This window comes from Heptranchias perlo, chromosome 41 (assembly GCF_035084215.1).
Source record: "Heptranchias perlo isolate sHepPer1 chromosome 41, sHepPer1.hap1, whole genome shotgun sequence".
NCBI classification, from domain to species: Eukaryota; Metazoa; Chordata; class Chondrichthyes; order Hexanchiformes; family Hexanchidae; genus Heptranchias; species Heptranchias perlo.
Genome location: NC_090365.1, coordinates 4,679,169 through 4,780,106, shown reverse-complemented (window position 1 = coordinate 4,780,106; position 100,938 = coordinate 4,679,169). Strand labels below are relative to the sequence as shown.

The window sequence follows — 100,938 nt, the reverse complement described above, 5'->3', positions numbered from 1 at the left end:
TCCATAAGTGGTCCTACATCATCTGGGTTACCTGGTTCAGTGGCACAGGGAAATGTCTGAGCCAGATTGGAAAGTTGTTATTAAAATGTCCCCAAATTTGCTGCTGCCCGTTCGATCCCTTGTTTGTGCTGAATTAGCACTGGAGTTAGAATATTCTTCATTTGTTTCTTTTTAAATGAATTTTGTACTCAGAATGAGTGTCAGGCGTTCCTTTTTTGTCACCCAGTTATAGCATCAAGTGCTCCCAAGGCAGGTACGGCATAGGCTATTTGCTGAGGACAGCTCCCTCAACTAGCTGAAAATGTGTTACAGCCCCAAGCTCAGAAGGCAATTAGGAGAAAAGAAGGGGAAAAACCTTTAAAAAATTAAATGAATGTGGTGACACATATTTAATCATTTTAAAAATAAATAAAACTTATTCACACCAAGTTCATATCACAGCCAAACAATCGACGGTATGTACTCTAGGAAAAGTCAGTAACGTGGGAGAATTAATTCATTTCAATAGATTCCTGAATCACATAGTGCAAAAACTAAATAGGTCCTAACATGTAATTCAGGAAGAGGATGCTGTGCACAGTAGCAGTTGGGACAGTGTGTTATGTTTCACACACTAAGATACACACAGATTCTTCTAGTGTTTTTAAAAACTCAGAGTTTGGGATAGCCCTTTTCTCCCAGTTGTTTAACAGTTTTAAAACTGGTTCACCACAGCTCAACAGGCAAGTGACTTGCCTGATGTGGAACTTAGCTACACAGACCAGCGAGGTCCCAGGTTTAATCCCCGGCCTGTGCTGAGCTAGCTGATTTTAGCTAGGGTGGCAGTAAGTGCACTATTATTGGCTTCACTGGCCCAAGGATGGGGGCAATGGGGATTGGAGGAAGGGAGAAGAGGAGACAAGTCTGCCAAGTTCCTGCTCCTAGTCACCATTCAGTGATCCCTGTTGCAAAGTGTATGTGAGTGGACATTGGGCAAGAGTAGGGTCAGACTTGGCTTTGAGTCCCTTCACAATCAAACAACCTGACAGCACTCAGTAACTTGGTGGGCGTGAAGAATGGACATTCAAAGAGGCATCATCAGGTAGGCACATCCATGGAACTATATCCCAGGAAATAAGCTACATTTCAGAAGGAAGGATGGGAGGGAGACGGATGGGTAGTTCAGAGGCTGGGACCACAACCGTTCCAAAAAAAGTCTTATTTCTTCCTCCCCAGCAGGATGGTAGTTTTTAAAACCTTTGGCACAGTGACGGATGGTCAGGGATATTCTTGTGGTGCTTGTTAAAATGGCCCCAAGTTTTGTGCTGCATGATTTCAGATTTGCAATCTTCTCTGTGACAATATCCTCCACCACTGGCCTGATGCCGTGCAGATACTTCACGTACATGTCATTCTGCAGCTCAAGGAAGCAATGTGGCTCAAGGAGAAGAGACAAAAAGTAGCGGTTGTCTTCGGTTTGAGGAAAAAAAACCTGGAAAAGGTGGAGGAGGAATTATGTAAGATCTAATTCAAAGGAAACTCCCATTTTTAAAAATGTTTCTCTCCAATCTTCTCACCCTTTCTGAGGCACTGACTCTCCCTGGGGTATGTTTCTGGCTCCATTGACACCAGTAGCCATCCATTGCTTCATCTAAGTGGCCAATATTCATGTGAGGCTAGACACTGAGTGGCAGCAGACTAATCTACCACTGAGGGCATTACACTGGAGCCCAATCCTATACGCATGTGGTCGGTGGATAGAAATCAGAGGCAGGAACCCCGGCTGAACCACGAATGGAATCCGAGATCTACCTGATCCGTAGGTTCAGTCACTCACTGGATAAATTCACTTGAGCCATTGGATGAGCTAGGGAAAAAAAACTAACAGGTTAGGAAAGTTTAGAGATGATGTTTATTAGGTTTTTGCCCCTTAATAGGCTAAATATAAATGGTGTTTTTACAGGATAATCAGTATCCATAACCTTCAAACAAGCTCGAAAACCAGGAAACAATGAAACGTCAGTTTAATGCTTTTTATTTATATTACACAACCCACTACGTGGTGACCTTGGGATTACTGATATAAACAGATATTTACAGGAGGACTCATCAGGAAGTGCTGTAAGCACATAGTTCTTATCAACGATGCTGGTAGAAGCTACAAGTTCAAGTCCCTTGAATTTTTGTGTATTGTATCATTTATAGTGTTAGTAACGTCTTGCTAACATGATGATAACATGGCAACATGTTCTCGTTATTTTAATGAATATGTAACACGTTTACCCATTACGTCATCTCGGAAATTATGTAATTCTCTTCAGTGAGTCTAACACTATCATTGTTTTTCTCATGGTCTGTACCTTACTATCTCATCTTTTCTGATACCTTCTCTTTCATTAGTCAGTCAATCTTCTGATCATCTCCTGACTGCTTGGCTGTATGCCTAGGACATTCTTATCTCTTCCCTAAAACATGTAGTTAGTAATATGTTATACACCAGGCCTAAGCTTGCCCTGTGTGTGACTTCTTAATCATTGGTTGTACTGCAGATTCTCAGTTTTAATATGTGTAAATGTCTTTAATATTGAGACATGTTTGATAAAGTTATTAGAATTATTAGGGTCTTCCCCACCTGGCCGACCTCTGTCTACAAAGTTCAAAGTACTGCTCCATTTTATGAAAAAAGACCGACTTGCAAAAATTTTACTTGACTAAAAAAACTGGTACCAAGTGAGACAGTGACTGCTGATTGGCTATTCCAACATGGGGGACATCACACTCAAGTCCAATTCAAACCTCAGCCAATGTCCACACAAGCACAGTATGTGTCACTGGACAGTGATCAGGGGCAGGAACCTTGGTTGACTTTTTTCTCTCACTAACCAAGTGAACTGACGCCAACTGAAGCATCCCTGTTGAGATCAGCTAGCTCTGTAGTAAGCCAATAAGTTCTCCGACCAATTCTCATCAAAACTAATAAATATATATGATCTGACTTATTAGTGCTCATTGTCTAACTGGTGTTACACTGTGATTGTCAATCGACCTATGTGACTTTGAACATCTCCACAGGTGTGGTTAAGAACTAAATAACTGGCCCCTCCAACAGGCAACATTAGGGGAGCTGCGATTGGCCTCAGTGTCCGTGGCCATGGGAGAGGAAATAGTTTGGACTCCTGTTCCTGTTTGCTACCCAAAGACCTGTTCTGGAAAGCACTTGTGTGAGAATTTTTGGGGAGGCAACAGTCAGGTTGAGATGACCTAATGGCATTCGTAATATAGTCCTGGGCCATTTGTGGCCAGCCACCCCTTCACTTCGGCCCTCAGCACACCTGCTATTCCATGCATCTGGGCCTCCATTCACAAGCAGCCTGGCTCTGGAACATGGACTGAGCTGGGATTCCATGCTGTGCCCTCACCTGTTGCTTGTTGCAGTCACATTGAACTGGTGGTGGTGCAGCTATACGTTGAGTCCAGCGGCAGGGCCACCAAGCAAGCAAAATTGTCTCTTCAGGATAAGGTAGAGGTTGTTCGTATGTTGTGGCTGCACCCATCTAGGCAAGTGGAGAGTATTCCATTCCACTCCTGTCTTGAGCCTTGTGGAGAGGCTGTGAGGGGCGGGGGTCAGGAGTTGAGCCACTCGTTACACAGTACCCAGCCTCTTTCCTGCCTTTGTAGCCAAAATGTTGATACAGCTGGTCCAGTTCAGCTTCTGGTCAGCGGTGATCCCCCGCAGGTTGAATGTGGGGGACTCGGCAATGGTGGTGTCATTGAAGGTGAAGGGGCGATGGCTGGGCATTTTCTTGTTTCAGATGTTCATTATCTGGCACTTATGTGGCACAGATAGTATCTAAATAAGGCATGAATAATGCCATCAGGACAATATAGTGGAGGGTGAGCGTTGCCGACCAAACTGTTACCCAGGGAGTCAACACCTTCAGGGGAGGAGGAGACGAAGAGAAAAATGTAATTATCAGAAAAGAGAGTAAAAGAACTATGAAAATAAAAAAATAAGCAGTTCCGATGGCTCAATAGGTGCAATGCTGAGCCAGATAGAAAAAGAACATCCCAGGAGATGGGGAGGATGCATTGAAGGGGCAGTATCAGGGGATCAAAGTAAATAGGTTGGGGAGTCGGGTTACAGGAGGTTGCAGAGGTTGTTTCAGGTTTCAGCATTTCACTTGGCGAGCGAGACCAGTTGAACAGGTTTAGTGGGCCATAAGTGGAGCCAATCATTGCAGCAGCTATTGGAACATGTTTGGTCAAATCATTTGTATTTATGCTGGCAACTAACTGAAGGAAACTAATTTCCTGTTGGCTACATCCTTGTAATATTTGTTCAAATATTTGTACAAACTGTATGAGAGAAGCTTAATATCTTACCCCATAATCGCAGCTTCATCCTTCTCCCTCGCTGCCCACTCAGACTGAACCTGCTAATGTGTAAACTGTGTGTCCTGTTTGACTGAGCTGAGCTTGAAACCCCGAATCCTATCCATTACTAAGACAGCCTATTTCACCATCACCCAGCTCCACTGCTGAAATCTTCATCCACTCTTTTGTTACTTTCTCTAATGCCACCCAACTCCACCCTACATAAAGTCCAACTTGTCTAAAACCCCACTGCCCACGTTCTACCCCACACTAGGTCATACTGCCCAAACACCCCTGTCCTCACCGACCTCCACTGGCTCCCTATTTGCATTGCGTTAAATTCAAAATTATCATCTTCATTTTCAGATCCTCCATTGCCGAATTCAGCAACCTCCTCCAAGCCTATGTGTCAATATGTGCATCCCCACTCCTATGATTCTAGTCTCCATTTCATCTCCCTCTCTCTCCACCTTCAAAAGTCATCTCAAATCCTACCTCTTCAGCTATGCGTCTGTTCACCTTCCCTAATTCTTCTATTGCTGCTTGGCATCTATTTTCACCTCAGTGATGTGCTTGGGATGTTTAATATGTTAAAAGCGTTATACAAATGTAAGTAGTTCTTGTTTACCAAATAATTGAGTTCAAAGGCAAATCATGACCTATTTTAGTAATGTAAAAGTTGTGTCATAGGCATCAAAACCCTCCTCAGGAGGCAAAAGGAAATGGCTGCTGACAGTACTGATGGCACTTGCCATTGACCTGCCATTTGAATCTGGCTGTCTGTTCAGGCCAACAATGCGCTTTTAACATTCCTGACCCACAGTGGGAGAACCGTCACCACACGGACTGCAGCGGTTCAAGAAGGCGGCTCACCACCACCTTCTCAAGGGCAATTAGGGATGGGCAATAAATGCCGGCCTCGCCAGCAACGCCCACATCCCATGAACGAAAAAAAAAACCCTTACAGACCCAGGGCCAGAATGAGAAAGCTGTAAATGTAGCTGTGGGGAACTATGTTTCCACAAACATTGCGCACCTACAATCATTCTGGTGTTGCCACATTTGCCATGCAGTATAAATGGCACAATGTAGGCACCAAGGAAACTGGTTCACATTATGGAACCACTTCAATATATATTTACGGGCAGTTTTCTCAAGCAGGAAATAGGAGAGGCAAACTGCCTTCAACAATACCATGTTTAACTGGCCGCTAGGAGCCATTAACAATGGCCAGGGTATTTTTGCCCCTGTGGGGAGATGCATGTTGCCTGCTCAGTGTCTCCCACAGCACCACAGCTTAAGCTCAGGAATCCAGTGGCATCAAACTTATGTCCTGCCATGCTGAAATTTATTAGTGTGTTAGCTTGCTGTGTCATTGGTGGAACCCAACCCAACCCTGACTGAGGGCCTTCAGGAGGGAAGGGATCAAACCAAAGAACCTCTCAGCTGAGGTTTAAAATTGAGTTACACTTTTGGTCGCTCTATGGCTGCAGAGCTCTCTCATAGATTCATCATTCAATGTGTTCAGCCCATTATTCATCCTAGGTATAGGTTCAATGCCACCAGAACAAATATGGGAAGAGGGCACCCTTAAAACAAACCAAGTGAGCCAATCAACTAACAATGCATGCAAATGTAAAATGGCAATTCCATTCTGATCATTGATGAGGCAATGTTCTGCAGTGCCCACCGGTTAGGGAAAGCTTCAAGCAAACCAATGCACACTGCACGATCTTGCTTCAAGGTCACCCTTGTATGGGGGGAGCATTGGCACTGAAATGTTGGGTGTATTTTCTCTTGGCTCGTTTTAATCATCGCCAGCGTTTCAAGGGAAGCAAACATAAATCCCACCTCTCACATCTCTCTTTGGCTATAATTGACTGGGCAAGACGCTGTGAGCTATCTGATTGGACAGATGATGTAGCAATCAGTAAGATTAACAGCGCCTGGTTGTGCAATCCCTGTGCCTGAACTTCTGTGTCTCAATGCAGCAGCTGAATAGTTATCTTTACATTCCTATATTTTCAATCTTCTTTCCTTTTGCAGGCCTGGAAGCTGAGGCCTGTGATCAACCTTGCTGTGAAATTCCAGTGCTTCACTGTTGGGAACCGTCTTACATATAAATGTATATTATTGATACATAGGAACCATTTTACAGTAAAAATGTATATTATTTATATAGGAACTATTTTAGGCATGTAAATACCAGGCAATGACCATCTCGAACAAGAGAAAGCCCAGCCACCTCCAGTTGACCTTCAATGACATGACCATTGCTGAGTCCCCCACCATCAACATTTTGAGAGTCACCATTGACCAGAAGCTGACCAGCCATAACAAAACTGTGGCTACAAGAGCAGGTCAGAGGCTGGGTACTCGGCAATGAGAGGTTTATCAGGGAAAGGGAGGCAAGAAAAGGCCACCGCATAAGACCCACCCGACCTTATATTGTACAAAAAGTATTAGAAGATATGTACTGCATTTTAAAATTGTAATAATGAGATCATAGTGTATATGATCTGCACTGTATTACATTGAACTGCCTACTGGAATTTGTGTCTTTTTACTTGAACTGTGTGTAAACTGTGTATATTTTTAAATTTTATGAAATAAAGTATATTTTAAAATAAAAAAAGAGACGCTCATCTCCTGACCCCTCAAAGCCTCTCCACCATCTACAAGTCTTGTCAAGAGTGTGATGGAACACTCACCACACACCTGGATGGAGCAGCCATAACAACACTCAAGAAGTATGACACCATCCAGGACAGAGCAATTCACCTGATCGGCGCCCCTGCCATAGGACTCAACACCCACCATCCACCACCGGCGCAATGTAGCTGCAGTATGTATAATCTACATAATGCAACTCACATAAGATTCGGCAGCAACTCACATAAGATTACTTCAATGGCACCTCCCTCTCCTACAACCTCTACTACCAAGAATAATAAGAGCAGCAATGTTGTGGGAATACCATAACCTCCAAGTTCCCTTCCAAGTCACACATCATCTATGGCACCATTCCTTCATTATCCGTGGGTTGGAATCCTGAAATTTCCTATCTAACAGCAGTGTGGGAGCTCCATCAAGACAAGGACTACAATGGTTCAAGGAGAAAGCCCATCACCAACTTCTCCGGGCGACTAGGGATGGGCAGCAAATGTGGCCTTGCTCACATTGTCCACATCCCAAGAACAAATTAAAAAGAATATAAGGATGTTATTTATTTATAATAGAAGTTTTGCCTCTATATATATATATATATCATTTATTCTGTCTTTGATTGAGGGATTAATATTGCCAGAACATCGCCTTATCTTCCTCAAATAGTGCTATGGGATCTTTTACATCCACTCACACAGGACCTCAGTTAAACAACTCAACAAGGCAGCACCATACTACCTCACTACAGCACTGAAGTGACCACCTTAGGTCACATGCACAAGTCTTGGAGTGGGCCATGAATCCATGATCCTCTCACAGGTGAGAGTACTGCCACTGAGCCAAACTAACACTCTATTAGGATGCTTTTTCAGTGACAATGCTTTACTAGAACTTTTCCATACTGGCAAGCAATCAGGTTCAACTCAAGGTATAGACACCAAGAGGAGCAGAAGCTTTGGAGCAAGTCAGATGGGAGTTGTATGGTATCTAGCACCAAAATATAGGAAGGGGAAAATTAAGTATGATACTGGGGTGGAGAAAGAGAATTGAAAGTACCAACAGATTGGTATTGAGGAGTCTGATAGCAATTCATACTTGCTATATTTTTTCAAAATATTAGCTGATAAAGAATTTTGCCATCTTTTGAAATGTCACAAGATCACTATCATGGGAGCTGCAACACAAGTACAGCAGCGGATCAAGGACACGCTCCACCACCACCTTTGGTTGTGCCCTCACGGATCATCTGCTAGGCCACTGATCTGCGGGTTACATGGAAACATAGAAGTAATCATGGAATATGAGCTCCAAAACTCTGGTAAAAATCCCGTACTCACATGTACTAAGAACACAATTTGTCTTATTCAGTCACTATAAACCAGTGCCTCTGAACTGGGCATGAGGGGGAAGTGAGTGTTGGGGTACCTCTGGCTATATGATGACTTGGTTGGCAGGTTGAAAATCCAAATATCACTTTATTTTTAAAAGATTAAAAATCTATTAATTGTGAAATATAAAAGTGCTTAAATCATCCAGAATGCATCATATTTAGTGCATGAATTCAACGTTTTCCAAGGGGTCATATTTCGGAATCCTTAGCAATGTGCCACCGATTACGCACCTTCAACATTAAGATTCCCCCTTCAGCCTTTCATGTTGTTAATATCCCCCCTCCCTATTACAAGGGAGCAATTTTGGGTTTACGCACAGCTTGAGTTACAAAGCCACAGGCTTGTAATCAGGGTTCTTCTTGGGTTGTCAAATTTTTGGAGCCCATGTCAACTTTTGTTAGTTTTCTAGGTTGGCAGGTACTCAACTCTCTGAAACAAAACAAAACACAGACTACAAACCCCACAGGATGGCTCAGCAATTGGCTTGGAGCTTTTCTAACATATTTTTGATCTGTATAAATAGTCTGAAGAGCAAGGTCATTTGGCTATCATCGACTAGTGAACGAACTGGTCTATTGCTTAGTCAAGACTTTAAATTCCCTCATTCAACTGAAGTGAAGACAAGTTTGCTGTTCTGGTGGGTGTTTATTCTTGTAGCTCCTGGCTTTGCTGTTGACACAGTTCATTGAACTCTTGCTTTAATCAGATGAAAGTTATTTTCTTTATTTCTCCCCAGCAGACAGTGCTTCAAGTATCAGGACCAGATACCAGCCATTATTGCTCCTGCTGGAATCTCTCCGCGTTCCTTACGCTATCACCATGGATTTAAACAACCCAGGAACAACTTTGCTTTTTGTTTTGCTAAGTATTCTGCTCGTTGTGTGGTTCCTTAAAAGCAAACAGCCACACAAAGGCAGGCTTCCCCCAGGTCCTCCTGCTTTTCCAATTCTTGGCAACTTGTTCCAAATGGATATAAAAGAACCTCACAAATCTCTCATCAAGGTAAGAACTTCTGTTTCTTTAAATCGCTAAATAATGCAAATGTCTTTTTTCTTTCCAACTTTTTCCCCTCCTCCCCGAAGGCTTTGACTCAACCTGGGGTACAAATCCACAGGGGTCAGTCACCCCTGGGGACCTCACCCAAGAGACCATTCTAAAACTGTTTCCCTGGGTTAGTGAGTTTTGATGACCTACTAAGGGGGAGTCACAGCTGAGCCCAATATTGTCCTTAACCAATGTCCAAACATGCACATTTTTCAGCCGGGATTACTGAATAACGTTCAGGATTAGAAGGCTGGCTGATTTAATTTTCTATTTCGTTCTGGAGATATTGAGGGTGATGGTAGTGCCCCTATCACCATCCTAACTGAGATCAGCTGATTTGCAAAGTCCAAGAATGGAACTTTGCACCTTTCTGGGTCTGGATGACCCAGTATCACAGACTATGGTTATCCACTCAGCCCTGCAAATGTTTTTTTTCCAAGAGTCACGAGGTATAGGATCACAATGACGAAGTCACAAAACTTTTCAACAGAATTTCTTCCACTGAAAGAAAATCTAGACAAGTTTTTGGGAAAAAGGACCTATCACCCTTAGTTTCAAATCCAGCCCGGACTGATACGATGAAATCTCCTCTGTTGGCTGTAAACATTCTGTGTGAAATGAGTGTGGGCAGTCTCAATCTCATTCCTAGTGGGCACAAGACTTAGTAAGAGACTTTTCCAGCTGCCGGCTTTTGCAAATCATGGCAAGTTTACCCACCAGTTGCAGCTTACCAGCAATGGAGGGCAAAACTGGCACCAACATAGGTTTTCTGCAATACAAAAGTATGAATCAGGGATGTCCGAGATGTGACCTCGGTCTGAGTGAGCTGATTTCGGTGGAGCTCTACAATTGACCTGAGCACCCCACGGCGAGGTAAAGAAGGGCAGATCAGGGCTCCCCTGCAACAGCACTTAAATGGCCCTAATCAAAGTCACAAATGACATCCTGTGCACGATCTCTCCCCATCCTTCTCGATCTGTCTGTAGCCTTCGACACGGTTGACCACACCACCTCTCCTCCGTTGTCCAGCTGAGTGGGACTGCCCTCGCCTGATTCATTTCTTATCTATCTAGTCCTAGCCAGAGAATCTCCTGCAATGGCTACTCTTCCTGCTCCATCAATGTTACCTCTGGAGACCCCCAAGGATCTATCCTTGGACCCTTATTTCTCATCTACATGCTGCCCCACATTACTTCATCCAAAAATATGTCAGGTTCCACATGTATGCTGACGACACCCAGCTCTACCTCAACATCCCCTCCCTCGACCCTACCACTGTCATCGATTTGTCCCGCTGCTTGTCTGACATCCAGTACTGGGTGAGCAGAAAATTCCTCCAATTAAACATTGGGAAGACCGCAGCTATTGTCTTCAGCCCCCGCCAGACTCCATTGCCTAGACACTGATTCCATCCTCCTCCTTGGCCACTGTCTCAAGCTAAACCAGACTGTCTGCAACCTTTTGTCCTATTTGACCCACTGCAGAGCTTCTGAGCCCATATCCTCTCCATCACCAAGATCACCATCTACTTCCGTTACTGTAATATTGCCCGTCTCCGCCCCCGCTTCAGCCGATCTGCTGCTGAAACACACATCCATGCATTTGTTACGTCCAGACTCGACTACTCCAACGCTCTCCTGGCTGGCCTCCCATCTTCCACCCTTCAGAAAATTGAGCTCATCCAAAACTCTGAAGCCCATATCCTAAATTGCACCGAGTCGCATTCAGCCATCAACCCTGTGCTCGCTCCTGGTGCACCAACGCCTTAAATTCAAAATTCTCATTCTTGAGCTCAAATCCCTCAATGATCTCGCCACTTCCTAACTCTATAACCTCGTCCAAGCCTACAACCCTCCAAGGGCTTTTTTTTATTCATTCGTGGGATGTGGGCGTCGCTGGCGAGGCCAGCATTTAATGCCCATCCCTAATTGCCTTTGAGAACATGGTGGTGAGCCGCCTTCTTAAACCGCTGCAGTCCGTCTGGTGAAGGTTCTCCCACAGTGCTGTTAGGAAGGGAGTTTCAGGATATTGACTCAGTGACAATGAAGGAATGGCGATATATTTCCAAGTTGGGATGGTGTATGACGTGGAGGGGAACGTGCAGGTGGTGTTGTTCCCATGTGCCTGCTGTCCTTGTCCTTCTAGGTGGTAGAGGTTGTGGGTTTGCGAGGTGCTGTCGAAGAAGCCTTGGCGAGTTGCTGCAGTGCATCCTGTGGATGGTACACACTGCAGCCACTGTGCGCCAGTGGTGAAGGAAGTGAATGTTAGGGTGGTGAATGGGCTGCCAATCAAGCGGGCTGCTTTGTCCTGGATGATGTCGAGCTTCTTGAGTGTTGATGGAGCTGCACTCATCCAGGCAAGTGGAGAGTATTCCATCACACTCCTGACTTGTGCCTTGTAGATGGTGGAAAGGCTTTGGGGAGTCAGAAGATGAGTCACCCGCCGCAGAATACCCAGCCTCTGATCTGCTCTTGTAGCCACAGTGTTTATATGGCTGGTCCAGTTAAGTTTCTGGTCAATGGTGATCCCCAGGATGTTGATGGTGGGGGATTTGATAATGGTAATGCCGTTGAATGTCAAGGGGAGGTGGATAGACTCTCTCTTATTGGAGATGGCCATTGCTTGGCACTTGTCTGGTGCGAATGTTACTTGCCACTTATGAGCCCAAGCCTGGATGTTGTCCAGGTCTTGCTGCATGCAGGCTTGGACTTCTTCATTATCTGAGGGGTTGCGAATGGAACTGAACACTGTGCAATCATCAGCGAACATCCCCATTCTGACCTTATGATGGAGGGAAGGTCATTGATGAAGCAGCTGAAGGTGGTTGGGCCTAGGACACTGCCCTGAGGAACTCCTGCAGCAATGTCCTGGGGCTGAGATGATTGGCCTCCAACAACCACTACCATCTTCCTTTGTGCTAGGTATGACTCCAGCTACTGGAGAGTTTCCCCCCTTGATTCCCATTGACTTCAATTTAACTAGGGCTCCTTTGTGACACACTCGGTCAAATGCTGCCTTGATGTCAAGGGCAGTCATTCTCACCTCACCTCTGGATTTCAGCCCTTATGTCCATGTTTGGACCAAGGTTATAATGAGGTCTGCAGCCGAGTGGTCCTGGCGGAACCCAAACTGAGCATTGATGAGCAGGTTATTGGTGAGTAAGTGCCGCTTGATAGCACTGTCGACGACACCTTCCATCACTTTGTTGATGATTGAGAGTAGACTGATGGGGCGGTAATTGGCCGGATTGGATTTGTCCTCCTTTTTGTGGACAGGACATACCTGGACAATTTTCCACATTGTCAGGTAGATGCTAGTGTTGTAGCTGTACTGGTACAGTTTGGCTAGAGGTGCGGCTAGTTCTGGAGCAGAAGCCTTCAGCACTACAGGCGGAATGTCGTCGGGTCCATAGCCTTTGCTGTATCCAGTGCACTCAGCCGTTTCTTGATATCACGTGGAGTGAATTGAATTGGCTGAAGGCTGGCTTCTGTAATGGTGGGGATATCTGGAGGAGGCCGAGATGGATCATCTACTCAGCACTTCTGGCTGAAGATGGTTGCAAACGCATCAGCGTTGTCTTTTGCACTCACGTGCTGGACTCTGCCATCATTGAGGATGGGGACGTTTACAGAGCCTCTTCCTCCCGTTAGTTGTTTGATTGTCCACCACCATTCACAACTGGATGTGGCAGGACTGCAGAGCTTTGATCTGATCAGTTGGTTGTGGAATCGCTTAGCTCTGTCTGTAGCATGTTGCTTCCGCTGTTTAGCATGCAAGTAGTCCTGTGTTGTAGCTTCACCAGGTTGGCACCTCATTTTAAGGTATGCCTGGTGCTGCTCCTGGCATGCTCTTCTAACCTCCTCATTGAACCAGGGTTGATCCCCTGGCTTGTTGGTAATGGTAGAGTGAGGAATATGCCGGGCCACAAGGTTATAGATTGTGCTGGAATGCAAATCTGCTGCTGCTAATGGCCCACAGCGCCTCATGGATGCCCAGTTTTGCGCTGCTAGATCTGTTCTGAATCCATCCCATTTCGCACGGTGATAGTGCCACACAACACGTTGGATGGTGTCCTCAGTGCGAAGACGGGACTTTGTCTCCACTGTACCCCACAAGGAGTCAGCGCTTTCAGGAAAGGAAAGCTGAACACTAGAAAATATTCTGTCAGGGTGAAATTTAATTTTTGCTCCCAGGTTAGTGTGCGCGCTTTTTATTTGAGCCAAGCTTAGTGCTAGAGACATGACGGGAAGAGATTCTATACTAGATGTCGATGAACTACAGGGTGTGGCACCTTTTTTAACTGTTGTTATTTATCTATCTTGTCTCCGCAGCTGAGTGAGCAGTATGGTCCCATATTCACCGTCTGGTTCGGCCGCTGCCCTGCAGTGGTGCTGTGTGGCTTTGAGACTATCACGGAAGCGTTGGTCGAGCGAGGGCACGACTTCAGCGGCAGGTATCTCTTACCTGTCTTCAAAAGAATGTCAAACGGCTACGGTGAGAAATCTTTTTACTCTCTGTTCAAGTTATTGTCACTGCACTTGCCATTCTGAGATCTGAGGATCAATGTACTGCACAGCAGGAGGCCATTTGGCCCATTGAGTTTGTGCCGGTGCTAGCTACCTACTCCAATCCCACTTCCCTGCCCTTTCCCCATATCTCAATAGCCACTTGTAATAAAACATTCCATGTTCTAATAACTACCAGTATAAAAACATTTCTTTTAACATCTCCCTCATTCTTCCAGTGATAATCTTAATTCTATGGCTCCTTGTTCCTAATTTTAAAAAGTGAGGAACAAAATGTCATTCAATCCATTGCTTTCAGCAAATCGTAAAAACATAGAGCTTCTATTTACAAAGTACCTTTTCCAACCTCAAGACATCCCAAAACTCTTCATAACCAATGAATTACTTTTGAAATATAGTCACTGTCGTTATGTAGGCAAACGTGGGCTCCAATTAGTGCACAGCAAGAGATAAATGACGAGATATGTTTTTGGTGGTGTTATTTGAGGAATAAATGTTGGCCAGGACACTAGGGAGCTCCCCTGCTGTTTTCTGAACTGCCATGGGACCTTTTACATCCACCTGACCAGGCAGTTAGGGCTGCATTGAAGCATCAGCCTATGTTACATGCTCAAGTCCTACAGATGGCCTTGAACCCACAACCTTCTGACTCAGAGTGCCATCACTGAGCCAAGCTGACACTAGGAAGCTGTAGGGGGTGCAACAATTGTCCTCAAGACCATTAGGTTAGGGAGGGTGAAATCAGTCAGAATGTCCACTCCTGATCATTGCTGGATTTAAGCGCGCATGGAGGTCAGATGTGGTACAGGATCAGACTCAGCTGTGATACTTGCTGGTCAAATACCCTGATGACACTCACTGTTAAAGCTTACATATTGAAACCATGCCCCAACCAATGCCTTCAGGAAGGGAGGGGGAGAAAACTGGAGAGAGGTTTTTGTAAATAAGAAACAAAAGTTTGTTACATAATTATAAAATGATCTCTCCCTCCATTTGTCCTTAAGCTCAAAGCCTATGGCTAACCAGACAACCAACACTGCATTAATTGCTTGTGATATGAGACTGTTCCACATACTTCCTCGACTCTTGTGTTCACACAATAGGTACTGATGAAGGCGGTCATTTGGCCCATCTAAACTCATCCATCCAGAAAGAAAACTTACATTCCCCCATCACACCATCTAACTGCTCAGTGAATGAGTCTAAGGTTGTTGCATAATAAAAACAGAATATGCTGGAAATACTCAGCAAGTCAGGCACGATCTGTGGAGAAGGAAACAGAGTTAATGTTTCAGATCAGTGACCCTTCGTCAGAACCCCCTTACCTAAGGTTGCCTCTCTCATTACTCTACTCAACGACCATTCGAAGCATTTTAAAAAAATTTTTTATTCGTTCACGGGATGTGGGCGTCGCTGGCAAGGCCGGCATTTATCGCCCATCCCTAATTGCCCTCGAGAAGGTGGTGGTGAGCCGCCTTCTTGAACCGCTGCAGTCCGTGTGGTGACGGTTCTCCCACAGTGCTGTTAGGAAGGGAGTTCCAGGATTTTGACCCAGCGACAATGAAGGAACGGCGATATATTTCCAAGTCGGGATGGTGTGTGACTTGGAGGGGAACGTGCAGGTGGTGTTGTTCCCATGCGCCTGCTGCCCTTGTCCTTCTAGGTGGTAGAGGTCGCGGGTTTGGGAGGTGCTGTCGAAGAAGCCTTGGCGAGTTGCTGCAGTGCATCCTGTGGATGGTACACACTGCAGCCACAGTGCGCCGGTGGTGAAGGGAGTGAATGTTTAGGGTGGTGGATGGGGTGCCAATCAAGCGGGCTGCTTTATCTTGGATGGTGTCGAGCTTCTTGAGTGTTGTTGGAGCTGCACTCATCCAGGCAAGTGGAGAGTATTCCATCACACTCCTGACTTGTGCCTTGTAGATGGTGGAAAGGCTTTGGGGAGTCAGGAGGTGAGTCACTCACCGCAGAATACTCAGCCGCTGACCTGCTCTTGTAGCCACAGTATTTATATGGCTGGTTCAGTTAAGTTTCTGGTCAATGGTGACCCCCAGGATGTTGATGGTGGGGGATTCGGCGATGGTAATGCTGTTGAATGTCAAGGGGAGGTGGTTAGACTCTCTCTTGTTGGAGATGGTCATTGCCTGGCACTTATCTGGCGCGAATGTTACTTGCCACTTATGAGCCCAAGCCTGGATGTTGTCCAGGTCTTGCTGCATGCAGGCTCGGACTGCTTCATTATCTGAGGGGTTGCGAATGGAACTGAACACTGTGCAGTCATCAGCGAACATCCCCATTTCTGACCTTATGATGGAGGGAAGGTCATTGATGAAGCAGCTGAAGATGGTTGGGCCTAGGACACTGCCCTGAGGAACTCCTGCAGCAATGCCCTGGGGCTGAGATGATTGGCCTCCAACAACCACTACCATCTTCCTTTGTGCTAGGTATGACTCCAGCCACTGGAGAGTATTCCCCCTGATTCCCATGGACTTCAATTTTACTAGGGCTCCTTGGTGCCACACTCGGTCAAATGCTGCCTTGCAGTCACTCTCACCTCACCTCTGGAATTCAGCTCTTTTGTCCATGTTTGGACCAAGGCTGTAATGAGGTCTGGAGCCGAGTGGTCCTGGCGGAACCCAAACTGAGCATCGGTGAGCAGGTTATTGGTGAGTAAGTGCCGCTTGATAGCACTGTCGACGACACCTTCCATCACTTTGCTGATGATTGAGAGTAGACTGATGGGGCGGAAATTGGCCGGATTGGATTTGTCCTGCTTTTTGTGGACAGGACATACCTGGGCAATTTTCCACATTGTCGGGTGGATGCCAGTGTTGTAGCTGTACTGGAACAGCTTGGCTAGAGGCGCAGCTAGTTCTGGAGCACAAGTCTTCAGCACTACAGCTGGTATGTTGTCGGGGCCCATAGCCTTTGCTGTATCCAGTGCACTCAGCCGTTTCTTGATATCACGTGGAGTGAATCGAATTGGCCGAAGACTGGCTTCCGTGATGGTGGAGATATCGGGAGGAGGCTGAGATGGATCATCCACTCGGCACTTCTGGCTGAAGATGGTTGCAAACGCTTCAGCCTTGTCTTTTGCACTCACGTGCTGGACTCCGCCATCATTGAGAATGGGGATGTTTGCAGAGCCTCCTCCTCCCGTTAGTTGTTTAATTGTCCACCACCATTCACGACTGGATGTGGTAGGACTGCAGAGCTTTGATCTGATCCGTTGGTTGTGGAATCGCTTAGCTCTGTCTATAGCATGTTGCTTCCGCTGTTTAGCATGCATGTAGTCCTGAGTTGTAGCTTCACCAGGTTGGCACCTCATTTTTAGGTACGCCTGGTGCTGCTCCTGGCATGCTCTTCTACACTCCTCATTGAACCAGGGTTGATCCCCTGGCTTGTTGGTAATGGTAGAGTGAGGACTATGCCGGGCCATGAGGTTACAGATTGTGCTGGAATACAATTCTGCTGCTGCTGATGGCCCACAGCGCCTCATGGATGCCCAGTTTTGAGCTGCTAGATCTGTTCTGAATCTATCCCATTTAGCACGGTGGTAGTGCCACACAACACGTTGGATGGTGTCCTCAGTGCGAAGACGGGATTTCATCTCCACGAGGACTGTGCGGTGGTCACTCCTACCAATACTGTCATGGACAGATGCATTTGCGACAGGTAGATTGGTGAGGACGAGGTCAAGTAAGTTTTTCCCTCGTGTTGGTTCGCTCACCACCTGCCGCAGGCCCAGTCTGGCAGCTATGTCCTTCAGGACTCGGCCAGCTCGGTCAGTAGTGGTGCTACCGAGCCACTCTTGGTGATGGACATTGAAGTCCCCCACCCAGAGTACATTTTGTGCCCTTGCTACCGTCTGTGCTTCCTCCAAGTGGTGTTCAACATGGAGGAGGACTGATTCATCAGCTGAGGGAGGACGGTCGGTGGTAATCAGCAGGAGGTTTCCTTGCCCATGCTTGACCTGATGCCATGAGATTTCATGGGGTCCAGTGTCAATATTGAGGACTCCCAGGGCCACTCCCTCCTGACTGTATATCACTGTACCGCCACCTCTGGTGGGTCTGTCCTGCCGGTGATGGAAGAGTCTGGGACGTTGGCTGAAAGATATGATTCTGTGAGTATGGCTATGTCAGGCTGTTGCTTGACTCGTCTGTGGGACAGCTCTCCCAATTTTGGCACAAGTCCCCAGATGTTAGTAAGGAGGACCTTGCAGGGTCGACTGGGCTTGGTGTTTTGCCGTTGTCGTGTCCGGTGCCTAGTGGTCCGATGCCTGGTGGTCCGTCCGGTTTTATTCTTATTATGACTTTTCGTAGTGAGATTTTACAACTGAGTGGCTTGCTAGGCCATTTCAGAGGGCAATTAAGAATCAACCACATTGCTGTGGGTCTGGAGTCACATATAGGCCAGACCGGGTAAGGGCGGCAGGCTTCCTTCCCTAAAGGACATTAGTGAACCAGATGGGTTTTTACGACAATCCGGTAGTTTCATGGCCATCATTACTGATACTAGTATTTTAATTCCAGATTTTTATTTAATTAATTGAATTTAAATTCGCCAGCTGCCGTGGCAGGATTTGAACTCATGACTCTGGATTTTAGTCCAGGCCTCTGGATTACTATGCTACCGTACCGTTCACGCATTGCACGAAGAAGTTTGCCCCGACATTTGTCCTAAACTTTCCTTTCACCAGCTTTAATCCATGCCCTTTGTTCCAATATCCTGCCATATCTTGACCATGAGCAGATTAACCATAACTACTCAAGCCTTGTCAATTGACCCTCATGTCCTCTCGTTCTGCCGTGAGTCCAAGTAACCACAACCTGGTTAATTCTATTTTAAAACCTGCTGAAAGTTTTGTGTGATCTTATTTTGTTTTTCTCTCCCTACTTGAGACTCCCCACAACAAGCATCATTCCCGAGGTAACTGTCAGGGAACGGCCGCTTGGTCATGTAAACGGGTAGTAAGTGGACGGGTGGGGCCGATCAGGGACCAAAAAGGAGATCTTCTCATCGAGGCAGTGGGCTTGGCCGAGGTACTAAATGAGTACTTTGCATCTGTCTTTACCAGGGAAGATGCTGCCAGAGTTTCAGTAAAAGAAGATGTAGTTGAGATACTGGATGGGCTAAAAATTGATAAAGAAGAGGTACTAGAAAGGCTAGCTGTACTTAAAGTAGATAAGTCAATCGGTCCGGATGGGATGCATCCTAGGTTGCTGAGGGAAGGGCGGAAATTGCGGAGGTACTGGCCATAATCTTCCAAACATCTTAGATACGGGGATGGTGCCAGAAGACTGGAGAATTGCAAATGTTACACCATTGTTCAAAAAAGACTGTAAGGATAAACTCAGCAACTATAGGACAGTCAGTTTAACCTCGGTGGTGGGCAAACCTTTAGAAACGCAATTTCTGGGACAGAATTAGCAGTCACTTGGACAATTGTGGATTGATTAAGGAAAGTCAGCACGGATTTGTTAAACTCAAATCTTGTTTAACTAACTTGATATAGAGTTTTTTGATGAGCTAATATAGAGGGTAGCTGAGGGCGATGCGGTTGATGTGATGTATATGGACTTTCAAAAGGTGTTTGATAAAGTGCCACATAATAGGCTTGGCATCAAGATTGAAGCCCGTGGAATAAAGGCGGCGGCAGCAGCATGGATACAAAATTGGCTAAGTAACAGGAAGCAGAGAGTAGTGGTGAATGGTTGTTTCTCAGACTGGTGGGAGTTGTACAGTGGTGTTCTCCAGGAGTCGGTACTAGGACCACTGCTTTTCTTGATATATATTAATGACTTGGATTTGAGTGCACAGGGCACAATTTCCAAACTTGCAGATGACACAAAACTTGGAAGTATAGTGAACAGTGAGGAGGACAGTCAAAGACTTCAAGAGGATATAGACAGGCTGGTGAAATGGGTGGACATGTGGCAGATGAAATTTAACGCAAAAAAATGCGAAGTGATACATTTCAGTAGGAAGAACAAGGAGAGGCAACATAAACTAAGGGCACAATTCTAAAAGGAGTACAGGAACAGAGAGGTCTGCAGGTATATGTGCACAAATCGTTGAAGGTGGCAGAGCAGGTTGAGAAAGCAGTTAAGAAAGTATACGGAATCCTGGGCTTTATAAATAGAGGCATAGAGTACAAAAGCAAGGAAGTCATGATGAACCTTTATAAAACACTGGTTCGACCACAGCTGGAGTACTGTGTTCAGTTCTGGGCACCGCACTTTAGAAAAGATGTGAATGCTTTTGAGAGGGTGCAAAAAAGATTTTGTAGAATGATTTCAGGGATGAGGGACTTTAGTTATGTGGATGGACTGGAGAAGCAGGGGTTGTTCTCCTTGGAACAGAGAAGATTGAGAGGAGATTTGATAGAGGTATTTAAAATCATGAAGGGTCTGGACAGAATAGATAGAGAAACTGTTCCCATTGTTAGAAGAGTCAAGAACCAGAGGACATAAATTTAAGGTGATTGGCAAAAGAATCAAAGGTGACATGAGGAAGAACTTTTTTACACAGCGAGTGGTTAGGATCTGGAATGCACTGCCAGAGGGGGTGGTGGTGGAGGCAGATTCAATTGTGGCTTTCAAAAGGGAACTGGTTAAGTAGTTGAAAAGAAAACATTTGCGGGGCTATGGGGATAGGGCAGGGGGGTGGGACTCGCTGGATTGCTCTTGCATAGAGCCAGCACGGACTCGATGGGCCGAACGGCCTCCTTCCGTGCTGTAACCTTTGTGATTCTATGTCCTTGCTATGGCCATTCTTTGAACTGTATGCTAGAGAATATCTGACATGTGTGGAGATCTCGGAGAGTTGTAGGGCTGGAGGAGGTTACAGATATAGGAAGGGGCGAGACCATGGAGGGATTTGGAAACAAGGAATAGAATTTTAAAATCAAGGCATTGCCGTACCGGAAGTCAGCGTCGGTCAGCGAGCACAGGGTTGATGAGTGAACGGGACTTGGTACGAGTTAGGATACGGGCAGCAGAGTTTTGGATGAGCTCAAGTTTAAAGAGGGTGGAAGATGGGAGGCCAGACAGGAGAGCATTGGAATTGTCAAGTCTAGAGGTAACAAAGGCATGGCTGAGGGTTCCAGCAGCAGATCAGCTGAGGCAAGGTCGGAGACGGGTGATGTTGCAGAGGTGGAAGTAAGCGGTCTTGGTGATGGAGCGGATATGTGGTCGGAAGCTCATCTCAGGGTTAAATAGGATGCCAAGTTGCGAACGGTGTCGGAGGCTGTCAGCAGCTGTGGAAAAGGGGAGAAAAAGAAATTGAAAAATATTCAGTACATTTTGTCCGCAGCTAATTGAGAATTCCATCCCAGGTTATTTCCACTCGTGTTAACGTCTCTGTTGCAGGATTTGTCTTCAGCAATGGGGAGAGATGGAAACAGATTCGGAGATTCACTCTCAGCACCATGAGGAATTTTGGAATGGGGAAAAAGGGCATTGAAGAGCGGATCCAGGAAGAAGCACAGTTCCTGATTACAGCTATCAGGAATAAGAAAGGTATCTGACTAGAGAATTCTTTTCAATGATTAGAAGTAGAGTTGCCACCTTTTTCTAAGTTCCAAGCCAGGGATAAGAGTGAGAGATGAGGGTGATGGGAAGTCAGGAATGGGTGCAAGAAAGAGGGTTGAGGTCATGGCTTCAGTTCTGAAGTTATCTTTGCCCTTGATGGAAAATTGACCTGAAGTATAAAAGAAATCAGGTTATTTAATGCCATCACTTCTTGACGCACACAATTGGATGAACAAAGTGGAATATCATTTATTTTTTAAAAGGCATTTGCTGTCTGTTTATCCCTCAAGAGTCTGGACAGCACCAGAAGTATGACCATTGACTTTATCGCTCATGGGTTAAGGAAAGGAAAATTCAGTCTGAGTTCCCACACCCGATCAATGTCCAGTGACTCCTGCTGGAAAGTGTGATTTATGGATGTCAGGTGAAGGCAGGATTGAACTTGGCTGTGATGCCGTCCACCATCAAATAGCCTGCCGACATTAATGAGGAACAGGAGGGAAGAACTGAAGCTCTACCCAGCAGGAGGCATTGACTTCAGGAGAAAGGGAGAAAATAAAATGAATTTACTTCCTGTTGATCCCAGGGATGAGGGACTTCAGTTATGTGGAGAGACTAGAGAAGCTCGGATTGTCGTCCTTAGAGCAGAAAAGTTTAAAGGGAGATTTAATAGCGATGCTCAAAATTATAAGCAGTTTTGATAAGCAACTGTTTCTATTGACCGTATGGCCTCCTTCTGTGCTGTATGATTCTATGATCAACAGTCACCAAGGAGGCTGTTATACTACAGGCATATGAACATATGAATTAAGAGCAGGAGAAGGTCTTTCGGCCCCTCGAGCCTGCTCTGCCATTTGATAAGATCATGGCTGATCTGACCTCAACCATACTTTCCCGTCTACCTACTATAATCTTTGACTCCCTTGTTAATCAGGAATTTCTGTTCAGACATGCACTGGTCAATGAAAATAGAGTTCCCTGCATGTGTAGGTATTTATTTTGCAATTAGAAAAGAGATGGTGGAGAGAGAGAACTCAGCCAACATTCCAAAGGTTATAAAGGAAGTTCTGATGAGTCAGCTAGTTAATAGCAACGAGTAACAGAGCCATAAGATTAAATTTTAACCCCACGAGCGGGTGGGTTGGGGTCGGGTGGGAAGGTAAAAAATTGTAAAAAAGCTAAAACCCCAACTTGCCTCCAACTCGTTTTAATAGAGGCGAGTTGAGAGTAGGTGACCAATCCACTCTCAGGAGGCGGGATGGATGGTGAAAGCTTTTAAGGAGACTGCAGGCCTCCACTTTGACAGCGTTTTATTTTTAACTCCTGGGGGTCGGGATTCCCGGGCCTTCTGCTTCATGCCATGTGACAGGAGGCAAGAAGGCCCGGCTCAGCAGGTAAGTGCCTTTAATGCACTGCTTGTGGGCCCTGAGAAGCTGGAGTGCTTCCCCCGGCCCAACAAGCCTACCTGCAACGATCCCACACGTGCGATTGACACCCCTCTTCTCCATGATCGTAAGGTCATCCAGGAAACCCGTACCGGGTTTCCCATCAGTAATTTTCTCCCTCTGCCCTCTTCCCAGCTCTGGGTTAAAATTTAACCCATCAAGACCGGGAATGCTCCAGGTTCAATCCTCTGAAATGGCTGGTCCCAACTGGAATGGTGGTGGGGTCACTACGGTGGGCTTCAGCCCTTTGGATTGGGAAAAAAATTAATACTTGACCCCAATTGCTATCCAGTGACCCCCCCTTAATGTGAGTGCATGTATATGGACACCGGGTGAGGACAGAATCAGTTTCAGTTGTAATGCCCCCACAAATAGCTAATTGACACTTGGAGAGATTGGACCTGGTTCTGCCTGTTTTTCAGTCAAGAAGCGGGAGCAAAAAGGTTCAATTTGAATGGGCTACATCCCGCACTCCTAGGATGCCTGAAATACATCCGACGATATTTCGGCTTGAGTGTTCTTCAGGCGTCCCAGGCAACCTCCTTAAAACAGGTGTCCTGGTAAGAGCCAAACGCCTGTTTAAGGTCCTCTTGCAAAAATTCATCAGCACTAAGCAGAGCATGTGCCGGGCATTCTCCACTCAGAATTTTGGGTTTTTAGAAGCCTAGCCAGCGGTCCTTAACTTACCTTGATGTGGAGCCAGGAGGAGCAGAAATGTTGCTGCCAGACCGCGTTCACCCTCTCCCATTCGCCTTCCCTCCCTCCCCCTAAGACCTACTGGAGCACTGGTGCCAGCCCAAACTGGTCCACTCTGAACCGGAAAGCTGCCTCTGGATGCTCAATTGGCACCCGCAGCTTGCCAGAAATATGGCGATGAAGCCCGAGGCCCGATTTCAGATAAGCCTCAGTGTGCTCTGAGTACATCGCCTATTTCAGGTCTGAAAATGGATCTAAACCAATTTCCAGGCCACTGTTTACTTGCAGGAACTTCTGATTTTTAACACCTATAAAATATTAATGTCTGCCTCTGGGTTGCTTGTGTAACACTGTGCACCTTTCTAACTGGCCTTTTCTTTCAATGATATCAGAAACCCCCTTTAGCCCAAAATTCCTGCTGAACTGCGCAGCGTCAAATATCATCTGTTCCATTGTCTTTGGAGACCGGTTTGATTATGAAGATAAAAAATTGCTCACATTGTTGGAGCTGATTGCAGGAAACAGTCGAGATTTAAGCAGCCCCTGGGTACAGGTATTTCCTTTTCTTTTATGGTCATGGTGTTACTGAAATTGACTGTAAGATGGTCAGATTTCCTGATGACATTACAATAGTGAGAGCAGTAGAGAGAGGATGCAGTTAAGAGATTTGCAAAAGGATTTAGATCAATTATTTAACTGGGAGACAAATGGCAAATGAAGTTTAACATGGATAAATGTAAATATATGCACAATGAATTAAACTGAATTGGCAAAGGAAGATGTAGAATGGGTTCTGGGAGTAATGGTGGACTAGTCACTTTCAACATCCAGCTAAGGCAGTGAATTAACCAACAAAAAAGCTAATATTCTTAGAGGTATAGCCACAGTAGAACACATATCTACTGAGGTTGTGCTAAGGCTTTGCAGTGCACTGGTCAGGCTTCTCTCAGTTTTGTTCAGTTTTGCTCACCACATTACAAAATACATACATGCATGGCTGAGGTTGCAGAGAGGAGCAACAAGACTGATCCAAAGAGTAAAGCATTATGACCATCACAGTGTAAAACACTGATTGGCACTAAATAACCTCCTGTTTCTTAACAGCATAAAAAATCCAGAGCGAATCGCGCATATAGACACAGACATCAAGTTTTTACAGAGCTGCAAGAAAGCAGACAAGATCCCGAAAGGACTACAGATCACGAACCCACTCAAGTCGACATACAACTCAGATTACGCTAAGAGACTCTGCCGTCGTACCTCTCGCACACTCCGCAACCATCTCGTACACCAACTCTACAGCAGACGCCGCAACCTCGAAACCAAGAAAGAGTCCATACTCTCAACCTGTACTCAGGATACAGCAGACCAGCTACGAGACACCGCCAAACAGACGAGGCAACGGAACTACGCTACCTACATGAAAACCAAGAGCAGGAAGCTTGAGAAACTCGGCATCACCACCAGCATCAACCAAGCCTCCCCGGTATCACAGTTGCAACCACAGGGAGGTCTATCGTCAATTTATCCGACCACACCCTTCAACCAGACGAAATCGAAGTTCTCAGCCGAGGGCTCAATTTCTGCCCCACCACCAAAATGGACCCCATTGGTCTCGCAGTGGACACAGAGGAATTCATCAGGAGAATGAGGCTCCGGGAATTCTTCCACAAATCCCAAGATTTCAGCAGCAAACCCAATGAGATAATCAACGATTCGGAACAGCAGACAGAGGGATCCGCGGTACAGGAACCGAAGAAGAGTCAAACTGGACTCCTCCGGAGGGTCGCTGCCCTAAGCTTAACATGTATGCTCAAGCTGTCAGGAAATGCGTTAATGCCAGATTCATCAGCCGCACTCACAAGACAGTCCAGAATGTCACCCGAGCACAACGCAACGCCATCAACGCTCTCAAAACCAACCGCAACATCGTCATCAAACCAGCGGACAAAGGAGGAGCCATCGTCATACAGAACAGAACGGACGATTGCAAAGAAGCATACCGACAACTGGACAACCAGGAACACTACAGATGGTTACCCGCAGATCCGACCAAGGAACACATCCACCAGCTCAACAAACTGATCAAGACCTTCGATCCAGACCTTCAAAGCATCCTACGCGCTCTCATTCCACGTACTCCCCGCGTGGGAGACTTCTACTGCCTCCCAAAGATACACAAAGCCAATACACCCGGACGTCCTATCGTATCAGGCAACGGAACCCTGTGTGAGAACCTCTCTGGATACGTTGAGGGCATCCTGAAACCCATCGTACTGGGAACCCCCAGCTTCTGTCGCGACACTACAGACTTCCTACAAAAACTCAGCACCCACGGACCAGTTGAACCAGGAACACTTCTCACTACAATGGACGTCTCGGCACTCTACACCAGTATCCCCCACGATGACGGCATCGCTGCAACAGCATCAGTACTCAACACCAACAACAGCCAATCCCCAGACGCCATCCTACAACTCATCCGCTTCATCCTGGATCACAATGTCTTCACCTTCGACAACCAGTTCTTTACCCAAACACACGGAACAGCTATGGGGACCAAATTCGCACCCCATTACGCCAACATTTTCATGCACAAGTTCGAGCACGACTTCTTCACTGCACAGGACCTCCAGCCAACGCTATACACCAGATACATCGTCGACATTTTCTTCCTATGGACCCATGGCGAAGAATCACTGAAGAGACTACACGATAACATCAACAAGTTCCATCCCACCATCAAGCTCACCATGGACTACTCCTCAGAATCGGTTTCTTTCTTGGACACACGAATCTCCATCAAAGACGGGCACCTCAGCACCTCACTCTACCGCAAGCCCACGGACAACCTCACGATGCTCCACTTTTCCAGCTCCCACCCTAACCACGTCAAAGAGGCCATCCCCTATGGACAGGCCCTCCGAATATACAGGATCTGCTCAGACGAGGAGGAACGCGATGGACACCTACAGACGCTGAAAGACGCCCTCGTAAGAACAGGATATGACGCTCGACTCGTCGATCGACAGTTCCGACAGGCCACAGCAAAAAATCGCATAGCCCTCCTCAGAAGACAAACACGGGACGCAACCAACAGAGTACCCTTCGAGTTCCAGTACTTCCCCGGAGCGGAGAAACTACACCATGTTCTCCGCAGCCTTCAACATCTCATCGATGACGACGAACACCTCGCTAAGGCCATCCCCACACCTCCACTACTTCAAACAGCCACCCAACCTTAAACAGACCATCATTTGCAGCAAATTACCCAGCTTTCAGGAGAACAGCATCCACGACATCACGCAACCCTGTCACGGTAACCTCTGCAAGACATGCCAGATCATAGACACAGATACCACCATCACACGAGAGGACACCACCCACCAGGTGCATGGTTCATACTCCTGTGACTCGGCCAACGTTGTCTACCTCATACGTTGCAGGAAAGGATGCCCCGGAGCATGGTACATTGGCGAGACCATGCAGATACTGCGACAACGGATGAACGGACACCGCGCAACAATCGCAAGACAGGAGGGTTCCCTCCCAGTCAGGGAACACTTCAGCAGTCAAGGACATTCAGCCACCGATCTTCGGGTAAGCGTTCTCCAAGGCGGCCTTCGAGACACACGACAACGCAAAATCGTCGCGCAGAAATTGATAGCCAAGTTCCGCACCCATGAGGACGGCCTCAACCGGGATCTTGGGTTCATGTCACGCTACACGTAACCCCACCAGCGAAAAAAAGTTATCTGTTTTTAATACAACGGGTCATTCTCTGTCTTTCTCTTCCTTTCGGATGTTTCTCTCTCTCTCTCTGTCTTTTGTTCTGGCCGTTTGTATATTCGGTGGTCCTGTAGGTAACATCTCTCTGTCTGAACACTTTGGTTGCCTTGACAACGGGCAGTTGGAAAGATTATCTGTAATCACCAGGTATTGTTCTCTGACTATAAATGCGGTAACCTTCCATGGAATCCCACACTCACCTGACGAAGGAGAAAGCCTCCGAAAGCTTGTGGTTTTCAAATAAAACACCTGGTGTTGTAAGATTCCTTACATTTGTCAACCCCAGTCCATCACCGGCATCTCCAAATCATCAACCCATCAAGGAGGGGGAGGGGGAAGGGAGGGAGTTTTCTCTAATCTCTAACCCTGCAAATTTTTCTCGCAACATGGATGTCGCTGGCAAGGCCAGCATTTATTACCCAACTCTAGTTGCTTCAGGCTGCCTAGCTTAGTGCCAGGTGTTACCCCAGTTGGGATCAGCTGACTCAGCCCAGATCAGGGATTGGATCAGAGACTCTCTGGGCTCGATTTTAGCATCCGCGATCGGGTGCGTTCCTGGCAGGGGGGCTACGAAAATCGGGGATTTCCGGGGTGGGTCCGGAGTCCGGCTCCAACCCGCCCCATTTCCGGGTTCCCCACTGACGCGCTGACATGCGCGCGCAGCCCCCGCATGTGGAACTCCCGCCGGCAATTAAAGCCACCGGGGTGCCACTTAAGGTATTTATTTTGGTATTTCAGGTCGTTTAGAGACCTGATTAATGTGATATTTTAGGAGGGTTGGGATTTTGCAAACAACTGGGACTGTTTCCCGTACTGGGGGAAACACTCCCAGTTCAAATGGACGTGTTGCAGCCATCAGCCTGTGGCAGCTGCAAAGGTCCATTTGACATATGTTGGGGGGAGACCCTCACTCATTGCAGGAGGCCACTCTGTCACTTTGGAAAAAGTTTGGCCTCCACCACCTTCATCCTAACAACAAAATTCACCAACTTGCACACTTACCCCGGTGTCCAGACACATGTACCTACCTTACGGACACCCTCAGATGTACATCTTCCAGATGGGGGCCGCTGTAGCTGCAGTCATGACCTCCTCGGAGGGCGAACAGCATCACCAGCCTCACCGTCTACCTCTGACATGTGGAACTCCACAACACAGTACTGTGACACATCCACCTGCACAGCAGGAGGGAGGACAACCGCAGAGAGAGATGCGTCGCAGAGGGCACTACTCTTGCCACAGGGTCCACAGACCGAGGCTCAGCTTCTTGGACCTCTCTGAGCAGCAGTGCACACGGAGGCTCAGAGTCACTCGACATGTAGTCGTGGACATCTGCAGCCTCCTTCATGCCGATCTGCTCCCGGCTGGCCCGAGCACCATCTTCTTACCTGTTGCTGTCAAAATCACCACTGCTCTCAACAACTTCTCCTCCGCATCCTTCCAGGGTGCCACCGGGGACATCGCCGACATCTCTCAGTCGTCTGCACAAAAGAGCCCTGCAAATACACCTACACCCACTCTGCAGTGACACAATGGGTGGCATCAGGTGTGGGTCTTCATTGGATCCTCAGGAAAGGGCATTATTGCACAAACCAGACAAGATTCGCAAAGACGTGACAGTAGTGGTGCCAATATAATATGTAATGTGAATTGCTCAGAAATTAAATAGAAGTAAAAAACCATGACAAACCCTCAAACACCCTTGTACATCCCCTTCATGCTCACGACACGTTTGCCTTACGCTGCAGCACAGGTAGTGGCAGGTCGAGTGAGGCTGACTGTGAAAGAGATGCATGAGAGGGTGAGTATGAGACAGAGCCATGAGATTGTATGAGGATTGGGTTGAGTGGTAGTGGCGGGATGAGTACTGGCGAGGTGAGTAAGTGCAGGTAAGATGAGGATGAGGTTTGAGTGGGTGTGAGGGGTGTTTGACAGAGTAGTGTTGGCAATGCAGAAAGAGATGTGGGGTGGGGGCGGTGATGTGGCAGACGGAGTGTAGGGGAATGAGTAAGTGTACTCACTTTGGCTGACCTACTTAGGTCATTGCAGCGCCTCCTGCACTGTATGCAGGTGTGCGATATGTTGGTGGTGCAGGTGACCTCCTCTGCCACCTCGAGCCAGGCCTTCTTGGTGGCAGAGGCAGGCCGCTTCCTCCCACCTGCCGGGGGGAAGATCTCTGTCCTTCCCCTCCTTCTTACCCCATCCAATGCTACCTGGAGTGAGGCATCATTAAACATGGGAGCAGCCTTCCCCCTGGGCTGCTCCATGCTGTAATTTTTCCTATTTTTGCAGCATCAGTCAGTGGAGGACTGTCCCTTTAAATCGAGCTCCTCCAGCTGACAGACCTTACTGCGCATGCACAGTCCGCCCGCCGCGCAGCTTAGCAGCGGGGAACCCGCAACAACAGGTAAGTGGATCCAATCAGCCTGCAATTGCGCGCGGGGCAGACTGATTTCACCGGGCGCGTTACCCACGCGCCCAATCGCCCCCCCCCCCGCCGCGAACCCGCCGCCATGGTAATATCGGGCCCTCTATGTCTCTCTGGCTCAGCACCAGACCAGGAGGTGAAACTGTATTCTTGGACAGTGTCCCATTTAGGATATCTGCTCCACACTAAGCTATTGACACCAGGAGCCCAGAAGCACTACTGTGTTAATGAAAATATTGTTTGCTTTGCAGGTATACAATAACTTCCCAAAGATCATGGATTTCCTGCCTGGGACATACAAAAAGCTTTTCCAAAATGGAGCAAACATGAGGACTTTTGTGAAAGAAATGATCCAAAGCCACAAAGAGAGTTTCCAGAAAGATTTCCCCACGGATTATATCGACAGCTTCCTCATCAAAATGGATGAGGTACTGGGAATAGTTTTCTTTTTACATTCATGTGTTTCCAATTTGCGCACCTCCTCTCCCGAAGGTAAGAAAGGGTTTTCCTGGACACTGATCTGGCGAATCCGACAGCCTTACACTGAGGTTCCCACCAGCTAAACAAGACCCTCTTTTTAGGAACCGGTGTTGTAAACACCTCACTGATACCAACACATAAGCAGCCAAAAAATGCACTGAATAGATTGGTTAACAGCACAACTTGACTTTCAGAAATCTGTAAAAGTGGCTTTAGACACTGATGTTTTAAAAGTACATTGCATTTGTCTTGTTTCAGGAGAAACACAAGCCCAACTCAGAATTCATTGACGGGAACTTGTTGTTAACAGTGACAAATTTAATAATGGCTGGAACTGAATCAATCGGTGTGACGCTGCTACGGGCTATCCAGGTCCTGGTGAAGTTTCCACAGATTCAGGGTAAGAAACGTCACGAAGTAATTGGAGGGTGCATTCTTACAGACCAACACAAGGGATGTTAATGTTGGGAGAATGGAACATGTTCCAATTCAGACCCCCAGGGCCCAATTTTAACCTGGAGCTGGAGTGCAGCATGTGGGGGCTGGGGCAGGAGGGGAACGCCCACAATGGAGCGAGCGTGAGGCCAAGGGCAATTTTAACGTTCAAGTTTCATTTAAATGTCACCATGCTGAATCCCGCCGAAAGTTGGCAGGGATGGCCTGGAGGGCGGCAGCGGGAGCTGTATTTCAGGCAGCAGGTGGAATGGTTCCTGGCATTAACTCATTGGGAATCTGGAGGGGGGGGGGGGCGGGGTGGGGGGAAGCCCAGGGCAGCGGAGCCCCAAGGTTTCCTTGTGCAGCTGGAGCAGCACTCCATATTAATACTTCCGTATTATTGAGGCCCCCCACGTGCCTCTGCCCTGCTTCAATAATGTCTCTCAGCCTCGGTGAGATTGCTAGTTTAGGGTGTGTCAGGTGCTGTGTTGTTCCCTGGCCTCATTATGTCCTCTGATCTCGGATGGAAGCCCCATCATCACTGAAGCTGCCTCCAACAAGCTCAGTTTCTTCTTTCCTGACGAACACTCCTTCACTTCTCAACCACTCTTAATTCTCTAAAGTTCAAGTCCAACTAGAATCCTGCACCCATATCTGCAGAGACTCTTCTAGCTGCTCTCTCACACACATGGACAGGATACAAGGAAAACCTGGTCACTTAACCCTCTCACCTCTAGCTTTCAACCTCCCTCTCTCCATCACAATCTGTTATGCCTTCTCTATTTTGTCACTGCTGCTCTGAACTTTCCTTTCTTGTTCCTTCTAACTTGCATATCCTCCATTCTACACATCTTGCTCTTCCCTGGATCTTCACTGTGTCAAAATCAAGACTCATCCACTTAATTTTGAAAAATTATGACTTTTCCAGTACCTCAAAACTGTACAACTCCCTACCTCCTGAAATCTTTAGGCTTTAAAATCCCAAGCTTGGTATACCTCATCTTGGACTATGGGAATTAACCCTTCCCCTGGATTTCTAAAGGAAAAAAGGCATCAGCTCAAATACACTCTCATTCCCCATGGGTCTTGAACCCACACCCTTGTAATCGGGTAAGACCGTCCTATGAGCTGACAGTCAGATGATATAATGTCGACCACGGTGTGTAGTGTGACAGAAGATGTGGGTCGAGTGATGTTTGTAAACTAAATATATTTTTAAAAGCTGCATTTTTTTGTCCTCCCAGAGAAAATTAATCAAGAGATTGATGAGGTGATTGGATCCTGTCGAAGACCCACTATTGAAGATCGAGCAAAAATGCCGTACACAGATGCTGTCATACACGAGATTCAGCGATACGTCGACATTTCTCCCATCGGTCTCCCACACATGGTGACAACAGACATAGAATTCAGAGGATATCTGATTCCTGAGGTTGGAATCAAAACCATATTTGTATCACACCATATGATGTCAATATATCTCAAAGTATTTCGCATAAGGAATTGCTTTTGAAATGCCGTAACTATTGTTATTTGGGAAAATGTAGAAGTATGACTAGTTCCTCTGTTTTTGGTGCTTTTTGTTGAGGGAGGAATATTGACCAGAACACTAGGAGAAGTCACATTTTAAAATGATAAAGGGATTCAATTGTGCTGATACAGAGAAAATATTTTCTCTGTGGTGGAGGAATCCATAAAGGGGCGATTGTCTTTAAATTAGAGCTAGAATATGAGTGAAATCAGGGAGCATTCTTTCACACAAAGGGTCTCAGAAATCTGGAACTCACTCCCCCAAAAGGATGTGGATGCTGAGTCAACTGAAAATTTCAAGACTGAGCAAAGGTGGGTAAATGGAGTTGATGTACAAATATCAGCCATGATATAATGGCAGAACTTTTGAATAGTGTCATGCGATCTTTACTGCCGATCTGAACCAAAGGAAGAGATATTGGGCTTTGGTTTGAATTCTCATCCTCAGTAGTGCACTAGATCGTCAGTCCCCACCGACCAAATCCCCTCTGGAATAGGGCTTGAATGAGTAAATTCTAACTGAAAAGTGCTACCAACTGAGCCAAGCTAACATGTCTGTTCCAACAGATGACATTCATTAACCAGGCTCATTCAAAGTAGTTTTTATGATACCATTCTAATTTTCACACTACCCTTCAGAAGGTGCTGATTCTTGTTGGGTATGAGAGTCCTCTGGTACCATTCATGTGAACTTTGATGGTCAATGGTGGCAGGCTATTCTACTGTAATTGGCATCACAACCAAGCCTGATCGTGTGCTTACCTAACATTTACCTAACATTCACAAGTTCACTCTTCTATTGGATAACAATTTGTAGTGGGAAACCTGACTGATCCATAGCCCAGTGATGCTGAGGTCAATTGTTGCATCTCCACTCCTTAGCCAGCTAAGATCAGGTAACTCAGACGAGATCAGGAATCAAACCTGGGACCTTCTGGTCTCTATGAATTGATACCACATCAGACGGTGCACTAAATCATCAAGGGATCTACTCTGATCTCTTTTACCATTTAACAGATGCTTGTGTCAGTGCTGATTCTTGCTCTTGCGCTGACCCTCCTCCCCTCTCTTACCTTTACATGGTCCATCTCTGACTCTTCCCTTTCGTTCCTGGACTTCTCTCTTTCTGTCTTTGAGGATTGGCTTTCCACCAACATCTAATACAAGCCCACTGAGTCCCAAAAGTACTTAGATTATACTTCTTTCCATCCCATCTTCAGTAAGGACTCCATTCCCATCGCCCAGTTTCTTTGTCTCCATCGCATCTGCTCTGATGATGCCACCTTTCCCATCGGAGCTTTTGAAATATCCTTTCTCCTCAGCCAAGGTTTCTCCTCCGCCATGGGTGCTATAAACCTCGACCAATTCCATCCAAATTCCCTGCTTCTGGCATCACCCCATCTCAAAACAGTGATAGAATCCCCATTGTCCTCACTTTTCACCCCACCAGCCTCCACTTTCGACAGATCATCTAACCCATTTCTGCCAATGCGATCTCCTCCGTTGTCATCCCCTTCCCTTTCAGCAATCTGAAGGGAATGTTTCTCCGTGATATCCTTGTTCACTCTTCCATCACCCCTACCACCTGGCACCTCCTATGTAAGCAATGGAGATACAACACCTGCCCATTCACCTCCTCCCACCATTGTCCAGGGACCCAAACCCTCCTTCCAGGTGTGACAGTGATTTACATGTACATCTTTCAACATGGTATACTGTATTTGCTGCTAACGGTGTAGCCTCTTCTACATTGGGGAGACCAAGCGCGGATTAGGTGCTCGCTTTGCCAGACACCTCCGTCCTGTCCACAAGGGTAACGAAAAGCTCTGTATCACTAGCCACTTCAAATCTTTATCCCACTGCCACTCGGACCTTTGTTTTGGCCTTCTAGACTGTTCCAATAAAGCTCAGCGCAAGCTCAAGGAACAGTGCATCATCTTACTACTTTGCAGCTCTCCGATCTTAGCATTGGCTATAACAAATTCAGACCACATCCATCTACATTGGCAGTAGACGGTCTGTACCCTTGATGACAATTGCTTATTTCTTCTACCAGACTCCTGGTCCACTGGAGCCTGCTCCATTTTGTTGGTTTTTCATAATTCCCATTCTACTTGCTTTTCCCCTTTAGTTTTCTCACACCTACTGTCTTACATATGTCTTTTATTTCATGATTTCTCACATTTTGCCTCTGCAGATATCACCTCTGCCATTCAACTCTCTCCTATTCTTCGCTTAAGCAGTTGATATGTCATTCTATTTTTTTTCCAGTGTGTGTGGTTGGTATGTATGTGTTTCTCTCTTTCCCTGTTCTGCTCCTCTTTAAATGCTGTTCATCAGTAAAAGCTTTGAGTTCTGAGGAAAGGTTCTGCACTGGAAAAGTTGGCTAGTGTTCTCTCAAATGATGCTGCCTGACTTCCTGAGTGTTTCTGGTGTTTTTTGTTTTTGTTTCAAGAGAGCTAATCTCTGAGGGTTAATAATGTCATTTGATTCATTTGTCATGTTGTGATGTTGTAATGCACTCCAGTTTTTGTGTTTCTGATGTACATTATGCTTGTTTCCTTGTCTGAACTCCTGATAATTCTGTTTTTAGGGCACATGTGTGGTACCTGTGTTTTCCTCTGTTCTGAAATCCCCCAGCCAGTGGGAAACTCCAGAATCATTTAACCCAAACCATTTCCTTGATGAAAACGGACACTTCAAAAAGAATGAAAGTTTCATGCCATTCTCCGCAGGTACAGACTCCTCTCTTTCGATTCTTTTTCTCTTTCTACCAGATCACCCAGAGCGTAGCCGAATACAGAATAATGTTCCCTCTACTCTGCCACAACAACACATCGTAATCCCAAGTTCAAAAGAGCAACCCCATTATACCAGTGCGATATTCCCATTTCCAATCCAGAATACACTGGGATCTCTGTTACAATATCACATTTTTAGAGGATAATTTCCTTTTATAACATTTCAGTAACCATTCCAAGAAGTGGACTTTATCTCCTTCAATCTGGAAGCTGCAGCCTTTGTAGAGTAGTGTGACCTGAGGCTTGACAAATACTTGTACTCACTGGCTTACTGCACTAAATATAATCTTGCACTACACAACACAACTCTCTTCAGAATGACTGAGCTCAGGTTTACAGCTGCTACAGCGAACACTTATTTACAACTAAACAGAGAAATGAAGCACAAACTTCTGGTAAATACTATCAGTACAATCATATATACATCGAGAAAAGTCTGTAATGGGTCAATTATTCTTTGTACTTCTTTATCCAAAGAAACACAAGTCTTTTAGTTTTCAACAACAAATTCCTGAATAGTGGCATGGTGAATTCATTCACCTAGAAATTCGGCCACACAGCACCCATTTTTTGGGCACAAAATGGCCTTCTAAGCCTCCAGTATTGCGGGCAGGAAATTCACACTCATTGTGAGCTGGGAAGTGCACAGCCCGCCATATTGGTAAAGGTCAAATAATCAGTGTGCAGTGCCCAGGCCAGAAACAGGTATTAGGCTCTAAAGACGTACAAATATTGAGGAACACCGGGCCTACATGCGGCCTAACAGGGATAAGTTTATAAAATATACTTACCTGAACCAGGAGTGCCCTTCCCGACCTCACATAAAAGAACATGGGTCGCCGCTTCCCACCCGTCCCCCAGCCACCGCTATCTCCCAATCTGATCACCCACCCTTGCTGGCCTGACCGCTCACCCTTCCCAACCTGATTGGCACCCCCTTCCTTTCTTACCTGAGGACCGGCACTAGCATCGCTGCAGCCCAATCTTCGAACATGCTTCGCCGGCGAGCTGAGTGTTACAATCCGCGGGTCAATGGAAATGAGGCTCGAAGTCCACCATCGGGGGTGCTTTGGGTACTCAGATACAAGGATTGAACCAGGCGTCCCCATAAATGGGTGCGCCCAAATTTCTAGGCCAATAGGTTTTGTTTCCATTTACCTCGTTCGTTTTAATGTAGCGTATTGAAATGTCTCCCTCAAGCACAGAGTTCAAAGTAAACTTGTCTGAGCTGTCACCAGAACTTGCAAGAATCACAGTAGTTTTGGAAACACTCTTTCAATTACTTAGTTCTTTTCAAGTCAGGTTTTCAGGCAAATGTAATAATTATTCATTAATTAATTTCACTACACTACAAATATCTGAATAAATATATATTTATGCAAGTCTGGCACTGGACAGAATCTGCACCCATTCAACAAGAACACGTATCTGTGAAGTTTTACTCACTTCACATGTTTTCAGATGAACAGGTCTGTTAACTAAGCTCTAACCAAACATTTCCATGGACACACAGTTAGACTGTTCAGATGATAGGCTATTCATCTTGATTTAGTCATTAACAATTTAAATCAACTGACCAATTTTAGTGAGGATCAAAGGACAACATCTACTTCTTCAATTAAACTGACGTGTGCAAATCCACATATTCTAAGACTTTTTCGCAATGAATTCCATTTACTCAAATCAATATCTGGTTGGGAACATAACTGGAGTTATTGGAATAGGTCAGAAATAAGATCATCAGCTACTCAAAGACACAATGGTTCCTGTGGTGTAGGAGGGTGGGGAAGGACTTTTGTGGAGGGCAGGAAGAGCTGGGGTTAAACAGTAAAAATGTGGAGAAATATTCTGGAGTGGTGCTGGAATCCACTACCAAGAAGCAATTGAATTCTGTTGGATGAGATTGAGTATGCGAGAGTTAGCTTAAGAGGCAAGATGAAGGTACATGCAAATCTAAAATTCAAAGTAGTCACAGTGGTGTGGAGGACGTGGGCACGAAACTGTTCATCTCTTGAACAAGATTCAAATCCAGTGCAGGCTGGTGGGATGCCATGCTGTAAGGGTTCGATGTAAATTCGGGGAGGTTCAAACCAGTTTCTAGGAGACATCAGTCCACAGCAAAAGTGCTGCTCCAATTCTGGCACTAATCTGTCTCCGAGATTTGTTCCAACTACTCACTTGTGTGGGAAATGGAAAGAAATGTCACATTTGAGCAGCAGACGATGCTCCTCGGTGGTTTCGGCCGAGGAACAGAGTTGGGGTAAAGTGGAGAAGTTTGATGAACACAAAACTACACACAAACAAATCACAGAAACAAATCTAGACTGATCCACCAGGCAATTCACCTGAAAAAATTTAAGCAATACTGCAGATAGACTTCAGAGCTTTTTCCTGATCAACCTTTCTGTTTTTGCAGGGAAGAGAATCTGTCCGGGAGAATCCTTGGCTCGAATGGAACTCTTCCTTTTTTTGACCACTCTGTTCCAGAACTTTCTCTTCAATCCTGTTATTAACCACAAGAAAATTGACATTTCACCGATTAGAAGTGCGATAACGTCTATGTCACGTGATTACGAGTTCTGTGCCATTTCTCGCTAAAATCAACATGGATATCAATCGGATTTAGAATTTGTTTTGTTCCATAGTCAATTCAAAACCAGTCTTTAAAATCGCAATACTTGACACCCACAATTGTGTTAATACTTAATAAAGCGCTTTGGGACGTCTTGAGGTCATGAAAAGCGCTTTATGAATGTACGTCTTTCATTTTCAAAGAAAGAACTTACATCGAGACAGCACCTTTCATGACCTTGAGACATCCCAAAGCATTGCACAGCCAATTAACTACCTTTTGAAGTGCAGTCACTGTTGTAATGAGGTGGAACACAGCTGCCAATTTTGCACACAGCAAGATCCCACATACAGCAATGAGATAAATTCCCAGATAATTTGTTTTTTGTGATGTTGATTGAGGGGTCGACGTTGGCCAACTCTTCTATGAATAGTGCCATCACATTCACCTAAGAGGGCAGGTGGGGCTAAATCCTATTTGGAAGATGGCACCTCCAGCAGTGCAGCATTCCCTCAGTAGTGCACTGAAGTGTAGACCATATATTCATCTCCGGAGTGGGGCTTGAACCGACAACCTTCTAGCTCAGAGGTGACAATGCTACCACTGATCCAAAGTTGACACTTGTATCTTACATTCACTCATTCTGAATGAAGCCTAATCTTCAGTACCCAGGATCAGGTCTAGTTTATTGTTGCAGAAGTCTCTGCTGTCTGCCACATGCTGGCCTCACTTCCTGTGATTTCATTTCCTGCTCAAGTCACATGACCCATCCACATTATCAACTGCATAGCCTGCTTTACACACTCTTCTTCCTCCTTGCATCTTCACTGTGCCAAAATTGACTCATTACACTCTCATATTCTTTTCCAGGATCTCAGAACAGTGTAGCTCCTTCCTTCCCTGATCTCTTTTTGATGCAGTCCACAGACATTTCAAACCCAAAGTGTCGCCAGATGCTAGATTTTTAATAAGGAAAGAACTCGGGTTTACATAATGCCTTTCATTCCTCAGGATATCCCAAAGCTCCTTACAGCTAATTAAAGTACATTTGAAGTGTAGTCACTGTGGTTTTGCAGGCAAACGTGGCAGCCAATTTTCGCATGGCAAGGTCCCCCAAACAGCAATAAGATACAAGATCAGATAATCTGTTTCAGTGGTGTTCGTTGGGTGCTAAGTGTTGACCAGGACACTGGAGGAACCCCCCTGCTAATAAATCTGTGTTATAAATGTGTAGTATGAATACAGTTTGTTGAGAATTTCTTTCTTTTGCTGGCATCACAACAGATGCCACAGCCAGTGCAATCTGCTGCATTGATGAATGATGAACATATGAAATGAATCAATATAATAGCACAAATTTAAACATAAATAAATCATTATTTGTTTTGGAATTGTAAGCGTACTTTGTTATGTAATTTTGCTGTAATCTTATATAAGAAGTGTTGATGAACACTTGTTTAAGCAGCTATAAAATAAAACTGTATGAGGTATTCACTCTGTATATGGTCTTGACTGGTTTTGTTACTGTGTTTTTTGAGGCACAACTGTGATAATCTATCACACACTCAAAGGAAGTGAATTAGCTTACATCAAAGGGTGCCAACGTCCGACCTTCGCTTCAGACTTCCCTTATTCTGTGCATTGGGATTAGTGAGCACTTCCCATAGGGGGATAAATAGTTGATTCCCATTCCATGTTAACAGCAATAAGTACTCAAGCATCTACTTTTACCTTTCGCTTATACTACACTGACTGACATTGATGCTCTTTGGTAGAGTCCCTTTTAGGCAACTCAGAAAGCTCCACAGAGGTCTCCATGTAGACTTTTGATATACGCAACCACAATAAATGGTCAAATACAATATCTACGGATTTTTGGGACCCGCCTGAACACAAGATAAAATGAAGCAAATCCAACTTTTTCATGCACAATAGATATGAACAAAATGAAGTGGACTTAACATTTGAGGCTACTTACTTGTGTAATGAGGAGGGTGAGCTCTGATCATATCAACTGATTGTTCCACATTTCCATTCCCTGTTAGGTAGTAAATAGTTGTGAGTGACTTCTCCCCATCAGCAATTTTCAACAGCTCCTGAATTAGCTGAGACATACATGTGGCCCTCTGTCTTTCGGTATGTATTCTGGGAATCCATACATACCAAAGAAGTGGTCCTACATCTTCTGGGTCACCTGGTCTAATGGGCACAGGGAAATGTCTGAGCCAGATTGGAAAGTTGTTATTAAAATGTCCCCAAATTTGCTGCTGCCCGTTTGATCCCTTGTTTGTGCTGAATTAGCACTGGAGTTAGAATATTCTTCATTCGTTTCTTTTTAAATGAATTTTGTTCTCAGAATGAGGGTCAGGCATTCCTTTTTTGTCACCCAGTTATAACATCAAGTGCTCCCAAGGCAGGTATGGCATAGGCTATTTGCTGAGGACAGCTCCCTTTACTTTAGCTGAAAATGTGTTACAGCCCCAAGCTCAGAGGGCAATTGGGAGAAAAGGGGAAAAAAACCTTTAAACAAAAATTAAATAAATGTGGTGACACATATTTGATCATTTTTAAAATAAATAAAACTTATTCACACCATGTTCACAAACAACGGTATTTATTCTAGGAAAAGTCAGTAGCGTGGGAGAATTCATTCATTTCAACAGATTACTGAATCACAGTTTTAAAAACGGTCCACCACAGCTCAACAGGCAAGTGACTTGCCTGATGTGGAACTTAGCTACACAGACCAGCGAGGTCCCAGGTTTAATCCCCAGCCTGTGCTGAGCTAGCTGATTTTAGCTTGGGTGGCAGTAAAGGCACTATTATTGGGTTCACTGGCCCAAGGATGGGGGCAATGGGGATTGGAAGAAGAGGGAAGAGAAGACAAGCCTGCCAAGTTCTTGCTCCTAGTCACCGTTCAGTGACTCCTGTTGCAAAGCGCATGTGAGTGGACAATGGGTAACAGCAGGATCAGGCTTGGCTTTGATTCCCTTCACAATTGAAGAACTTGATAGCACTCAGTATCTTGGTGCACGTGAGGAATGGCCATTCAAAGAGGCATCATCAGGTAGGCACAACAATGGAACAATATCCCAGGAAATAGGCTACATTTTCAGGAGGAAGGATGGGAGACAGATGGGTAGTTCAGAGGCTGGGACCACAACCATTCCAAAAAAAAATGTCTCTCATTTCTTCCTCCCCAGCAGGATGGTAGTTTTTAAAACCTTTGGCACATGACGAATAGTCAGGGATATTCTTGTGGTTCTTGAAATGGCCCCAAATTTTGTGCTGCACGATTTCAGGTTTGCGATCTTTTCTGTGACAATGTCCTCCACCACTGGCCTGATGCCGTGCAGATACTTCACGTACATGTCATCTTGCAGCACGAGGAGGCTACGTGGCTCAAGGAGAAGAGACAAAAAATAGCGATTGTCTTCAGTCTGAGGAAAAAAAACCTGGAAAAGGTGGAGGAGGAATTATGTAAGATCTAATTCAAAGGAAACTCAATTTTCTTTCAAATGTTTCTCTCCAATCTTCTCCCTTTTCTCCTAACGCACTGACTCTTTCTGGAATACAGTTCTGGCTCCAATGATACCAGTAGCCATCCAGTGCTTCATGTAAGTGGTCAATATTCATGCATGAGGCTAGACATTGAGTGGCAACAGACTAATCCATCACAGAGGACATCACATTGGAGCCTAATTCTATCTGTATGCAAGAAATTCCAACAGGGATTGTCGGATAGAAATCAGAGGCAGGAACCCCGGCTGAACCAGGAATTGAATCCGAGATCTGTAGGCTCATTTACTCACTGGATAAATTCATTGAGCCATTGGATGAGCTAGGGAAAAGAAACAGGTAGGAAAGTTTATAGATGATGTTCAAAGTACTGTCCCATATGATAAAGAAAAATCTACTTGCAAGGATCTTGGTGACTTATTTTTAAAAAAAATCTGCACCCAAGTAACCTTGTGAAACAGTGAGGGCTGACTGGCTATTCTAACGTGTTGAACATCACAGCCAAATCCAATCCTAACCTCACACAATGTCCACACAAGCACAGTAGGTGCTACTGCAGCGGTCAGGGGCAGGAACCCTAGTTCACCTTTTCCCTCACTAACCAAGTAAATTGAAGCCAATTGAAGCAACCCTGTTGAGATCAGCTCGTTCAGCACTAAGTTCTCCAACAATTTTTAATCAAAACAAATAAATATATATGATCTGAATTAACAGTACTCATTGTTAATACTACACTTTTGTTACAGTGCGATTGTCATTCAACCTATGTGACTTTGAACATCTCCCCATGTGATCAAGAACTAAACAACTGGCCCCTCCATCAGGCAACATTGGGGGAGCTACAATTGGTCTCAGTGTCCCTAGGCACAGGAGGAAAATAGTCTAAAATCCCGTTTCTGATTGCTACTCAAAAGACCTTTTTTAGAAAGCATGTGTGTTAATTTTTGGGAAGGAAACAAAGGTTTGACTGCGAGATGAGCTAATGTCATTCATAATATGGTCCGGGGCAATTTGCAGCCAGCCACCTCTTCACCTCGCTTCTTAGCACCCCTGCTAGTCTCTGCCTCTGTACTGCCATTCACAGTCTGCTTAACTCTGGAATGCGGATCGAAGCGGTATTTCACACTGTTTCCTCTCCAACGAGTATGAGGAGCTCACAGACTTCTTTGACACTAAGATTGAGACTATCTGTTCAGCGGCCTCTGCTGCTTCCCTCCCTTCCCCTAAGCCCACCAAGCCAAACCTCCAAAGGTTCTGCCCTGCCCTAGCCCTGCACTCACATCTCTCCTATCCCCCCTCACGCTCTCTCTGAACTCATCTCGTCCATGAGACCCACCATCTGCTCCCTTGACACTATTCCCATCAAACTGCTGACCACTCACTTCCCTTCCTGGCCCCCATGTTAACGTTAGCTGATATTGTTATAATGGTTCCCTCTCCTCAGGTGCTGTCCCTCTCCCTAACAAATCTGCCGTTATCACCTCCCTCCTCAAAAAGCCCACCTGTGACCCCTCTGTCCTTGCCATCTATCGCCCCATCTCCAACCTCCCGTTCCTCTCCAAAGTCCTTGAACATGTCGTCACCTCCCAAATCCGTGCCAATCTTTCCCGCAACTCCATGTTTGAATCCCTTCAATGAGGTTTCCGCCCCGCCACAGCACTGAAACAGCCCTTACTGAAGTCACAGATGACATCCTTTGTGACTGTGATTGTAGTTAACCATCCCTCTTCATCCTTTTCGACCTGTCTGCAGCCTTTGACACAGCTGATCACACCATCCTCCTCCAATGCCTCTCCATTATTGTCCAGCTGGGTAGGACCGCCCTTGCCTGGTTCCATTCCTATCTATCCAGTCGTAGCTAGAGAACTCCTGCAATGACTTCTCATCCCGCTCCCGTACTATTATCTCTGGAGTCCCCCAAAGATCTATCCTTTGCCCCTTCCTATTTCTTATCTACATGCTGTCCCTCGGTGACATAATCTGAAAACACAATGTCAGATTCCACATGTACGCTGACGACACCCAGCTCTACCTGAGCACCACCTCTCTCAACCCCTCCACTGCCTCTGATTTGTCATGCTGCTTGTCCAACATCCAATATTGGATGAGCAGAAATTTCCTCCAATCAAATATTGGGACGGCCAAAGCCATTGTCTTCGGTCCCCACCACAAACTCCGTTCCATAGCCAGCGACTCCATCCCTCTCCCTGGCCACTGTCTGAGGCTAAACCAGACTGTTCGCAACCTTGGCGTCTGATTTGACCTTGATTTGGGCTTCCGACCCCATATCCTCTCCATCACCAAGACCGTCTACTTGCACTTCCGTAATACTGCCCATCTCCACCCCGCCTCAGCTCATCATCTCATCGAGTGGCACTCAAGCAAGACACTGGTTAGAAATACAGCCTTCAACAAAAAGTTAGTGAGCGACATTGGTGAAAGCTCACTCTTAAAGAAAGGCAACTTAGGAGAGGGTACAAGAGGGCAGCTGATGAACATCATACCATACCCAGAAAGAGCCTTCAGAAGCAGTGGGGAGGAAAAAGATACTCAGTAAACAACTCTGGTCTCTCTTCGTAGGACAGCAATACTGCTTCAACAATAAGAATTCTTCTTGCTTTGTGAAATCAATTGTAAAGAACAAAGGGGGAGTTTGAAGAATATTTTACACACTGAGGGTTATTAGAATATGGAATGGCTTACCACAAGTCCCTATTAAGGTAGAGATTATAACATTGTTTAAAAAGGAACTGTATAGGTATTTGAAAGACTGGAAAAGGGCAGAGGAATAGAATACATAGCTCGAGTTGAAGAGCTGGCACCAGTTACCGCCATGATGGGCTGAGTGGCCTGCTTCTATGCTGTCAATTTTATAATGAAATTAATGCTCAAAATAGGACATTCATTGGTAGGCTTGGACAGTTCTAGGAACTGAGTGGCTCAGCCCTTATACCTCTGGAACATGGGTGTGCATCCAAAAAGGCTGATACCCCATCTTTACAAAATGTGTGCCAATCACCTTGCTGCCACATTTGGACCGTGTAAGCTGCATGGCGGATTCACTTTACCCATGCAGTTTTCAGACATGAGTATTTTTACTTTCCAGCCAGAGCTTCCCCAGTCGCAGACAGAGTCTGTACAGGCTAGCAATGGCAAAAGTGCATTGCTGCCCAAAACAGACAGGCTGAGAAGTCACCAGTCTACAGCCAAGATGGTGGCCCAGACCCAAGTGCCGCCATCATTAATTATACCGTCAGAGGACCCAGCAGAGCCTTTTCTCTAGGAGAACTCTAGCACCTCCTATGGCGCTCATTGAGTTGTGTTGCATAATTGCCTCCAAAAGTGAGTCAAATTTAAAAGGGAAATGGGATATGAAAGAACAAAAATGCCTCCTTAGTAGTGTAAAAACATGTCCATGGTGTATAAATGAGGATTAAGATTACTAACCTCTATCTCTTCATTCTCTCTCTTAATGGGATGATAGAAATCTAATAGAGTTTGAGAGCCGAGGCTGATAGTGGTTACTGTTGGAAAGTAGAGAGGCCCATCCTCGTGAGGCTATAAAGACAAGAGACTGACTTCACTCAACAGCTTGATAACTATAACTGGGATTGTTATGTTCATCTGCCATAACAACAACATCGTACATTTATATAGTGCCTTTAATGTAGGAAAACATCCCAAGGCACTAACAGACAATACAGTTAGTGTCAGTCAACATATTGTGTAATTGTATATTTAATATCGGGTACGGTAGCATAGAGGTTATGTTACTGGACTAGTAATCCAGAGGCCTGGACTAATAATCCAAAGTCATGAGTTCAAATACCGCCAGAGCAGCTGGGAATTTAAATTCAATTAAATAAAATCTGGAATTAAAAAAAACTAGTATCTGTAATGGTGGCCATGAAACTACCGGATTGTTGTAAAAACCCATTTGGTTCACTAATGTCCTTTAGGGAAGGAAACCTGCCATCCTTACCCGGTCTGGCCTATATGTGACTCCAGACCCACAGCAATGTGGTTGATTCTTAATTGCCCTCTGAAATGGCCTAGCAAGTGACTCAGTTGTAAAATCTCACTAAAAAATAGTCATAAGAATAAAACCGGAGGACCACCTGGCATTGGACCACTAGGCACCGCGGTGACAGGACAAAGGCAAACCAAGCCCAGTCGACCCTGCAAAGTCCTCCCACTAACATCTGGGGACTTGTGCCAAAATTGGGAGAGCTGTCTCACAGACTAGTCAAGCAACAGCCTGACATAGCCACACTCACAGAATCATACCTTTCAGCCAACGTCCCAGACTCCTTCCATCACCATCCCTGGGTATGTCCTGTCCCACCGGCAGGACAGACCGACCAGAGGTGGCGGTACAGTAATATATAGTCAGGAGGGAGTGGCCCTGGGAGTCAACATTGACTCCGGACCCCATGAAATCTCATGGCATCAGGTCAAACATGGGCAAGGAAACCTCCTGCTGATTACCACCTACTGTCCTCCCTCAGCTGATGAATCAGTCCTCCTCCACATTGAGCACCACTTGGAGGATGCACTGAGGTTGGCAAGGGCACAGAATGTATTCTGGGTGGGGGACTTCAATGTCCATCACCAAGAGTGGCTTGGTAGCACCACTACTGACCGAGCTCTGAAGGACCTAGCTGCCAGACTGGGCCTGCAGCAGGTGGTAGGGGTGACCACCGCACAGTCCTCGTGGAGACGAAGTCCCAGCTTCGCACTGAGGACACCATCCAACGTGTTGTGTGGCACTATCATCGTGCTAAATGGGATAGATTCAGAACAGATCTAGCAGCTCAAAACTGGGCATCCATGAGGCGCTGTGGGCCATCAGCAGCAGCAGAATTGTATTCCAGCACAATCTGCAACCTCATAGCCTGGCATATTCTTCACTCTACCATTACCAACAAGCCAGGGGATCAACCCTGGTTCAATGAGGAATGTAGAAGAGCATGCCAGGAGCAGCACCAGGCGTACCTTAAAATGAGGTGCCAACCTGGTGAAGCTACAACTCAGGACTACATACATGCTAAACAGCGGAAGCAACATGCTATAGACAGAGCTAAGCGATTCCACAACCAACGGATCAGATCAAAGCTCTGCAGTCCTGCCACATCCAGTCGTGAATGGTGGTGGACAATTAAACAACTAACGGGAGAAGGAAGCTCTGTAAACATCCCCATCCTCAACGATGGCGGAGTCCAGCACGTGAGTGCAAAAAACAAGGCTGAAGCGTTTGCAACCATCTTCAACCAGAAGTGCTGAGTGGATCATCCATCACGGCCTCCTCCCGATATCCCCACCATCACAGAAGCCAGTCTTCAGCCAAATCGATTCACTCCACGTGATATCAAGAAACAGCTGAGTGCACTGGATAGAGCAAAGGCTATGGGCCCCGACAACATCCCGGCTGTAATGCTGAAGACTTGTGCTCCAGAACTAGCCGCGCCTCTAGCCAAACTGTACCAGTACAGCTACAACACTGGCATCTACCCGATAACGTGGAAAATTGCCCAGGTATGTCCTGTACACAAAAAGGAGTACAAATCCAATCCGACCAATCACCGCCCCATCAGTCTACTCTCAATCATCAACAAAGTGATGGAAGGTGTCGTCAACAGTGCTATCAAGCGGCACTTACTCAACAATAACCTGCTCACCAGTGCTCAGTTTGGGTTCCGCCAGGACCACTCGGTTCCAGACCTCATTACAGCCTTGGTCCAAACATGGACAAAAGAGCTGAATTCTGGAGGTGAGGTGAGTGATTGCCCTTGACATCAAGGCAGCATTTGACTGTGTGGCACCAAGGAGCCCTAGTTAAATTGAAGTCAATGGAAATCAGGGGGAAAACTCTCCAGTGGCTGGAGTCATACCTAGCACAAAGGAAGATGGCAGTGGTTGTTGGAGGCCAATCATCTCAGCCCCAGGACATTGCTGCAGGAGTTCCTTAGGGCAGTGTCCAAGGCCCAACCATCCTCAAATGCTTCATCAGTGACCTTCCCTCCATCATAAGGTCAGAAATGGGGATGTTCGCTGATGATTGCACAGTGTTCAGTTCCATTCGCAACCCCTCAGATAATGAAGCAGTCCGTGCCCACATGCAGCAAGACCTGGACAACATCCAGGCTTGGGCTCATAAGTGGCAAGTAACATTCACGCCAGACAAGTGCCAGGCAATGACCATCTCCAACAAGAGAGAGTCTAACCACCACCCCTTGACATTCAACGGCATTACCATTGCCGAATCCCCCACCATCAACATCCTGGGGGTCACCAATGATCAGAAACTTAACTGGACCAGCCACATAAATACTGTGGCTACAACAGCAGGTCAGAGGCTGGGTATTGTGTGGTGAGTGACTCACCTCCTGATTCCCCAAAACCTTTCCACCATCTACAAGGCACAAGTCAGGAGTGTGATGGGATACTCTCCACTTGCCTGGATGAGTGCAGCTCCAACAACACTCAAGAAGCTTGACACCATCCAGGACAAAGCAGCCCACTTGATTGGCAGCCCATCCACCACCTTAAACATTCACTCCCTTCACCACCGGCACACAGTGGCTGCAGTGAATACCATCCACAGGATGCACTGCAGCAACTCGCCAAGGCTTCTTCGACAGCACCTCCCAAACCTGCGACCTTTCCCGCCTAGAAGGACAAGGGCAGCAGGCACATGGGAACAATACCATCTGCACGTTCCCCTCCTAGTCACACACCATCCCTACTTGGAAATATATTGCCGTTCCTTCATCATCGCCAGGTCAAAATCCTGGAACTCCCTTCCTAACAGCACTGTGGGAGAACCTTCACACGGACTGCAGCGGTTCGAGAAGGCCGCTCACCACCACCTTCTCAAGAGCAATTAGGGATGGGCAATAAATGCTGGCCTTGCCAGCGATGCCCACATCCCAGGAACGAATAAAAAAAATGTCTTCCTTCATTTGGGTAGAATCTTAAAATTTTAGCCCAGAAGCTACAGTGGTGGGGGAGGGGGGAGGTGAGAGTGAGAGAAAATAGAGAGAGAGATAGACAGAAAAGAAAGAGATACCCGAGAAATAGAAAAATAGCAGCAACTTGCATTTATATAGCACCTTTAATGTAAAATCTCTTAATAGGTTTTGCACACCAGAGGTGGAGAGAGTGCACAGCAGAAACAAGCAGAGACACAGCATAAAAGAGGAAAGACAAAGAGCGAGAGAGAGAGAGAGAGAGAGAGCCAGAGAGAGAGAAAGCACGAGAGCATGAAGGATGCTAGAGTCCCATCAATGCCATTTCTGTTCCTTGAATTGTTTCAGCCGAGGAATAGTAACTACAAGTTTTGCAATAATTAAACACTACAAGGTAATCAGAAAACTTATTAAACAATTATTGATTAACAGAGATCAATAATCAAGAAGTTAATATTACAGAGTTACACCAGTACCATTATTCCTTCACCAGGCTTGTACTCATTAACCAGCACGTGGTTAGCAACTTTCCCTGCAAAAAGTCCCAGAGATGAGATTTTCTTGATGTACTTGTCCAGCCAGTCAGGCAGTTTCTCAGCGAGCATTCCCCTCGAATGAGGTAAACCACCTGAAGGAGACCAGGAAAATCGACTGAATACAACCACAACTAGACCAAATTCAATTCCCATTTTTCCCCCCCTCATCCTCTCAAGTCACTGACTCGTCACCTACGGGTCGAGTCCCAGAACTCTGCTGCATTATCATCGGCCTTAGACCCCTAGCAGAGAGAAGGAAATTTGGAAGGCAGGGATAATGCTTCAGATCCCTATGTGAGGAGCCCAGCTATAAAGGGCAGTATGTGGATGTTTGGCAGAATTCCGTGTCAACACTCACTGTCAAAGCATACACGTAAAGAATGGTCACTTGGGCAGGGTGCTGGAGGCTGCTGGCCTGGGTGGAACTGAACCCCTGCGCAAGTCTCAGGTTTCAGGAGAGAAAATTTAAAGTATTTTTTTTCAATTTCATGCATAAGCAGCCAATATGCACACCGATGTTACTTGTACAATTTTATTTCAGAAGCATCAATGCAGGGACCATTTTGCATCTCCTAATTAGCTTGAACAGGGAAGACTTCGATAACCCATCCACTTACATATCCAATCAGGGAGGGTTTTCTGCACAATGGAAGTACGATCCCATCACTCAGATTCTGCACTCACCCCAGTTCTGCAGTCTCCTTCCCGACAACTGGGTCCATTTGGGTTTGGGTGAGTTGTAAACCTAAAAAACACAGAATCTGTGAAGTTACAGGAAACATGGATGAGAACAGTGGAAAATGCAGCTTACTGCGCTTGTGATGATGTCCAAATAACTTGAGATTAACAACATCACAATGCAAAAAAGTTTTGATGGTGCAGCTTTTGTTCTCTAGATCCACTGAAGCCTGTCTTGAAGACTCCCTGCCATGCTATGCTTGGTCTCTTACCCAGGGAGACAGGCTTCTCCATTGCATTCAGGCCACTTCAGGCAAGATGGGGCTGATTCTTACTCTGACACAGCCTCAAAACAGGAATGAGGACTGTGGGACATTTGCCAGCCTGAACAGGTAATTGATGTGATCTTGTTAGCAGGTCACTTACTATGGCAAAATAGAGCAAATTCTGCTGTTTTTTGTTTAGTGGAATTTCCCTCCAGTGTCCATAAAAACCATGTGAGGCCAGTACTAGGGACAGTTATTAGCAACAGACCGCATTATATTTTCTCACTGGATCAATTAATTTGGTTTCTATGAGATATGAAAGTAGTAAAGAGGAATTCACGGCTTGTGCAAAGTTGGCTGATCACAAACAGTGTGGTAGTGGGGAAATTACAATTGACCTCAGCACCCTTGAGTTGGGGGATGAGAGTGGGGAAAAAAACATATCCTGACGTTTTCCGTGACACCTGCTGGGAAGTGCACGTGTGGATGCCAGGTGAGGACAGTCCTCCAAGGTTTAACAGCCTACCGACATTCACTGGTCTCACACATGAAGAATGGTCACTCATGCAAGGTGCCAGGGGGCATTGTGGACCGGTGCATCCAAATGCAAGCAAGAGTCAGTGTCGTCAGCAACCGAATGGGGGAAAGAATCCCACCCAAAATAAGACTGTTGCTATAAACAGACCTCGCTGCATTTTCCCTCCAAACCAAATAATTTTGTCACTGTGAAGAATCAAAATGCAGTAACATACCTGCTGAAGAAGATAATTTTCTTCTGAAACAGTGATAAAGTTGGGGATGTAATACACAGTTGCAGGAGCCTAAAAGGGACCCAAAACAACACTTCTTTAACACTGTACTGCTATATAATTAACATGACAGACAGGTTAACTTGACGATAGTTTGACTGCATTGAGTCATACATAAACTACCCACAGATCCAATATACTAACATGTAATGCAGGCAATGGAAATGGTTCAACAGAAAATGATGGAAATGATTGCAAGCTTGAATTTAAATAGTGTCCCTGTATGGCTCAATGGATCAGTCGCTCAGTTTGGGTACTGTTGACATAAATTAACAGGGGTTAGTGGTTTGATCCCAGGGCATGTTTTTTAAAAATTTGTTCACAGGATGTGGGTGAAATGCAAGGTCGCATTTATTGCCCATCCCTAGTTGCTGTGATATGGTAGTGATGGGCCGGTCCTTGAAACACTGCAGCCCTTGCGCTGATGAAGCTTCCACAACAGTGATTTTGTGACAATTCGAATGAATACACCTCCCCTTTAAAAGATGGCAGCATCTTTTTTAGATATGTTGAAAAAATGTAGCAAATATGAATTGTAATCACACTCAATTCCTATCTGTTGGCACTTTTAATTCTTTCTCCACCCCAGTAACATACTTCAGTTTTTCGCTTCCTATATGATGGCACCAAATACCATACAACTCCTATCTGTCAGATACCTTGCTATGTACCAATTGGCTGCCTGAATTGCCTATATAACAGTGATTGCACTTCAAAAGTAATGAATTGAGGATGTGAAAGGTGCTGTATAAATTTTTGACCAGATAAATATTTTTTTGAAATAAATTTTTTTGATGGAGTGGGAGGGGGGAGGATCCAGTTGTCATGGTCCACGTAGGTACCAACGACATAGGTAGGACTAAGAGAAGGTTCTGCTGAGAGAGTTTGAGCAGCTAGGGACTAAATTAAAAAGCAGAACCACAAAAGGTAATAATCTCTGGATTATTACCTGAGCTACGAGCAAACTGGCATAGGGTAAATAAGATCAGAGAGATGAATGCGTGGCTCAAAGATTGGTGTGGGAGAAGTGGGTTTTGATTCGTGGGGCACTGGCACCAGTACTGGGGAAAGAGAGAGCTGTTTCGTTGGGACGGACTACACCTGAACCATGCTGGGACCACGTTCCAGCAAATTGAATAACCAGGAAAGTAGATAGGGCTTTAAATTAAATAAGGGGGGGGTGGTGGGAGAAGGGTCCCAGTGGAGAGAAATCTAGACTGCTAAAGAGTAAATACAAAGAAGCATTGCAGGAAAGTGATTGGGATAAGGATAACCAGATTGTGTCAGGAAGGGACAGAGCGTACAAACAAAAGTGTGCACTAACAAATAGGGTCTGGATAAGAAAAAATAGTAATAGGACAAATAGGGCCATAGTACAAAAAAATGTTAAGATGTCTAAAAATGTTAAAAAGACAAATCTAAAGGCACTGTATCTGAATGCACGAAGCATTCGTAATAAGGTAGACGAATTAACAGCGCAAATAGATGTAAACGGATACGATATAATTGCGATTACGGAGACATGGCTGCAGGATGATCAAGGCTGGGAGCTGAATATCCAAGGGTATTCGATATTTAGGAAGGACAGGCAAAAAGGAAAAGGAGGTGGGGTGGCGTTAGTAAAGGATGAAATTAGAGCAATAGCGAGAAAGGATATTGGCTCAGAAAATCAAGATGTAGAATCAGTCTGGGTGGAGTTAAGACGCACCAAGGGGCAGAAAACACTGGTGGGAGTTGTCTATAGGCCTCCAAACAGTAGTGGTAAAGTAGGGGATGGGATCAAACAGGAAATTAGAGATGCATGTAACAAGGGTACTATAGTAATCATGGGTGACTTTAATCTACATATAGACTGGCCAAACCAAATTAGCAATAATACTGTGGAGGATGAATTCCTGGAATGTGTACGAGATGGTTTTTTAGACTAGTACATTGAGAAGCCAACCAGGGAACAAGCTATCCTAGATTGGGTACTGTGCAATGAGAAGGGGTTAATTAATAGTCTTGTTGTGCGGGGTCCTTTAGGGAAGAGTGACCATAACAAGACAGAATTCCTCATTAAGATGGAAAGTGAAGTAGTCCAATCCGAAACTAGGGTTCCACAAAGGAAACTACAAAGGTATGAGGAGTGAGTTGACTATGGTAGATTGGGAAGCTTCATTAAAAGGCATGATGGTGGATAGGCAATGGCTAACATTTAAGGAATGAATGCATGAATTGCAACAATTATACATTCCTTTCTGGTGCATAAACACAAAAGGAAAAGCAGCCCAACCATGGCTAACAAAAGAAATTAAGGATAGTATTAGATCCAAAGAAGAGTCATATAAAGTTGCCAGAAAAAGTAGCAAGCTTGAGGATTGGGAGCAGTTTAGAATTCAGCAAAAACGGACCAAGAGATTGATTAAGAGGGGAAAAATAGAGTATGAGAGTAAACTTGCAAGGAACATAAAAGTGGACTGTAAAAGCTTCTACAAGTATGTAAAAAGAAAAAGATTAGTGAAGACAAACGTAGGTCCTTTACAGCCAGAAATGGGAGAATTTATAATGGGGAACAGGGAAATGGCAGAGCAATTAAACAAATACTTTGGTTCTGTCTTCACAGAAGAGGACACAAAAACTTCCCAGAAATGCTAGGGAACCAAGGGACTAGTGAGAAGGAGGAATTAAAGGAAATTAGTATTAGTAAAAAAAAGTGCTGGAGAAATTAATGGGACTGAAAGCCGATAAATCCCCAAGCCTGATTATCTGCATCCAGAGTACTAAAAGAGGTAGCCATGGAAATAGTGGATGCATTAGTTGTCATCTTCCAAAATTCGATGGATTATGGAACAGTTCCTGCAGATTGGAGGGTGGCAAATGTCACCACACTATTTAAAAAAAGGAGGGAGAGAGAAACAGGGAACCACAGACCGGTTATCCTAACATCAGTAGTAGGGAAAATGCTAGAGTCTATTATAAAGGACACTTAGAAAATATCAACAGGATTAGACAAAGTCAACATGGATTTATGAAAGGGAAATCATGTTTGACCAATCTACTGGAGTTTTTTGAGGATGTAACTGGTAGAATAGATAAGGGAGAACCAGTGGATGTGGTTTATTTGGATTTTCAGAAGGCCTTTGATAAAGTCCCACCATAAGAGGTTAGTGTGCAAAATTAAAGCACATGGGATTGGGGGTAATATACTGGCATGGATTGAAAATTGGTTAACAGACAGGAAACAGAGAGTAGGAATAAATGGGTCTTTTTTGGGATGGCAGGCAGTGACTAGTGGGGTACCGCAGGGATCAGTGCTTGGGCCCCAGTTATTCACAATATATATATCAATGATTTGGATGAGGGAACCAAATGTAATATTTCCAAGTTTGCTGACGACAAAACTAGGTGAGATTGTGAGTTGTGAGGAGGATGCAGAGACTTCAAGGCGATTTAGACAAGTTGAGTGAGTGGGCAAATACATGGCAGATGCAGTATAATGTGGATAAATGTGAAGTTATCCACTTCGGAAGGAAAAACAGAAAGGCAGAGTATTATTTAAATGGTGATAGATTGGGAAATGTTGATGTACAAAGTGACCTGGGAGTCCTTGTACACCTGTCACTGAAAGCAAATATGCAGGTGCAGCAAGTAGTTAGGAAGGTAAATGATATGTTGGCCTTCATTGCAAGAGGATTTGAGTACAGGAGCAAGGATGTCTTACTGCAGTTATACAGGGCCTTGGTGAGACCATACCTGGAGTATTGTGTGCAGTTTTGGTCTCCTTACCTAGGAAAGGATATACTTGCCATAGAAGGAGTGCAGCAAAGGTTCACCAGACTGATTCCTGGGATGGCAGGACTGTCGTATGAGGAGAGATTGGGTCGACTCGGTCTGTTTTCACTTGCGTTTAGAAGAATGAGAGGGGATCTCATTGAAACATATAAAATTCTGACAGGGCTAGACAGACTGGATGCAGGGAGGATGTTTCCCCTGGCTGGGGGTTCCAGAACAAGGGGTCACAGTCTCAGGATATGGGGTAGGACATTTAGGACTGAGATGAGGAGAAATTTTTTCACTCAGAGGGTGGTGAATCTGTGGAATTCTCTACCACAGAAGGCTGTGGAGGCCAAGTCACTGAATATATTTAAGAAGGAGCTAGATAGATTTCTAGACACAAAAGGCATCAAGGGGTATGGGGAGAGCACGGGAATATGGTATTGAGATAGAAGATCAGCCATGATCATACTGAATGGCAGAGCAGGCTCGAAGGGCCGAAAGGTCACTCCTGCTCCTATTTTCTATGTTTCTATGAGGCAAAAGAGAGGGCAATGCAGTTGATGTGGTGTATATGGATTTCCTAAAGGTGTTTGATAAAGTGCCGCATAATGGGCTTGTCATCAAAGTTGAAGTCCATGGAATAAAAGGAGCAGCGGCAGCATGGATACGAAATTGGCTAAGTGACAGGAAACAGAGAGTAGTGGTGAACGGTTGTTTTTTGGACTGGAGGGAAGTGTACAGTGCTGTTCCCCAGGGGTCGGTACAAGGGCCACTGCATTTTTTGATATATATTAATGACTATGATATATATTAATGACTATGGTAGATTGGGAAGCTTCATTAAAAGGCATGATGGTGGATAGGCAATGGCTAACATTTAAGGAATGAATGCATGAATTGATATTTTTTTGATATATATTAATGACTATGATATATATTAATGACTATGGTAGATTGGGAAGCTTCATTAAAAGGCATGATGGTGGATAGGCAATGGCTAACATTTAAGGAATGAATGCATGAATTGCAACAATTATACATTCCTTTCTGGTGCATAAACACAAAAGGACTTGGGTATACAGGGCACAATTTCCAAATGACACAAAACTGGGAAGTGTAGTAAACAGTGAGGAGGATAATGATAGACCTCAAGAGGACATATACAGGCTGGTAGAATGGGTGGACATGTGGCAGATGAAATTTAAACGCAGAAAAGTGCAAAGTGATACATTTTGGTAGGAAGAGCGAGGAGAGGCAATATAAACTAAAGGGTACAATTCTAAAAGGGGTGCAGGAACAGAGAGATCTAGGGGCATATGTGCACAAATCTTTGAAGGTAGCAAGACAGATTGAGAAAGCGGTTAAAAAAGCATACGGGATCCTGAGCAAAAGCAAGGAAGTTATGATGAACCTTTATAAAACACTGGTTTGGCCACAACTGATGTATTGTGTCCAGTTCTGGGCACAGCACTTTAGAAAGGATGTGAAGGCATTAGAGAGGGTGCAGAAGAGATTTACTAGAATGGTTCCAGGGATGAAGGACTTCAGTTACATGGATAGACTGGAGAAGCTGGGGTTGTCCTCCTTAGAGCAGAGAAAGTTGAGAGGAAATTTGATAGAGGTATTCAAAATCATGAAGGGTCTAGACACCGTGGATCGAGAGAAACTGTTCGCATTGGTGAAAGGGTCAAGAACCAGAGGACAGAGATTTGAGGTGATTGGCAAAAGAACCAAAGGCGACATGAGAAAAAACATTTTTACACAGCGAGTGGTTAAGATCTGGAATGCACTACCTGAGGGCAGCGGTAGAGGCAGATTCAATTGTGGCTTTCAAAAAGGAACTGGATAAGTACTTGAAAGGAAAAAATTTGCAGAGCTACGGGGAAAGGGCGGCGAAGTGGGACCAGCTGGATTGCTCTTGCAGAGAGCCGGCAAGGACTCAACAGGCCGAATAGCCTCCTTCCATGCTGAAACCATTCTATGATTCTATGATAAAACACACACATATTTCAGGAGGTGACGATGCGATTTGGTTGCATGGTATTTAAAGGAGGAGACAGTGGCACACTTTGGTTGCCAGTACAGCTGCATATGTTGAGAACAGTCCACTGGGTGTTAAGGTAAATTGATTATGGTCCTTGGGTTTCACCAGGAAGAAAGAACTTGCATTTATATAACGCCTTTCACGACCTCAGGACATCCCAAAGTGCTTTACAGCCAATGATAATACTTTTGAAATGTAGTAACTGTTGTAATGTAGGAAATGTGGAAGCCAATTTGCAAACAGCAATTAAATAAATGACCACATCATCTCTTTAAGGTGTTGGTTGGGAGATAAATGCTGGCCAGGAATTCCCAACTAAGAGGGCAAATGGGGCCTCGGTTTCACGTCTCATCTAAAAGACTGCACCTCCGACAGCGTGGCAGTCCCTCAGTAGTGCCAGCATAGATTGTGTGCTCAAGTCTCTGGAGTGGGACTTGAACCCATGATCTTCTGACTCAGAGGCAAGAATGCTACCACTGAGCCAAGGCTGATACGGTGGTCAGGTGGAGATCAAATGTCCTATTAACACAGAGAGGAGCTTTGCAGGGCCAAGTCAGTACAATATGTGGGATTTAGCAGTGGGCAGTTAGCTTGTGGCTCCATTCTTACCTATATGAAGAAAGGTGTGTGTATGTATGTGGGGGACGGGGGAGTTATTAGTTGTATGACTACCAGGTACCTCTGGAACTTCAGATATTTTGTATTTTACCCTTCCTGACTCGCAAACTATTTTAAAAAGACAAATAGATATAGAAATACTACCTTTAAGGGGTAGCATTTCTGACTTCTTTTGTCTTGGATCACAATCCCAATCAACATCTTACTGAAGAGCCAATCTCTGGAACGTTGCAGGAAAATGTGCTAAGGAGTGACGGGATGCTGGTCTCCATCTGTGACTCCCCACACAGTGAACTCCTGATTCTAATCACACCCATATGAGCTGTTGCCCAGTGCAGGCCAGGCACTTCCACAGAAAGGGAGAAAAAGTAAGGAACCACAATTCTATTTTAATAAGACCCTTTCAATTGTTGCATGGAAAGTGGGATGAGCTTGCCTCCACCAGCATTCCCTCACCTTATTTTGCCAGGAACAATTCTGAATCTCAGCCCCATCATTCCACTGGCAGGCACACCACAAATTAAAGCCTAAATACAAGTGATGCAGCAAATCTACTGAGACCAACAGATGAAGAGTACCCCCCCCACCCTCAGCCATATTATGCACTAACCTGATCCACACGGTGTGGCTCCAGCTCACTAGGCCCACAATTCCGAGCATCCATGACAAGTTGAAACCAATGAAGTGAACGTCCCTTCTTCTACTGGGGCAGGGCCATTGTCAGGGTTGTGAACAGCTGCACTGTACCTTCAAGGTGAGTTGGGGACCAATTAAATATGTTTAGAACATCACCTCCTGATTTCAACACATAAGGTCCAAAAATCACACAAAATCATTTTAGAACATCTATTACTGCCCATTTCTCCACTTTGTGGATAATCTGTTTTTAGTGATGAGGGATAAATAATGGCCAGGACACTCTTGTTCAAAATAGTGCCATGGGATCTTTAAGGTTCACCAGAGAGGGCAGACAGGGCCTCGGTTTAAAGTCTCATTAGAAAGATAGTGCAGCATTCCCTCACTACTGCACTGGAGTGTGAGCCTGGATTACGTGCTCAAGTCTTTAGACTGGGGTTGAACCCACAACCTTCTGATTCAGAAGCTGGAGTGAACCACGGCTGACATGTAAAATAGCTCCTATATATGAATAAATAATACACATGTAAAATTCCTATATAAATAATATACCTGTACATGTGAAATAGTTCCTATATACCAGGGTTGGCAAACTCATTTTCTATGGTGGGCCTGATCCAATGTTCTGGCACTTGGTGCGGGCCACATTCAGCAAGTGTTATTAAAACAGAAATAGATGAAGATAAACTATATTGGTACTTACTTACATTTAGATTTTATTTACTGCTACTGCTGCTCCCCGATACCTGGCACCTCTTAGCTTGAATCATTGCATTAACATTTGGAGCAAATGACTGGGCTGAGGCCTGTCTTGGATAAAAACATGAGGACCACTTGTCACTACAGATCTTTGTGCCCCAACCACTAACCCTGCAAGTGAATTCCACATCCTCATAACTGTGTGAAGAGGTTTTGCCTGCCTTCTGTTCTAAATCTCTTCCATTTAGTCTTGTATATATGGCACCTCGTCTTGACCCCTCAACCACTGGCAACAGCCGGCTTCTATCTACCCCATCCCATCTTTCATCATTTTAAACATTTCAATTGTATTATCCTGGAATGTGTGTTGAATGAGAGACAGATGAGTCCTAACAGAAAGGGCACAAGGTCAGAATGGACCTGAGGCTGAGCCATGTACCATTCTAATCAGGAATGCACCTGACATATATTACTCCTTGTGCTCCTAATTTGTTATACAACCACAACTGGCTGCCTTAGTGATTAGCTGTAAACCACAAGCACAATACACTCTCTACTGCACACACCATATAACCATGATCTCTGGGCCCTCCACATTGAAGAGGAAAATGGCGAGAAAAGGGGAAAAGAGAAGCCTTTCCATCCCATGGCAATATGCATGCTTTTCTCTTTAACCTTTACTGTTCAAATTAAGTAACTCCCTTCTGGCTTTTTTCAAGACTATTTTTGGATGACCCTCCGCCTTTTTTTTCCCGTTCGGGGACTATTGACAATGTGGCCAACCTGCATCATCGGTGACATCAGTGACAACTGACAAAATACAGCCCTGCACCGCACTATTGATACTACATGATTTAGACTTAGCGGCTAGGGTTGGTGTTAGGATTAAGGTTAGAAATCACTGTTGACAACGCAAATGTCACGAGATACTTCGTCTTCATTTAATCTCTTTTTAAACCTCATGCAGATGCCATAAAACAGCCTCATGAATTATTCATTCAACGAACCTTCTTTCTGGCCTGAGCCCGATTTGCTCCCTTCTTTTACATCTCTAAATTCCCCATAGAAAAACATCAGGGACATTAGATTTTGGCACAAGAACAAGTGTCATCGACCTGCCTGCCGCAAAGTGCTTCTGACAATAACATGTCATCAGGCCCCACCAATTGGCATCTGATTCCACCGTGATGTCTTCACCTCGCCACCATGACCATACCGAGGCACTTTGATTCCTATTTTATAGTCTCAGTGTAGGTAGTCGCTGGATTTGGTCTGAGAGGAGGCTCACTTACCACCTCCTCAGCCCAGTCCGTTTGATGCAAACAGTTTTCATCTTTTTCTCAGCTCTTTTCTTCAGCCTTCATGTTTTGCTCCTTTTGAATGCGGGGTGAAGTTGGACCTCTCTTCATCTCACCCAGTTCCCCCCATCTCATCCAGTTCCCCCCCTGCTCCCCATCTCATCCAGTTCCCCCCCTGCTCCCCATCCCATCCAGTTCCCCATCCCACCCAATCCCCCTTCCTCCCCCTCATCCCATCCAATTCCCATCTCCTTCCCCACCTTATCCCCCCCTACCTTACCCCCCCCTCCTTATCCCCCCCTCCACTCCTTCCCCACCTTATCCCCCCCTCCCCTCCTTATCCCCCCCCTCCCCTACCTTATTCCCCCCCCCTCCTTATTCCCCCTCCCCTCCTTCCCCACCCTCCCCTCCTTCCCCACCTTATCCCCCCCCCTCCCCTCCTTATCCCCCCCCCTCCCCTCCTTATCCCCCCCCCCTCCTTCCCCACCTTATCCCCCCCCCTCCTTATCCCCCCTCCCCTCCTTATCCCCCCCTCCCCTCCTTATCCCCCCCCCTCCTTCCCCACCTTATCCCCCCCCTCCCCTCCTTCCCCACCCTCCCCTCCTTCCCCACCTTATCCCCCCCCTCCTCCTTCCCCACCCCCTCCTCCTTCCCCACCTTATCCCATCCCGTTTCCCTCCTCCTCCGCTTTTCAATTTCCCTGCTCCAACCGTTTGCTCTATTATCTGATTTAAAACGGTATTTAACTGCAGCGAGTGGAAAGACAGGCACGAGCTGCGCCTTCAAACCCAACGGGAAAAGCACGCGCGGCCGGAAAGAGCGGGAAAAAAGTCAAGCTGTAATTGGAGGACCAGTGAGCACGTGGGGTGGGTGGTCGTTGAGCAACTCGACCCCAACGGCGGGCGGGAGGCGAGGAGTCCCGGCTTGAGAAAGTTATTATTGCTCCGAGTTCAGCTGTCAAGGTTTTCAGGGAGCACTCGGAAAAAAAAATTCCCAAGAGCCAGTCCGCCTCTGAGGGGAAGTCTTGCGGGCCAAAGGAAATTATTCCACGGACCCGGATCTGGCCAGCAGACGGTATGTTCGACCATTGACAACGATGCAATGCAGCATTGCGCCATTCCGGCAACAAATTCGCGTGTTTGACACCCCTGGTATACACGAATAATTTACATTTAATATATGAATTATTCCCAACGGTGAAAGGCTGGAATTTCAATGAAGGTTTGATTCTCACAAGTCTCACCTTTCAGGACTGCAGAGCAAACGGAGGTTTAAAATATAGATATCGAAACTGTTTTAAGTTAAATTATAAATATATATCAGACATTCCCCATAGAATTAGAAGACAAACGCTTCAGCGGTCGCACAGAAACAGAAAATCTCAAGCAGTCATCGCGCCGCTGTCAATCTTATTGATTGATAGAAGACCTGTCCAATCAGATACCTCACATCGTGTCTCGGGCAGCATTGCAGCCAATGAGAGAAGATCTGATAGGCGGGACTTATATTAGTTCCATTTAAACGTCGCCAAGGTAAAACGAAGCAAGAGGAAACACTGCTTCCGTTTCAGTACCACTGCTGCCCTCTATCCAGGATGAACAATAGGCTGCAATTGCGCCTGAAAGACGGAGAATCCACCGGACGTTTCTGTAGTCATCGAGCTACCAAACCTAGAGTCTGGCACTGGAGAAGGTGCAAAAAAATTCAATTTTAAACCTCCAGTTGCTAGTTTGATCCCTTCTGGTTTCTATGATAAAAAGGATTATAGAGGCACTGGAGAAGGTGTAAAAAAATCATAAGATTGATACTGGAACTGAGAGGATATACTTCCTGGGAAAGGCTGAGCTCTTTTCTCTAGAAAAGAGAAGGCTGAAGGGTGACCTAACAGAGGTCTTTAAAATTATGATGGGGTTTGATAAGATAGATGTAGAGAAGGTGTTTCCACTTGTGGGGGAGACCAAAACTAGGGGCCATGAATATAAGATAGTCATCAATAAATCCAATAGGGAATTCAGGAGAAACCTCTTTATCCAAAGAGTGGTAAGAATGTGGAACTTGCTACCATAAGGAGTAGTTGAGGCGAATAGCATAGATGCATTTCAGGGAAGCTAGATAAGTACGAGGGAGAAAGAATATGCTAATACGGTTAGATGAAGAGAGGTGGGAGGAGGCTCGTATGGCCCAAAAGTTAAAATTCTAAATTGGGGAAAGGCCAATTTTGATGGTATTAGACAGGAACTTTCAGAAGTTGATTGGGAGAGTCTGTTGGCAGGCAAAGGGACGTCTGGTAAGTGGGAGGCTTTCAAAAGTGTGTTAACCAGGGTTCAGGCTAAGCACATTCCTTATAAAGTGAAGGGCAAGGCTGGTAGAAGTAGGGAACCTTGGATGACTCGGGAGATTGAGGCACTAGTCAAAAATAAGAAGGAGGCATATGACATGCATAGGCAGCTGGGAACAAGTGGATCCCTTGAAGAGTATAGAGATTGCCGGAGTAGAGTTAAGAGAGAAATCAGGAGGGCAAAAAGGGGATATGAGATTGCCTTGGCAGATCAGGCAAAGGTGAATCCAAAGAGCTTCTACAAATACATAAAGGGCAAAAGGGTAACTAGGGAGAGAGTAGGGCCTCTTAAGGATCAACAAGGTCATCTAAGTGCGGAACCACAAGAGATGGGTGAGATCCTGAATGAATATTTCACATCGGTATTTACGGTTGAGAAAGGCATGGATGTTAGGGAACTTGGGGAAATAAATAGTGATGTCTTGAGGAGTGTACATATTACAGAGAGGGAGGTGCTGGAAGTCTTAACGCGCATCAAGGTAGATAAATCTCCGGGACCTGATGAAATGTATCCCAGGACGTTATGGGAGGTTAGGGAGGAAATTGCGGGTCCCCTAGCAGAGATATTTGAATCATCCACCGCTACAGGTGAGGTGCCTGAAGATTGGAGGGTAGCAAATGTTGTGCCTTTGTTTAAGAAGGGCGGCAGGGAAAAGCCTGGGAACTACAGACCAGTGAGCCTGACATCTGTAGTGGGTAAGTTGTTAGAGGGTATTCTGAGGGACAGGATCTACAGGCATTTGGAGAGGCAGGGACTAATTAGGAACAGTCAGCATGGTTTTGTGAGAGGAAAATCATGTCTCACGAATTTGATTGAGTTTTTTGAAGGGGTAACCAAGAAGATAGATGAGGGCTGTGCAGTAGACGTGGTCTACATGGACTTCAGCAAAGCATTTGACAAGGTACCGCATGGTAGGTTGTTACATAAGGTTAAATCTCATGGGATCCAAGGTGAGGTAGCCAATTGGATACAAAATTGGCTTGACGACAGAAGACAGAGGGTGGTTGTCGAGGGTTGTTTTTCAAACTGGATGCCTGTGTCCAGCGGTGTGCCTCAGGGATCGGTGCTGGGTCCGCTGTTATTTGTTATTTATATTAATGATTTGGATGAGAATTTAGGAGGCATGGTTAGTAAGTTTGCAGATGACACCAAGATTGGTGGCATTGTGGACAGTGAAGAAGGTTATCTAGGATTGCAACGGGATCTTGATAAATTGGGCCAGTGGGCCGATGAATGGCAGATGGAGTTTAATTTAGATAAATGTGAGGTAATGCATTTTGGTAGATCGAATCGGGCCAGGACCTACTCCGTTAATGGTAGGGCGTTGGGGAGAGTTATAGAACAAAGAGATCTAGGAGTACAGATTCATAGCTCCTTGAAAGTGAAGTCACAGGTGGATAGGGTGGTGAAGAAGGCATTCAGCATGCTTGGTTTCATTGGTCAGAACATTGAATGCAGGAGTTGGGATGTCTTGTTGAAGTTGTACAGGGCATTGGTGAGGCCACACTTGGAGTACTGTGTACAGTTCTGGTCACCCTATTATAGAAAGGATATTATTAAACTAGAAAGAGTGCAGAAAAGATTTACTAGGATGCTACCGGGACTTGATGGTTTGACTTACAGGGAGAGGTTAGACAGACTGGGACTTTATTCCCTGGAGAGTAGGAGGTTAAGGGGTGATCTTATAGAAGTCTATAAAATAATGAGGGGCATAGATAAGGTCGATAGTCAAAATCTTTTCCCAAAGGTAGGGGAGTCTATAACGAGGGGGCACAGATTTAAGGTGAGAGGGGAGAGATACAAAAGGATCCAGAGGGGCAATTTTTTCACTCAAAGGGTGGTGAGTGTCTGGAACGAGCTGCCAAAGGCAGTAGTAGAGGCGGGTACAATTTTGTCTTTTAAAAAGCATTTGGACAGTTACATGGGGAAGATGGGTATCGAGGGATATGGGCCAAGTGCAGGCAATTGGGACTAGCTTAGTGGTATAAACTGGGCGACATGGACATGTTGGGCCGAAGGGCCTGTTTCCATGTTGTAACTTCTATGATTCTATGATATGATTCTAAATGCCTGCATAGACCAGTTGGGCTGAATGGCCTGTTTCTGTGCTGTAGACTCTACGTAATTGCCCCTTGAAGACCCTGAGTCAGAGTTGGGTGGAGCTCCACGAGTGACAGCATGTTTCGACACTAATGCATTCAGGGTTGCATTAACATGTAGGCCCGTTTCCAGGGGCCCAGTGAACACCACTCACCATAAACTTAAACAGTGCTGCCTGCCGTTTGCACTAACATGAATGCACGTCAGGCAATGACTCAAATTTGAGCGCTTTACTGTCGTGGCTACGCCGTGGTCCCAGGGTGGGGGAAAAATGGAAGATGCCTCATAGCAGGGCTGGAAAAAGTGATGGGAGAACCTCTAGGAGACCTATGAAGCTCTTCACAAGGTTGGTTATGAACATGGTATGACTACGCTAGTTTTATTTATTTTAAAAATGATTAAATATGTGTCACTGCATTTATCAAAGTTTTTTAAATGGTTTCCCCCCTCTCTTTTTCTCCTAATTGTCATCTCAGCTTGGGGCCGATGCATGTTTTCAGCTAAAGTAGAGGGAGCTTTTGTCAGCATCTAGTCTATGTCATACCTGCCCTGCGAGCACTTGATGCTATTGCTGGGTGATTAAAAGGAAAGCCTGACTCTCATTTTGAGTACAAAATACATCAAAAAAAACATAAAGAATGTTCTAATTCAGTACAGACAGGGGATCGACCATGCAGCACAAAATTTGGGGATGTTTTAATAATGACTTTACAAAGATGACTCAGACATTTTCCTGTGCCCACTTGATCTCTGAACAGATGATCCAGAAGATGTAGGACCACTTCTTTGGTATATATGGATTCCTAGTATACATACTGACAGACAGAGGGCCACGTCTGTGTCTCAGTTGATTAAGGAGCTGTTGGAAATTGTTGATGGAGAGCAGTCTTACTATTTACCACCTAAGGGAATGGAAATGTGGAACGATCAGTTGTCATGATCAGAGCTCAACCTCCTCATTACACGAGTAAGTAGCCTCAAATGTTAAGTACACTTTATTTTGTTTATAACTACTGTGCATGAATCAATCGGATTTGCTTCATTTTGTCTTGTGTTCAGACAGGTTACAAAACTCTGCAAAAGTTATGTTTGGTCATTTATTCCTGGTCATTAATATATATCAAAAAGAACAATGGTCCTAATACTGACCCCTGGGAACACCACCGTATACTTTTCTCCAGTCTGAAAAACAACTGTTCACTACTATCTGCACTGTCCCTTTAATCCCATGGGCTTTAATTTTACTAACAAGTCTATTATGTGGTACTTTATCAAATGCCTTTTGAAAGTCCATATACACAACATCAACTGCACTACTCTCATCAACCCTCTCCGTTACTTCATCAAAGAACTCAATCAAGTTAGTCAAACACAATTTTCCGTTAACAAATCCATGGTAACTTTCATTTATTAGCCCATACTTTTCCAAGTGCCAATTAATTTTGTCCTGGATTGTCTCTAAAAGTTTCCCCACCACCATTAGCTGACTGGTCTGTAATTGCTGGGTTTATCCCTCCCCTTTTTTGAACAAGAGTATAACATTTGCAATCCTCTAGTTCTCTGGCACCATCCCCATATCTAAGGAGAATTGGAAGATTGTGGCCAGAGCCTCCATAATTTCCACCCTAACTTCCCTCAGTAACCTAGGATGCGTCCCATCTGGACCGGGTGACTTCTACTTTGAGTACTGCCAATTTTTTATCCAATACTTACCTATTTTTAATCCTATCCAATATCACTACTACCTCCTCCTTTACTGCTACACTGGCAGTATCCTGTTTAGTGAAGACCGATGCAAAGTATTCATTTAGTACCTTAGCCATGCCCTCTGCCTCCAACAAGATCTCTTTTTGTCCCTAATCAGATCACCCCTTCCTTTGACTTCACTTTTACTATTTATATGTTTATAAAAGACTTTTGGGTTTCCTTTTATGTTAGTCGCTAGTCTATTCTCATTATCTCCCTTTGCCCGTCTTATTCCCTCTTTTTAGATCTCCTCTGTACTTTCTGTATTCAGCCTGGTTCTCTACTGTATTACAGTAAAGAATTGCTTTCAGCATGTTGTTTCGACAGGGTGTCCTCACCCCAAGCACCACCTGCTCTCCTCTCTCAGCCCTGGAAACTCATACCCATTCTACATTGACAGCATCTACTGCCAGCAAAAATGGGAGCTGTGGTTAAGATCTGAAGTTGTTAAGTCAATTCTAAGGCCGGAGGGCTGCAAAATGCCTAGTCAGAAAGATGAGACGCCATTCCTCGAGCTTGCGCTGAGCTTTACTGGAAAAGTGTAGAAGGCCAAAGACATAGGTCAGAGTGGGAGTGGCAGGGCCGAGAATTGAATTGGCAAATGACAGACAGCTTTTAGTTACACTTGTGGACAGAATGGAGGTGTTTGACAAAGTGAGCAGCTAACCCACATTTAGTCTCCCAGATGTAGAGACACTGCACCATGAGTAGAAAATACTGTACACCAGGTTGTAAATTGCTGTCTCACCTGGAAGGAGTGTTTGGGTCCCTGGACAATGGTGTGGGAGGTGTTGAATGGGCAAGTGTTGCATCTCCGGTGTTTGCGTGGGAAGGTGCCAGGGGAAGGAGAGCAGGTGATCGAGATGATGGAAGAGTGAACTGAACTGAGTTACCTGACCTTAGCTGGCGCAGTAATGGAGATGCTACAACTGACCTCAGCATCACTGGGCTATGGATCAGCCAGGGTTCTGACTACAGATCATTGTCCAATAAACTCTTCTGTAAAGAGTAAGCTTGTAGATGTTAGAACGTGATCAGGCTTGGTTGTAATGCCATCCACAGTGGAATAGCCTGCCACCATTGACTATCAAAGTTCAGACATGAAGAATGGTCACTTGTGTGAGATACCCTTTGCCCATTAAAAATCAGTATCCTCAGAAGAGAGGTGGGAAAATTAGAAAAGAATGATGAAAAATACTTTGAGTGAATCTGGTTAATGAATGACATCTATTGGTACAGTTAGACAAATTAGCTTGGCTTAGTTGGTAGCGCCTATAGGTTGAGCATGTTCTGGCATTCAGTTAGATCATGGCTGATCTGCACCATTTACTCGACGTTGCTCCCTATTCCTTGATACCCTTACTTAACAAAAATCAATCAATCTCAGTCTTGAAAATTTCAATTGATCCAGCATCCACAGCCTTTTGGGGGAGAGAGTTCCAGATTTCCATGACACTTTGTGTGAAAAATTGCTTCCTGATTCATTCCTAATTGGCCTTGCTCTAATTTTAAAATGACCTCCCCTCCCCCCCCCCCACCTTGTTCTGAATGCCCCCACCAGAGGAAATAGTTTAGCTGTATCTGTTATTGAATCATTTTAAAATGTGATTTCTCCTGGTGTCCTGGTCAATATTCCTCCCTCAACAAAAAGCACCAAAAACAGAGGAACTAGTCATACATCTGTGTTTTGTGGGACAGTGCTATGGAATGACTGCCGCATTTGCCTGAATAACAATAGTCAAGCCACTTCAAAAGCAATTCCTTATGGAAAATGCTTTGATGTGTTTTGATATCATGAGCAGCTATACAAATAATAGTTTTGATTCCAACCATAGGAATCAGATATCCTCCGAATTCTGTGTCTCTTTTCACCATGTGAGGGAGGTTCATGGGAGCAAGGTCGATGTATCGATGAACCTTGTGTGACAGCATTTTTGCTCGATTTATCAATAGTGGGCCTTGACAGGATCCAATTACCTCATCAATCTCTCGATGAATTTTCTCTGGGAGGACAAAAAATGCTTCTTTTTAAAAATTTTCAATGTATTTAGTTCACAAACACCTCGTGACCCACGTCTTCTGTCACACTACACACCGTGGTCTATATTACATAATCTGGCTGCCAGTTCACTGGACAGTCTTCTCCAGTCACAAGGGTGTGAGTTCAAGACCTATGGGGAATGAGATAGCATTTGAGCTGATGGCTTTTCTTTTCATGTAGAAATCCTGGGGAGGGGCTAATGCACATCGTCCAAGATTAGGTACACCAAGCTTGGGTTTTTAAAGCCTGAAGATTGTAGGAGGAAGGAAAGATTAAGGGAGGTGAAGAGTTGTACAGATTTGAGGTGCTGGCACAGAATGAGATTAAGAAATAATGAGATGAGTCTTCACTTCAACATGGTGAATATCTAGGGAAGATAAAGATGTGTAGAATGAAGTATATGCAAGTTACAAGACAGCCTGCCAAAATCTCTTAAAGGTAGTCGGTACCTGTTATTTGCCAAAAATAAGTCTGCTGTCTGCACGGAGTCTGAACAGATGCAGGTCCCGTCCCTATGTTTACAAACTGATGAGTTACGTTAAAACATTGTATAAAGGTTGTGCACTACTAAATCCCACATCCTCCAACCTGCATGAGAGACCTCGCCACTCTGCCGATCTGAGTTTGTACCAGGCCTGTCAGAGTGCATGCACCAAGGTTCTCTGCTGATGCACTAGAGGCCTTGGTGCAAGAGGTGGACAGGAGGAGGGATGTCCTATATCTGCAGTGGGTGGATGGGGGTTTGGAGAAGAAACACAAGAGACCCTCAAGACATATGCCCAAAAGGCAGTGGGAGGCTGCAGGGGACGCAGTCAATGCCACGAACATGGATGCAGTGCAGGAAGAAGTTCAGTGCTTTGACACGAATGGACAAGGTGAGTGAGGTCAACTATCAAGTGGCATCGCATCCACTGCTCCACATCACCCACTTACCAACAAACTCTTTCCATCAGTAATCAACTCTGCCAATCAGATGCCTCCTCTCACCCTTACACATTACTAATATTGCAAGCCGTCCACCCACAACTCACAGGCCACATGCACTTCAGATGGTCGTGGTTAAGTCAACGCTCCACTCAATGCACTAAGTCCAAAATGGTGTCTCTCACTTTAAATCAGCGTTGCACACTGATTGTATGCATTTTTTTCCTTACTTTACTTGCTGGCGTTTGTTATTTGCGCTAAACCCTTTACCAAGATGGTGTCCGGCGCACATTGTGCGCATCCAAGATGCCACCTTGGATGTTCGGGAGTGCCGAAACAACAGGCACTGGAAGGCCCAATTTAGCGCCCGAAAATTCAGAGCAGCAGCGAGCATCGTCGTATGGATAAAATAGAAAAGACACAACAAATGTGATAGCGAGAGGGAGGTTGAAAGCTAGAGGTAAAAGAGGCATGATGTGTTAGATGTCCAGCTTTTTCTTGTATCCTGTCCAGGAGTGTGAGAGCAATTAGAAGAATCCCCATAGATATGGAGCAGGATTCTAGTTGGACTTAATGGCCTAAACTGCGAATTTCACTCAGTGGGGTGAGAAATGGCTCAGTAAGCAACATTCTTCGGAAGCAGAGCAGAGGCACGTGGGGGACCTTGTCAATATGGAAATATCGGGGTCTGATGAAGTCATTCAGACCCTGACATGATTTTACTAGAGCTTGCGGCTGTGACACCCAATGCCGAAGAGCACCAGGCAAAGCTGGCAGCAGACAGGATCCAGGGCTAGGAGAGGCCAAGGTAAGTGATTTGATAAAATTGTTAAAGATTTCCTTGAGGGCCAGAAGCAGCAGGAGTGCTCCTCCCGGCCGCACAAGAAAACTTTTGGCCTCCGCTTTCCACCCCCCCCCGCCTTCCCCGTCCACGATTCCCATTGGACCCCCTCCCCGACGACTTAGTACTTTTCCTTGATCTTTCCCTTGGGTCTTCGGTGGCAGCCTCCTTCTGCCTGAAATACTGCTTCCACCTAATCCCCATCAGCTTCGAACGGGATTCAGTGTGGCAACATTTAAACGGGGCCCGGGTGTTAAAATTGCCCAGATCTCTCTCAGGCGCTGTTAGTGCTCTTCCCTCCTGTCCTGGGTCCCCACACACCAAACTCCAGCCCCAGGGTAAAATTGGGCCCTGGGGGTCTGAATGGGAATATGTTCCAGTCTCCAACAGTAACATCCCTTGTGTTAGTCTGTAAGAATGCCCCCTCCACTTATATACGTTGCTTACTCTGAATCTGTGGATGCTTTGCCAAGATCTGGATAGCCCGTAACAGCGTCCTACTGGTTTTTTCAGTTCCAGCCATAAATAAATTAATCGCCAACAACATCAACAAGTCCTCGTCAATGAATTCCAAATCGGGCTTGTGTTTCTCCTGAAGCACAACAAATGAAATCTACTTTTAAAACATTAAAGGCCTTATGTTGTCTATGGCTACTTATGGAGTTTTCTCAAACTCCAGTTGTGCTGTTAACCAATCTATTCAGTGCATTGTTTGGCTGCTTATATTTTGATGTCAGTGGGGTGTTTACGACACCGGTTCCCAAAGCGAGGGTCTTGTTTAGCCAGTGGTAACCTCAGTGTAAGCCTGTTGGATTCACCAAGTCAGGAAAATCCTTTCTTATCTTCAGGAGAGGAGGTACGAAAATTGGAAACGTATGAATGTAACAAGAAAACTATTCCCAATACCTTATCCATTTTGATGAGGAAGCTGTCGATATAATCCCTGGGGAAATCTTTCTGGAAACTGTCTGATACTTTGAATCATTTCATTCATAAAAATCCTAATTTTTGCTCCACTTTGGACAATCTTTTGTGAGGCCCAGGCAGGAAATCCATGATCTTCGGCAAGTTATTGTGTATCTGCAAAGCAAACAATATTTGTGTTAACACCGTTTTGCTTCTGGCTACCCGGTGTTAAAAGGATAGTGTGGAGCAGATATAATAGGATACTGTCTACGAAAACAGTTTCACCTCCTGGGTCTGGTGCTGAGCCAAAGTGACCAAGACAGTCTCTGATTCAATCCCTGATTTAGACTGAGTCAGCTGAGGCAACACCTGATTCTAAGCTAGGAAGAAAGGATCAAGTGAATAACTTTCTTTCCACTGGAGAAAAGAAGACTGAAGGGAGATGTGATACAGGACTTCACAATAATGAACGGAATAGACGAGGTGGGAGTAAACAGGCTATTTAACTTGGACAAAGAGCATTGGATTAGTGGATACCAGTTCAAAATTCACAGGGCTTGAGCAAGGTTAGAGATTGGGGAAAACTCTCCCTCTCCCACAGGATGGTGGATATGTAGGACAAACTACCAGTGAAGAATGAGGAGAGACAATAGAAAGTAAATGGTACAATTTTAAAGGGGGTGCAGGAACAGAGAGACCTGGGGGTTCACATAAATAAGAACAACAACTTTATACGGCGCCTTTCACGACCTCAGGACATCCCAAAGCGCATTACAGCCAATGAAGTACTTTTTTTTGATGCGTAGTCACTGTTCTAATGTAGGAAACGCAGCAGCCAACTTGTGCACAGCAAGCTCCCACAAACAGCAATGTGATAATGACCAGATCATCATCTGTTTTTTGGGTTTTGGTTGAGGGATAAATACTGGCCAGGACACCGGGGAGAACTCCACTGCTCTTCTTCAGAATAGTGCCATAGGATCTTTTACATTCACCTGAAAGGGCAGACGGGGCCTTGTTTTAACGTCTCATCCGAAAGATGGCACCTCTGACAGTGCAACACTCCCTCAGTACTGCACTGAAGTGTCAGCCTAGATTTTGTGCTCCAGTCCCTGTAGTGGGACTTGAAGCCATGACCTTCTGACTCAGAGGCGAGAGTGAGCCAAGGCTGACACTTTGAAGGTGGCAAGACAAGTTGATAAAGCTGTGTTTTTTTAAAACAAAAGCATACGGAATCCTTGATTTTATAAATAGAGGCAGAGTACAAAAGCAAAGAAGTTATGCTAAATCTTTATAAATCACTGGTTAGGCCTCAGGTGGAGTACCGTATCCAAATCTGGTCGTCACACTTTAGGAAGGATGTCAAAGCCTTGGAGAGGATGCAGAGGAGATATACTAGAATGATACCAGGGATGAGGAACTTCAGTTATCTTAGACCAGGGAAGGTTAAAGGGAGAATTAGTAGAGGTGTTCAAAATTATGAAGGGCTTTGATAGAATAAATAGGGAGAAACTTTCCACTGGCAGGGGGAACAATAACCAGAGATCACAGATTTAAGGTAATTGACAAAAGAACCAGGGGGGAGATGAATTTTTTTTTTATGCAGCGAGTTGTTGTGATCTGGAATGCACTGCCTGAAAGGGCGGTGGAAGCGGATTCAATAGTAATTTTCAAAAGGGAATTGGATAAATATATGAAGGGGAAAAAATTGCAGGGCTATGGGGAAGAGCAGGGGAGTGGGACTAATTGAATAGCTTTCAAAGAGCCGGCACAGGCACGATGGGCCGAATAGTCTCTTTCTGTGCTCTATGATTTTATGAAGGTAGTTGATTCGGGGTCACGTTTAAAAAGTAGGTGGATTCTTGTTGAGAAGCTGGATTGAGGATTTATAGAGACATTGGAGTCGATTTCACAAGTGGTGTGGGAGGAAATTCTCTGATACAATATTCTGCATGGACTCTGGATGGAGTGGGCTTGATGGGATGATGCCCTTGACTCGCTTAGGATTTTGTTATGCTCTTAAGAAACAGAGGAAAGTATTCAGTGCCAATCAGTCACTAAGCTCGTCCCTCTAGTAACCCTCCCATCGCAGCATCCCGCAGTACTTTAACTCCAATGGTTTTGCTACTAGTACCCCACCTGGTTGACGATCTCAAACATTTCTCACTCTTTGAGTGAAGGAGTTCTTGCTGACATCTGTTTTAAATTTACTTTTTAAGAATTGAAATTCATGTCCTCTGCTCCTACCCTTCTGGCTTAAGCTGCAGTAATATTGAGTTTCCGTTATCTATAACAATTTAATAGTTTGTAGATCTCGATGAGGTCCGACTCTAACCAACTTCTGTCTAGATTGTTGAGCTTCAGTTTCTGTAACCTTTCCCCATAGCGCTACTACTTTACTCTTGATCAGTCTTGTTGCTCCTCTCTGCAACCTCTGGTTGCACATGTTTTTGTAATGTGGTGACCAAAACTAAGTAAGGCCTAACCAGGGCACTCCAGAGCCTTAGCACAACCTCTGTAAATGTGTTTTGCTGTGGCTATACCTCTCAGAATATTTTTTTTTGGTTACTTCACTGCCAAAGCCAGATGTTGAAAGTGACGAGTCTACCATTACTCCCAGATCTCTTTCTAAGTCTCCCATTGTCAATTCAGTTTAATCGATTTATCTAAATATTTACATTTATCAATGTTAAATTTAATTTGCCATTTGTCTCTCAGTTAAATAATTGATCTAAATCCTTTTGCAGATATCTAGCTGCATCCTATGTCTCTACTGCTCTTACTATTTTAACGTTATCGAATAATCTGACCAGTTTGTAGTTAGTTTCAGTAACACTATGATCATAAAAGAAAAGGAAATACCTGTCCCCAGGGGTTACCGATAATTCAAACACTTTCTGCAATCATTTCCCATCAACGTGAGAAACTTACCTTCATAATCAAACCATTCTCCAAAGACGATGGAACAGATGATATTTGACACTGCGCATCTCAACGGGAAATGTGGGCTAAATGGGGTTTCTGATATCATTGAGAGAAGGCCAGTTAGCAAGGTATACAGTGTTACACAAGCAACCCAGAGGCAAACATTAATGTTTCATAGATATTAAAAAATCAGAAGTAAGTTTCTGTAGCAAAACAGTGGCCGGGAAATTGATTTAGAACTGTTTTCAGACCTAAAATAGGCAACACGCTCAGAGAACGTGCCAGAAGCTGAAAGCCTGAGGCTCATCTGAAATTGGGCCTCGGGGCTCACCATGTCCGATGCTCGCTAGAAACACCATCGGGCATCCAGAGGCAACTCGCAGTTTCAGAGAGGACTGATTTGGGTTGGCTGCTATGCAGGTAGTGGCCCTGGGGTAGGCTCTGTGGGGGGATTGGTGAACAGGAGGTGGGGCGAATGTGGGGCAGCAGTGGCTTACAGTAGTGCTGTGGAGCCGAGAGGAGCACCTGCTCCTGGCTCCACATCAATGCAAGCTAAAACTTAACTGTTTGTTGGCAGCCTCCAGTGCAGTGCAGATGAATTTATGGGAGGGTTCCTAAACAGTTGTTAGGACCTTCATTAGCATATGCAAGGGAACTAACGCCTGTTTAAGGCGGTTGGCCAAAATTGGACCCCTTTCAGGCGCCTTTGAGGCACAGGACATACCCCCTCAAAACTGGGCCTTCTTGCCCCGGTTTGCACAGATCAATGGATAGAATGAGGTTGAATTTCCCCCTAGTGTCAATTTGCTACTTGATTGTGTGGGGTCACATCTGAGTCTGATTCTGTCCTCATCCAGTGTGTCTGTATACATACACTCCAAGTAGGGGGCCACTGGACAGCAATTGGGAACAAGTACTGATTTTTTTCCCCCTCCCTAATCCAAGGGTTGAAGCTCACTATAGTCACCCCGCCAGCTGGGACCAGCCAATTCAGAGGATTGATTCTGGGGCATTCCTGGTCTTTATGGCTCAGTTACTCACTGCTATTAACTAGCTGAGCCATCAGGAACTTCTGATTCACTTATGCTACATATGTGTCGATCATAACTGACCTCTGCTTTGTATTGAAACAAACTGCATGACGTAGCTCAGGTGTGCAGACACCTGAATCCCTTTGCCTCGCTTTTGAAATCCTCATTCAAACCCTTCTCTCAAGCATGCTTTCCGCTCCCATCTCCCTCTCCCTTTTCTTTCGTTCAATAAAGCGCTCCGAGATCTTCTTTATATGAGGAGTGCTAAATTAATGCAAGTTGTTGTCATTTAGACACCCTCTAGTAGATGATAATATAACTGCAACTGGTGTGAAGCCAAGTTTAAACATGATTTTTAACCTTTGGAATGTTGGCTAAGATCTGACTCTCCGCCATCTCTTTGCTAATAGCAAAATAAATAGCCATGCATGCACAGAACTCTGTTCGCTGGCCAGTGCTTGTCTGAACAGATACCTGTAGTGTAACAGCCCCCGTAGTGACTATCCGTCAATGGGAAGTGAATTCATTTTAAGTTCTCCCCTCCGTCTGAAGTCAATGACTCCTGCTGGGTAGAGCTCCAGCAGGCCACCTGTTACTTATTAAATTTAGCAGTGAGCAGGCAGGCTATTCGATGGTGGAAGGCATCACAGCTAAGTTCAATCATGCCTTCTCACTTGACATTCATAAATAGCACTTTCCAGCAGAAGACATTGGACCTCGATTAGGAGTGGAAACCCAGAATGAATTTTCTCTTCCTTACCCCAGATGTTGTCCAGACTCTTGTGAAGGATAAACAGACACCATATGCATATATTTTTTTGAAACGAAATTCTACGTTCTTCATCCAAGTTGTGTGCATCAAGCAGTGAAAGCGTTAGCTAATCTGATTTTTTTTTTAATGTTTTGGTTCAATTTTCCATCGAGGGCAAAGATAACTTCAAAACTTAAGCCATGACCTCAGCCCTATCCCTTGCACCCATCCCATGCCACTATTCTGACTTCCTATTCCTCGCCCTCATCTCTCACCCCTATCCCCAGTTTGGAACTTGGCAAAAGGTGGCAACTCTACTTCTAATCGTTGAAAAAAATCCTCTAATACTTTAATCAGAAACCTTTCTCATTCCTGATAGCTGTAACCTGGATCTGTGCTGCTTCCTGGATCGGCTCTTCAATGCTTTATTTTCCCCATTCCAAAATTTCTCATAGTGCTGAGAGTGAATCTCCGAAGCTGTTTCCATCTCTCCCCATTGCTGAAGGCAAATCCTGCAACAGAGACATTAGCATAAGTGGAAGTAACCTGGGTTAGAGATTTCAATTGGCTGAGGACAAACTGGTAGTTATAATGACAGGCACCACAGTAGAGCTTTGTTGTGTCCTCACCTGATAGTCACACATTGTATTCCACTTTTGGGCATTACAGTTATCCACAGCACCCTGTCAAAAGGAGGGGACAATGAATCAGCCTTCCTCTTTCCATTGCCGATCACTATTTCCTGCCACGGGCTGGAACAAATGTGTTTGTGCAGCTGGCAGGCGAGGGCAGGACTGGGTTCAGCTGTGACACCTCCCGGGTTGAAAAGTCTACTGTTAGTCATTACCCATGTTCACACAGTGGACCTGTATCCAGTACAAGCCAACACCTGCGTGGGAGAAAAATGTGAAAAAAGAGCACTTCCACATGGGGAAGGAAGCACATGAAATTGGAGAGAAAATCACACAGATGCTTGTCACGCCCTCTAGCAGTCAGTTCAAAGAATGGCCATGGCAAGGACATGGAGCCAGTTTCCTGACAATTACCTTGGGGAATGGTTATTTAACTTGGACTCCTGGCAGGACATGAGAGCCAGTTGACAATGGCAGGATACTAGAACAAGGGGCATAGATTAAAGCTGATGAAAGGAAAGTGTAGGACAAACATCAGGACACATTTCTTCATGCAAAGCGTGATCAACACTTGGAATGGTCTTTGATTAGAGTAATGAGGGCAACAACTTTAGTCTCATTAATAAGCAGTTAGATGACGTGATGGTGGGAATGTAAGTTTTCTTTCTGGATAGATGAGTTTAGATGGGCCAAATGACTGCCTGCATCAGTACCTATTGTGTGAACACAAGAGACCAGGATATATGTGGAACAGTCTCACATCACAAGCAATTAATGCTGTGTTGGTTGTCTAGTTGGCCATGGGCTTTGAGCTTATAAACTTACAAATAGTGAGATATACATTATTGTAATTATGTAGAAAACTTTTTTACAAAAACCTCTCCAGTTTTCTCCCCTCCCTTTCTGAAGGCATTGACTGGAGCATGGTTCCAACGTGTAAGCTTTGACTGAGTGTGATCAGGGTATTCGACCATACGAGTATCGCAGCTGAATCTGATCCTGTACCACATCTGACCTCCACGCATGCTTAATTCCAGCAATGGACAGCAGTGGAAATTATGACCGATTTCACCCTCCCTTACCTAATGGTCTTGAGGGCAATTGTTATACCCCCTATGGCTTCTTAGTGTCAGCTTGGCTCAGTGAGGGGAAAGGGCAGGGAAGTGGGATTGTAGCGCTTGAAGATCTAGCTCAATGGGCCAAATAGCCGCCTCCTGTGTTGTACATTCTATGATTCTAAATCTTTAGATCTCATGGGGGCAAGAGAATAGGAACAGGAGGAGGCCATTCAGCCCCTTGAGCTTGTCCCGCCTTTCAGGTAGATCATGGCTGATCTGTACCGTAACTCCATTTTCCCGCCTTGGTTCTGTAACCCTTAATACCCTTGCCTAGCAAAAATCTATCAATCTCAGTTTTGAAATTTTCAGTTGACCCCCAGCCTCAACAGCTTTTTGGGGGAGAGAGTTCCAGATTTCCTCTACCTTTTGTATGAAGAAATGCTTCCTGACATCACCCCTGAACAGTCTAGCTCTAACTTTAAGGTTATGCCCCTTGTTCTGGACTTTTTTCCCCCCACCCCGGCGGAGGAAATAGTTTCTCTCTATCAATTAATCATCTTAAACAATTCAATTAGCTCGCCCCTTAATCTTCTATACTCAAGGGAATACAAGCCTAGTCTATGCAACCTGTCCTCATAATTTAACTCTTTTAGCTCGGGTATCATTCTGGTGAGTCTGCACTGCATCCCCTCGAAGGCTAATATATCTTTCCTGAGATGCGGGGCCCAGAACTAAATGCAGCACTCTAAATGGAGTCTAACCAGAGCTTTATATAACTGTAACATAACTTCTTCTACCCATTTGTATTCCAGCCCCTTTGAGATAAAGACCAACATTCCATTAGCCTTTTTAATTATTTTTTGTACCTGTCCACTAGCTTTTAGTGATTTCTGTACTTGGACCCCTAAATCTCTTTGCTGTTCCAGAGTTCCTAGCTTCTTGCCATTTAGAAAATACTCTGATCTATCTTTCTTAGGTTCAAAATGCAGGACCTCACAATTCCCCACATTGAAGTCCATCTGCTACAGTTTTGGCCACTCACTTAATCTATCAATGTCCTTTTGCAACTTTCTGCTCCCATCTACACTATTTACTGTGCCACTAAACTTGGTGTCGTCAGCAAATTTGGATATATGGCTCTCTATTCCTTCTTCTAAGTCATTTATGAATAAAGCGAAAAGCTGAGACCCCAGTACAGATCCCTGGGGTCTCAGCTTTTCGCTTTATTCATAAATGACTTAGTCATATCCTGCCAATTTGAGTGCAGACCATTATCCCTACTCTCTTGTTATCCACCTCCTATCCAATTCCCTACCTTAACCAAAGTAGTGACAGTAATTTCAACAGAGTAAACAGATTTCTCACTGCAGTCGTTAGACAATTGAAGACAGGTAAGGGATACCTGCCGCTGAAGTCGTGCCCTCGCTTGATCAACGCTTCCGTTATAGTCTCTCAGCCACACAGCACCACTGCAGGGCAGTGGCCGAACCAGGCGGTGAATATGGGGCCATACTGGTCGCTCGGCTGTGGAGACACGATAGATAAGCAACAACTGTTTTAAAAAAAGGTGCCGCACCCTGTATTTCATTGATATCTATGATAGAATCTCTTCCCGTTGTGTCTCTAGCACTAAGCTTCGCTCAAATGCAGAGTGCATGCTCATTCTAGGAGCAAAAAATACATTTTACCATGGCAGATTATTTTCCAGTTTTCAGCCTTCTTTTCCTGACAGCGCTGACTCCTTGTGGGGTACAGTTCTACAAGTATCTCATCCAAGTGGCCATTCCACATGTACGAGCCTAAACAGTGAGTAGCAGCCAGCTTTTTGATTGTGGAAAGCCTCACGGTTAAACCTGTTTTGAGTGTTGCCAGACATCCACACACATGCTTTTTCCAGCCGAGGCCAATGAATAGTGATCAGCAGTGAGGACTCTGAGCCGTCCTTTTTTTCTCTTCCTAACCAAGAGGCCAATCGTAGAGCTCCACTGAGATCAGCTCACTCGGACCAAGGATCATGGCTGGGATCTCCCTGATTCATGCAGCTCAGCTGTGCTCTGGGCAGTTTATTTAGCAATCTGGGTACTGGGGGAACGCCGACGTGACAGTTTTTTGGTGTGAATTTAATGGTCATCAACATGAAAGATGTTAGTGCTTGGGAATGGAATACTTTTCATTTCAGGTATCCAGTGTCAGCTTCAGGCACTGCCAAGTAAGGTATCACTTAATCTACCCTTGTATTGCACAAGACCTGTGCTACTGGCACCAATTCTTTCCTCCGATGTGCTGGTCTGGTGCAGCCAGCTGCAACTGGTAAGTAAATCTGCCTTGACTTGCTAAGGCCAGCAGCTGGTAAGGCCTCTTATTAGGTCTTCTTCCCACTAGGAATGAGATTGAGGCTGCCCACACTCCTTTCACGTAGAATGCTTACAGCCAACAAACAGGGGATTTCAAACCATCAGTCCGGGCTGGATTTGAAACTAAAGGTGAAAGGTCATTTTACCTAAAATAAATAAACTAAGTCAAGATTTTGTTTCAGCTGAAGAAATTCTGTGTAAAGTTTTGTCACTTCTTCATTGTGATCCTACACCTTGTGACATTTGGGGGGAAAGAAACATTTGCGGGGCTGAGTGGATAACCATAGTCTGTGATACTGGGCCATACAGACCCAGAAAGGTGCAAGGTTCCATCCCTGGACTGTGCAGATTAGCTGGTCTCAGTTAGGATGGTGATAGGGGCACTACCATTACCCTCAATATCTCCAGAACTAAATAGGAAATTAAATCAGCCAGCCTTATAATCCTGAGTGTTATTCAGTAACCCCGGCTGAAAAATGTGCATATGTGGACTTGGTTAAGGACAATATTGGGCTCAGCTGTGACTCACCCTTAGTAGGTCACCAACACTCAATAACCCAGGGAAACAGTTTTAGAATGGTCTCTTGGGTGAGGTCCCCGAGGGTTGAAGACCCCTGTGGATTTGTTCCCCAGGATGAGTCAAAGCCTTCAGGGAAGGAGGGGAAAAGTTGGAAAGATAAACAAGACTTATTGAATTGTTTAACGATTTAAAGAAATGGAAGTGCTCCTCATCTTGTTGAGATTTGTGAAGTGCTTTCCTATCTATTTGGAACAAGTTGCCAAGAATTTGGAGAGCAGGAGGATCTGGGGGTAACCTGCCTTTGTGCAGTTTCTTGCTTCTAAGGGACCACACAACAAACAGAATACTTAGCAAAACAAAAAGCAAAGTTGTTGCTGGGTCATTTAAGGCCATGCTGTCAGCATAAGAAATACAGTAAGATTCCAGCAGGAGCTATAATAAAGACCCACCAGAGCAGCAAACTAGCTTAAAGACTTGAGTAAGCAATAGATCACTTAGTCCAGTGACACTAGTCAGTGATTGTCATGGGGCATTGCTGTTCAGACTATTTATACGGAATCTTACAACACCAGGTTATAGTCCAACAGTTTTATTTGAAAATCACAAGCTTTCGGAGCTTACCTCCTTCGTCAGGTGAGTGAGTGAAAGGTTCTCAAATCGCATAGCATATATTAGGCTGGGAGACGATCACACCAATCAAAAGGTGCCGTTGGTGTTCAGACAGGAAAACGTTTTCCTGTCTGAACATCAACGACACCTTTGATTGGTGTGATCGTCTCCCAGCCTAATATATGCTATGCGATTTGAGAACCTTTCACTCACTCACCTGACGAAGGAGGTAAGCTCCGAAAGCTTGTGATTTTCAAATAAAACTGTTGGACTATAACCTGGTGTTGTATGATTCCTTACATTTGTCCACCCCAGTCCATCACCGGCATCTCCACATCAAGACTATTTATACAGGTAAGATATTTGTCAGGGAAGCATCAAGCCAGTAGCTGAGCTGTCCTGTGGGGTTCGTTCACATGTTTGGTTTCACAGAATGCGAGTACCTGTCAACCTAGAAAACTAGCAAAAGTTGCCATGGGCTCCAAAAATCTGACAACCAAGAAGAGCCCTGATTACAAGCCTATAACTCAACATTCCAATTACCGCCCCACCAGTCTACTCTCAATCATCAGCAAAGTGATGGAAGGTGTCGTCGACAGTGCTATCAAGCGGCACTTACTCACCAATAACCTGCTCACCAATGCACAGTTTGGGTTCCACCAGGACCACTCTGCTCCAGACCTCATTACAGCCTTGGTCCAAACATGGACAAAAGAGCTGAATTCCAAAGGTGAGGTGACCGTCACTGGCCTTGACATCAAGGCAGCATTTGACAGAGTGTGGCACCAAGGAGCCCTAGTAAAATTGAAGTCAATGGGAATCAGGGGGAAAACCCCCCAGTGGCTGGAGTCATACCTAGCACAAAGGAAGATGGTAGTGGTTGTTGGAGGCCAATCATCTCAGCCCCAGGACATTGCTGCAGGAGTTCCTCAGGGCAGTGTCCTAGGGCCAACCATCTTCAGCTGCTTCATCAATGACCTGCCCTCCATCATAAGGTCAGAAATGGGGACGTTTGCTGATGATTGCACAGTGTTCAGTTCCATTCGCAACCCCTCAGATAATGAAGCTGTCCATGCCTGCATGCAGCAAGACCTGGACAACATCCAGGCTTGGGCTGATAAGTGGCAAGTAACATTCGCGCCGGACAAGTGCCAGGCAATGACCATCTCCAACAAGAGAGAGTCTAACTACCTCCCCATGACATTCAACAGCATTGCCATCGCCGAAACCCCCGCCACCAACATCCTGGGAGTCACCATTGACCAGAAACTTAACTGGACCAGCCATATAAATACTGACGCTACAAGAGCAGGTCAGAGGCTGGGTAATATGCGGCGAGTGACTCACCTCCTGACTCCCCAAAGCCTTTCCACCATCTACAAGGCACATGTCAGGAGTGTGATGGAATACTCTCCACTTGCCTGGATGAGTGCAGCTCCAACAACACTCAAGAAGCTCGATACCATCCAGGACAAAGCAGCCCGCTTGATTGGCACCCCATCCACCACCCTAAACATTCACTCCCTAAACATTCACTCCCTTCACCACCGGCGCACTGTGGCTGCAGTGTGTACCATCCACAGGATGCACTGCAGCAACTCGCCAAGGCTTCTTCGACAGCACCTCCCAAACCCGCAACCTCTACCACCTAGAAGCACAAGGGCAGCAGGTACATGGGAACATCACCACCTGCACGTTCCCCTCCAAGTCACGCACCATCCCGACTTGGAAATATATCGCCGTTCCTTCATCGTTGCTGGGTCAAAATCCTGGAACTCCCTACCTAACAGCACTGTGGGTGAACCTTCACCACATGGACTGCAGCGATTCAAGAAGGCGGCTCACCACTACCTTCTGAAGGGCAATTAGGGATGGGCAATAAATGCTGGCCTCGCCAGTGACGCCCATATCCCATGAACAATTTTTAAAAAAAAATCCCTCTCCTGTAATGGGGAAGTTGCGGAGGGGGGGGGGGCGCATGGAATGCAAATGTTGAAGATGTGTAATTGGTGGCACATTTCTAAGTGGGTCTGAGACATGGCCTCTTAGAAATATTGAATTCAGGCAATAAAAATGATGCATTCCAGCTAATTGTAAGCACTTTTATACTTCACAATTAATAGATTTTTAATCTTTTAAAAACAGTGATATTTGGATTTTCAACAGACCAACCAAATCATCATTTACCCAGAGGTACTCCAACACTTAGTCTTCCCCCATCTGCCCCAGTTCAGAGGCACTGGTTTATGGTGACTGAATAAGACAAGTTGGGTTCTGATGAAAGTCTTCAATCTGAAATGTTAACTCTGTTTCTTTCTCCACAGGTGTTGCCTCACTTGCTGAGCTTTTCCTTCATTTTCTGTTTTTATTTCAGATTTCCAGCATCCGCAGTATTTTGCTTTTGATTTTGAAGATGAGTTGGGGGTAAGTTTAACTTTCCATCGACTTCAAAACTTGGCAAGACACAAAACTTGGAAGGGTAGTAAACAGTGAGGAGGATAGTGATGGACTTCAAGGATATAGACAGGCTGGTGGCATGAGCGGACATGTAGCAGATGAAATTTAACGCTGAAAAATGCGAAGTGATACGTTTCTGTAGGAAGAACGAAGAGATGCAATATAAGCTCGAGGGCACAGTTCTAAAAGGGGTACAGGAACAGAGAGATCTGGGGGTATATGTGCACAAGTCGTTGATGGTAGCACGGCAGGTTGAGAAAGTGGTTAAAAAAGCATACAAGATCCTGGGCTTTATAAGGAGATGCCGGTGATGGACTGGGGTGGACAAATGTAAGGAGTCTTACAACACCAGGTGACTCACCTGACGAAGGAGGAAAGCTCCGAAAGCTTGTGATTTCAAATAAAGCTGTTGGACTATAACCTGGTGTTGTAAGACTCCTTACATTTATAAATAGAGGCATAGAGTACAAAAGTATGGAAGTCATGAACCTTTATAAAACACTGGTTCAGCCACCACTGGAGTATTGTGTCCAGTTCTGGGCACTGCACTTTAGGAAAGATGTGAAGGCACTAGAGAGGGTGCAGAAGAGATTTACTAGAATGATTCCAGGGATGAGGGCTTTAGTTACGTGGATAGACTGGAGAAGCTGGGTTGTTCTCCTTGGAACAGAGAAGGTTGCAAGGAGATTTGATAGAGGTATTCAAAATCATGAAGGGTCTAGACAGTGTAAATAGAGAGAAATTGTTCCCATTGGCGGAAGGGTCAAGAACCAGAGGACATAGGTTTAAGGTGATTGGCAAAAGAGCCAAAGGTGACATAGGTGAAGGAAAACTTTTTTATACAGCGAGTGGTTAGGATCTGGAATGCACTGCCCAAGGGGGTGGTGGAGGCTTAAAGGGTTAAATAATGAGTACAGGTTGATAAAGTTGGCTTGTATTCCCTTGAGTTTAGAGGGTAGAGGGTTGAGGGGTGATCTAATTGATGTGTTTAAAATGATTTGAAATGCTAGATACAGAGAAACTCTTTCGTCTGGTGGGGTAATCCAGAACAAGGGGACATTATCTTAAAATTAGAGCTAGGCCATTTAGCAGTGAAATCAGGAAGTACTTTTTTCACAAAAAGATAGTGGAAATCTAAAACTCTCTTTCCCCCAAAAGGCTGTGGATGCTGGTTCTTTGAAATTTTCAAAACTGAGATTGACAGATTTTTATTAGGTATTTTTACAGGGGTACAGAAGGGCCCCAAATGTTCTTGGCGCCCAGGACCCCAAGAATTTTCAATGTCGCTCTGCAGTTGTAGTACTCCAACTGAATCCTGGAACTCCCTTCCTAACAGCACTGTGGGAGAACCGTCACCACACGGACTGCAGCGGTTCAAGAAGGCGGCTCACCACCACCTTCTCAAGGGCAATTAGGGATGGGCAATAAATGCCGGCCTTGCCAGCGACGCCCACATCCCGTGAACGAATAAAAAAAAAACTGAAGACCCAGCTGCAGAGCAGGAATTGAACCTGAAACTTTCCTGATCCATACAGCTCTATAGCCCACCAGCATTTACCCGCTGAGCCATTGTTTTGAATATACTTTTCCTTCCATTTTTACCCTATTCTCTTTTTTTCCTGTTTATTTTTCTTTTTTTACCTGATCTTTCGTCGTATCAGATTGGTGGATTGTGGGAAGTGGTGTTCTACAGGGATCGGTGCTGAGACCATTGCTGTTCATAATTTACACAGATGATTTGGACGTGGGAATTGGAAGTACAATTTCAAAATTTGCAGATGACACCAAATTGGGTGGTATAGTTAACACTGAGGAAATCTCTGACAAAATACAAGAAGACGTTAATAAACTTGCAGAATGGGCATGTAAATGGCAAATGAATTTTAATATAGATAACTGTGAGGTGTATTTTGGTAGGAGGAATAAGGAGGCCACATACTCCTTGGAAAATAAGAGTCTAAATGGGGTAGAGGAGCAAAGGAATCTAGGGTTGGGGTACACATTCACAAATCATTAAAAGTAGCAACTCAAGTTAACAAGGCCATAAAAAATGCAAACAAAGCACTGGGGTTCATTTCTAGAGGAATAGAATTGAAAAGCAGAGAAATTATGTTAAACTTGTATAGAACCTTGGTTAGACCACACTTAGAGCACTGTGTACAGTTCTGTTCATATTACAAAAGGGATATAGAGACACTGAAGGTGCAAAAAAGATTTACAAGGATGTTACCAGAACTGAGAGGTTATAACTATCAGGAAAGACTAAATAGGCTAGTGCTCTTCTCTCGAAAAGAGAAGGCTAAGGGGTGACCTAATAGAGGTCTTCAAAATTATGAAGGAGTTTGATAGGGTAGATGTAGAGAAGATGTTTCCATTTGTGGAGAAGTCCAAAAGTAGGGGCCATAAATATAAAACAGTCACTAATAAATCCAATAAAGAAATCAAGAGAAATTTATTTACCCAGAGAGTGGTTAGAATCTTTCAAAGTTCTCTAGATTCAGGAACTGTCCCTCTAGATTGGAAAATTGCACATGTCACTCCGCTTTTTAAGAAAGGAGAGAGAGGGAAACCGGGGAATTATAGACCAGTTAGCCTAACATCTGTTGTGGGGAAAATGCTGGAGTCTATAATTAAGGATAGGGTGACTGAACACCTCGAGAATTTTCAGTTAATCAGAGAGAGCCAGCATGGATTTGTGAAAGATAGGTCGTGCCTGACAAACCTGATTGAATTTTTTGAAGAGGTGACTAAAGTAGTGGACAGGGGAATGTCAATGGATGTTATTTATATGGACTTCCAGAAGGCATTTGATAAGGTCCCACATAAGAGACTGTTAGCTAAGATAGAAGCCCTTGGAATCGAGGGAAAAGTACGGACTTGGTTAGGAAGTTGGCTGAGCGAAAGGCGACAGAGAGTAGGGATAATGGGTAGGTACTCACATTGGCAGGATGTGACTAGTGGAGTCCCGCAGGGATCTGTCTTGGGGCCTCAATAAATATTGTGAATAATTAACGACTTAGATGAAGGCATGGAAAGTCTCATATCTAAGTTTGCCGAAGACACAAAGATTGGTGGCATTGTAAGCAATGTAGATGAGAACATAAAATTACAAAGCGTTATTGATAGATTAGGTGAATGGGCAAAACTGTGGCAAATGGAATTCAATGTAGACAAATGTGAGGTCATCCACTTTGGATCAAAAAAGGATAGAACAGGGTACCTTCTAAATGGTAAAAAGTTAAAAACAGTGGATGTCCAAAGGGACTTAGGGGTTCAGGTACATAGATCATTGAAGTGTCATGAACAGGTGCAGAAAATAATCAAGAAGGCTAATGGAATGCTGGCCTTTATACCTCGAGGACTAGATTACAAGGGGGCAGAAGTTATACTGCAGCTATACAAAACCCTGGTTAGACCGCATCTGGAGTACTGTGAGCAGTTCTGGGCATCGCACCTTCGGAAGGACATATTGGCCTTGGAAGGAGTGCAGCGTAGGTTTACTAAAATGATACCCGGACTTCAAGGGTTAAATTACGAGGAGAGATTACACAAATTGGGGTTGTATTCTCTAGAGTTTCGAAGGTTAAGGGGTGATCTGATCGAAGTTTAAGATATTAAGGGGAACAGATAGGGTGGATAGAGAGAAACTATTTCCGCTGGTTGGGGATTTTAGGAGTAGGGGGCACAGTCTAAAAATTAGAGCCAGACCTTTCAGGAGCGAGATTAGAAAACATTTCTACACACACATGGTGGTAGAAGTTTGGAACTCTCTTCTGCAAACGGCAATTGATACTAGCTCAATTGCTAAATTTAAATCTGAGATAGATAGCTTTTTGGCAACCAAAGGTAATAAGGGATATGGGCCAAAGGCAGGTATATGGAGTTAGATCACAGATCAGCCATGATCTTATCAAATGGCGGAGCAGGCACGAGGGGCTGAATGGCCTACTCCTGTTCCTATGTTCCTAGAATGTGAAACTTGCTACCACATGGAGTAATTGACGCGAATAGCATAGATGTCTTCAAGGGGAAGCTCGATAAGTACATGAGGGAGAAAGAAATAAAAGGTTATGCAAATAGGATTCATCAAAGTAGGATGGGAGGAGGCTCATTTGGAGCACAGACCAGTTGGGCCGAATGGCCTGTTTCTGTGCTATAAATTCTATGTAATTCTATGTTTGTTATTTAATTTTGATTGTTTGTTTATTTTCTTACTGTCAAGTGTCAAGGAGGAATTAAAGGAAATTAGTAAAAAAATAGTGCTGGAGAAATTAATGGGACTGAAAGCCGATAAATCCCCAGGGCATGATAATCTGCATCCCAGAGTACTAAAAGAGGTAGCCATGGAAATAGTGGATGCATTAGTTGTCATCTTCCAAAATTCTATGGATTATGGAACAGTTCCTGCAGATTGGAGGGTGGCAAATATAACCTCACTATTTAAAAAAGGAGGGAGAGAGAAAACAGGGAACGACAGACCTGTTAGCCTAACATCAGTAGTAGGGAAAATGCTAAAGTCTATTATAAAGGATGTGATAACAGGACACTTAGAAAATATCAACGGGATTAGACAAAGTCAACATGGATTTATAAAAGGGACTGGAGTTTTTTGAGGATGTAACTGGTAGAATAGATAAGGGAGAACCAGTGGATGTGGTGTATTTGGATATTTAGAAGGCCTTTGATAAAGTCCCACATAAGAGGTTAGTGTGCAAAATTAAAGCACATGGGATTGGGGGTAATGTACTGGCATGGATTGAAAATTGGTTAACAGACAGGAAACAGAGAAGGAATAAATGGGTCTTTTTCGGGACGGCAGGCAGTGACTAGTGGGATACCGCAGGGATCAGTGCTTGGGCCCCAGCTATTCTCAGGGCAACTAGGGATGGACAATAAATGGGGCCTTGTGGTGTCACCCACATCCTGAGAGAACATTAAAAAAAACAGGATCAAACCACTGACTCTCTGAATCGATTTGTCAACAAGGCACAAAGCTAAAGACTGATTCACAACCCTGGCCGATTTGTCTTTCTCCCCCCTCCATACTCCCACTCCCTCAACCTGAGGGTGCTGAGGACAAATGTAATGCTCCTAGTATCATTCTGTTTGACATCAGCTAAATTTACACAGGCTGGTAATTTATAGTTACGGCTTTCTGATATCTCACAGAAACCAAATTAATGATCGAGAGAGAAAGTACAGTGCGATCTGTTGATAATGACTGTCCCTTGTGGTTTGTAGGGATACAGCAGGGAGAAACAAGAGAAAGGTGAAAATCGCATCAATTACCTATTCAGGTTGGCAAGTGGCCCACAAACATTTAGTCCACAATCCTATGTCAAGGCTGTGTCAGAGTAAGAGTCTGCCCCATCTTGCCTGAAGTAGGCTGAGCGCTGTGGAGACACCTGTCTCCCTGGGTCGGAAACCAGCCATAGGGTGACGGGGTTGTTCAAAGCAGGTTTCAGTGTATCTAGAAGAGAATAGTTTTCTACCCTCATTAAATTAGTGTTTAGGAATCTATACAAATTTAATTTGTGGAAGTCAATGAATTGTATTACTTTCAGATGTCGGAATCACAGTTACAAGAAAATGTCAGATTTCGGAGGTTAGAATTTGTAGAGTCTAGTCAAGGGGTTCGGATTGTTCATATATGATGATGGGGCCAATTACCACCCTATCAGTCTACTTCCAATCATCAGCAAAGTGATGGAAGGAGTCGTCAACAGTGCTATCAAGCGGCACTTACTCATCAATAACCTGCTCACCGATGCTCAGTTGGGGTCCGCCAGAATGACTCTGCTCCAGACCTCATTACAGTCTTGGTCCAAACATGGACATGAGCTGAATTCCAGCGGTGAGGTGAAAGTGACTGCCCTTGATATCAAGGCAGCATTCGACCCGAGTATGGCACCAAAAAGCCCTAGTTCTCTAGGGTCTCCCTGGGTCCCTGAGGTTCTGGAAGACACCAGTCGTATCAAAACTTCCATGAGTGACAGATGGTAAAATAACTGGGGAACTGACTAGTTGATTGGGGTTGGGATGTGGGGAAGCAGCAGAAATGTGTGGAAACCCACTCCTGGCGACGGGAAGGAGGACAAGGGCAGAGTCGTTAGAAATCTTGAAGGAAATATCAAGGATGGCCGAGGGCTTGAGACTGGGTGGGAGGGGTGGTTGCTGGAGACATTTGGCAGGATCACTGAGAGAAACAAATCCCCAGTTTTTAGTTTAGAGTACACTGTTGCTCCCTTTGCTCCCACTATTACAGTAAGAGTCTTACTCCCTCCCATCCCTTTGGTCACCTCCTCTAACTCTTATCCCCTGCTTGGTGTCCATTACCCCTCCCTTCTGTGAAATGACTAGAGTGGCTGCTATATTAAAGGTTGTAAACAATTTTACAACACCAAGTTATAGTCCAACAAATTTATTTTAAATTTCACAAGCTTTCGGAGGCTTCCTCCTTCCTCAGGTGAATGGTGTGGCATGATTTCCACACCATTCACCTGAGGAAGGAGGAAGCCTCCGAAAGCTAGTGAAATTTAAAATAAATTTGTTGGACTATAACTTGGTGTTGTAAAATTGTTTACAATTGTCAACCCCAGTCCATCACCGGCATCTCCACATCATATATTAAAGGTGTTCTCTAAGTGCAAGTAGTTTTGTAAACACATGGAGGCAAATCGATACTTGAGGTAAGTGTGCAGTAGGGGGCGCTGCCTCACTAGGAATAATGCACTAAATCCACAGGAAAAATTACCCTGTTTATGCAACAGCTGTTTAATATTCATTTATAGAGAATTTGCAGCTATATGAAATTAAGAGCTGCAATGCCAGGCAGCATGTTACCATATGCCTTCCAGAGAGGTGCCTGCTGTGCCCCACAGATCAAGTTTCAATCCTGGCTGGCCCCTCAGTGACTGGGCAAAGGATCCCCCTCCCCTCTCCCATAGGAGGGACATGAAAAATCAACAGGCCAGTCACCTCACAGCCAAATTTGGCCATGGTTGGTCTCTGATACTTACAATGTTCGATCCCCATTCTGTGGAGCAGATGTTAAGGGAAATAGAACCAAGGTGGGTAAATGGAGTTGATCTAATTGAATGGCTGATCAGGCTCGAGGGGCTGATTGGCCTACTTCGGTTCCTATGTGCCATAGGGGGGTTTCCAGAAAATCCAGGATTGTTACTGAAATGGATGTTTACCAAACCCCATGGACAAGCCCTGTAAATCAAAACTCTTGCTGGCCGCCTTATTGGCTTGGGCTACACTGGATGGGGGGGGGGGGGGAGAGTCAGCCAAGGCTCCTGCTCCTGATCCTGATCCAAGTGACTCAAGCTGAAAAGTGCACATACAGACTGGATGAGGGCAGGATTGAGCTCAGCTGTGATGCTCTCGTAATAAAATAATCTACAGGCACTCACTTGAAGAATACCACAGCGGGTGCCTCCAGACCGTTCCCCACTCTGTCGGTGCCTTCAGGGGAGGGGAGGGCAGAGGAGAGATGTGTAACAAACTGTAAAATTGAGTTTAAAAATAAATTATTGTAGGCCAGGGACAAACACTATGGGGACAATTTTAACCTAACCCGCCTGTCGGGAAAACGGACAGGATTGGGTGTAATGCTGGTTTCACACCCCGCACGATTTTACTCTCCATAGAAGTCATAGTTTAAAATTACCCCCAGTGATCACAGATGAGGGAGGTCATTTGGCCTGACTAGCTCATTCTTCACTAGAAATCCGCGACTCTCTCCACTACTGCATCAGTCAGCATCTGACTACCTCTCGAATGATTCCAGAGTTTTTGTCTCTACTACCCCACCAGGAGACCATCCAGGTTTTATTTTAATCATTGCTAAATCAGAATCGTGTTCATGATTAACCTTTCCCATTCCACTCAGTATCTTTGATGTGGAGATGCCGGTGATGGACTGGGGTTGACAATTGTAAACAATTTTACAACACCAAGTTATAGTCCAGCAATTTTATTTTAAATTCACAAGCTTTCGAAGGCTTCCTCCTTCCTCAGGTGAACGTTGTTGTGAACTCAGTATCTTACATACTTCTAAAGTTCATACATGTCACAGTGTTAGGTATCTCTTGGTTCCCAGCAAGTCTTATTATAAGTAGCTTTTATACTGGCAGTGTCTCAACTCTGGTATGAATTAGTTCCTAGGGTTTACACTTCTAAATCTGCCCACCACAGACTTTTCTCTCTCTCTTCTCCTTGCCCTACCTTCTCATCCCTTCTGTCTACCTCTCTTCCCTGCATTAAGTCCGGCAGTGACTAATAATCCACCTGGAGCTGAATTAAAGCGCTCTCGTGTGTACTGTGGAACAAGCTCCCAACATTGGGGAGCTGACAGTGTGTGTTCACCTCTCCTGAAACTTTAACATTTCATCTATTTTTTTGCATGTGTGAGAGTCTAACCTTTGTGCTTTTATTGCGTTTGCAGCTGTGACCTGTACAGTCACTGGGAGGAGGCGGGGGGGAAGAAAGAGAAAGAAGATAAATATTGAAAGAGGAGTACAAAGAGCAGCACCCAATGCAGCATCAGGCATTGTAATACCGGTCGTTCAGGTGCTGTAGTGCCGGTTTCAGGTGCTGTAGTGCCGGTTTATGCTGTATTGCCATATTTTTGAATGGGCAAAGTATTAAAAATAAGACAATCTAATAATATGTACAGGTTGGCTGATACATAAGTGAGAGATTAAATCCCTCAACAGAATTTATAACATGGTTTGGGGGGTGGGGGGGGGGGGATTTATATATAGATTATATTTTAAATTCTTTTCCCTTCATTTCCTTTCTTTTTGCTCCTTCCCTCCCTCTCTTCGGTACCTTCTCTTTCTCCCCTCTTTTTCCCTTCTCTCTCTTTTTTTCCTCCCTTTCTTTGTCTCCTCTTCTCTTCTCTTTTTCTCTCTCCCTTTCATTCCCTCTCTCCCCTTTTGCCGCCTTCTGCTCTCCATGTCCCTTTCTCTTGTTCTCCTTCTCTCTTGCCCCCCCCCCCCCCCCCCATTCTCCCTCTCTGACCCTCGCTCATTTTATCTCTTCCCATGTCCCAAAGAAATTAGATATACGAGCATCACTCACATTTAATTTACCCCTCATCACTTTTACGACAGCTAGGAAAGAGAAGGGAGTGCAGTCAGACTGTTACATATTCATTCAAGACATTAGTGATGAAATAATTCATTATTTATAGTTTGTGGTGGATCTGTGATGAAGTCAGATGTGTTTTTATATTTATTATTTGAAGATGAATGCAAGTTTAAGTTTAACATGTAATCAATCCTCTGGCAATTTGTGGACGTGTTACTGATGGGAGTTAGATGTCAGCAAAACACGTCAGGAATGTATCCGTGGAGCTTTATTCTGAAACGCCGTCACTGATCCTGCTCTTCGTGATTGCAGACAAAATATTAGACTATGTGTTGATATTGGCTGTAAGACACAAAGGTGTCATTAATACAAGTCTGAGTGGGCTGTCCAGAAATTTCTAAAATTATACACCAGACACAAAAGGCTGAGTTTTTTTAAGTCCTTTCCCACTTCCTTCTGTATCTCTTGAATTGGAGACATTATTAAAGGTTTTCAATGAATTTTCATCAAATCAGGCAAATGCCAAAACTCCAGACAGCATCTAACCATCTCCACCCGAATTTTAAAAAATGATATGCATTTATATAGCACCTTTCGAGGCCTCAGGACGTCCTAAAGCACTTTACAGCCCATTAAGTACTTTTGAAGTGTAGTCACTGTTCTAATGTAGGAAACACGGTAGCCAATTTGCCAATTTGACTGCTGAAGTGTTCATGGACATTCATCCACCGACCTTCGGGTAAGCGTACTCCAAGGCGGCCTTCGAGACACACGACAACGCAAAATCGTCGAGCAGAAATTGATAGCCAAGTTCCGCACCCATGAGGACGGCCTCAACCGGGATCTTGGGTTCATGTCACGCTACACGTTACCCCACCAGCGAACAAATGTTATCTGTTTTTAATATAACGGGTCAGTTGCTGTCTTTTCTATGTTTCTACCTCTCTATCTCTTTTTTTTTGTTTGTTGTTTTTTTTTGGTGATTTGTATATTCTGTGAGACCTGGCAGGTAACACCTGTCTGTCTGCACACTGATTGCCTTGGCAACGGGCAGTTGAAAAAACTGTCTGTACTCACCAAGCATTGTTCTGTGAATTATAAATGCGATTTCATTTCGAGGATTTCATTTTCACATCGTTCACCTGACGAAGGAGGAAGCCTCCGAAAGCTTGTGAATTTAAAATAAAATTGCTGGACTATAACTTGGTGTTGTAAAATTGTTTACAATTGTCAACCCCAGTCCATCACCGGCATCTCCACATCACAATATAATATGTAATGTGAGTTGATCAGAAATCAAATATAAGTAAAAACCATGACAAACCCTCAAACACCCATGTGCATCCCCTTAATGCTCACGACACGTTTGCCTTATGCTTCCTACTGCACGTATGTGATGCATGCCCTGTGGCTACAGCACAGGTAGTGGCAGGTTGAGTGAGGCTGACCGTGAAAGAGATGCATGAGAGGGTGAGTATGAGATAGAGCCATGAGATTGTATGAGGATTGGGTTGAGTGGTAGTGGCGGGATGAGTACTGGCGAGGTGAGTAAGTGCAGGTAAGATGAGGATGAGCTTTGAGTGGGTGTGAGGAGTGACGTGATAGAGTTGTGTTGGCAGTGCAGAAGGAGATGTGGGGCGGGGGCGGTGATGTGCCAAATGGAGTGTAGGGGAATGAATAAGTTTACTCACTTCGGCTGACCTACTTAGGTCATTGAAGCGCCTCCTGCACTCTATGCAGGTGCGCGATATGTTGGTGGTGCAGGTGACCTCCTCTGCCACCTCGAGCCAAGCCCCCGTAGTGGCAGAGGCAGGCCACTTCCTCCTGTCCGCCGGGGAGAAGATCTCTGTCCTCCCCCTCCTCCTCACCCCATCTAGTAAGACCTGGAGTGAGGCATCATTAAACCTGGGAATAGCCTTTCCCTTGTGCTGCTCCATGCTGTAATTTTTGCTATTTGTTGCAGCATCAGTCAGTAGAGAACTGCCCCTTTAAATAGGGCTCCTCCAGCTGACAGCCTATGATGCGCCTGCGCAGTCCGCCCGCTGCGCAGCTTTCCAGCGCGGAAGCCAAGGTAAGTACCTTCAATTAAGCTGCGATTGTGTGCGGAGCACCCCGAATTCACTGGGCGTGTTACCGACGCGCCCAGTCGACCCCCAGCTGCCAACCCGCCTCCCTCCAAATATCGGGCCCAGTGTCTGTAGGAAGTTTGGCCATAAAGGACATCACACCCCCAAGCCCAATTCTGTTTTCGCCCAACCTCCACATACAAGCATTATCCAGCAGGGATTGCTACAGAGTAATCAGACATAGAAGCCCTGGCTTATTTTATTCTCCTCTTAGATTAGGGAAACTACAGATAATTGTAGCACCCAATTGAGATCATATAACTCAGCATAGAGCAGGGATCAAAACTTGGGCTTTCCTGTTGGTACAGTTTAGGACCACACTGAGCGATGTCTTCAACCCTCCAGGCCACCAGCGGAGCTGAACGATTGATATAATGAGGGCAAGTACAAATTAGTCATTTTTAAATCAGCAACATAAAAATCCTCATCACAGGATCCTGATACATTTCTTGGCAAAGGATTACTGTATCAAGATTCAACTGGATTATACTTTGCGTGAGCTGTAAGTGTTGTTCCCAGTGTAAGCTCAGTTGCAAGAATCTTCTGGAACTTTAAAATGTCTTGGAGTGGGGTGGGGAGCTTGTTGCAATAGTAGGTTATCCTGAACACCATACTGTATAAACATTGTAAACAATGATGCGTCCTATAAGACTAACCTGGCCTGTTGTTGCAGATTCAGTTGTAACATTTCTTTTGGCCTTACTCTATCCCCAAAAGCTGGTTCTACAGCCACGCAGGACATCTCTCCTATATGCATTGTATGGAGAATGGTAGAGATAAACCAATCCCTTCCTATCCTGAGCTCGACAATGAGTTGGAGACCAAACCCCACCCCCTCACCAAGGAGCCCAGTTGTATCAGAGGGCTCCTGACTGGGCAGCTATACCCCAGCAATAGTGAGTGCCCTCAGAAAGAGTCTTCCTTACCCTGCTGTTAAGTTGCCACTCTTCATCCATGAGACTAGGCAGTGAGTGTTGATGGGCTATTCAACTACAGCGGGCATCACAGCTGCCCACACATCCCACCCTCACCCGATGCCCTTACACATACACTCGCCTACATGGGTCACTGGATAGCAATCAAGAAAGGGAATCCTGATTTGCCCCTTCTCCCCATTAAGTGAGGGTTGCCGGGCCTGGCTAAGGGGGATATCACATTGCAGTATAGTTGGGGGTGGGAGCATACGGGCTCTTAATCTTGGCTTGTATTGCATCTTTTCCTTAATGCATTTTTAGCACTCACATTTTGGCTGGTTTTACCCTGTTCCTTCAGGTTGTGCATTTACGCAAAGCACACAGATTACCAATGCAGCAGCTTTTTTCCTGTGTCCTGGCCAACATTCTTCCCTCAATAAACACCATCAGATTAACTGGTCATTAATCTCATTGCTTTTGTGGGATCGTGATTTGTCCCAGATATTTTCCATCCCCTTCGAAGTTTAATCAGGAACAAAGGAAATAAAAAATAGATCATGTTTTTCTACATAACATCAATGACTATACAATATTTCAAAGATGTGATAAGTTGCTAAGTGTCATTTTGGCTGAATTGCTAGCACACTCACCTCTGAGATAGAATCTAGGCTGACACTTCCGTGCAGTACTAAGGGAGCGCTACACTGTCAGAGGTGTTGCCTTTCTTGTGAGAGGTTAATCCAAGGCCTTATCTGCCTTTTCAGGTATATGTAAAAGATTGAATACACTATTTGAAGAAGGGCCGGGGAATTCACCTGGTATCCTGGCAAACATTGATCCATTAATCAACATCACCATAAAAAGATTAAATGGTCTTCTCTTGCTGCTTGTGGCACCTTCTGTAACTGTGGCTCCATTTCAAAAGGAATTCAAAGGCTGCAAAGCACTTTAAGTCATGAAGGTTGCTATATAAATGCAAATTTGTTCTTCTTTCAATATAGATCTTTTATTTTTCAATAGTTCAGCAGGATATAACAATCCCCAAACATTCTTAAGGCAGCATTCCCAATAGAATGGACATTATTTCAAGGCACAGTGAAAGCCAGGCAGTGTCAGTGTCTTTCAGAAAATAACAATTTGGGATACAGTATTTGAGTAATTTGAGACATAAGTGTAGCATGCTTGGGAGGAAAAAGGTGACTTTGGACCTATGGTTCCCAAAGCTTTTCACTACTGGGATTTTCCTTGTCTCAAATTTACAGGCTATAGGGAAAGAGCTGGGGAGTGGGACTAATTGGATAGCTCTTTCAAAGAGCCGGCACAGGCACAATGGGCTGAATGGCTTCCTTCTGTGCTGTACCTAATATGTCTGGGTCTGTTGTAGACTCACTGAAAGAGATTGATCGCCATGATTAGTCAACAACTCTATTATCATTGTATCCTGCGACTACTGGGTTGGTAGAAGGTGAACCAGATGGACTTTGGTCTTTTTCTGTCCAGCAATTCCTGTGTCCCAAAAGGGGGGAGGCAATATTTAGAGCAAACAGTCATCTGAGAACCTCTGTTGTGCACTTCTTAGCAGCCATTTCAGAACGGTGAAGCAGGACAATTGGCGAGGAGAACACACCAGCAGGAAACATAATCACAAAATTCATACCAAACAGCAGGCTGCACAAATTAACAACATCAAATCTATAAAATTACACTTCAATCCCGTTAATCCTGCCAGGAAATGGTACACTTGGATTAGGATCTGTGAAGACTGCAAAGAAAAAAAGGGGCAATTTGGAATATTCGTACCTTGGCTCGCATTGAGACCCTACTTTACTTCAGAATGCATTCTGTAGTAGAGCACAAATTAAAACTATAATCCTCTTGTTATTTTATCTATTTATGTATAAAATGAAATATGAATTATCTGGGACAAGAGTAAGAAAGCCTAATCCTGAGGTTTTAAAAGTTCATTGTTCTTAAAGAGTGAACTGCGCCTTTTTTATATCAATATTACCTATGAAGGCAGGAAAAGCGAAGATAGTCTTTCATTTAAAAAGTGGCTTACCACATCTGTCAGAGATGTCCCAAAGTGCTTCAATAGAATGAGTTATGTTGTGCAATGACTTGTTATGTGGATAAATACAGCAGCCATTTTGCACACAGCATGGCCCCACAAACAGCAGTGAGATGAATGACAGATTAATCTGTTCTTGTTTGTGGCATGAATGTTGGCAGAGTATTGGGAGAACGCCCTCCTCTTCTTCGATCTTTTACAGTCACCTGAACAGGTGGACTGGGCTTTAGTTTAACATGTCATCTAAAGAACAACACATCTTACTGCAACACACCGTAAGTTATTTTTTTTTATTCGTTCATGGGATATGGGCGTCGCTGGTAAGGCCAGCATTTATTGCCCATCCCTAATTGCCCTTGAGAAGGTGGTGGTGAGCCGCCTTCTTGAACAGCTGCAGTCCGTGTGGTGAAGGTTCTCCCACAGTGCTGTTAGGTAGGGAGTTCCAGGATTTTGACTCAGTGATGATGAAGGAACGGTGATATATTTCCAAGTCGGGATGGTGTGTGACTTGGAGGGGAACATGCAGGTGGTGTTGTTCCTATGTGCCTGTTGTCCTTCTAGGCGGTAGAGGTCGCGGGTTTGGGAGGTGCTGTCGAAGGAGCCTTGGCGAGTTGCTGCAGTGCATCCTGTAGATGGTACACACTGGAGCCACGGTGCTCTGTGGTGAAGGGAGTGAATGTCCAGGGTGGTGGATGGGGTGCCAATCAAGCGGACTGCTTTGTCCTGGATGATGTCGAGCTTCTTGAGTGTTGTTGGAGCTGCACTCATCCAGGCAAGTGGAGAGTATTCCATCACACTCCTGACTTGTGCCTTGTAGATGGTGGAAAGGCTTTGGGGAGTCAGGAGATGAGTCACTCGCTGCAAAATACCCAGCCTCTGACTGCTCTTGTAGCCACAGTATTTATGTATGGCTATGTCAGGCTGTTGCTTGACTAGTCTGTGGGACAGCTCTCCCAATTTTGGCACAAGTCCCCAAACGTTAGTGAGGAGGACTTTGCAGGATCGACTGGGCCACTAAAGGATATTAGTGAACCAGATGGGTTTTTACAACAATCTGGTAGTTTCATGGCCAGCATTACTGATACTAGTTTTTTTATTCCAGATTTTATTTAATTAATTGAATTTAAATTCCCCAGCAAATTCCCACATTTGAACTCATGACTTCTGGATTACTAGTCCAGTAACATAACCACTATGCTACCGTACCCGCTACTGCTTATAGTCTAGATTAAGGGGACAATCAGTATACCTCCCAGCCAACAAGTATTCCCTAATTTTAAGTCCTGTGCATGCTTGTCAGCTGTGGCTCAGTGGTAGTACTCTCACCTCTGATGAAAGAAGCTTGTGGGTCAAGCCCCACTCCAGAGACTTGAGCACATAATCTAGGCTGACACTTCATTGCAGAACTGAGGGAGTCTTTCGGGTGAGACGTTAAATCAAAACCCCATCTGCCCTCTCAGGTGGACATAAAAGATCTCATGGCACTATGCAGGGGAGTTCTACCCGGTGTCCTGTCCTCAACCAACATCACTAAAACAGATTATCTGTTAATTATCTCATTGCTATTTGTGGGACCTTGCTGTGTACAAGTTGGCTGTCGGGTTTCCTATATTACAACAGTGACTATACTTCAAAAGCACTTTGTTGGCCGTAAAGTACTTTGGGACATCCTGAGGTCGTAAAAGGCGCTATATAAATGCAAGTCTTTCAGAATTAGTTAGTGAGGTAAGGGAGTTTTATTCACTAATGTTCCTACCAGTACTATACCACTTAACAAATTGTTCCAACATTTTTCATTCTTTGAAGAATTTCATTTTAATATCTGTTTTCAAACTATTTTGCACTCATTTATATCCTCTGGTCCCATTTTGCTGCTTTATTTTGAAGTAATATTCAGGATATAACCTAGCTATTCCATTTAATACTTTATATCTCTCAATGACTCCTCCATTTTCTCTGGACTGTAGAGCTTTAGCTTCTCTAATCTTTCCTCATAGCCCATTACACTTGGGATCAGCCTTGCTGCTCTTCTCTGCCTGCACCCAAGTACTTGTATCTGCTTCTTGTGGCGTGTTGAAAGACAATACTCCAGATGAGGCTTGACCTGTGCATTGTGAAACCCCAACATAGCCTTCAGCAACTTGCATTCTTCTATCTGGTTATATATCTGAGCGTTTAGTTTGCTTTGTTAATTGCTTTGCCACATTTATGCCCAGGTCGCTTTCTAAACTCTCCCTTTTCCAATTCAACCCTATTCACTGTTTATTTATGATGCTCTTTCCTATGACCAACAGACAGTCCTTCACATTTATCAACGTGGGATTTCAACTGCCATTTATCTGCCCAATTGCACAGCCAATCTGAATCATTCTGTACCACTGTGTCCTTGCTGTTCTCTCTTCTTTGGCTGCTCTCATTCCAAAGGCCACTTCTGGTCCGGAGACACTGAAATGCGGGACATTGCCCGAAGGATAGGTCTGGATTTCAAGAGAGGACGTTTACTGCTGGCACAATGAAGCTTCTCCAGCCAGCAGCAACCCTGCCAAAAACAGTAGACATCCAAAAATAAAATTGTTAGTAATAGCATGCAGGCATCGGGCCACACGGGGCTGGCGCCTGTGTCTGTGACTTCTTGTCAGTATAAATAATACTCAGTTTATTTGATGTTGTAAATGGGAGCAATAAATCTCACATGATCACAGGACCATGCCCTACTAGCCCATGGTGTGTTTTTCAATACTCGGCTCTGTGTGTTGCAGCAGCTAGTTTCTCTAATTTGTGTGGTCCGTATCTGAAATTCTGATCAGAAAACAATAGAATTGCTGCTCCTTAGCATATCTCAGTGTTACCTCCCTTTCAAATCTGCTGTCATCATCCCCCTCCTCAAAAAACCTACCCTTGACCCCTTAATCCTTGCGAACAACTGCCCCATCTTCAACCGCCCTTTCCTCTCCAAAGCCCTTGAATATGTTGTCGCCTCCCAAATCCGTGCCAATCTTTCCTGCAACTCCATGTTTGAACTGCTCCAGTCAGGTTTCCGCCCTTGTCACAGCACTGAAACGGCCTTATCAAAGTTACAAATGACATCCTACGTGACTGTGACCGTGGTGAACTCTCTCTCCTCATCCTTCTCCACCTGTCTGCAGCTTTTGACACGGTTGACCACACCATCCTCCTCCAAAGCCTTTCCTCCGTTGTCCAGCTGGGTGGGACTTCCCTCACCTGGTTCCATTCCTATCTATCCAGTCCATAGCCAGAGAATCCTGGCTGACAGCTTGTGGGGTTGGGGATGAAATGGTGATTTATAGAAGAGGTGCATATTAGAAAATCAGGCACACACTGTCCACGATTTTCCGTGCATTAATTGAGTTGTTGGAAAATTGTGGGCAGCGTGCGCCCGATGTCTGACTTATGCCGTCACTGGGTGAGGCTCCCGCCCGGCAGCACAGGCTCATGAAATTGGCTTGCATGTTTCAGTTGGTAACTCTCTTGAGTCAGAAGGTCATGGGTTCAAACCCCACTCCAGGACTTGAGCACATAATCTCGGTTGGCACTTCAGTTCAGTCCTGAGGGAGTGCTGCACTGTTGGAGGTGCCATCTTTCGGATGAGACGTTAAACTGAGGCCCTGCGTGCCTACCTCATGATTCATGGCACTGTTGGAAGAAGACCCTATGTCCTGGGTAACATTCCTCCTTCAACCAACTTGGCCAAAAACCAGATTAACTGGTGGTTCATTTCATTGCTGTTTGTGGATCTTGCTGTGTACAAATTGGCTTCTGAGTTTTCTTACATAGCAATAGTCACTGCAATTTTTAAAGTACTTTGTGTGAAATGCTTTAAGTCATTTTTCAGATGGGACGCTATATGAATGCAAGCCTTTCTTTCTCCTCTGCTGCTGAAGTAGACTCATGCAGCTCTCTAGCAACTCACTCAAGAGGTCATTCTTCATGTGTGAGTCTGGACATTGAGTATTGACA

General features: G+C 45.0%; 2 protein-coding genes and 1 pseudogene across 8 annotated transcripts; 1 reads left to right on the top strand and 2 right to left on the bottom strand.

Moving 5' to 3' along the window:
• Positions 1 to 8,944: 8,944 nt before the first annotated feature.
• Positions 8,945 to 39,172, top strand: LOC137305972 (cytochrome P450 2F2-like). Of its 3 annotated transcripts, none has more exons than XM_067974951.1 (10): positions 8,945 to 9,048; positions 9,151 to 9,413; positions 13,787 to 13,949; positions 21,352 to 21,501; positions 24,047 to 24,201; positions 30,123 to 30,299; positions 30,610 to 30,751; positions 32,031 to 32,218; positions 34,910 to 35,051; positions 37,534 to 39,172. In XM_067974951.1, the coding sequence occupies exons 2-10, from the start codon at positions 9,231 to 9,233 to the stop codon at positions 37,713 to 37,715; spliced, it is 1,482 nt and encodes a 493-aa protein (XP_067831052.1). In that variant the 5' UTR covers positions 8,945 to 9,048; positions 9,151 to 9,230; the 3' UTR covers positions 37,716 to 39,172. The 3 variants fall into 3 exon arrangements, with proteins under 3 accessions (XP_067831052.1, XP_067831051.1, XP_067831053.1); XM_067974950.1 differs by having other exon boundaries at positions 8,946 to 9,048; positions 24,047 to 24,207; XM_067974952.1 differs by lacking the exons at positions 8,945 to 9,048; positions 9,151 to 9,413; positions 13,787 to 13,949; positions 21,352 to 21,501; positions 24,047 to 24,201 and adding an exon at positions 26,706 to 27,254.
• A 1,114-nt stretch (positions 39,173 to 40,286) lies between these two features.
• Positions 40,287 to 60,935, bottom strand: alkbh6 (alkB homolog 6). Of its 5 annotated transcripts, none has more exons than XM_067974958.1 (8): positions 60,763 to 60,935; positions 58,230 to 58,332; positions 57,497 to 57,633; positions 50,409 to 50,477; positions 49,397 to 49,457; positions 48,653 to 48,804; positions 44,656 to 44,766; positions 40,287 to 41,144 (listed from the first exon to the last, which is right to left on the bottom strand). In XM_067974958.1, the coding sequence occupies exons 3-8, from the start codon at positions 57,548 to 57,550 to the stop codon at positions 40,875 to 40,877; spliced, it is 717 nt and encodes a 238-aa protein (XP_067831059.1). In that variant the 5' UTR covers positions 57,551 to 57,633; positions 58,230 to 58,332; positions 60,763 to 60,935; the 3' UTR covers positions 40,287 to 40,874. The 5 variants fall into 5 exon arrangements, with proteins under 5 accessions (XP_067831059.1, XP_067831060.1, XP_067831057.1 ...); XM_067974959.1 differs by having other exon boundaries at positions 58,230 to 58,328; XM_067974956.1 differs by lacking the exon at positions 58,230 to 58,332.
• Positions 60,936 to 67,372: 6,437 nt separating this feature from the next.
• LOC137305856 (cytochrome P450 2C15-like) lies at positions 67,373 to 78,649 on the bottom strand (annotated as a pseudogene).
• Between the last annotated feature and the right edge of the window lie 22,289 nt (positions 78,650 to 100,938).

Bases quoted from the DNA above. Each gene is read 5' to 3' on its own strand.
- LOC137305972 (XM_067974950.1), top strand. From the start codon at position 9,231: ATGGATTTAAACAACCCAGGAACAACTTTGCTTTTTGTTTTGCTAAGT. The intron at 13,950-21,351 runs GTGAGAAATCTT...TCTCTGTTGCAG, and splicing joins AAGAATGTCAAACGGCTACG to GATTTGTCTTCAGCAATGGG. The intron at 32,219-34,909 runs GTTGGAATCAAA...TTCTGTTTTTAG, and splicing joins GAGGATATCTGATTCCTGAG to GGCACATGTGTGGTACCTGT.
- alkbh6 (XM_067974958.1), bottom strand. From the start codon at position 57,550: ATGGATGCTCGGAATTGTGGGCCTAGTGAGCTGGAGCCACACCGTGTG. The intron at 49,458-50,408 runs GTATGTTACTGC...TGTGTTTTTTAG, and splicing joins AAAATTATCTTCTTCAGCAG to GTTTACAACTCACCCAAACC. The intron at 41,145-44,655 runs GTTAGTAATCTT...CACCTTTTCCAG, and splicing joins GAGAGAATGAAGAGATAGAG to GTTTTTTTTCCTCAGACTGA.